This window comes from Megalobrama amblycephala, linkage group LG8 (assembly GCF_018812025.1).
Source record: "Megalobrama amblycephala isolate DHTTF-2021 linkage group LG8, ASM1881202v1, whole genome shotgun sequence".
NCBI classification, from domain to species: domain Eukaryota; kingdom Metazoa; phylum Chordata; class Actinopteri; order Cypriniformes; family Xenocyprididae; genus Megalobrama; species Megalobrama amblycephala.
In genome coordinates this window covers 980,983-1,125,161 of record NC_063051.1, presented here as the reverse complement: position 1 = coordinate 1,125,161, position 144,179 = coordinate 980,983, and the positions used below count along the sequence as shown (strand labels likewise).

Sequence of the window (144,179 nt, the reverse complement as noted above, 5' to 3'; positions counted from 1 at the left end):
ATGGGGTTTTTGAGTTGGCTATATGGTTCCCTGGAGATGGTGTTTTAAAGATCTGGGGCGGTATTACAGAAACATCCCAACTCAGAATTGTATCAATTTAGTAACCATGGAGACTTCGTTTAAGTTCTGATTTAGAACACTGAACTTCCGAGATCTTGGCTTAAGATTTAATGAAAATTCTAAAATATACCTACAGTAAAATATATCATTCTAAAATGAAAATCACCAAAAATATAAATTGCATATATGACTTTCTTTCTTATACAGAACAAAAAAGAAGATATTCTGAACACTTTTTTTTTATACAATAAACACATCAGTGGGGTCCAAAACTATCCCTTTAAAATTGGATATTTCTTAATACCACCCTTGGAAAAAAATAATCTTTTGGGTTCAGATTGGAACCGTTATTTTTGGTAAACTGGAGGGAATCGAGCCGTATCTGTGACCAGAACATCATCCATTTACATGCTAGTACACAAAACTCTGCAGTATATCACCTGTCAATCAGCACCAGTGACTCCACACAGGAGCACAAACTTCCTCCTACTGAGCACAAACATGCCTCAACTTGCATCTGTGTGCATGTGTCAAACATTTACATGTAAGAAATGATAACATGTTCCATGTTGAGCAACAGGAAAATACCCAGAACAATGCAATCTGCTGACTTTAGCATCTGAATGCCAAATTATCACAACTTAAAATTGGTTGTGCATCTCTGAATACCTGTTTGAACCTGTGCATATGCATGCTTAGAATAAAACAAAAAACAGCATGCTTTTTAATTATTGCATCATTTTTCTACTTACAGTTACTAAAGTCATCAAAACACGCCATTCACGACCCATTTAACTCTCTTAATCTACTGTATCCCTGAATGAAACAAGATATTCAACAAAGACGTTTAGTTTTATTTACCTGGATCCTTTAAAGTGGACATTGCAACCATAATAGAACTTTATAATTGGAGGCAAGCCACTGAAAATGCAAGAGAGATTTGCGATAGTCATTTGATATGATTTGATATTTGAAATAACTTGCAATGCTAAATTCTGCACAAGATCAGGAATGTTCATTTACTACACACGTGACCTTTCCAACGTGATTACGTAATGCGTGGAGCATCGCAGAGCAGTGCAAGACGAGCATTTGTGGTTAAAAGTATACTTTTTTTTTTTTTTTTTTAAATAGCCGATCGTTTCACTAGATAAAACCCTTATTCCTCGTCTGGGAGCCCTTTGAAGCTGCACTGAAACTGACATTTGGACCTTCAACCGGTTGGTAACTGTTGAAGTCCACTATATGGAGAAAAATCCTGGAATGTTTTCTTTAAAAACCTTAATTTCTTTTCGACTGAAGAAAGAAAGACATAAACATCTTGGATGACATGAAGGTGAGTAAATTATCAGGAAATTTGAATTCTGAAGTGAACTAATCCTTTATGTAAAGAGTGTCAGTTTTGATTTATGTTGACTTTAAATGAGAGACACCATGGAATAAAGATCAAATAAATGGTGAAAAAAGTGCACTAAAATATATACATTTTCATTGAATGTAAATATGAAATTTAGCCTAAAATATTGATGTTAAACAATAGATTAATGTCAACATTATTTATCATATATATATGTATACATATCATTCACACAGTGGTGTATGTGAGGTCATGCAGCTGAAGTGGGGTTACATGCATGTACGTGTGTATCCCTCTCTACTCACATTAAACTCACGAGCTGTCGCTGAAGGCAGGACGTCTAACACGATGGAGGACAATGCAAAGAGAATAATCAGGACAGGGCGTAATGATAATTCAATTAAAAGGTCCCCCTCCCCACAGGAACTTGAGAAAGCTTCTGTTTAGATCTAATTGAGTGCACCTCCTACGGCAGGAGGCGTGGCTAAAGTCCTGAGGGAGGCTCAGTTAATTCACTAATTAATCTTCGCAAGACTCATCTGCATGGCTTAAGGGGAGACAGAAAGATGGATAGACAGAGAGACAATAAAAATGAACTGTCTTCTGTTTCACTGGATGCTTTTGACCTTCCCTGATCTTACATTAAGGCACTGTTTCAAAACCTAGTGAGCGGCCTACCTAGACAGCACCGTAAGTTCAAGGGTTAGTTCACCCAAAAATGAAAATTCTGTCATTAATTACTCGCCCTCATGTCGTTCCAAACTTTCGCTCATCCTCGGAACAAAAATAAAGATCTTTTTGATGAAATCTGAGAGATTTCTGTCCCTCCATAGACAGCTACATAACTACTGTAGCACTAAAGAGATTGTAAAACTAATCCATATGAATTAATTTGGTCCAAATTTTCTGAAGAGACTTGATCGCTTTATATGATGAACAGAATTAATCTTAAATTTAGGCCTCATAAACACTAATGTCAAGATTAACTTATATCTTGTGTCAACCCAAAACAGGGAATTTACCTCATTTAATGCTTAAAATACCAACAGATGTCCCATTTAATGTGCGCAGGCTGTAATTTAGCCATCAAATGTTTTCAGTTAAATACTAAAAAGACGAGTTTTATTTAACATCTGTAGTGGTGTAGGCTGTAGGGCGTATGGCATGTGTAAGTAGCTTTTGACGCGATCGACAAAAAAAAAAAAAAAAAAAACTCGCTCTTCTCCCTTTTCCTATCACAAATCAGATCGGAAAGGCATTTATATCTAATAAAAATAAGAAAATATTTGAAAAGTTGGAATAAAATGCATAACAACTGTTTATAATAAAGTATTTATTGGGTTGGCAATAGATTTGCTCCTCTCTGATTGGTTGCTGCCAATACGTTGCCTTAATTAGTTGCCCTGTTTCTCACCAGGTTGCCCGTTAATGGCAACACTGCCCAAAAAGTTGCCCTGTGCATCATCACCTTAACAGTATATTGGATCAGTGCAGCTCTTAAAGTGACAGCAGCCTAATATTCCTGCCGCAGTCACTATAATAACATGAATCAAATAAAGATTCACTCACTGTTCTTGACTTAACTTTTGTAACTATATTTGTAATGTATATTTAATTTATATTTGTAACGTATATTTAATTTAGGTTAAAAAAAACATTTATGTAAATGTGTTTTTTTTTTTTTTTTTACCTTATTATAATCAAAATTAGGACTCGGTAAGCAGAATCAGAATCATTAAAATCCAAACAATACCCAACCCTAGAACTACTACTGTATATACAGGCTCATAATTAATGTGAATTACGCATAACATATAATTAATTCTAAAGATCATGGAAACCCACTAGTCGACTCAAATCAAATCCTTCAGAAGGATTAATTAATTATTTGGAACAGTAATCTGAAGTGAAAAGCATGATAACTCCACAGTAATGACTGAAGCTTTTGAGGTTTTTGTAAGGTTAGTAATGACTCACATGTTACTACATCAATTTAAAGGAATTACTGATTATTTCTAACATTATTTTAAAGTGAAAATCATCATCAACCAAACCCTATTACCAAATACTAATTATTTGGGACAAAGTTCTAAAGTGAAACTCATGATAACTCCCTCGTAATGACTGAAGCCAGCGCAAGCATTTGAGGTTTTTGGATAGTAATTTCTTCTGACGGATTTGGTAACACTTTAGTCATTACTAGTCGGTTACCATGATCTTATAAAAGCATGCACTAGTTTTTGGAACAGATTGTTCTGATTTGGTGGGCTGATCTGTTTTAACTCTTATTGGCGATTAAATAAGCGATTTGTGACATCCACACTACTCTGGTGGTAAAGTTCTTCATCATGTTAGTGTAACCAGCCTGTCTTACTCCATTACACTTTAATAGAAATGGTGTTTTATGGTGTGCAATGACTGCTCTGTGCACTCGATAAGTCGTGTGTGTGTACGCTTGTGTGTGTGTTCTTCAGGGTTACACTGAGCTCTGGGGAAGGACAGCAGTGTGTGTGACAATGTGACGTTCACTGGAAGAGACAGCGATGTAATTTGCCCTTCCAACACCACAGGCTCTTGCATAATATGCCCCCCTTCCACTTGCGGAGCATAAAAGGGCTTGTATGTGCATTTCAAACGGCACAAAAGAAACATTCTGTTCTGGCAATCATTTAAAGTGAAAATGCACCATAAAAGCACTCTAAATACATACAGTATATACTATTCTGTATAGTTTCAGTTTAGAATTGCATGAGAAAGAGTTTGTTATAAATTATTGATCTGTGCACATCAATATTTTTTAAAATTCATGTGCCCCCGTGATGTTTAATCAAAATAACTTTCCCTCCCTCTTCTCTGATGACGAGGGCGGGGCAACCTGTCACTCACATGAGATCCACCAATAGCAAACCACAACCATCCAATCAATTCCTCCACGGACAAAATCAAGCCCTGCCCCACATTTGTTCTTGTTCGAGCAGCTGTTTCACTCAGATTTATGTCACAATATAGAGAAGAAAAGACTAGCGCAACTTCCGTTTCATGTCAACTTTAAGCCTGCACATTAAGCGTCCCTAATATCAATATTAGTATAACAAACACAACATAATCATAATGTAAATATAAGTTATTGCACTTGCCGTATCTGTAATGCATGTGTGCTACTTGTGTTATTTAACACCCAGTTCGTGATCCCGAGCAAGCAGTGAGACTCTATTTATGTCTATGAGATTCAGTTATATGACATTTCCTTCTGTTACAAAACTGAATCGGGGCGTTGTTATGGCATGCACTACAAAAACTGTCCCTGCGCTACAGATGAGAACAATTATAAAAAACAAACTGTGATCAATTGGCTTGGTTTGCTTCCTTGCAATGCAACCCATGCTCTATGCCTCAAAAGATGCATATGTTTATGACATAAAAATGATATTATGAGAAAGTGAAAATGTTAAAACTGGCCACAGCACTGAGTAAAGAAACCAACACAGACTTGTTGCAATAAATCCTGAAAAAAAAGCTGGCCTGCTTACTCATATCGGTGTGTGTGTGTGTGTGTGTGTGTCTGTTAATTTCTTCCATTCAGTCACTTTACCTCCAGTGAAACGCTGCGTGTTTAAACACGTCTTTCTCAAACTCTCTAACATTAGCATTGTCTCCAAATGGCTTGTGAGTCAGTATAGCAGAGAGGTTACGGCTAGATTTTTACATTCTCCTATGAAAACTGATTAAAATTTGCCTGTGCAAAAAATCCTGCCTGTGTTCTGAGTGGTTGTCAGGGAGTTGCCATGCAGTTGATGAAATGATCACAAGAAATTATATTCAAACAAATAGGAGGGCCATACATTACAGCATTATTGAAAGAACTAATAATTATTTTAAAGGGGTGGTTGATTATGAATTGACTTTTTTAACTTTAGTTAGTGTGTAATGTTGCTGTTTGAGCATAAACAACATCTGCAAAGTTACGACACTCAAAGTTCAATGCAAAGGGAGATATTTTCTTTTACAGAAATCACTTTTTAAGGACTACAACAAATAGCTGGTAGGGACTACAATGAGCTTCTTCCCAGGTTAGTGACATCACAAACCCCAAAATTGACATAAACCCCGCCCCCGAGAACACTCAACAAAGGGGGCGGGGCCATGTTGGGCTGCTTTAGAGAAGAGGAAGAGTTGTTGTAGTAGAGTGTTGTTGTCATGCTGTCATTTTACGCCGGACTGCTTCACAAACGAGGGTCAATTCAACACAAAAGATGAACATGACGGCACATGCTAGTGGATGAGTTGAATCAACTCCACAGCAACTACATCAATTTATCCTCTAACCATTCAGAAACGTCTAAAAGTTGTAACTTCTTCCTGAGTCTCTCCATCAGTGTCGACTCCGGTTTGAACAATGTAAGGCTGAACACCGTTACTGACAATCCTCATTTTGGCTGCGTGAGATTCTCCAGCTTTGTTGTTGTTGAGCTGTTAAAGCTCCGCCCTCTTCTGGCAGCTCATTTGCATTTAAAGGGACACACTCAAAAACGGCATGTTTTTGCTCACATCTAAACAGGGGCAAATTTGACAAGCTCTAATAAATGATCTGTGGGGGATTTTGAGCTGAAACTTCACAAACACATTCTGGAGACACCAGAGACTTATATTACATAAAAAGGGCATTATAGGTCCCCTTTAAGAACTCAATACTGTGAAACAATTACAATAAGAACTGACTCTAATTGTTCGATTTAACACACACACACTTAGATATCTAAATGGGGGCATACTATATAGAAAACATTTTGCAATTTAAAAAAAAAAAAATAATCACTATATACTTTATTTCGTTTTTGCAAATGAGGACACATTTGTCCCCCAAGTACAGTATAAGTATGTAAGCCCCTCTCAGACAGTCCCTCCAGTCTCTGTTATGCTGAAATATATTGTGCTGTCCACCAAACTGATGGGAACTGAAGCCTGTGACCGCCTGAATCTGACTATATGCAAAATTAAAATAAATAAGTAAATAAATAAATAAATATTAAAATTAAAAGTGAAGTAGAAAATTAATATTAATTTTAATAGAAATATTTTTAAAAACTGCTAAAAATGACAAAAGCACATATTAAAATTACCAAAACATAAACTAAAATTAAAATAAACTGAAAATATACAAATAAAAGCTCATTTAAAATATGAATAAACACCATAATAGTATATAAATATCAACAGCAAAATATTATGATAGCCTTTTTAATGTAATTTTTTTAGTATTTTGTTAACACATACTATACGAAACACAATTTTTTAACTACTATTAAATTGTTTTATAAATATTTATCGCCATTTTTTCAGCCATCCTGCTCTCTATATATTCGAACCCATATTGTCTGATGACAAGCGTACAAAATAAGCACAATATCACCAAACATGATCATCATTATCCAGATCTTCTGAGATGGGTTTAATGCGAATGCATTGTGTCATTTTATCAGTGTAAGGAACAGCTGCACCACAGGGCTTGTGCCTACAGACATCCATACCGCTGCATGGAGAATAAATACAAGCTCCTCTATGTCACATTTTATTATGTTAATCTTAATAATGAGAATCTTGTGCTGCGATATATATGTGTGTCCACACGTATGACCGTGTGTAAGCCCGTACAGTGAGCGAGAGCTACAAGATGTGACCGTTTCCTTCTGCGTTTGTGTGTATCAGCCTTGAGAAGCAGTGTCAGATGAGATCTTAAAAGACTGCAGTGTTCTTCAGATAAGACCTGCAGGTTGCTTTCTCCACCTCCAGAAGCCTCCAACACTCCTTGCTGCCGCCCTCGGGCTCCCATGATGCCAATCATCACTTGCGCCTGAACGCCTGCCCTCCGGACGCTCGCCCCCAACGCCAACACTGCCTGTCCGCATCTATCTTCCTCTCTTCCTCTTGCCCTCTTGGATTGGTCAACATCTACAGACGTTTGCCATGGGCGTCACTTTGTTTTAAAAAATGGTGGTGAGAGAACGGACCCTTTTCATCCTTGTCATCAACATTATAAAGTTTTTTATACTTTCATTTTTTTTTTTAATGTTTAACACTATATTACCTTGGCATTAAATTTCAGACAACTAGTTAATGCCGCTGTATGAGTTTTTGCCATCTTTTTCTCTTCTGACTAACAATAAATATCGCAATATTTTTTTCCTCTTTTGTAAAGAAATGCTATTGTGGATTTTTTTTTCTTTAGCTATTAGAGCAAGTGAGAATGCAAATATTATATTTTTTTTAGTTTCCACACTGCAAAAAAAGAATTGTTGGTTTAATTTAAAAATGTAAGTTACCTGGTTGCCTTTTGAGATTTTGAATTCATTAAAATTAAAAATTTGAGTTAATACAATGAAGGCGATTGGTTTAATCGACAAAAACTCAAAATATTATGTTATCTGAACCACATTAATTATCTAAGTTGATTTGACAAAAAAAATGTTGTGATAACAAATCATGAAAAAAAATTTAAAGTGCAAATAATAAGATGACTTGAACCCCAGAAAGGTTACATTTCAAGGCTTCGGCCACTTTTGACCACAAAAGTACCAAGTGTGGCTCAAAATTAATACTTTTATTCAGCAAGAATTAAATTGATCAACAGTGAAAGTAAAGATTTTATCATTTTATAAATAAAATACAACATTTTATATTAAATGTAGCGAAATGTTACAAAAAATGTTTTATAAATAATGTTGCAAAAGATTTCAAATAAAACCTATTCTTTTGATCTTTCTATTCATCAAAGCATCCTGAAAAATAAGTATCAGTTTCCACAAAAAATATGAACTGTTTTCAACATTGATAATAATCATAAATGTTTCTTGAACAGCAAATCATCATATTAGAATGATTTCTGAGGGATCATGTGACACTGAAGACTGGAGTAATGATGCTGAAAATTCAGCTTTGATCACAGGAATAAATTACACTTAACTATATATTCAAACAGAAAATGTCTTGATTTTTAAACTTGTTTATGCTTGACACAAAAAATATGCCAATGCCACAAAACAAAACACTAGTGTTTTTGGTGACATAAAGTGGTGTGGACAAAATCATCCATGCCAGAAAGTGGTGAAGACACGCTCCCACTGTACATGACGTCTCTGCCATTTACCCATCACTGTACTTTCTCTCTCTCTCTCTCTGTCCATCTCCTTTCCGCCCTTCGTCCCTCCAGATTTTCTGAGAAAATAGCTGAGGGCCAGATGAAGGCTTTGGCTGCCTCTCTGCGTTACCAGCTAAGACAAATATTTCCCAGGATGAGTCCCGTTGCCCGCAGGATGTTTACATGCGGCTCCCCTCCCACCCTTGGCCTTGCTTTGCCTCTTTCATCCACTTCCTTTGCTTCAGCCCCCTAGACACACACGCAGATACACAGACGTACACAAAGAGTGTATATCGGGGAGATCACCTTCACACGCTTTTGGTTCAACTGCCTCTGACCTCCTCGTCTTGCCCCAGATTTGAGTGACCTCTCCCTGTAGGCCAAGTACACACAACAGGCTCAGCCTGGTCTAGCCCAGCATAACATGCAAAAACCTTTGAGAAGCGCTTTCATGCCAAACCGAGAAGAAAAGACAAACACAATGATACTGTAGACTGGGGAATGTCTAAAATAAACAACAAACTGAAATGAAAGTAAAAGTGGTGATTCGACTGATGGATAGTCGGTAAATTGAAATCACTTTGGTTTATTAAAGGTTGCAAGTGTTTAATCATTTAGATCAACATCTGTGATAAAATGCATCATCTGGAAAGCATATTTTTTTAGGATCTTTTTTTGTGTACAAACATTGTAAAAAATAGCTAAATAGCTGGATGTTTCTCCAACAGGATCTCTCTGGAAAAAACCCCACTTAAAACACTCTTTTCACACTGTAACTGTACTTTATTTAATTTGATGCATTCTGTGGTGGAAATGGCTATTTGTCATAAATTAATGTCACAGCTAGAATTTTATGCATCCTAAATCCACACAACACTATTTTTACACTTAAATAGCATAATTTAACAAATTACAGCTTGACTGGAAATGATGCACAATAACAATATTCTGTTCACCAGTGATATTTACTTTCTGGAAACGTTCTGTTTGTCTTTTGTTTTCACTGATCACATGTCTCATATTTCATCTCAAGCTCTTCACTGACGTCTTCTTGGTAAACAAGTATACTTACATAAAAAAATATTACTTGGGGCAAAATTGCTGATTGTGGAGACAGTGACACCATAACTGAGGGACAGTTAGAATTTGTATAAAAAATTGATAGAAATCATCAGTTTTACACAATAAAATATTTAAGTAGTTTATGGATATTTTACTCGTATTTAGATTAAAAATAATAATAATAATAAAATTATTGTATTATTTAAATTATTTATATATATATATATATATATATATATATATATATATATATCCTTTAAATAAATAAAAAAAAAAAAAAAAAAAAAAAATTATAAATATATATATATCTCTCTCTCTCTCTCTCATTTTTATGGTGGATTTACAGATTTTAAGACTGAAAGTGTGGGACAAATATATTTTATGTTTGGGAATTAGTGTTTTAATCTTGTCTCAGATCCACACTTTCAATCTCAATATCTGTGAATCCACCATAAAAATATGAATTATTATTCATTTATATTATGTTTTTGTATTATTAATTATCTAAATAAGACTGAAACATCATAAACTATTTTAATATTTTGTGCAAAATGTTTGATTGTATAAATAGCAAAAATAAAGACAAAAAGTTTTTATGTGATCTTCGTAAAACAAAAAGGGGGAAAAAGTATAAAAGAAATATAAATAAATATCTCTGAAATATAAAAGTATGCATAGTTTAAAACCCTAGATATAGTTAGTTGGCATCAGTTTAACCAGTATGGATGTCTACTAGCAACCAAAAACACAGAGACACGAAACGTTGTGAATGTACAGAATATTATTCTACTGTCCAACAAGGATGGCTTGATTAGAACCCCAAAAATTACTTTGTCCAGATGAAACAGCTCACATAGATATGCTTCATCATTCTGGGTTAAATCATTACTAAGTGCCTAATTTGTATGTCTTGTCTTTTTTACCTCTATAATATTCATCTTTACGCTCATACAAGTCTTGACTTCCAGTTTTGTTGCATGTAATCTTGATAGAAGGCTAACATTGATAGGTCAATGAGTGCACTTGGGTTTATGAAGTGAGCCTTTACTTGCTAACTAACCATAAATAAATACAACAGACCATGACGGGAGAAGAAAAAGAAAAAGAAAGTATAAGGGGGGGAAACTTAGAAGAGGCATTTTTCATTCCAGTGTGTTTGTATAATCTTCAGCCTGTCCTTGATTAACATCTCACCTAATGCCTCTTATTTTGGAAACATCCGGAAACATTTGTATTCTCTCATTCTGTAAATCCTTTCAGTTGATTAAGTGGAATTAAGGGCTTTGCTTCTCTCATGCTGCCTGTAAAGGGTTACACTTCTCGCCTTATTACATGTACTGTGCGAATTCAGCAAAACGTGTCACAGCTTGACACGTTCAGACTGGAACTCTCTCACGGGCGGCATACTTCTGCTGCTACACAAGACACCGAGTGGCTTTAAATACTAAACATAATCATGTGAGAACTACATTTTTACATTCTGATGAAAACGTGTGCCCATGCAAAACTCACCAACACAATATACTAGGGTGTTGTGTGGTTTTCAAGGTGTTGCAATGTGGTTAGCACCTGTTTTATCATCCACGTGGCAAAAATCTTCTTAGAGAACAACAAACAAGCCGAGAGATTTAGGATAATTAAGTTGTCCACATTTTTGGAAAAGCCTTTGGAGAACACTTATGATGGCTTAAAGTGCTTTTTTCGAATATTACATTTCATGAAGTGCATAATATAGCTGTTTGTGAATGTAAAATGTCTGCAACAAATGAAGTTACTGTCTCCTAAAAGAAAGAATCGATTCTGAACCGCCTGAAACGAGTCGTCAGCAATTCCAGTCTCAATTCCTGCTACATACCTACATAACAATGTAACAAATTTGCATAATGCCAGTCTATGGTCTTCATTGGCTGCCCACGAACAATGTCAAATTTGCCCCGCCTCAAACACCGTAGTTGTAGCTGAGACTGGAAGAGTTTGGTTTGTGTTGTTCATGTCGAAAAGACGCTGTTTTCTGTGCTGCGAATCCACTTTGGATGCAGGATGCGCTGGAATTGATATGGTAAAACCGACCAGCGTTACTGTTCATATCACTGTGTATCGAGGAAGAGCTGAAGCTGAAATTCAGATATGGTAATGGGTGTTTAGTTTCCAACACACTCTGTAAGCGGTCGACCAATCACAACAGACTGGGCCGTCAGACCAATCAGAGCAGAGAAGGCTTGTGGAAAGGAGGGGTTTAGAGAGACTGAATATTCAAACGAACCGTTTTCAGACTCTATGAGAAAGTAGGTGATGTGCAATATATTAATATATTATATGAAAATTGAAGTGTTTTCCCTGTATCTCCATTTAACAATGTACAGTACTGGAAAACACTGAATAAAAGTTGCAGTGCAACTCATAAGACAACTTCAAGTAATAGCAGGATATTTGTTCTGCATCTGTTCACTGGAAATCATAAATAACAATCTGTCTTTCCTCAGTGTTTGTCACCACCACCCAGAAATGTGATTTCCCAATAGCTGATCTGCTCTTTAAGCTGAAACATCTGCCAAAAACCAGCACACCTTGTTCTTATGTTTCCTTCCCAGCCCATGGTGCCTCTGAATGAGTGACTCACTGCATCTGTACAGTTTGATTTTTTTTCTCACACCCAAGACAATGAGAAACCATCACAACATGAAAGGAGTCGAGCTCTAATTTATTCCGTGATAAAGAGAAAACACACACACACACACACACACACACACACACATACCTGAGAAAGATGCATTGGGAGGGACTCCACTTCTCCAAACCGGATTTTCAGGTCTTTTTTTGCCTCTCTTCACCGCAGTAGCTGTTATATTCATAGTAACTGTCTTGGAGATCAACTTTAGACCGAGCTGCTGCAGTGACAGTGACACACAAAAGGAGAGGATGATTGGTCTGACATCTGATTGCTCAATGAGGAGAATGGAGAATGTTTTCAACACGATTGTTTTGAAGGATGCAACGTTAAAAAGATCCTCTCTCAAAAAATGACAGATCTGTCATCATTTACCCACCCTTGTGTCGTTCCAGTCCCATATGACTTTCTTTTTCTGTGAAGCATGAAAGAGGAAAGAATGTCTAAAATTCTGTTTTTCATTCAACAAAAGCGGAATTTGTTTATAAGCTGGTTGTTCTTTCTTAGCTCAGGAGACTTAATTATGGAGCTTTCTATTTATGTTTCATTTACCTCGTATTTTAATATAGGCTAGATGAGTCTGTTGTTATTCAGTCAGAATTGTTGTCATTCCAGACCAGTTCCAGAGCAACCTTTTAAAAGAGTGACAAGAGTTGGAAAACTTTGTTCAAAAGCGCTTTAGTCAGATAATCAGCGTGTTTCCTGAAAGCAGAAACTGCACAATGCGATTCGTCAAGTTCGATTCGCGATCAAACGACTCTTGTGAACGAGTCAGTCAAAAAGATGAAGCGGCTGACAGCTGGTCAATCGTTCAGGGCTGCATTTCTCAAAAACATCTTAAAAATAAGCATTCCAAATCGTTATTAAAATAAAATAAAATAAAATAAAAATAGAACAGACTGAGAGTTTATAACTGACGCTTTTCGGTTATGTTTCATTCTAAACGAACCAGGAACCAATACATAAAGTTACATAAAATATAGATTAACAGTATTTAAAGACAAATGAAAGGTGGCTACTCTAAAAAACAAAATCTAAAAATATCTATCTATCTATCTATCTATCTATCTATCTATCTATCTATCTATCTATCTATCTATCTATCTATCTATCTATCTATCTATCTATCTATCTATCTATCTATCTATCTATCTATCTATCTATCCGTCTGTCTGTCTGACATCAAATGGGAAGTAAATGACTTCAGATTACTTCAGATGGCCTATGTATGTATATAGAATTTTTGAACAATTCTTGTCAACTTGTCAACTAAAATTTGGCCCTGATAGAGTAATAATGTGGATAGCAGCTCATATCATTTGAATTTGGAAGAATTTGATAAAAAAAATTTGCATTCACACTGAGATTTCAGAATTTGATTCCAGACTTTGGCATCTTGTCGAATCTGAGAACAGTTTGAGACATGCTGCTGAACATTTCAAAGATAGCTTTTTTTTTTTTTTCTTGGTTTACATTATCTTCACCATCTGCTCATCTCTTTCTCACTCATGGATCTGTATCTGTTTTTCTTCTCTTTTCTCCCCCATGTGTTTTTGTTGCTGTCAGGTAGAGCCGTGTCTATCTCCAGAAGTGTTTGTGTCAGCAGAGATGATGTGCAGCAGTCACGCTTGTTTAGTCGTGTGAAGTGGAGACTGGACAGGTGCATGCTGGTCGATGCACAAACCTGCACCCATGTGCCAGTCCACTATGTTCGAAAGTTGCTCTATTTCTCTTTCTCTGCTTCCATCTGCATTCCAGCATATTTTATAAGGAGTTGCATTTCAAAACATTTAGTGTGAGAGAATGTCAATCAACCACAAATACTGGCTTCCCAGATGTTTAGTCTATTCACTCACTAATGTTTTGGTTTTAAAGGAATAGTTCAATACAAAAATGAAAATGCTTTCATGATTTACTTTCCCTCATGTTTTCTTTTCTATACAATGAAAGTCCACTGTAGCTCTCATTCAATTCAATTCAATTCAATTCAATTCAATTCAATTCAATTCAATTCAATTCAATTCAGTTCAAATGGTTTGATGTCAACGATGCCAAGTATAGTTCACAAGCATGTTTATAGAAAATAGCAGTTTGTAAATTCTTCAAAATATCTTACTTAATATTTCATGTTAATAAGAAAACCATGCAGATTTTTATTATTTATTTTTTTTAAGAATATGATGATGATAATGATGATGATGATGATGATGATGATGATGATGATGATTATTATTTATAGAAAATAACAGTTTGGGGATTCTTCAAAATATCATGTTGTTCATATTGTTCATGTTAAAAAGAAATTTATTAGGTGAAGTAACTATTCCTTTAAAAATAAGAACAAAAAAACAACAGTATCACTCACACACACAGAACACGAACGGTGTGTATGGATTATCATTCTGATAAAGGATTTGCTCTTTCCTTTCATTCCCATTGTTATTTAAAGACGGGAACCATCTGACAAGGTGGCATGGACACATTTCAACAGCATGCAGCTCTATCTGCCAGAAATCTTTACCCTGGAATGTGGCCCGATAAAACATCAACCAACACCTAAACAAAAGACAAACAAAGCCCAAGTAAACAGAGCAGATGTACTGTATGTTATAGTTCACCTCAAGCAAACACATTTATAGGCATCATAGTGAATTCATGTTCAGTCTATTTCAAGGTTATTTTCCACTGTCTATAAATATACTTTGCATTTACTTGTTTTATGTATGGACAGTGTGGGTTGAAAAATATCCGATTTGGTCGAGCCTTGGTACTCCACAAGATTGGCACTGTCTATCTTCACTACAATTGACCTATGGGGGTTGTTTATAGTATGTAATCAAGTTCTCCATCTGAACGAAAATGTAAACTACATGACATTTTGGAAAATCAACTGATTCTAGAGTACACAGGGCAGTGGTGATTCTGAAAACTAACAACAGTTCACCCAAAAAATAGAATTCTGTCATTTAATCATATGTTTGTCAACAAACTCATTAGAGTATTAGTTGAGTATTCTGCATGTAAACTTACTCTCATTAGAGTATTAGTTGAGTATTCTGCATGTCAACTAACTCTCATAAGAGTATTAGATGAGTATTCTGCATGTCAACTAACTCTCATTAGAGTATTATGAGTATTCTGCATATCAAGTACTCTCATAGAGTATTAGTTGAGTATTCTGCATGTCACTACTCTCATCAGTGTATTATTGAATATTTTGCATGTCAACTAACTCTCATTAGAGTATTAGTTAGTACTCTGCATGTCAACTAACTCTCATCAGTGTTATTGAATATTCTGCATGTCTACTAACTCTCATTAGAGTATTAGTTGAGTATTCTGCATGTCAACTAACTCTCATCAGTGTATTATTGAATATTTTGCATGTCAACTAACTCTCATTAGAGTATTAGTTGAGTATTCTGCATGTCAACTTACTCTCATTAGAGTATTATTGAGTATTCTGCATGTCAACTAACTCTCATTAGAGTATTTGAGTATTCTGCATATCAAGTACCTCGTTAGAGTATTAGTTGAGTATTCTGCATGTCAACTAACTCTCATAGAGTATTTATCTCATCAGTGTATTGAATATTCTGCATGTCAACTAACTCTCATTAGAGTATTAGTTGAGTATTCTGCATGTCAACTAACTCTCATCAGTGTATTGAATATTCTGCATGTCAACTAACTCTCATTAGAGTATTAGTTGAGTATTCTGCATGTCAGCTTACTCTCATTAGAGTATTATTGAGTATTCTGCATGTCAACTAACTCTCATTAGAGTATTTGAGTATTCTGCATATCAAGTACCTCGTTAGAGTATTAGTTGCGTATTCTGCATGTCTACTAACTCTCATCAGTGTATTATTGAATATTTTGCATGTCAACTAACTCTCATTAGAGTATTAGTTAGTACTCTGCATGTCAACTAACTCTCATCAGCGTATTGAGTATTCTGCATGTCATCTAACTCTCATTAGAGTATTAGTTGAGTATAACTCTGAGTTTTAGATGAGTATTCATGTCAACTAACTCTCATCAGTGTATTGAATATTCTGCATGTCTACTAACTCTCATTATAGTATTAGTTGAGTATTCTGCATGTCAACTTACTCTCATTAGAGTATTATTGAGTATTCTGCATGTCAACTAACTCTCATTAGAGTATTTGAGTATTCTGCATATCAAGTACCTCGTTAGAGTATTAGTTAAGTATTCTGCATGTCTACTAACTCTCATCAGTGTATTATTAATATTATTGCATGTCAACTAACTCTCATAAGAGTTTTAGATGAGTATTATGCATGTCAACTAACTCTCATTAGAGTTTTAGATGAGTATTCTGCATGTCAACTAAATCTCATCAGCGTATTGAGTATTCTGCATGTCATCTAACTCTCATTAGAGTATTAGTTGAGTATTCGGCATGTCAACTAACTCTCATCAGTGTATTATTGAATATTTTGCATGTCAACTAACTCTCATTAGAGTATTAGTTGAGTATTCTGCATGTCAACTAACTCTCATCAGTGTATTGAATATTCTGCATGTCTACTAACTCTCATTATAGTATTAGTTGAGTATTCTGCATGTCAACTAACTCTCATCAGTGTATTATTGAATATTCTGCATGTCAACTAACTCTCATCAGCGTATTGAGTATTCTGCATGTCAACTAACTCTCATCAGTGTATTATTGAATATTCTGCATGTCAACTAACTCTCATCAGCGTATTGAGTATTCTGCATATCAAGTCAAGTATTATTGAGTATTCTGCATGTCACTAACTCATCAGTGTATTATTGAATATTTTGCATGTCAACTAACTCTCATTAGAGTATTAGTTAGTACTCTGCATGTCAACTAACTCTCATCAGCGTATTGAGTATTCTGCATGTCTACTAACTCTCATCAGAGTATTATTGAATATTCTACATGTCAACTAACTCTCATCAGCGTATTGAGTATTCTGCATGTCAACTAACTCTCATTATTATTGAATATTCTGCATGTCAACTAACTCTCATCAGTGTATTATTGAATATTCTGCATGTCAACTAACTCTCATTAGAGTATTAGTTGAGTATTCTGTATGTCAACTAACTCTCATCAGTGTATTGAATATTCTGCATGTCTACTAACTCTCATTATAGTATTAGTTGAGTATTCTGCATGTCAACTAACTCTCATTAGAGTATTAGTTGAGTATTCTGCATGTCAACTAACTCTCATTAGAGTATTAGTTGAGTATTCTGCATGTCAACTAACTCTCATCAGTGTATTGAATATTCTGCATGTCTACTAACTCTCATTATAGTATTAGTTGAGTATTCTACATGTCAACTAACTCTCATCAGTGTATTATTGAATATTCTGCATGTCAACTAACTCTCATCAGCGTATTGAGTATTGTGCATGTCATCTAACTCTCATCAGTGTATTATTGAATATTCTGCATGTCAACTAACTCTCATCAGCGTATTAAGTATTCTGCATGTCAACTAACTCTCATCAGCGTATTGAGTATTCTGCATGTCATCTAACTCTCATTAGAGTATTAGATGAGTATTCTGCATGTCATCTAACTCTCATTAGAGTATTAGTTGAGTGTTCTGCATGTCAACTAACTCTCATTAGAGTATTAGTTGAGTATTCTGCATGTCAACTAACTCTCATCAGCGTATTGAGTATTGTGCATGTCAACTAACTCTCATTAGAGTATTAGATGAGTATTCTGCATGTCATCTAACTCTCATTATAGTATTAGTTGAGTATTCTGCATGTCAACTAACTCTCATCAGTGTATTGAATATTCTGCATGTCAACTAACTCTCATCAGCGTATTAAGTATTCTGCATGTCAACTAACTCTCATCAGCGTATTGAGTATTCTGCATGTCAACTAACTCTCATTAGAGTATTAGATGAGTATTCTGCATGTCATCTAACTCTCATTAGAGTATTAGTTGAGTATTCTGCATGTCAACTAACTCTCATTATAGTATTAGTTGAGTATTCTGCATGTCAACTAACTCTCATCAGCGTATTAAGTATTCTGCATGTCAACTAACTCTCATTAGAGTATTAGATGAGTATTCTGCATGTCAACTAACTCTCATTAGAGTATTAGATGAGTATTCTGCATGTCAACTAACTCTCAAAGTATTAGTTGAGTATTCTGCATGTCAACTAACTCTCATTATAGTATTAGTTGAGTATTCTGCATGTCAACTAACTCTCATCAGCGTATTGAGTATTCTGCATGTCAACTAACTCTCATCAGCGTATTAAGTATTCTGCATGTCAACTAACTCTCATTAGAGTATTAGATGAGTATTCTGCATGTCAACTAACTCTCATTAGAGTATTAGATGAGTATTCTGCATGTCAACTAACTCTCAAAGTATTAGTTGAGTATTCTGCATGTCAAATAACTAATTACTAATACTCAACTAATACTCTAATGAGAGTTAGTTGACATGTAGGTGTAATGTTACTTATAGTCAGAATGTCTAAAGTGGACCATCGAAATAAGGTGTTACCAACATTCCATTTTCCATTGTGATGTAATTGATGACAGAATTTTCATTTTTGTGTGAATTATTCCATGCTGTAAGTTCTGTGATTGGTTTCGATTTGAATCTTTTTTCTTTCTCTGTTTTTTTTTTTTTTTTTTTGAATCCCTTCAGATACTACAGATCCAGTTATCCTCCCTCTTTCCATCCAGTTTTGCGCTAAAAACAAGCCCGGACAGCTAACACACCCCCCAGATAAACACATACAGGAAATGAGTGTGGTTGAGCCATGATTCACCCTAGACTGGAAACACTTAATGTCTGTAAGATTCATTCCAGGTTTTAGACAAAGTGTGGCATGTTTACTGCACCAGATGACATTTTTTAGTGGTTATTTGTTGTTTTTGTTTATTGTGAGAGCTTGAAGGAAAGCGCCCTACTTTTAAGTCACTGCTAATTTTGGTATTCACATGAGTGCATTTAAACTGTGCGGTTCTCTGAGGAAACTTCAACGGTTCCCATTAGAAAGTGGAGAAATGAATGGATTTTACGTGATGTTCTGCAATGACATGAATGAATGAGAATTATTGTGGGAAAACTGGAGAAATGTTGTATTAAGCTCATAATCACAAACGTATTATCTCAACTGTGTTTTCCATTCAATACTAAATGGAGACTTCCAAATGTCTCCATCTTTCTTCAAAAAAAGGAAAAAAATGCACATGTCTTCTCTAGAGTTTGAGGAAGGTTTGCAATGCTTTCTCAAACTCAAACATTTCTCTTTTTTTCAAAGTTTTTTTTTTTCTAAAATTGATCTTTATCTCAAAAAACAAACAAAAAATCTGAATTTTTTTTTTTTTTTGTATTTTAGGATAACCATCTTGTTAAATGTTTCTTTAAAAAAAAGTGTTGTGAGATACAAGAAAGAGAAACCATTAAAGCAATAAACTTTCATCTGGAAACTGGAAACTGAATTTGTGTTGACGTCATACTGTAAGCGGATCCTAGCATGCACATGCTAATTTGAGTCTAATTTTGCTTTATATCACTGTCTTTTTTCACTTAACTAGTTCCAAATTTGTGTGTTATCAGTATGAAGGCGGAAGGCCTCGAGACCTTTTTTTAGCCATGTAAGACAGCTGGTTAGAGATGGCAGAACGAATAATGAGTTTTACCTTTCGGTGAACCATAAAGACTGGTCTACGCCTTTAGGCGCTGTGCCTCTCTCTCTTTGTCTTTCTTAATCTCTCTCTTTCTCTTTCTCAAAGTTTCCAAAACAGCCTTCCACATGCTGCTTACCGCGGGATCTGGTTCCTTGTACCTGGCTTAGTGAGTTAGTCCAATAATCTCCAGGTCAACTTGACACACATCTGGATTTTCAACTTTTTCAAGAAAGCTGAATGTCTCGAAATCATTAAGATTTTTTTTTTAATGTATTTTTAAAAAAAAAAACAAGGCTGCATTTATTTGATCAAAATGCAGTTAAATAAGTAATATTGTGAATGTATCTGAATATAAGTGTAATTTATTCCTCTGATCAAAGTTGAATTTTCATTACTCCAGTCTTCAGTGTCACATGATCCTTCAGAAATCATTCTAATATGCTGATTTAGTGCTCAATTATTATTGGTGCTTAATTACACTCTAAAAAATGCTGGGTTAAAAACAACTCAAGTTGGGTTGAAAATGGACAAACCTAGTGGTTGGGTTAAATGTTTACCCAATCTGCTGGGTAACTATTGTTAAAAAATGACTGTATTGTTGCTTAAAATGAACCCAAAATATGTTGGAAATTAACATTTATTAATATGTTTTATAAATGAACATTTATTATTAAGTTAAATCATTAAATAATAAACTTTTATTAAATTGCTTATTAATAAATGTTCACCTTTGATTATTATTGTTGCCTCTATTTTGGGTTCATTTTAAGCCAGCCATATAGTCATTTTTTAACAATAGTTTTATGCACCTTCAAAATGCATAGCACACAAACCTGTTTGCTGTATGGAATTAAAAATAAGTATATTCCTCTCCTTCCACCATCTTAAATGAACATATTCAATGAGATCGTAGCAATGCATTTCTCTGAAAACAAAAGTGCAATGCAATTGGATATTAGAAGACAGCAAGATGTTGATGCCAACATGTCGGGTGTGTGCCAATAATGCTGTACAGTCAGATGAGGAGGTTTTGGAGCCAGCTATTTTGAACGTTATGGATAATGAAACGCTATATGTGTGACAATACTGTCACATGGAAGTTCCCATATTCAAAGGAGATATTTGGCTTTCTTCTGTGAAGATTATACCTGGCAAACGGTCATGTAAAACGGTGACATCTGCAAAGTTTGGCTGATAATCTTCAAAGTAAGTCTAAATAAAAGCCAAACTTTGCAGATGTCATCGTTTTACATGACAGTTTGCCAGGTATAATCTTCACAGAAGAAAGCCAAATATCTTCTTTGAATATGGGAACAGTTCCATGTGACAGTATTATCCATTAGTGTTTCATTATTCATGACGTTCCAAATGAAGACACTGTTAGCGGTTGCGCTTCCACATCTGTTGCTGTCACTGTAAATAAACCGCAGTGTGTTTGTCCAGCACAACCAACCCAATTACACCTGTGTCTTGACTGGGAGCTTTGCCATGTGTTGACTGACAAGACGAAAAAGATCTGGTGAAATTCATCCTGGCAAAATTGAGCTAGACACACATGAAGACACGTACAGTCATAGATTTCTCAATATAAGATATCTTATCATTTAAGTTTTATCAGTTTGATTTTAACTTCTGCCATGGGATCCTTTTAGAAGGTGTGCAATCAAAATGGCCTACGTCATTTTAACTTCTCAATCATTTGTAATAATTCCTCTTCTATAATCTCAATAACATCGATTGATACTTGAAATGAGTCTGAGAATGACTTCTGATCTATGGAAGAGCAACCTGACTAATAAAATCTGAATCTGAATCATGAATAAATGGCACAAAGACTCAGATTAGATTATGTTCATACAGTGATCCCACCATCTAACGCACTACGATGTGCAACCTTGATTGTTGATGCTGGAAAATAATGTTGATAGTGGTGTAATTATGGTCTTTAACAACCCGTTTGGTTTAGTAAATTTTCCTCGAAGCCTCTTCATACTCATGTGGAAAATGAAATTGGCTTTAGAGATCTAAAGATAGTGAGAGGTATCATGTTACCTGAGACATGATGGATCAAAATCAAAATGGAGAAATGCTTCATCCCATGCTGGGATGAGAAGGGTGTGTATGGGAGGGTTTGGGTGGGTCTATTTAAAGCTTGATTCCCCACACAGGAAGACAAAACTATAGGTTGGAGGGGGTCTTAAAGGATTAGTTCACTTCAGAATTCAAATTTCCTGGTAATTTACTCACTCCCATGACATTCAAGATGTTTATGTCTTTCTTTCTTCAGTCGAAAAGAAATGAAGGTTTTTGAGGAAAACATTGCAGGATTTTTCTCCATATAGTGGACTTCACTGGGGTTCAACGGGTTGAAGGTCCAAATGTCAGTTTCAGTGCAGCTTCAAAGAGCTCTACATGATCCCAGACGAGGAATAAGAGTCTTATCTAGTGAAACCATCGGCCATTTTCTAAAAAAAAAAAAAAAATGGTATACGAGCAAGACGAGCATATGTGGTTAAAAATATAATACATTTTTTTTTTTTTTTAGAAAATGACCAATGGTTTCTTTAGATAAGACTCTTATTCCTCGTCTGGGATCATGTAGAGCTCTTTGAAGCTGCACTGAAACTGACATTTGGACCTTCAACCCATTGAACCCCAGTGAAGTCCACTATATGGAGAAAAATCCTGGAATGTTTTCCTCAAAAACCTTCATTTCTTTTTGACTGAAGAAAGAAAGACATGAACATCTTGAATGACATGGGGGCGAGTAAATTATCAGGAAATTTGAATTCTGAATTGAACTAATCCTTTAAACACACAGATAATAAACAGGTGTAAATGTACATATCAGCTATGGAACGTTTTAAAAGCGTTAACAAACGACATTGCAGTAACAAATATGATTTGATTACATTGTGAAACCAAATCAACAGTTGGAGTCACTTTTATGAAGAGTATTAAGAGTCTGAAAAGTGAAAAATAATAATAATAAAAAAGTTTATGAATATTGATTAAAATAAAACATTGCACAAAACATTAAATTCAGTTATGACATTCATACAGTTGCTCTTACTGATTTGCTGGAAGGCATATGTTTGTAAACCGGTACTAACTATAGCCCTGTTTTGACAGAATCATTTGTCTAACTCTACTTCATGATTCAGAAGACAAATTAGGTTGTGAAAGGCTCTCCAGATTCTTAAAGGGATAGTTCACCCAAAGATTTCTCTCATCATTTATTCACCTTCATGCCGCTCCGAAGGTATATGACTTTCTTTCTTCAGAACACAAACTGAGATTTTTGGGAAAATAATCCTTCTCTGTGCATCAATATGATGCGAGTGAATGGGCATTGCTCGGTTGACGCTTGAAAAACCACACGCAGTGTGACGGAAATCCATACGACCCCACTGGATGGATCAATGAAGCCAAACATTTTGGGGTGAACTATCCCTTTAAAGTACAAACTACTTCAAAAAGCTTAATAAAAAAAAAAAAAAATCAAAATACCATTCAAAAGTTGTTGTTTTTTTGTCTTTGAAGGCTCCATTTATTTGATCAAATAAATTGTGAAATATTGCAATTTTAAATAACTGTTTTCTATGTGAATATATAGTCAAATATAATTTATTCCTGTGATCAAAGCTGAATTTTCAGCATCATTACTCCAGTCTTCAGTGTCACGTGATCCTTCAGAAATCATTCTAATATGATGATTTGAAACATTTCTGATTATTATCAATGTTAAAAACATTTGTGCTGCTTCATATGTATGTATAGTTATGTCTTTTGACCAATTTAATGTGTCCTGGCTAAATAAAAAAGTCATTTCAAAAGTCAAAAGTCAAAAAGTCTTTAAAAAAGTCATACTGACCAAACCTTTGCACAGTAGTGTAAATAGTTGAACTCATCTGGATCATTCTTCATGATGGACACTTACATTTTACAAGTGGGAGTCAAAGTGATGGTTAAAACATGCAGCATCAATGACAGGTGGTTTACTAACAGTCGTTCACATGGCGCTGTAAGCATCCCGGCTTAAAGAAGCGTCCCTGGACCGTGAGAATCAACCATATGGTGCATATGAACATGCAGGATTAACATCAACAGCCCAATCAATATAGAGCTGATCTGGCAACAGTGCAATGGACAAAACATAGAAAATACATCCAAAGATTTGTAGTGGACATAAACGTTGTCGTATACAATCATTTGTACATGTGCCCTTACGGCCTTGTTTTTTATGCATCGAATTCCTTACAACAAGACAGACTTGGACTTTTTTTTTCTTTTTTTTGTGTAGAAAAGAACAAACAAAGTAGTCTTACAAAACAGAGAGCCATTGCATCTGATAATGGCTCCAATGTTGGACAGGGAATTCAGCCAGGTTGTTTTGATTAGCTCTGTTTAGTGCATTATAGGAGAATAAACAGGACTAGCTGTGTATCGTTAGGCGGGACAGATGCTTTTAATTAAGCTGGATATGTCTTGTGAGCCGTGGAGTAATTTCTTGCGCAGGAAAGTAGGTAATGGCTGTTTCTGAGAAAGCAAGAACCATCTTGACGTTTTGGACCGTTCCCGCAGAAAGACGGACATCTGTCGTCTGCCGTGGAGGGGTGAGGAGGCCGTGGCTTCGTTAGCGATAGCGCAGGCTAATTGGTGGTACGTGTTGTGAGCGAGGGAGGGGGTGTTTGGGTGGCTGACACTGGAGACGCAGACAGACCATCACATTCCCACAGAATGAGTCCAAGAAAGGATGAAAAGTCCATGATAGTGTTCCCAAACCATCCTACACTGTTCTGGGTCATTTTCAGGAAACAGTGCTATTGTGCAATAATTAACATGTATGAAATTACTTTAAAAAATAATAATAGTATATATATATATATATATATATATATATATATATATATATATATATATATATGTAGTAATTATAATCATTTAAAAATTAAAATAATTATTTGGAATATCAGCCAATTTATAGGTCCACATTGGGATTAAAATAAATAAATAATATATTTTTAATATAATAATATGCATGCATTTTCTGAGAACATTCCTTGTGATATAATTGTTTGCTTTCTGATTAAAAACACACACTAAACAAGGATAAAATAATTAAATTACAGAAAATTTTATTTAATTTTTTTTTTTAATTATGCAAAAAATATTATATATTTTTATTATTAATAAAATGTAAAATTATTAATTTAATAAATTACTTTAAATATTTAATGTATTTATTTTCTCAAAACATTTTCTGTTAGAAAAAATAAATGACACTTAACGAGTGACACTACCAGAAAGAATTTACTCAGTGATCTGTTCATATTAAAATTATACAAATTCCTAAATTATTGTGACAAAGTTGAAATAAAGTAACACTTCAGGGTTCAGTGAATTTTTTTTTTATAAAAATTTTCAGAAGTACCAAGCAAGTGTTTACAAAACAAATCTGCAAAGACTAAGTTAAACTACGTTTACAAAAAAAGGTACAACTATGTTTTTACCGTGGTACTTCCACCTACGTCACGCATGACCTTTCCAACATGATTATGTAATGCCTGGCACATTGGAGAGCAGTGCAAGACGAGCATTTGTGGTTTAAAAGGATATATAGTAGTCAACATTTGAAGTGGATCAAAACCTTTCATCAAAGTTGTCCTAAAACCTTCTTCTTAGGACAACTTAGTTCTTTGGACAACTTTGATGAACTTTTTTGATCCACTTCAAATGTTGACTACAGTACATTTTTATTTATTTATTTATTTATTTATTTAAGAATATGACCGATGGTTTCTCTAGAAAAGACTCTTATTCCTCGTCTGGGATCATGTAGAGCTCTTTGAAGCTGCACTGAAACTGACATTTGGACCTTCAACACGTGGAATGGAATGTTTTCCTTCTTTCCGACTGAAGAAAGAAAGACATAAACATCTTGGATGACATGGGGGTGAGTAAATTATCAGGAAATTTCTAATCCTTTTAATCCAACTAATCCTTTAACAAGTGACACTACCAGAAAGAATTTACTTACTTATCTATTCATATTAAAACTATATACAAATTCCTCAATTATTGTGATGAAGTTGAAATAATGTAATGCTTCAGGGTTCGGCCAAGAGTTATTCATACTTTGCAAGGTTGTACTTAGTTCCCATTAGTCTTCCATTGGTCCCCAAACAGAAAGTCCCGTCCAAACACAAATGCAAAAGTTAAAAAAATAATAATCTGGTGCAAACTGGACTGTTCCTTGAGAATGAGTCTCCACCAAGTGCCTGTATTTCCTCTCTGGAAGCTTCTGCTCCACCCCAAACATACAGGAAGAATTCCTCGTCGTCTGTAATTTAAATTTTTTCCAGCATTTTCTGCAGGAATTCTTTGTTGTTCCTGCCCCCCTGTTAAACGCACACACATCCCTCCCTCCGCCAACTTTAATATTCCCATTATTTGGCTTCCTCATATCAACAAGACATCCCCCTCTTCCATCTGTACGACTACATCCAAAGTCCGACATAACATTCTGAACACTATATTATCCTTAAACATCTTTCTGAATGAGTGAGCAAAGACATCCAGGCCCTGGAGTTCACAAACACCATTTAAAGCGTGTCTTAAAGAGCAGTTACAGTCTCTATTTCCATCAGTGTCACTGCTAATGACTCCTAACGCAAACCAGACTGTGACACAGTTCAGAAATGCACGTTACAAATCTACGCAGGTTCCTATAGCGCTTTCATCTAGAAAAGATTATTTGATTCCAGAAATAAAAGCATGACAGCAAACAGCAGTGCAAATACAATGCTATGAGTCAGCAATGTGAATTTATTTAAGCACAGACAACAAATTTAGCATTTGAAAGTTAACGTTTATGTGCTTGAGATGTAGTCTGAGAATAGATTTGTGCATATACTGTAAAAAGCTCTGCAGCTGGACCAGCCATCCGGAAGCGTAGCATTTTCCGCTATTGCCTTTGACCTGCGTTAGCTCATCCAATCAAGGGTTGCAATAAATCTAGATATGGCCCTACACAAATAAGCTTTGCACATCTTAATAAGGATATGTGCATATATTAACAGTAATTTATGCAAAACCAGAACACAAGAGATGGCGTTAATGTTAGCTTAGCATAGCAACACAGCTTCTGAGAAGGGCCTAATGCCTGTGGCTATTTTGACTAATTAAATTTCATGCATATGTGCTGTTTTATTCAGGTATCGGTTTTATAATTAAATGTGAATTATGATGAAACAAAGATTAAAGGGATAGTTTGCGCAAAAATGACAATTCTGTCAATTCATTTACTCATCCTCAAGTTGTTCCAAAACTGTATGAATTTCTTTCTTCTGCTGAACACATTTTGAAGAACCAAACAGTTGACAGTATTATACTATGGAAGTCAATGGGAACTGTTTGGTTACCCATATTCTTCAAAATATCTTCTTGTGTGTTCAGCAGAAGAAAGAAACTCATACTTGAGGATGAGTAAATGATGACAGAATTTTCATTTTTGAGTGAACTATTCCTTTAAGAGACATATTTATCAGCTAAATCTAGTCGAGAGTAAGGACTGATTTAAATGCTTGAATGTTTATTTAAATTTAATATGAAAACAAAAGCTTAAATTCCTATATAAATTATATTTTGAAGAACATTTCAACTTTTTGCCCATGCACTAAAAGTCAAAACAACATTGGACTCCATTGACTTTCATTGTATGGGGAAAATATATATATATTGTGCTCCACAGAGGACAAAAATGCATACCAGTTTGAAAAGCCATGAGGGCGAATAAACAATGACAATGTGTTCATTTTTGGGTTAGTGATTGAAACAAACACCCAACCTCAAGAAATAAACATAATATCAGAGACTTTTGAATTGCCCCAGCAAGCAATGACCTTGCGAGCACACAGATTTTAGCAACACCCTAGAATGGCTTTGAAACCCTTAGCAACTGCATAGCAACACCCTGGCAACCACCCACAAATTTGTAGCATTGTCCGGCGAATTTTCGTAAAGGCCTGGTTTCACAGACAGGGCTTAGATTAAGCCAGGATTAGACCTTAGATCAATTAGAACATTTAAGTAGCTTTTACAAAGACTTTATATATTGAAAGACGGTGCACTCTTATTGTTTTGAATGGGAGAAAGTGCAGTGCGCAATATGGTGGAATAAGTCCCGCCTTCTAAATAAGAGCCAATCACCAATTGGTAAAATCATTGTGTCACTGCAGCTGCCGTTAGAAGCTCCGGTTCCTATAGAAACATATGCTATTTGCATACTATCTGTCTTAAATAGTATTTAAAAATAAAATGAACGTGTTGAAATGAGTTTTCCAAAAATACTCGGATGGTCTACTTTTTCCGGTTAGAATCCGAAGTGCAGATCCGTGCACACTCTTAATGGCTAAGATTGCCCACAACCCATTGCGCTGTGGACGAGGATTTGATTAGAACTACACACACAAATAAAAAGTGTTAAAAAAAACTACAAACATGATGGATTTGTGAGACCTACGGTTAAGGAGAGTGGTTAAGATAAAGGGGTTTGAGTGATTCATAATCAGTATCTAATCTGACGAAAAAATGTTTATCCACATTATATTTCATCTACAACAGCATAGTGAACTTTTATAACGATGCATTTAGTCATTAACTTTTAAATGCATTATTATGCAAAGATGAGGAGAGTGAAAAACCCATGACTGGCAGATCAACGTGCGACTGCATTTCTCTCCGAAACAGATAGGAAAATAATTTTAATTGAATGTAGAGGATTTTAACTGTGACAAGATGATTGACAGGGCAGTTTAAACAGCTACAGGTTGCACTTAACTAAGCGACAGAGCATTCGTTAAAGACGCAATAAGATGAAGTAGTATGTCCCAAAGCATGCATACTCTTCTGCAACACACTCAAAAGTATGTACTTTTTCTTCACAAAAACAGGGCATAGTATAAGTAGGCGAATTTGGACGCAGCAATAGAGACACGCACTTATGACTGCGCATGCACATGAGCTTGATCCAGCCTGAAAAAATGCAGTTTTTTGTCATGATATGAGCATTTAGAAACAAAATTTTTGAGACGGTTGTTGTCAGATTTCATTGGTGATTTCAAATATGAAATTTAATCGAAAGCTTGGCACTTACATGGCGTTTCAAAGATGGCAGCCGAGTGAAATGACTTGTCTTAAAGGGTCTTTGGCTTTTATAAACATTACTGATGTGCATCTTGAGAGAAAACGATTGCACTGGCATATTTTAAAGGTGCCCTAGAATCAGAATTTGAATTTACCTCGGCATAGTTGAATAACAAGAGTTCAGTACATGGAAAAGACATACATTGAGTTTCAAACCCCATTGTTTCCTCCTTCTTATGTAAATCTCATTTGTTTAAAAGACTTCCGGAAAACACTCGGATCTCAACATAACACCGACTGTTACGTAACGTACATTAATATGTATAACCCCAATATTTGCATAATGCCAGCCCATTCGACGCATTAGACAAGGAAAGCAAGTATTAACGGCTGGTTCTGTGCACAGACAAGGTAAGCAAGCAAGAACAACAGCGAAAAATGGCAGATGGAGCAATAATAACTGACATGATCCATGATATCATGATATTTTTAGTGATATTTGTAAATTGTCTTTCTAAATGTTTCATTAGCATGTTGCTAATGTACTGTTAAATGTGGTTAAAGTTACTATCGTTTCTTACTGTATTCACGGAGACGAGAGTCGTTGCTATTTTCATTTTTAAACACTTGCAGTCTGTATAATGCATAAACACAACTTCATTCTTTATAAATCTCTCCAACAGTGTGAAATGTTAGCTTTAGCCACAGAGCATAGCCTCAAACTCACACAGAATCAAACGTAACCATCTAAATTAATACTTTACTCACATAATTCGAAGCATGCATACAGCATGCATGACGAACATCTTGTAAAGATCCGTTTGAGGGTTATATTAGCTGTGTGAACTTTGTAAATGCACTGTATTATAGTCGAGAGCTCGTGGGGCAGAGGGAACGCATCTCTTAAAGGGGCCGTGCTGAAAAAATCAGTGCATAGTTAATGATGCCCCAAAATAGGCAGTTAAAAAAATTTATTAAAAAAAATCTATGGGGTATTTTTGAGCTGAAACTTCACAGACACATTCAGGGGACACCTTAGACTTATATTACATCTTGTAAAAAAACAATCTAGGGCACCTTTAAGATATGCAAGTTGCTTTCAGTTAAAACAGCTCAAAAGTTCTAGACTTAAACATTGTCTGTGAAACAGGGGGATCATGTAAGGTCTGAGTCTTTTTATCAAGTCATGTTTGTCTCCATTTGTTTTTAATTATATCAGTTGCCATTTTCAGAGTTGGGTTGCAGCCAATGTAAACAAGCACAATGTATCCCCAGGATGTAGCTTCTTAGAGATGCAGTTATGTCGCAAACTTTTTTCGTAAATTTCCGTGTACACTTATCATCACGGGACCGTTCGAAGTCAGTGTCGACGTGGGTGTGTGTCTGCATGTATCCGCGTTTCACACCGATCAACATCTTTCAGGAGGAAGTTCTGCCACAAACACCTAGTCGACCATCAAAGCAAGTCCATCAAAAGTTGGTGTGTCTCAACTTACAGCCTTGTGCAGGAAAAGAATCCGAGTAAGTACAGGCGGTTACAGTCAACTGTTGGTACGAAGCAAAGCCACACATCTGGTCCGACAGGTTCTGAGGGAGAAGCTCACACTTGCTCTACTGTCAGTTCAGTTGCATGAGTCAGTCACTCAACAGAGACAAACACGCACACTTGCTCACACACACCTGCGATTACACTGCATACAAAAAAAATGGACTTGGAAGCGTTTGCTGTGAGAACGAGTTAAGATAGGGGATGCTTTTGATAAGGAGATGAGATAGTTGCATCTGCATATCAGCCGATCTGAATCTAAACAAAGTGAGATACACATGCTATCTATGCAAACAAAAGGCTAAAGATGTGAATAAAATGTTGATTGATTTTGCAACCGACCACAGGGTGCATTAATAATAAAGTAGTGGGTCAGTATTCTCTCGTGGCTTTGTTTATCTCTTCTCAACAGTCCCGTCGCTTCATTTGAAATCGCATTGAGAGTTTCACAGCTGAGGATTTAAATATGAAAAGAGCGCTGCGGAAACTTTACACACATTACTGTTGTCCTGTCACGCCAATTTGCGAGATAAGCATGGTTACGAAAAGAGGGGAACTGTCTGTTTCGAGCAAACAGTGATCCAGGTAAGACAGGTGCTTCAAATAGCGTGAACGTCCAGTCATTCGGTTGACCTGCTTTATTTACACCGACTGATATTTGATGTAATGACGACCACTACTGATTCTGTGAGCATTGCTGACATTTATTTTAAAAAGGAATCTTTATACACATGAATTGTCTATGTTCAGCACGCCTCACTGGAAGGGCACACGCGTGTAGTGAAGTGTACAGCTCATTCGACGTCATTAATGGGGAGCCTTGGTCAACGCAATTCAAGAGTGTTGAGTTTTTATTCCTACAGCTTTAAACCAATATTACACATATCTATAAAGAATATCCATCCCAGAGCCTAACCACTATATGATTAAAAAAAAAAAAAAAAAAACCCATTATAAAAGCTTAACACATCTTTTTAAAAAGTGGAACCAAACACCATAATTGTACCAATATTTACAAATCCCATTAAATTACAACATAAATTAGAAAATATTTACATTTGGGGAAAGACAAATGGAACATTTAACTTCTAGTCTGACGTAAAGGCATCAAAAAGATGAACAATAAGGATGTACGCTCATACAAAACTGAACATGCACGCACACACACACACACACAACCGTATGATATTTGATCATTTTAACTTAATCAAAACTCCAACAAGGGCTTTTTAATTGTTCTCGGTTGTTCAAAAAGTGGAGATTCAAGCCAAATACGTCTCGAGCGTTTCTCGTGTGATAATTAAAAATATATAGGGTCGTTTATGTATATCCATGCACACAAAACAGTCGCTCATGCCAACAACACTCCCACAAACAGAAGAACAATAACACTGCGTCCAATGAAGTCAAGCATAGAACTAGTTATAATGTCTCAAACATAATCACATCATTGGTAAGGAGGTCAGCACCAAGGAGGAGGACACAGAGAAGCAAAACTTCCTCCTCCCAGATTGGTAGCGAAAGAAAACATTGTTAAAATCCACATTAACTCTTGAAATGGTGTCTTTGGGAAACTCAACAACTTCCTCTTTGCAGTTCCCCTCTGAGAGACAACTTCCTGATGACCGCCTGAATCGTGGGGATCGGCCGATACACAGCTAAGCATTGAAATGTGTTTGTGTCTTTGTAGAGGAGAAAGTGCTGGAAGACCAAGACTTGGACCAAGAGGGCTTAAGCTTAACCTTGATGTCGAAAAACGGAAATAGAATCGACAACTACACAGACAACGATGAGTCAGATCTGGTAAAAATGTGATTCCGCTACAAAAAAACGGGTTATTGCGTTCAAACGGTCCAATCCAGTTCAACCGCAACTCAACAAGTCTCACTTTCTGTGCTTGTCCATCTTGTCTACCTTGCCGTTTCCGTCGGAGGAGGCCTGCGAGGAGTCTCCGGTCGAACTCATGTACATTTTGTCCACCTGCTTGAGCGCCTCGTTGAGGTAGTTTTGCAGCGAGGTCATGGCCGCACAGATGGCCGGAGAGCCGAAGCCATGGGTGATGAGGCTGAAGTGAGTCAGGCAGCTTTGAATCCCTGGCTCGAGAATGGGAGCTGGCCTAGAGTTTCCCAGAGGAGATCGGTCCTGAGTCAGCAAGTCGGTGAACTCCTTACAGATTTGCCTGAAAGATTAGATGACCAGTTAAAGCATTAAACAATAAGGCAGACTCGATAAAGGCACTCGATTAGGCGGAGCTCGTCCTTAATGGCTCCATCAAAATGGGCTCGGCCACCCTAATCTTAATGCTTCAAGAGTTGGGATTTATGGGAGGAACAAACGGATGGTTACTCACTTGGCTGCCAAGAGCATGGTTTTGCGAGAGTTGACCTCATTGCGTTCCACGTGCGGTCGGCCAAGGTATTCGGCGATGGCCTTCGCGGGAAACTCTGTCTCACAGACATACCCAAAATCTCTCGCCAGGTGAACGGCCTCGCCTGCAGACAGGATCAGATGAGAATCAGGTGACTCACGTAGCGTGCAACTGAACCACAAAGATGACTCACAGTCGGATCCGTCGGCTTGGATCTGACTCAAAATGGCATCACAGAAAGAATCGTTTGCTCTCTGAGCTATTCAGATGAATAGACTCTCTCTTGTGGATAGCGGTGGTCACACTGTATGTCTTTAATGAGCCTTTGTTGCTGAAGGCGTCTAATGGTCCCCTAGACCCAACAGGCTCTTATTGATAGACTAGCACATTATTCACAGTCGTCGTCTTTAAGGTCAGTCTCTCCTCTTGGCTAGCGAACATGTGATAACAAGCCCTAATTCAGCTTTGAAGGTCTGTAAATAACTACGCCTTCTAGTCATGTTCCTGCTTCAGACCCATGCTCCCATTAGTGGTGAGAATGGTGACATTAAAAGAGTATTCTGCATGGCTCCTGGTGCTAGTTAACTCGTGATCTTTGCGCTAATGTCTCCGTGACTCAACGGTTAGCTATACTCATGCGAAAGGTAAAAATGGAGATGAAATGTCAAGAAATTACAGATCGCTTACATGCACACTTGAGACTACGCTGCCAATACACGAGTGCTACTAACATGTGATCGTGAAGTCTTCTGGCTTTACTAGCTTGTTCACACTTTAGATTAGGGTCCAATTCTCACCATTAACTAACTATTATTAACTATGACTTTTGCCTCAATAAACTCCCAATTACTGCTTATTAATAGTTAGTAATGTTGTTACGTTTAGGTATTGGGAAGGATTAAGGGGTGTAGAATATGGTCATGCAGAATAAGGCATTAATATGTGCTTTACACGTACTAATAAACAGCCAATATCCTAGTAATATGCATGCTAGCAAGCAACTTAGTTAGAACTGGACCCTAAACTAAAGTGTTACCATTAGCTCTATGGAAGTTTCAGTGGAATTATGAATTGGTAACAGGTTAGCTACAATTGAACTTCAAGACATCAATTCAGAGCATTTCTACAATGTAAAAAGCGCTATATAAATAAAGGTAACTTGACTTGACTTAGCGTGTTGTTGTGGGTCATTTAAACCAATTTAAATGGATTTATCGCAACTTGAGTCAGAAATACACTACACAACTTTACGGATCTGAGCAGATTTTTCAAACATCATACATTTGCCAACATTGTAAATAGTTACAGAGAACAACTGGGCATCATACACTAAATGACTGATGATCACCAGACTTTCACGTTGTTCCGAACACAATAAACTCACTCAGAAATATGAGCCTTGTTTCTAGGAGACGCGTGACAAATGAAAACAATGTGTGTTCTAAAATTGGCTCAAAATATCAAAAATCCTCCGACTAGATTGAATAAAAGTCTGAAGCTAATATATCATAGTCTGTGCCCTTTATACACTTTATGATTTTCTGCGAAATCTGTCAATTTGAACTGCCCAAAATCTGGCTCTGACTTTTCTGACTCCTCCAGACTGCAAATCAGAGCAAAAATCATATAGCGTTTTTACATTCACTTTTCCATTAGAACTTCATGGCATCCTCCAAAGATTTGTTTAAACTGAAATATGCTCATGTTCTTAGCATTCGTGCCAAAACTCTGCCACGTGGCTGGTTTTACAGTAACAGTAGAGGAAAACTGACTGACATACAGTCAGGTGCTTACCTTCCACCAGGGCGGTTAATAAGGTGACGTTAGCAGCCTTTCTGCGACCCGCTGGCAAGTTCAGCCCAATTTTATCCAGTTTCTCCCTCAGGGATCGGCCGCCGTTCTTTGACTTTGCCCTTTGTAATAAAATTAGGAAAAATTAGCACATTGAAATTTGTGAATTTCATTAGTGACCTTTTGCTAATCCTGCCAATCCTACACTATAAAAATGCTGGGTTAAAAACGACTCAAGTTGGGTTGAAAATGGACAAACCCAGAGATTGAGTCGTTTTAACCCAGTGGTTGGGTTAAATGTTTGCCCAACGTGCTGGGTAGTTTAAAAATTACTCTATGGCTGGCCTAAAATGAACCCAAAATAGGTTGGAAATTAAAAATCAGACACATAATTACTAGAGGCAACAATAATAATCAAAAGGAGAACATTTATTAATAAACAATATTAAATGCTCCAACATACTTTGGGTTCATTTTAAGCAAACAATACAGTAATTTTTAAACAATAGTTGAGTTAAATAAAACTACCCAGCAGATTGGGCAAACATTTAACCCAACTACTGGGTTAAAACAACCCGATCGCTGGGTTTGTCCATTTCCAACCCAACTTGGGTTGTTTTTAACCCAGCGTTTTTAGAGTATATGTTAAAAACTGTAACCATCTGTCATATTATCAGACAAGCTTTTGTACATGTTTGCTAAGAAACCCAAATGATTACATTATTATTATTATTGTTATATTATCGCTGAGCTCTTTATTATACACTGCCCGACCAAAAAAAAAAAAATCCCAACCTCTTGATGGAAATAACATCACAATATTTATTTCCATCAAGACGTGCATCAATTTTTGGATATGGTATTGACAATGCAAAAGGTGAGCACTCTGAAAAGTCTATTCCAGCACATCCCAAAGACTTTCAATGAATTTAAGGTCTGGACTATATACTGTAAACCACATTATTGCAACTCTATAAGGCATGAAGATCTTAATATATAACATGAATTCCTGTAAATCGGCTCTGCAATTTTGAAAAGCGCTATATAAATAAATTTGACTTGACTTGATAAGCACGGCATTTTTTCACTTTTCCAAACATGCAAGCATTTAGCAATTTCCACTTTTATTTTAACGACGTGTTCTGTAAAGCATGTCTGAGCGAGCAGCGCACTAACCAAGAGGGCAGGACTTAGCGAAAGCTTCATTATTGCAGGTGAAACACATGGATTTTATTTGTTTTGTTTGTGTTATACAACTAAGAGGCCAATATGGAAAGAGGGTTTTGGACGCAGATTCACAGGAATAAACAGGCTCATGAAATAAAATGATGTCACAGCTCAAGTGTTTAAAACGCAGTGCAACAAAAACACATACAAGCGCAGACAAAAAACCCACTCGCTGTGTTTCGGCCTCTGTGATATGCATGACTAGAGCTGTGGCCTGGCATCACCCGTCACTTGTGGGGTAAAGGATTGTTAGCAGGAGGCATGAGTAAGTGCCCCCTTTTTCCGTCCGACACCTCCCCCTCCTAACGCTTGTGCTATATGACCTACTTAACGGATATCAGTGTGTTTGCGTCAGACACATGGGAACAGAAAAATATTCCCAGGAATAAAGACGCAATGATATTAGTTTGTGTCTGTTCAGCAGCATCTCATCGATACGCAATGGTACCAAACATGAACCTGCATGGTTGGATAAACATACTCACCTAATCTAACTTTTTATTCACCATGATTTCCAAATGCACATGGGGGAATCTCATTAAAAAGGTCACATTTCTCCCCAAAATCAAGAAACAAACATAAGAAATTACATTTTGCAGACAGAAAATGAAAATGCATATTTGTTGCTGGTAACACTTTAGTATGAGGAACAATTCTCACTTTTAACGAGTTGCTTATTAGCTTGCATATTGGCTGTTTATTAGTACTTATAAAGCACATATTAATGCCTTATTCTGCATGACCATATTCTATGTCCCTAAATCCCACCCAGTATCTAAACAACTACCTTACTAACTATTAATAAGCAGTAAATAAAGAGTTTATTGGGGCAAAAGTTGTAGTTAATAATGAATATTTGTTCAAGTGTTACCTTGTTGTTTGTAACAATTTTTTTTTAATTCTTATTAGATTCTTTTTACTTTAGTCATCTTTCACTGAATTACAGTAAATGATTGTACTGAAATCAGCAGAGATAAAAAAAAAGTACATCTAATACTACCATAATATATAAATATTTTATGGTTTTATTTCACATCGTCATCATTATTTTGCATTATGATAATGAAAATTTGTGGTGAAAATGTATGTAATATACTTTATAAATGTACTTCATTTGCTTTTGATTTTTGGCTGAAATATGACCTGGACAAGTTCTTGACGGGTTTCATAAGATTCACCCACCAACCTTTTTTTTTATTTGCTCCAGTCTTACAGAAGAATATATAAATAGTATTTATATAGTCATATCAACACATTTTCAAATATGAATGTATATGAATGTGCTCACCTGCGTAATACCCCTCCGAGCAGGGATGCGTTTAGACACTCCGGTGGGGACAAGCGTCTCTGAACTTCGGCCACAGTTACTTTGTACTTGGAAGTGGAGCTGAGAAGAGAGAGACGACCAGGTACTGAGCAGAAGACCTCGGTGGGATTCGACACCATTCCCAGCAGGGGCTCCTTCTGAAAGGGAATTCCAAACGCATTTCCCTTTGGCAGGGACACTGGACCTGGAGAAGAGAAACATATCGGTGCGGTCAACCAAACAGCTTCATAAACAGGAGCTGATTAGGTTATATGGTAAAAGTTTCTGTGTTTAACACTTTGAAATAAGGTCCTATTAGTTATTGCTAGCTAACAATGAGCAATACATTTGTTCCAGTATTTGTTATTGTTAGATAATTAAAATACAACTGTTCATTGTTAGTTCATGTTAGCTCAGGTTCATTCATAACAATAACAATAAGAAGAAGAAGTTGTTTTTCACTGTCAGTTCATGTTAACTAATGTAGCTAACTAATGTTAACATATAAAAGTGTTTCCAAAATTCCTTAGGATATATAAAAACATGCTATAAAATAATTGTGGATAACAGGCCAGTTTATTTGATCCTGGGAAAATGTAGTTAAATATCTGATTTTGACTGCAGACTGATCAAAGTTTTTTGGATAAAACACAAGGTTTAGCTTCACCAAGATATTTGATCTGTATTTAGAGTTTCTTTAGAGTGAGAAAAAGAACAAATATTATCTATGTATGTATTTGCTTATGATGTGACAAAGTTTGCTATGAACCAGAACATGAGTCACCCATGCTATAATCAGGCCGACTAAAATATTGACATAGACATTAATTCAGCGAGGCACTCTGGTGACTCGAAAGAAAATCTAAATTACTGACTGACTAAAATGCACAGCAGAATCTGTCAATCAGCTCCTGACCTCAACACACAGCAGACGCTGCAAACCAACACACCTAATTATACTGCAAGAAATGCTCATGAAACCAGCCAACAATCTCAAAAATACAGCATTTTGGCTGAGGATCAATTTTGCATTCAACTGATCTTGCGATTGTGATCTATATGATGGGTGTTTTAACATTCTTCTCATTTTTTTCTATTTGACAGCTTTGCAGGAATCTCAAAAGTAAGAGCAGCAAAACTTCACATGCTTTAGGAATTAATCAGGGTTTCTCAATTGATAGGTTGCAAGATATATGCTTATTATAAAATTCAACTAACTATATGATCATGCATAGTTATCGTAGCAAAATAAATAAGTTTTAAAAGGAAGGATGGCAAAGGTCACGGGTCCAATTAAACTCTACGGTATTGTGATGCACATGCATTTGGAGAAGCTAGTCAAATTAGACGGACAACCTCAAAAGCCATGAACAAACTAGAAGACATGTTACTAAACAAACATTGTACTCTGTTGCAAATGTAGGCATTTTTGTTTTATTAAATTTTAGTACTAAACTGGGACGTGACATCCTGAAGGGACGCAAACCATTCAGCTCATCAACTAGTGATACCACAAAACCAACAGACGTTCAAAACTGTTTTTCAGTTTCGCTTATTTAAGAAGATTTCATGTCACAGCATATGACTGAACAAAATACCCATGCATGTTTAAAAGCAGCCACACCCCAACTACAGTTGATTCTTGTCTTCTCTCTGTGTGTGTGCGTGTGTGTGTGTGTAGTGGAGCAGAATTGCGTTCTGACAGTGTTCAGTGCCGTTTCAAAAGACTAAAAAGCAGGCCTAGGCCTCCTCTCTCTGAGCAAACACACCATTTTAAGGATTGCCCAACATCTACAACTTTGGCTAGTCTGCCATTTTGAGAGGAATCCTTTCTTTGGCTTTCCATTCATGCTGAACGAGTGGCAGAATGCCCCACGGATCAATGCCAGATTAGTTAAATGGAACACATGACCAAAAGGATTAGTGATATATGTATGAACCAGTACCACCTCGACTACACCTACACCTACACCTGGAGTCTGACTTTGTTTTACCACTTAAACGTCACCATGACTAGCAAAGGTGCCACATTTGAAAAAGTGATCTGAATAATAAGTGCCTTTAATGCAAATTCAAAATGACTCAGTGTGAAAGAATCAAGATCTTATTGTATTCAAATCATATTTCACAATATTATAGAGGGTTGAAAGTCGTAATTAGTGATAATTGGGACATATTAGGCATTTTGTAATGCAAATTCTTTATAATTATTATGTACGCAGCTTTAATGAGCTCATATTTATTTATTTTTTTAACTTTCATTTATCACACCACAGGAATATTTAATGCTAAAGGTGATTAAAAAGATTATACACTTTCCCTTACACATTCATATCAATTTGAACCTAAAATCTACAACTATATACTCTAAAAATGCTGGGTTAAAAACAACCCAAGTTGGGTTGAAAATGGACAAACCCAGCCGTTGGGTTAAATGTTTGCCCAACCTGCTGGGTAGTTTTATTTAACTCAACTATTGTTTAAAAATGACTATATGGCTGACTTAAAATGAACCCAAAATAGGTTGGAAATTAAAAATCAGACACATAATTACTAGAGGCAACAATAATAATCAAAAGGTGGACATTTATTAATAAGCAATTTAATAAATGTTTATTGTTTAATTATTATTCATTAAACATATTGTTCATTTCCAACATACTTTGGGATACAGTACAGTAATTTTTAAACAATAGTTGAGTTCAACAAAACTACCCGGCAGGTTGGGCAAACATTTAACCCAACCGCTGGATTAAAACAACCCAATTGCTGGTTTGTCCATTTTCAACCGAACTCGGGTTGTTTTTAACCCAGCATTTTTTTTAGAGTGTACGCAAAGATGAATTCATGTTAGAAAATAAAAATGCAACCAACCTTTTTTGATGACTGTATGATCAGGAATTACACTACTGTGATCACCTTCATGCTGCAAGACATGACCAGGAAATGCATCACTGTCTATCTCTTAATCCCAAATAAACAAGTATTAAATAAATCACATTAACTCACCTGAACGTCATCCAATCCGTGGCCTATATCGTGCAATCCGATGTTATCACCCATGGATTCAATTCCATGAATGTGCGGAGGCAGCAGATCCGGTCTCCTGAAGCCATCCCGGCGCATCCCGGACGAGCCCCCTTCGAGGCCCAGAATGGGGCTGCCGAGTCCGACGCGGCCGTGGGTCCCGAGGGCCTCTTGACCTTGCCGTCCAGGCCATGACTGTTGCTGATTAGAGGCTGCAGTTTGGTGTATCGAGTTGATATTAAACGGGTCGCCCAGGTGAGAGTACGGGTCGCTGGATTGGCCGTACGGTAGAGGCTGGTAAGGGGGAGGGAAGTACGGGGGTTGGAAGTCCGAGCTGGCTGTGTGCGAGAGGGACGGTGGCGGGCTGTAGAGGTGCTGGCTCACCGCTGGAATGTGAGGTAACCGAGAGTTCCCATTGCTGCTAACATCATGTCTTTCCTGCTAAAATAGAGAGTGCGCCACATTAAAACAAGCCCAAATACAGCATTTTAATGTGTGTCTAACACTAATGCATGAATATCTTTGGAGAAAAGCAATGCTTAGAGTACTTCACAAGGAAAGCCATTAATATCTAAGGTAGTAAAAAAATTTAAATGTATTTTTTAAGTCTAAATAGAAAAAAAAAAAATGCTTTATTTGGTTCTCTTGAACTTTATTATCATGCATGCATAAAGATTTTCATGCAAATTTAATGTTCTTTATTTATGTCTCACTCAAAGTTATATGTAACCTCAGAATAAATGCTTTCTTGAAACATTTAAAACGTGCACCTTTTAAAATGTAATTTTGTTCATTTAACCCAATGCATTCATAATTTTTGACTCGATCCAATTTAGATGTTATCGTATGCAACATTTACGCGGGTTACCTAACCAAACATGTTTACAGTGTCATTTGTTCTTTCTAATTCATATGAATTAAACATCAACAGACATGCTCCTCTTTTGAAACTCTCGAGTGCTTTCATGCCTCCTATTGTCTGGCAAAGTTGCTTGGATAGTTACTGTCACCAGAGACACATGAATGACAATGAGCGACGGGCCATTTCTAGACAGCTTAATGGAGACCACATGAATTACACTTGAGTGTTTTCACTCATATTCACATCGAAAAGCGATATTCGAAAACAAGCATGCGCGCGCTAGTGGAGAGTAAACAATTCACTTTTTATTCGGAATCACATTATAAGGATTCAGTCTAATTTGAATGAAAGTGCACGTGAAACGATTGCATGCGTTTCGAATTAAATTGCATGAACACATTTATTATTGTTGTTGTCATTGCTATTATTTTTTAGGCCTAAAGCCTTATTGTATTATTATTAGCTATAATTATTATTTGCCTAACTTGCAAAAATAAATATTATTATATAATTGTTTATTAATTTACAATGCATTTATAATTTACTAAATTAACACATTCAGTCAAATATTAAACGAACAATGCGTTCGTATATCTGCGCGAGGTCAGATTTAAAATATATTTTTGTTTGTAAAAAGCATTAAAAAAAAACAACAACAACAAAACAATAGTTTATGTTTTCTTTACCACAAGAATGCAACTTGCATAACTAACCAGCCATTACCAGTGTATCTAGTTAACTTTCCACCAGAACTTAATTTGCATGTTATTTGAAAATGTAAATAAAAAAAATAAATAAATAAATAAAAAAAAGGCTAATATGCATATTTTAATTTATAAACAGAAAATAAAATTCTCCAATAAAAGCTGCCCTGCACTCGAAAAGCGCGCTTCGGTTCGCTTCTTCCTCTTACCTCGCAGTCATCTTCATACTTCACGTTATCTGCTAATTTCCACAACATTTTGTCTTGGTGAATCTCAGATGTGTGGAGATGTGGAGATGATCGCTTGTGTTCTAGAATATAATCCAGAGAGTCCGGCGCGCGCTGCGCAGAAGTGAAGCATCAACTCAGAGTTGAAGGAGGAGGATGAATGAAGAGAAACTCATGCAGCTCGAGACAAACACTAATTGTGCGCAACGAATTCGAGGGTTCCGGTCCAAACAGACACGTTGAGCAGAAGCACTCGACTCCCTCTGACGGACAGAGGGCTCAGTCTCGACTCACTCACTCTCTTTGGACTCGCACTACTATATTTGGAGGAGCCAGAGGTGGGCGGTGACCTACTGTACCGGCGACGTCAGAGCGAAAACCCTGCTGCTGATTGGTCACTGTCAGAACGACGGACCAATCGCAGAACTGTCCGTCTGTGCAGAGGGCAAATTTATCCTGGTAGAAAAGTTGAGATGTTTTGCTGTTCAACTAAAACAAACTCTACAAACAAAGCATGTTAAATTACGCACACATTATAATTATTATTATTGAAATGAAATGCTATTTACCCCATTATAATAATTACACTATCACTAATAATATAACATATTATATTATATTATATTATATTATATTATATTATATTATATTAAATATTATGCATAGATAGATAGATAGATAGATAGATGCATGCTAGTTGGAGTTCTGCTGTCATTAAATAAAAAGTTGGACAAAATAAATAAATGTAATTTTTCCCACTCAGTTTGTACAGATTATGTACTTATAAAAACGAATGCATTAAATTAGATAATCTTAAATTAAACTGCATTAAATTAGATAATATATATATAAGGTTAATTAAATGTAATTGTAGGTCAGAGCGCCTGTGGCTATTTTTCGTCATCAGCTCGCGCTGGACTGTGAGAAATGAAGCGCGCGCGCGCGGGTTTGATCCCTGCTTCTGCTGCAGCGCGTGAGCGTCTGTAATCTGAATGATGTTACTGTCAGACACTTTCTCACATCACAAACTACTGTAACCCCCGAGGGAGAAACATCTACTTATTACCTGGAGAAATCGCAAGTAAAACTTCCACTCAAACCAATAATAAGATGCAGGAATGCCAAATGTCAAAAGACAATCATTATTTTTACACAGAGGCCTGAGAGTCTAGAGAGTGACAGAGCCTGGAGTGTTCAATTCTACATTTGTGCCGCTGGTGCAGAACGGAATCACTGCGAATCATTTCATAATTGACTGAGAAATCATTGTAATAATTGTAAGTAGGCCCAAGTTTTATTTCAGCTCAAAACTCATCCTCTGAAAAAAAAAAAGTTAACGAAATTAACATATAAGTAGAGTAAAAATGTAACATTTTACAGTCTCAAAAATTATATATATAAAAAATCGTATTAATTGAACGAATTAATTGGTCTAGTTACAAAAATAATTATAATACAAAATGTTGCACTTTTGAAATGAATTGATAACACAGGCCCACGCGCTGCATGGAGCAATGACTATAAAAAGCGCTATTAAATACAATAAAAAAATAAATATAATATACGTAATCATTTGTTTATTAACACATATAGTGCTAATATATAAAATAAGCAGGAAACCCGGGATGGCTGTAACACTTTAACCTCTATAGCGCGATGTTTCCCTCAAACTTATACAATTATCTGCTCCTGTAGTTGTGTGTAACATTAACATATAAATTATTTATTTCATTAAATTTAATTCACAATGATTTCATGCAACCCCTTATTAACTTCAAACGCATTTTATTTTAAGTGTTTTAATTAAGAAAAACATCCAAGAAATATCTTATTTTTACATAACACTTAGACTAATAATTAAAAATGTGTTTGCGTGTATGACAATAAAACAAAAGTGTAGCCGTCACAAAAACACTGCAATCATCCTCGTCTGTTCAGACATGATATTTCTGGCCTTTTAAAATAATTTAGATGAAAGTTGAGCAGATGTTATGAAATTAAAGAAGGAAATTTTTGTCATTTAACATTCGTTAACATGATCACAAATCAAATTATAATCAATGAGTAAAATCTATCTCTAATATTTAATTAGTAAATCCTTCATTTTCACACTTTCACACAGAAGCTCATTTCTAATTGGTTAAACTGTTGGGTGTTTAATTACCCGCTACTGTAAATTATGATAAATTGCATTGCATTGCATTGTGTTTTTTCTTCATCTCTGGATGAAGGCGTGCGCAACGAAATGATAAAATCCAATAAGAGTGATAAATGTTTAGATAATTAGACAGATTCAGGTATTAACTAAGTTTCACACCCGAAGATAAAAGCTTATGCAATTTTGCTATTATTATTATTAGTAGTAGTAGTAGTGTGAATAGCCTAATAATAGTTGTTAATATCTTTAGGCTATACGTTCTGCAAACGCAAGCAGAAGGTTCTGGCACCATTTATTATACACACAAATAAACAAAAAGAATAAAACAAATGCTAAATCTGTCGATTATTAAAAACGGCCCATATTTTCTCTTCTTGCATAAACAACCTATAACAATAAAGAATTGAATTGAAAGCTTACCCGCCAGTCCAGCCTCTCCAGCAGCGACATCTGCTTTACTAGCCGTTCAGCCCCGCTGTGAAGCAGCGAATGTTCACATCACACGCGCTCGCGCCGTTCAGTACACCTGGATGCGCAGGGCAGGCAGAGCGCATGCGCGGACTCCTGAACACCTGAACTGGGCCGCAGCATTCCAAACGATGAGGATGATTAGTCATCACACAGTAATTAAAAAAATGAGGACAAGACCATTAAAAGAATTCTCACACAAGGATTTAAGGGAAAGATTGTACTAATTAAGATATTTTAGAGCCAATTATAACTATTGTAAGACTTTCCCATTCAAATCCGTGACTTTATGACTTTTATTTGAAGTTAAATTTCGAAATTACCTGATATTTCCATGTTTTCTATGACGGTGGGAACCTTCGTTATATTATAGGTGGGATTTAATTAGGCCTGTAAGACTTTATTTAAATAAACCTTTTTTTTTTTTTTTTTTTTTTTAAATAAGAAAATATTTAAATAAGCCTACAGCTTCCTTAAACATGTTCCACAAAATCCTGACGCGAGTAATTTATAAAGGACATTTTTTAAGCTTGACAGACATTCCAAGAAATGGTTCAAGCTTTCTCACGCACATTGGTGTAACACACACACACACACACACAATGATGCTGCACTCACGTGCTCTCGGAATTATCATATATACGAGTTTCCAAGGTAAAAATTGCACATGAACGCCCTCCTATTTTGAAACTTGAATGTGATGTCTGACGACTTCAGAAGTGGGAATTACCAAATTTCCGAGAGCACGCGAAGGCAGCAGTCTGGGTTTTATTTATGCACCTGTCAGAGGGACATAAACGATGGCATTATGGGAAACTGCAAACAGCTACAACTGATCTAACACGGATTCACTGGGGGAACGCGCTTTTCCGTAGTCATCTACTGCCATCTTGTGGTCAAAAGCAGAATTTGAGTGCAATCACTAAAGAACACAAAGAAATAGTGCTTTAGTTTTCCCAGATTGGACCTTTATTGTATCCACAAATAACGCATCTTTAAAAGTACAATGCATAACTACTGTAGCTAGAGGGTTATTTCAGTAACACTCAATGCTTCAGGAACACATTCATGATCCTGAGGATGGAAAACATACAGAGACATCTGCCTATAAACTTGTTTTACTGCAATACAGTTACTGAAGTTAAGAGGTTTAAAACAAGATATTGCTGCAAAGCACAATCTGTTCAAATAATGATAATGGCAAAGACATTTAACACTGGGTATACTAAATGAAAACTTAAGCATGCAACAAAATTAAGATGATAGAATAAAAAAAAAAAAAAATGCAATGTTACTGATGGTGAAAAAGAAATAGGTTAAATCAATGCATCAATCCATTAGATAGTATGGTGTCAACTGTCGCCTGACCACTAGAGAGCGAGCTTCACTAGGAAGAACACTCAAAAGTGGTAAGGCGTGTGTGTGACCCAGTTGGAGATCTGGTCTTTGGTGCGTTTGGCAGAGCTGTGGGAGGTGAAGAGCGACTTGTAGGTCTCAGATTTATCCTTCATTTCCTGGATTGATCTTTTGCTGCCGGCGACGGGACCCACGGGAGCCTTTACCGTCTTCGCACTCTCTCCGGATGTGGATGGTCCCGGAGCTGAGAGGGAAAAAAAACATCCATTAAGCATTCAGGATGTGATGTTACATGCAAACCGCTAATGTGGCGATTACCACTGACTCTTATAAATAATTCTGCATGACTGATCTCTCTTTATATGTTTTTATGACGACATAAACCACAAAGTCTGACAAAAGTGCCAATGTACATAGTCTTTTGTATGTTCTCTAAACCTACTGTACATACAGGTGCTGGTCATATAATTAGAATATCATCAAAAATTGATTTATTTCACTAATTCCATTCAAAAAGTGAAACTTGTATATTATATTCATTCATTACACACAGACTGATATATTTCAAATGTTTATTTCTTTTAATTTTGATGATTATAACTGACAACTAAGGAAAATCCCAAATTCAGTATCTCAGAAAATTAGAATATTACTTAAGACCAATACAAAGAAAGGATTTTTAGAAATCTTGGCCAACTGAAAAGTATGAACATGAAAAGTATGAGCATATACAGCACTCAATGCTTAGTTGGGGCTCCTTTTGCCTGAATTACTGCAGAAATGCGGCGTGGCATGGAGTCGATCAGTCTGTGGCACTGCTCAGGTGTTATGAGAGCCCAGCTTGCTCTGATAGTGGCCTTCAGCTCTTCTGCATTGTTGGGTCTGGCATATCGCACCTTCCTCATAGATTTTCTATGGGGTTAAGGTCAGGCGAGTTTGCTGGCCAATTAAGAACAGGGATACCATGGTCCTTAAACCAGGTACTGGTAGCTTTGGCACTGTGTGCAGGTGCCAAGTCCTGTTGGAAAATGAAATCTGCATCTCCATAAAGTTGGTCAGCAGCAGGAAGCATGAAGTGCTCTAAAACTTCCTGGAATACGGCTGCGTTGACCTTGGACCTCAGAAAACACAGTGGACCAACACCAGCAGATGACATGGCACCCCAAACCATCACTGACTGTGGAAACTTTACACTGGACCTCAAGCAACATGGATTGTGTGCCTCTCCTCTCTTCCTCCAGAGTCCGGGACCCTGATTTCCAAAGGAAATGCAAAGTTTCCTTTCATCAGAGAACATAACTTTGGACCACTCAGCAGTAGTCCAGTCCTTTTTGTCTTTAGCCCAGGCGAGACGCTGTTTGTTGTTCAAGAGTGGCTTGACACAAGGAATGCGACAGCTGAAACCCATGTCTTGCATACGTCTGTGCGTAGTGGTTCTTGAAGCACTGACTCCAGCTGCAGTCCACTCTTTGTGAATCTCCCCCACATTTTTGAATGGGTTTTGTTTCACAATCCTCTCCAGGGTGCAGTTATCCCTATTGCTTGTACACTTTTTTCTACCACATCTTTTCCTTCCCTTCGCCTCTCTATTAATGTGCTTGGACACAGAGCTCTGTGAACAGCCAGCCTCTTTTGCAATGACCTTTTGTGTCTTGACCTCCTTGTGCAAGGTGTCAATGGTCGTCTTTTGGACAACTGTCAAGTCAGCAGTCTTCCCCATGATTGTGTAGCCTACAGAACTAGACTGAGAGACCATTTAAAGGCCTTTGCAGGTGTTTTGAGTTAATTAGCTGATTAGAGTGTGGCACCAGGTGTCTTCAATATTGAACCTTTTCACAATATTCTAATTTTCTGAGATACTGAATTTGGGATTTTCCTTAGTTGTCAGTTATAATCATCAAAATTAAAAGAAATAAACATTTGAAATATATCAGTCTGTGTGTAATGAATTAATACAATATACAAGTTTCACTTTTTGAATGGAATTAGTGAAATAAATCAACTTTTTGATGATATTCTAATTATATGACCAGCACCTGTATATACAGGCTGCATAATATAACAATGCTGACAACTCTCTCTCTTTTTTTTTTTTTTGAGGACAAGACAATATAGAAGCCTGACTTGTCCCTCGATGACATCACCACTTAATTTGCATAGTGGGGGTAAATTCATTTGCTAGTAAATATCCCTTGTGGCCTGCGCAGATTCGCATGAGTACACCACAGTTTGAGAAAAGGATGGCCTGTCTGGTCTTCTTTCCATCTGGAAAGATGTTTTGTCTGGTTATTGATTATATTTTTCATGCAGATACTAGCATTAAGGGTCATAGAGGACCTATACTTTCATATTCATGTATATAATACACCAAATGTGTACTTAGATGCATATCAAGGTAACCCGTCAAATTAAAAGTTCGGTTTAGCTTAAAGAAATTGTGACAGAAATATATGTTGTACAGTAGAATTTAGCTATTACTCAATTTAATAATAATACTAACACTAATAATAATAATAATAATAATAAATTAAGGAATAATCACAATTTTTCTTCTATGTTTTAATTTTAGCAGTAAAGCTCTTTTGTGCAGCACTTTGTTTGACAAAAAAAGTTTGTTTAATGTCATATGATTAAAAGATAAATTTAAGTAATGTTTTATGCCTTCGTCTGATTGCCAGAAAAATTAAAATACACAATCAGAATTTCAAAATGTTGTTGTTTATATGAATTTAATTAATTATATATGCTTTTTGATTATTAAAATTTAATTAAACCATTAAAATCCACAAAACTTAAAACAGAAAGCACAAAATTTGGTAAAAATAAAACAGATTTTGAGAAAAATAGGGCCCTAAAAAAATTTAACATTTGTTAAACTTTAAATAAATTGTTGTTAAATTGTATGTTTCATGATTTCAATTAACTAGACATGCTTTTTGATTTTAATTTTGAATTAAATTTAATCATTAAAATGAAGTCGGAGTTGGAAAAAACGGAGGTGGGGAAAAAAACAAAGGAATTTTGGAAAAAATAAAATGGATTTCAAAAGGGCCCTAAACAATTTACCATCACAGGAATAAATTACATTTTACAATAAATTAACAGAAAACTGTCATAAAATTTCACAATATTACTAATTCAAAATACTATGTGAATCAGTATGCAATGACAAATGTTTCACATGACCTGACTATGTTGTGTAATGAATGTAGCTGCAGAATATTTCTATGAAATTTAAATTGCAACATATTTCCATGAGGAGATTGCTTCCTCCGAAATGATGACGAAATAAGTCACATCATGTGTTCTGCCCCTGAGAAACCATACATATACCATACACATACATTTACATATAGTTCAATTTAAAATGTAAATCTCGCCACAGACACATCTTATCGACAGCAGCCTGGCATGCTGGGATACCTGATTCACTGCTGCAGTCTCCATTCAGTGATGTAGATTTAGTCTCTGAGGTGTTTTTGGGTAAATCACAGCTTTCTGCCAATATAAGAGAAAAGAAAAAACTTTATACAATTTTTCAAAGTCATTCAAGTATGACCTTTTAGTTTTGCTTCAGTATGAACCAGGCTACAGTCATGTTTACATGTGAAAGTAGTTCATGGATAATCAATCACATGTTTACTTTACTTTAGCCTGATTCATACTGAAGCAAATCTAAAAGGGTGGGTAGAATAAAATTCAGTTAATATTTGACATTTCTCCAGCACTGATAACTCCTGTCAGTTACTTCTATGCAAAGTTTAACCTTTATTCAAGCCTCACATACTTGCTAATACATGTTATGGGATCAACAGAAGTTAAAATCTCTCCAAAGCATCTGTGACATACGGTCAATAACCACAGACTTCATTTTGACCCGTCCCTCAGTTTATTAGAAATGCACTTCCATTAGTGGTTCATGGGCCTTTTTTATTTTAAAAATATGAAGTACTTATGTTGTTAAAGCAATGATGAAGTTATGTTATGTTGTGGGTATTGTACAAAAGTTACTGAGTTCACAGTCAATATTATCAAGCAATTTTCTCACAGTAATTCTGTTTTCATACATGAAATTCTTAGGTTTTGTGGATATACTTTAGAAACCATGTGCTTAACCCTTCGCCTTGCCACTTAGACTTCCATTGTAAGTGCGTTTGTGGTCGTTTGCACAATTGTAAATTATTTTCTTTGGAAATCAACAGCATGTCACAAATGTTGCCCAAGCTGTATTAAAATCCCTTCTTCGAAATTCAGTATGACTGACACAAAAGCAGAATTTCATCATAAGCTTAATTTCATCCAGTTATGCATTTGTGAAGTGGTTATCTTGAGTTTTAACTTGCTGAGTTAAAGTCTAACTCTCTTCAATATAACAAGGATGGATTTGTTTTAAAATCAATGTGAAAACGCTCATCTGGTCATAAACGTCTACTGTGTCATACACTACCATTCAAATGTTTGGGGTCAGTAAGATTTTTGAAAGAAGTCTCTTCTGCTCACAACAAAGGCTGCATTTCTGTAATGTTTACTATTTGATTATAGATAGTAAAACGTAATTTATTCCTGTGATCAAAGCTGAATTTTCAGCATCATTACTCCAGTCTTCAGTGTCACATGATCCTTTAGAAATCATTCTAATATGATGATTTGCTGCATTTCTGATTATCAATATTGAAATAAAATTTGAAATAAAAATCTTTTGTAACATTATAAAATGTCAGTATCACTTTCAAACAATTTAATGCATTCTTTTTGAATATAAAAAAAAAAAAAATACTACTTTCAAAAGAAGGGGGAAACAAAAAAACTGAACTACTGACCACAAACAGAACAGTACAATGTACGTGTTAACAAGAAACTAGCGCAGTGTTAATTTTGTAAGCAAATTTTGATGCCATTTAGTTTCAGTCATATTTTAGTAATCTGAATTGTTTTAGTTTTAGATATCATAAGATTTTAGTCAACTAAATCTACAGTATATTTAGTAGACTAAATTCAAATGGGTTTAGTTAAATTGTAATGCATTAAGAATTTCTCTAAAATTTCCAAAACCATTACATATACTCTTGGAGTATAAAACATCTATTAAACTGTTAATATGAGTATTAAAGTCTGAACATGCAATACAGGCAAAACCACGTCTCCTAAAGAAGAATATGAAGACTTCGGATGCAAAAGCCTCTAAGTGCCGTCTGAAATTTTCTTCTAAAATAAGCATTTTTATCAAGCTTGTATGTTTATGTTCAGTTATTTCACTTTAATGGCAATGAAAAGGACCTATTAATTGCCATTAAAGTGGAATTACTGAACCTAAATATACAAGCTTGATAAAAATGCTAATTTTAGAAGAAAATTTCAGATGGCACTTAAGAGGCTTTTGCATTTGAAGTCTTCATATGGTCTTCTTTTCAATGAATGATATATGCATTCTTTATAACAACTTGCATACATCATTCTTTATTTATTCAAGCAAACATATTGATTTGTATAAATCAAATATAATTAATCCTTATTAAAGCTATTAAAGAGCAGTGAACACTTTTCTCTTTGTCTTTTGTTGTTTGATTATGCTGGTTTATCATGCTGGGTACACACCACAAGATAATCAGGCTGATTTGGGGCCGATTTCTCCCCTTCCGACAATCTTAGGTAATGTCCCGATTATCTTGATGGTTCTACAGATTATCTTATCAGAATTTCCTGTGATGTGATGTGTGTTAAGACTGACTGAATCTGCTCAGAAAAACGTCGGAGGCGCCCGATCGTTGAACATATTGAAATATTTACTATCAGAAATCCTGATGTGTGGGGGTATTTGTCCATTCAGACATGAAAGAGAGCTAAATTCAGTACTCGTGCGCTGTCTGAGAGGTAGCTTTCTGTGTACTACACGGCTGCGCACAGAAAACCGTACCGAAAAGAGTTCTCTTTTGTGTTGTCACGCTTTTTCAGATCTGTCCATATGTCTGCTCCTCTTTTTCTCCCAGACGTTTACATTTTTGCACATTTTATGAGCCATGCAAGAAGTGTATACCAACTTATGTCGCACAGGGTAGATCAGCATGTTAAATCTACCACGCAGGTCAACATTCTGACTGGATCTCTTCCCAAACTGTCCCTCCCCAGGGTTCCTACACATTTTCAGTTTCAAAATTCCATACTTTTCCAGACTCAAATTTCCAAACCTCTCTGTAGATTTCTCAACCCTATTTAACATAAATGGTTCATTACACAACGTAATATCTGGTATATAGTACAATCATCTGTAAATATTTTCTCAGGAATGGTTTTCTTAAAGTGATAACATGCTTACATGATGAGAAGAAACCTAAAACACTTTACAACTTGGGCTGAAGCGATTATCAACAATGTCGACAATAAAAAAAAAAAAAAAATTAACGACGAATATTTTTCTAGTCAAATAGTCATTCATATGGCATATTTTTAGAGCCTGCAATAAGACAGTTTGACCAGTGGGGCACTGTAGCGCAACTGTAATGTAATAATCGATCTAAAATACAGATTAATCTGTGAAATAATAATAGATTATTTGAAAACGGTAATTAATAAATACAAACAGTTTTCATGTAATGAATGTGTGTGCCTTGAATTCATTCAGTCGTGTTTGACAATCACTAAACGTTTGCCATGAAATCATTCTGCTTGCATGATAAATGTATTTTTAGAAATTTGTTTTTTAGAAAAATTTCAGAAAACTGAATAGGAGAAATAGTCTGTACTCTTGTTTTCTTTTTTCCATACTTTTACAGACCTGGAAAATCTTAAAATCAAATTCCATGCTTTTCCAAACTGCGTAGGAGCCCTGCCTCACTAACACTTTAGTCTCGTCTTTATTCATTGACGAAAATGTCAATAGATTTTCGTCATAGTGTTTGTCATTCAAAACTGGTTTTATTTAGCTATTGTCTCGTTTTCGCCTGTGAAAAAAATGACTAGTGTGATAGAATTCCTTACTGAGCTTGTCTGAGTTACTTTCAATCTTTCTTTCACTACAGCTGTCTTGATGATGTAATGCCGGTAAAGCCGGTAAACCCAGTACAACTTGCACACAATATGCACAACAGAAAGGGTCTGTTTATTTAGAGAGAAATCCACCCACTGGAATCATGTCTTTAATGCATGACTAAACATTCTTAGTTCAAACAACAAAACTGAGACTTTAGGCAGAACTAAAGTGGATTTTGTAAGTTTTGTGTGAGGAACAGATGAAAACAAGTCGTTATCCACTGAAAATTCATGTATATGTTAAAATATGTGTTTTTAAAATTGCATTGCTCAATATATTACATCACAGACAATTTGCAGAATCTAATCGAATCTTGCATGTGACGTTGCAAAGAACGAAAGCGGTTTGATCTCTCTGGTGGAACACTGTTGATTTTCAATGAACTGAAGAAAGAAATTAATACGGGCATGGAATGAGAAACGGGTGAGTAAATGATACCAAATTTTCATTTCTGAGTGAGCTATTCCTTTAATTTAACTAAGGATGAATGACGTCACTGATGCACTGATTTGAACAAGAAATTCTGATCAGAAAGTCAGAACTTTAATGCGATTTATAATGCAAACCGTATATATGTTACTGTACCTGCTGAATCCTGCGTCTTGGAGACTTTAGTATCTTTGCTCTTCTTTGATTTCTGCAAAGGAAGAAAAAATAAAAGAATAGTTCATAACACAATAAAACTGCTATTAAAGACGATGACATAAAGGAAGTGAATATTCATGCTCATTCAGTCTGTGCAGTGTTTTCGTTTCCTCTTCTCTCACTGAATTAGATAACAGATATGGATTTGCATTAATGGTGGTTTTTAATTGCATCTCCCATCAAACACATCCCAAACACCCCTGTAATTCTACACCAGCAAGGCATCAGTTTACTTTTGCAGTTTTAGCCTTTGATCGGCGCTCCTCCATGGCCTTCTGTAGCTTCTCCACTTCTTCTTTTGTCCCATTCAGCACCACAAGGTCGTCTTCTTGGAAAGGATCTCCACACTATAAAAAGCAACATGAAAATGAGAATGAAAGAAAAATTTAATTACTGTTAAATGACACAAAAAAACAGTATACAGAATTAAATAAATAAATAAAATTGCATGATTAACTTTAATCAGTTTTAATCAACCACCGACAACACTGTGTTCTCTAATTCAGCTAAAGTGCTTGCATTTAAAGGTTTGACTTGTAATTAGCAAACTGGAATAGGAATATTGTACAAATCATGACATAATTGTTGACTTTTGAGGAGTGAGCAATCTTTACCACTGGGCTCAAACTTTGCTGAAATGCTGCATGAGACTAAATGAGGCGCATGATTCATTCAAAACTATTTAAACATGGAAATATATTCATGACAATCTCTTGGAAAGAAGACAAATCGATGGCTTTAAAAGGGCTTTGCACTGCATTTCAAAACAGTAGAAATTATAGAGCAATTAAACCTGGCTTAAGATCTAAGCAATAGATAATACAGCATTACAGGAAGGAAATTTAATCTTTGGGTGTTTTCACACTAGTTTTCACAAGTTTTAAAACTAACTATATGTGAAAACACCCTATATGTCTTCTTCACAAAAGCACACAAATATTGATAACTACTGTAAAACAACCCTCTCCTGAAAGTGATATGATACTGTACTTTAGTGAAAATATACACAACTAGTCAATCTTTTGGACACATCTACTCAGACTTAATTATTTTCCACACTATTAAAGTCATCAAAATATTATATAACAGAAGTATAGGAATTATGAAGTCACCAAAATGTAATAATAAATCATGAATAGGGTTAGGTATCACTTGAATTTTAACAATTTCGATTCCGATTCTGCTTATCGATTCCTAATTTCGATTGCAATAAGGTTAAAAAAAAAAAAACATTATTGCAAAACATTTCATTGTAGCTGAATACCATGCACAAAAAAATCAACAGGCTAAAGAACACGTACACAATGAACTTTTGCTTATGGTTTTAAAATACCATAGCAAAAACAACTACCCTAACTTAAAGCATTATTAAAGACAACTAAACACTTAGTAATTAAAAAAGAACAAATAAACAAATTAGCAATCGCACAAACACAACTAAAAAAAAGATATGATTGAAATAAAGTGTTTTAAAATGTTCAGGTATTCAGGTACAGAAACTAATCAAATGTAAAAGAACACTGCACTTTATAAATAAAATATACATTACAAATATAGTTACAAAAGTTATTAAGTCAAGAACAGAAACTGAATTTTCTCTTTGTCTTTTGCTGTTTGATTAACGTTTTTATAGAGACGGCAGCAGGAATATTAGGCTGCTGTCACTTTAAAGGTTTAGTTCACCCAAAAATGAAAATTCTGTCATTAATTACTCACCATCATGTCATTCCACACCCATAAGACATTTTTGATGAAATCCGAGAGGTATCTGACTCTTCCATAGACAGCAATTTAACCACCACTTTCAAGGTCCAGAATGTAATATTTCAGTTTCAGTACATGGCAAATTTTCTAGAGGAAAAAAATCTCTCAACTAATGCCATAACCTACACATGAGAGTCAGCTGGTACTACTATAATAATATTGAAGGTTAAATTAACTTATTTATATACAAACACTTAAATTACACTCAATGATGTTTTTATTATAAATAAAGTTTAGAATTACATAATCAAATTTCTACTCCAATTCGTTTTTTTTATATATATAAATATTTAAATTGTAGCTGTCATAACTGATTCATGCAAACATGCATTAAATATTGAAGAACATTAAACATTATAATGAATATGTAACCGTGCATAGCTATATTTATCAGAATGTTGCTATCTAGAGTTCACTTTTCTAGCTGACTAATGAGTTTATGGTCACTGAATATGTTTTTCTGAGGTAAATGTGACATTGTTTACAAGCGAGGTACACGAGACATGATACGGATTTCAGTAAGATGTACTGTATCTTTATGTTTTTATGTCAATGTTTATGTTTATTTCGCGCTGTAACTGGTATTAAAGCGGAGGAGAGGATGATCACATGCTTCTCTTTAACTGAGGCGCTAAAGCGATCTGTCACGCCACATTAAACAGTGCCAAAACGGTATTTATTTTTTGAATCTTGTAAACAAGTAAGTGCTGAACTATGTTCATTGCGTCAAAGGTGTAGGAGACTGACAGGGTAGAGAAGAAATTGTTGAATAAAGTTATTTTTATTTTGTTTTTGCACTCAAAAAGTATTCTCGTCTCTTCATAACATTGAGGTTGAACCACTGTAGTCACATGACTGTTTTAACACTGTCTTTAATACCTTTCTGGACGTTGAATGACGTTATTGGATTTCATCAAAAATATCTTAATTTGTGTTCGGAAGATGAAGATCTTACGGGTTTGGAACGACATGAGGGTGACAGAAATTTCATTTTTGGGTGAACTAACCCTTTAAAGTCATATTAAAATGCACACATGGGAATGGATAAGAGGAATCAAAATTTTCACTTTATAATAAGTATCTGATTTTGACCTTAAAGGGATAGTTCACCCAAAAAACGAAAATCCTATCATCATTTACTCACCCTCAAGTTGCATTGTTATGCTGAACACAAAGGAAGATATTTTGGATAAAGTTTGTAATCAGGCCGCTTTGGGGCACCATTGATTTCCATAGTAGGGAAAAAAAATACTATGGAAGTCAATGGCGCCCCAGAACTGTTCAGTTTCCCACATTCTTCAAAATATCTTCCTCTGTGTTCAACAAAACAAAGAAATTTAGACTGGTTTGGAACAACCTGAGGATGAGTAAAAGATAACAAGTCATCAAGTATGCGATACCAGAATTGGAATTGATTTTCGCAAAACCGGTCATAAAGCAAGAATGTCGTACAAAGCAGGTATAACAGCTTTGCCAGAAAAAAGGAAAAATTTTTGCACTGATGACAAAGTAACTGAAAGCCAACACACACACACACAATCATGAACGATGAAAGGCATTCAGCAGCAGCTATTGTCTTGCGCACAAAAGCACTAATCTCTCTCGCTGATCAGCAAGCACAGGCCATCAGCCCTTGGGCTCAAAACAGGTCATATCTTTTCAGTCTCTCTGTGCTCAGGTGGGAAAAAACAAGGAGGTAATGCATCTGGAATCATATTTATCTGGAAACGAGGTGCCTGACAAAGAGAACGGGAGGTGGAGAGAGCAAACAGAGATGAAAAGCATGAAGGTAAAAATGGAGAGAGAGAAAAACCTGCAACACATCTACTAAACAAATGATACTCAATAATCTGGGTGATGCTTTAAAAACAAATGGTGTGAGTTTCATGTTGATTTTTTTCTGGATCATACTGTATACAATTTTGACAGTGTGTTAACATTCAAAATGCAAATGATCAAAGAATTTTTGACGGAATTTTCATTTTATGCATGATTACAGCAACTATCCTTTAAGAATCGAACCAATTAGCATCTAATTCCCCAAAGCCATTCACTAAACAAGGGAAGCCTGAAACCACATAAAGTTGTATGGGGATAAACCAGTTCTGCTCAACACAACAGCTTACACAACTGGTTAATATCATGCTTCATGAAAATAATTCTTCTGAGACAAGAGTGTTAAAGAGCAAAAGAGGTGCAAATTACTGCTTGAGCTTGACCAACCATTTTTCACCTCCTTACGCCCCTCCTCTCCTCTCACGGGGAGTGTTACCGAGCAGCCAAAGCTCATAGTCGCGGGAGGACAGCGACGACATCATTAGAGCAACAACAACGACTCACACCCAAAGCGGTTTCCTCTCGCAGAAAGGCAGATGCACTGACAGTAAGCGCTCGGTGGTAGATTTCTAGTCACAGTGGGCACGTTAGATTGAGGTCATGTGGAAGTCAGCGTCTCTGAGTGAATTTGTAAATGTTTAATCCCATTTCCCATTTCCAGGAGTGGATACGGCTTGAGCTAAAAAGGTAGGGTCAGTTTGAGTCATGGATTTATTGAGCTGTCTAAATACACTTGATGTTTATGTTTCAGAAAACCAAAACATTAGCCTGTAAAGAGGTTTCGTTTTTCTTGTAACTACTGAAAAACTCTAAAATCAGGCATTTAATTTGATATATAAAAATGCATTTAAAGGCTGGTTATAAAGTATTAGTAAAACAACAAAACAAAAACCTGTTGAAGCATAATGTCTTCCCATCAGCACATGGTTTCAGCATGACATTAACTATACAAATCTGCTTTTCTTTGATGTACGTTTACCTTTGTAATCTTAGCAGGTGCTTTACAAGTCTGTTTGCGATCTAACAAATACTCAGTTAGAAAACTGCTTGAATCATGTTTCAATACAAAGCACTGAGACTGCATTATCAATAAAAGCTTAAATCTTGCACAGCACAGGTGTTTTTTTCTATTCAAAGTGCCTGAAACATTCATACAGCACTAGTTTAAGTACGTCTAGCTATAGATTAGGTACATAAGTTCATGTTCCATTTAAACACTGCCTTAATTAATCATTTCGGGATAATAAAATGGCTTACTTATGACACTATGAACATTTGCTTTAGAAGTTTCAATTTACTGCGCAACAACTACAGATAAAAATCCAAATTAATTAATCAGTGCATCCGTGCAAATAAGTGCTTCAAAAAACAAGCAAGCATCAACATGGCAATCTATGCTAAAATATTAAGAAGATAAATTTAGAGGACTTTGATTTTAAAAGATGTTGGCAAACATTAGCAAAACCACAGCATCCTGCCTGTAATACTGATCTACTTGTTGATTTGAAACACAGAAAACATTAATATGCATAGCACAAATTGTGTGCAGAATAATTAGTTAATCATTCAATAATAAAATGTATTGATAAAATAGTTTTAAATGATTTAAGTATAATCAAAAAGGTTCATTGCTTCATTCACCATCCCTTCAACCCTCATCTTTGATTTGTTTTTTTTGTTAGTCGTAAAACACCCTAACTAAATTATGCTGTGACAGACTGTACATGATCGGTCAAAAAAAGACTGGCATAATGATGCTGAAAATTCAGCTTTGATCACAGGAATAAATTACACTTTACTATATTTTCAAACAGAAAACTATTCTTTTAAATTGTAATATTTCACATATTTAACTGTTTTACTGTATTTTTTTAATCAAATAATTGCAGCTATGGTGAGCAAAAAAATCTTAATTATTCCAAACTTTTGACCTGTATAGTGTACATACTACATCAATAGTGAAACTCAGTCATACCTTCTAAAGAAATGTTATGTCACACATTTACATATATTAGTAAACAATACATATATTACTATATATTACTAGTAAGTTACATATATTAGTATGCACATAATGGTAAAATTTGAAGCTGTATAAATCAAAGTAATTTAATAAATAAACAACGCAATAATGAATTAACAAATTAACATTAACCAAGATTAACAAATTCTGTAAAATATATATATTTTTATATATATTTATATACAGAATATTATATATATATATATATATATATATATATAATTTTTTTTTTTTTTTTTTTTTTTTTTTGAGTGGATATGCATTGCTAAGGACTTTGGACAATTTTAAAGGTGATTTTCTCAATATTTAGATTTTTTTGCACCCTCAGATTCCAGATTTTCAAATAGTTGTATCTCGGCCAAATATTGTCCTTTCCTAACAAACTATACATCAATGGAAAGCTTATTTATTCAGCTTATTTAGATGAAAATCTTATTTTCGAACGTTCTAACAAGACTCACCAGCGAACAACTGTGTGGTTCTTGAGGTAGACAAAATATACAGTTTCGCTTTTAGTAGAGACACTGCTGCCATGAGAAATGCACAGACTCAAGTAGGCGAATTCACATATGCTTATTCTCTCAACTGTGTTAATAACTGTATTAGTCTGCTATAAAATGCCTCAAGATTCCGTTACAAGTTCTGAAATGACGTTTTGGAATTAGCAACGGAAGTGTGGGACAAGATGCATAAGAGTGTTTTAAGGACAAAAACCTGACAAATGTCTTGAAATACAACATCTGAAGCTGTCTTGAGGTGGTAACCGTAGTAAGCGGAATAAATGACTACGGACCATTGAATTATTAGAAATTACCACCTTGGGTGTGCATTATTTTCTGATAATTCAATGACCCGATGTCAATTATTCCTTACTTAACACTTTTTTGTAAAGTGCTACTGTTAATGTAAAACCTATTTTTTTAAAGTTTGAGGTCAGTATGATTTATTTTCTTTTTTAAGGAAATTAATGCTTTTAAATTGATCAAAAGTGACAGTTTAGAAATTTACATTGCTACAAAATTTGAAATTCTATTTCAAATATATGCTGTTCTTTTGGACTTTCAATACATCAAATAATTTTTTTTTTTTTGATTTTGATAGCCATATCTTAAACTTCTAAACACTACTACACGATGCTGATAGAACGGTGTGTGCTTTTCATTCTTTAAAGGTGACAATGGACCACATCAGCATGCTATATAAGCCCCTGCGGGTTCATTAAACAACTTACACTGCCAAGACAAAACTGATATCCACAGCTCCTTTGTGTCCAGCAACTGGGACCTTTACCAGACCTCATAGTGAACACAGCTCTCTGGGGTGCTATTAAAAGGAACCCCGAGGGTTGTTGCACTTAGAAAAGAGTGACACAAGAGAGTTATATCCCGGGAGAGAGGACGTTTGTCCTCTTACTGAAATATGAAGGCAAACGTTGTCACTGTCATAGGCAATGATAGGGGATTACATCACTATGCGTCACTATGAGAAATAAAAACACTCCTGAGTAATGGAGACACCCTGTTCAAAAATACTGCAGATGTTTATCCATGTACTTAATTATATGAATGATATGATTACTTAATGATCAGCAGAGATAGTGGAGACAAAACATTCATCTACTCTAAAGCTGCTGGAGTGTTTAATGTTGATTACACATTAGTGTCGTCAAAAATATTGATATTTCGATATGTATCGATACTGAAATATCTTAAAAGGTTCCAATACACCTTTTCTGCATTATCGATACACCAATAGCAGCTGCGCGTTCTCGCTCTCTCTTCTCTTCGACACACCCGCCTCCTCACTTACTCATCTCATTCGCTCCGGTTGAATAGTGCTTGTATTGCACATCATTTTAGTCATTCCCACAGGTTTCTCACACACACCAAAAGTGCGTGCACCACCGATCTATATAAGTGGTGCTCTCATAAAGCCGCCTCTGAAAAAGCTTGCGAGTACCAAAATTGACTTCTTTTTCATGGCTTACTGCTCTTAAATGGTCAAATACATATAAATTATGTCAAAACGCCTGTCTTGGCAAGTATTTAGGTGAACACAGTCAGTTTTGGAACGTAAATAGTTGAGAGAAAACGTTTAAATGTTGTGTAACAGTATATTGGATGCGTGCATCAGCTCTTAAAGTGACAGCGGCCTAATAAACCTGCTGCTGTCTGTCATGTTAATCAAAGTACAAAAGACAAAGAGAAAATCACTCGCTGCTCTTGAATGAATAACTTTTGTAACTTTAATTGTAAGCATTAATCTGTATTTAATTTTTACTATGAAAAATCTCCAGTGTCATTTTACATTTGATTACTTTTATTTTTGTGAATACTACTGTTAGACCCACCTGAAAAACTTAAAATAAATACAATAGAATAAAGAAACAAATGAAGTAACAAATGAAGTATCGAAAATGGTACAGAATATCGGTATTTTTCAAGGTATCGCATCGAAGTTGGAAATTCCAGTATCGTGACAAAACTTTTAAACATTGTTTGAAGGCTAAATTAGACAATTTTATTTGTTTTTTGTATGTTTATATGATTATTTGCTTTTTTTTTTTTTCTTTTTTTTTTAAGAAATGACTTACATGACAAAAAAAAAATGGTAACAATAAAATCGTATATGTAACATTAAGGCAATAGCTAACAACAATAAACAAACAATGCTTTTACAGTCTTTATTAATATTAATGTAAGTTGCATATATTAGTACGCACATAATGATAACATTTTAAGCTGTATAAATGAAAGAAATATAATGCATTTTGAATGAACAACGTAATAATGAATTAACAAATTAACATTAACCAAGAATAAAAATATATATATATATATATATATATATATATTACTAGTTCATGATATGAAACACATTAAAAAATTAACTAATAAATAACTTTGTAAAGTGCTACTGTTAATGTCAAACTTTTATTTTATTTATTTACTACTGTTTAAAAGTTTGGGGTCAGTATGATTTATTTTCTTTTTTAAGGAAATGAATGCTTTTATTCAGCAATGATGCATTAAATTGATCAAAAGTAACAGTTTAGACATTTACATTGCTACAAATTTTGAAATTCTTTTTCAAATAAATGCTGTTCTTTTGAACTTTCAATACATCAAAGAATCCTGAAAAATAAAATGATCATGTTTCTTGAGGATCTTGTGCCTGAAAACTGCAGTAATGATGCTGAAAATTTCAGCTTTGCATTACAGGAATAAATTACATTATAAAATCGAAATGGAAAATACAAAAGAGATGTTTTAAATTGTAAATATTTCACAATATGCTCTTCTGTTCTGTTTCAGGAAGTCTATAGCTGCTTTTCAGATGTTGGACTATTATGGTCCAGCTTGAGAACACCAAGTGCAGTTTTCTCTTCTGCCTTGGAATCTGTATCCTAATATGTTCTGCCATCTACCTGAAAGCCAAAATATTCAATGCACCTCTTCCTACGACTGACCTGAGCAGCCAATCCCCACTAGCCTCCAAGACCTGTGACATTCTTCCACCTGCGACTCCCGGGTTTAAATGGCAGCGAAAAGACTGTAAGAAAATCAGCTATGAGCCTAAACCGGACACAAACTGCACTCTTTTGCAGTCAGAGCTGCATTTCATTATGGCGCCACTGAGCAAAGAAGAGGAAGACTTTCCTTTGGCTTTCATCATCACCATTCACAAAGAGCTGGAAACGTTTGTGCGGCTACTGAGAGCCATCTACGCACCGCAGAACGTCTACTGCATTCACATCGACGATAAAGCGCCGGAAGAATACAAGACAAGCGTCCGAAACCTATCTGCGTGCTTCTCGAACGTCTTCCTGGCGTCCGTCAACGAAAAGGTGACCTATGCTGGCTTTTCTCGTCTGCAGGCTGACATCAACTGCATGAAAGATCTGGTGAAGTCTCCCATAAAATGGAAAAGAGTTATAAATTTGTGCGGCCAGGACTTCCCCATCCAGAGCAACCTGGAGTTAGTCCGGTACATGCAAGGATCCGAATGGAAAGACAGGAACATGACGCCGGGAATCAAGCAGCCATCCACTATGAAGCACAGGACAGAGTTACAGTATGAGGAGGTAAAGGGCACCCATGTGGCACCAAAGGGCAAAGGTCAAAAGAAGGGACCACCTCCGCACAGTCTGACAATTTACTTTGGGACTGCTTATTACTCTTTGACGAGATCGTTTGTGGAGTTTGTCCTCAAGGACCCGGTGGCCAAAGACTTGCTGGAGTGGTCCAGAGACACCTTCAGCCCGGATGAGCATTACTGGGTGACGCTGAATCACATAAAGGGTAAGCCAAAATGCAAAAAATCAAGTCAAGTCAATTGTTTCAAAGCAGCTTCACAGTAATAAACAATCAGTGATGCAAAGTTCATCAAAAATGAGACAAATTCAGCTCTAAAAAGACAATAGTGTCTATTCATTCAGCTCAAACAGTTCAGTGTTGATGCAATTCAGTTCAATAACAGTGACAATGCTGTAAAATTCATCGTTATCAATCTAATTTAATTCAACCATAAAGTAGCTCTACAAAAGACAAGTGTTATTATGCAGCTCAATTTATTTCAAATGTTGTTCTCATGTGATAGTGTCGGTGAAGTCAATAATCATAAGCATGAGTGGTTTTTAAAAGTGCTGTTGACTCAGTGTTAGCTGCAGTGAGTGACTTCAGATCAAGCAAGATATAAGAATTAATACAGATAACTCGGAAGCATATAATATCCAAGTCATAAAACTCTATTTCTGTGTTTATTCAGAAGCACCTGGCAGCTATGTAGACGGTGAATGGGAAGGTAACATCCGTGCAATCAAATGGAGGGACCAAGAAGGAACAGCACACCAGGGCTGTAAAGGTAGAGACTGGCTAAAGCAAACACTTCTTGATTAAAATGTTGCATTTAATTCTAGGGGTTGGTATCTTTAGGCACCTCAAGATCCAATCCGATGAAAAAAAGATTTTTGATCTAATTAGGGGCCAAGCACCAAAGGTGCATATGCACCTATTGTAATCGTAGATGTTCCTATTCTTCTTCTTCGTCCACTCTTGAGTTTATGGTAGCCCATAGAACCGCTTGTGGGAAAGTTATGAAATTTGGCGCAAAGATAGAGGACAGTCTGAAGATTCAGTCTCTAACTCAATCCCTCTAGCGCCACCAACTGTCCAAATTTTCACTCACAATTATGATAACAACATTTTTCCTCTGATTCATTGGCTCAAAATGATTCGATTGCACCCTATTATTTTAGGTCATGCTTTTTACGAAAATTGAACCACATCAAAGATGACCATGCCGGAATTCAAGGCGATTTGTCAAACCGTTCTTGAATAACATGCAAACAAATTTTACGTAGCGTTTGCAAAAATAGATGTAAGGCTATATCTCCGCAACACTTCATTGTATTCAAAACAAACTTGGTATGTCATCACAAGCATGACCTGAGGCTACATGCTGCATTTCGGCACAGCACCACCTACTGGTCCGGAGATACAATTTTTTTTTTTTTTTTTTTGGTTTGTGCTTATAACCTCTGAACGGTTTGCCCCACAACTGTAAAATTGGTCTCGTTGGGAGAAATCTATTTCAGCCATTTTGGGCGTCGGCCATTTTGAATTTTGTAACAAAATGCTGTATTTTATGAATGCATTAATGTATCGTTATGAAACTGAGGGTTTGGTAACAATACGCTATGACATGGGTCACTGACAAGATGGCCTGAAGGAGTCTGAGAAGTTTCGGACCAGTGCCATCTAGTGGTGAAAAAAATTATTTACATACTTATAACTTTGGATGTGGTTGATTTTATTTTCAGAGTCATCTGCTTAGATTCCTGAATCCTAGATAGACTATTAATACTGTGTTGAATTCAGACGCTTTCTTACTGGATCTCCCAGTGCTGTGTAGTAACAGCGTTGCATGATCGAGATCGTCCTGCGAGTAAACCTGTTCTGAGCTCATGCTGTGCTGGCTATTATGGCTATTAAGCTGATAAACGGTCCAGGCAGCACAGCTCAAACCATTAGCAAGGTTTTGTTTCACCTTGGTTTCATTTGTCTTTTGATGTTTCTCATATGCATATGCATTCTCATAAACGGAAGCTCTTATCAGTTCACAGTATCACAAATGCAACCTCTGACAAAATTTAGATTGTAAAATGCAACCATTTGGTCACAGTCTGAAGCCCTGTATATATATTCATTTTGCATGATAAAAGCATTAGGTGATGCAGGTGCATTTAACCACTTAAATGGAGGTTATGCAGGTGATGCATCAGAGAATCCATTTTTTCTCCCACACCTTTTTATTCCAAACTGAGACAATCGAGTCCTTTGCACAGACTTCAAAACATTACAACTTCTCAACAACAGGCTGTTTATTCATGATGTAGACATAGGGCTCTTGTATGGATTTAAAAAACACTCTTTGTTTCTACAGGACAATACATCAGAGATATCTGCGTTTTTGGGATTGGCGACTTACCATGGATTATCGAAAAAGAGAGCATGTTTGCTAATAAATTTGAGACCGCAAGCTTTCCGGAAGCCCTGGATTGTCTGGAACTGTGGCACAGACATAAAGTTCTCCAGCACGCTACAGTTCCCATTCAGCCGTCATGGCGTCTCACCACAGAGGTGGAAGTCATCAACAGCACTCTCATTTTAAAAACAGGGGACTGTGTCTGACCAAGCATCACAGAAATGACAGAAAAGTCACACAGAAAGTGAAATTCATACCGTTTACAGGCTTGCCAACTTCTACAAGCTCACAGCCTTGTATAATTCAAAAAAATGGCAAACTTCCCCTTGATGTCAAAGTACCATCTGGGTACATGGTATAAATGAAGGAAAAATTAACAGAAACATTTTCTGCTTTACAGTGTAAATGTGTCACGACAATATTCATGTCACATGGCAGTGCAGCTCATGATGTTTAAATGTTGTAAACATGTAAACACTGATTAATATGTGAGTGTTGAGTACTGTAACTGGTGTATTGTTAGTAATAGTAATAGTTCTATTTATTTTTATTTATTAACTGCTATATAAATGCACTGTTTTTCAAATGGATAAACTGTAGCTGAATAAAGGCATAAAATTCCTTGGACAAATCCAGGACACAAGTACTGCTATACAATCTGTTACAAGAAAAACTGTAAAGAGAGAAGCCTCATTATTTGTTTGGATTTAAAGAAAATTTAATCTTAAATGTATTATACAAGGTAAAATTGAAATATTTAATATGTATATATATTAGGGCTGTTAAGCGATTAAAAAATGTAATCTAATTAATTACATGATGTGCCGAATAATTAATCAAATTAATCGCAAATTAATCACGCATCAAATTTGGCTGAGAAATTACCCGTAAAAAGATTATTTGAAGTCACAATTTTATAAAGTATCAAATAAGCATTACAAAAAATAAATTCAGAAAGAAATGTTTTATTTGATTCAACATAGAATTTATTACACAAACTTTTGGACCATTAGGTTGAGTAATATGGAAGTAAATTAATGCCAAATGTTTTTGAAATAAAAAGCTTGTTGAATTGCTCTAACTGAAAAAAAAATATGCATTACATTAGCTGTACTTGCATTTAGATGCACTGTATTTTTAAGGCTTGCATTTTTATGGGATGAAATTCAACACAGTCGTATATTTAAGCTGTGAATATTTCAATTAAAAATATTTCACACACATTTTCATTATTAAAAATTAAAAAATTCATATTCATATTTCAAATTTCACTTCCAAAATATTTATTCTGTTTAAAAATACAACCTATAAAATTCGACTAGCAATTTTCAGTCCATTTTATTTCACTTTACCAATTCGCTTCCACAAATTCAGTGGCTCAAATTCGGCAGAAAATTCAACATTTCACATCCGGGAACTGCAGGAAGAGCAGTAGAGTGCCGATGCATCATCTCTATCTGCTGTTAGTCTTCTTCACCAGCAGGTGCCGCTAGCGGCTGTTTAGGAAGACCAAAGCAACGCTAGTAAGTCATTCATTCATAAAAACGGATTTACAGAATTAGAGCAAGCGGTAAGTGAATGTGTGATGATTATCAGGGCCAGTATAAATGCAGAAAAGCTGATAAAGACACAAAAGCTGCATTTATGTTTAATTCAGTGTCTTTACGCTTACTTTCCCTGTGTAGCTACAGCTTTCTCTACAGTGAACAAGATAACGTTATTGCCCGATGCTGGTGTATAGATCAAACGTTAAATCTGAGATAGACATATATTTCTCTCTGTTGTTTAGTTTCCTTAACTTTGTATCGCAGCGCTGTGTTGTAATACTAGGGCTTCCCTCATCCGTCATAGCTGCCATCAGGACATATAAACTCTTAACACAGCTTAATGGACTCGTACAGTGATATAAAAGACCAAACTCGCACCTCATTTGTGATGTAGGTTAGACTATATAGGCTCCAAGAAAGCAGATACTGGCATAAAGTTGATTTGACGCTGAACGTTTGATTATGATATTCGCAAATTTAGGGACCGTCTCTAAAGTTACGACATTCTGTATTCACGTTTCTACCTTCTACCAAACTCTTGTAGACACACATGCACATATACATATTCAAACACACCTCACTCAAAGTACATGCATATATACTATTTTTTTTTTTTTTTTTTTACACGTTCATCACACAATTTTTTTTACTTTGTTCATTTTTTATTTTACCTGATCATAGATTATCCTGCTTATACAAATTTTAAATAAAATTTAGAAATAAAATTAACTAAGTAGAACTAATTGTGTGATGAATGTGTAAAAAAAAGAAAAAGTATATGTGCATGTACTTTGAGTTGAGTGTGTTTGAATATGTGTGTGTGTGTGTGTGTGAGTGAGAGAGAGAGAGAGAGAGAGAGAGAGAGAGAGAGAGAGAGAGAGAGAGAGAGTGCATCACTCTTCGACCTGGCACCTATAGATGAACACTTCACAGGTAGTTTTGGTGATTGTAAATCATTCTCATCAAATGCTACTGAGCTTTAAATTATGGCATTTTTTTGTATGATCCAATACAGTAGTGAAATACATAGCAATCTTTACATATTACTTGACAGTTTAGTTGGAAACACTTTACAGTAAGGTTCATAATGTATTAACTAATGTGAACTATCCATGAGCAACACATTTGTTGTTGTATTTGTTCAATCTTTGTTAACGTTAATAAAAATACAGCAGTTCATTGTTCATGTTACTTCACTGTGCATTAACTAAAGTTGACAAATACAACTCTTGATTTTAATAATGTATTAGTAAATGCTGGAATTAACATTAACAAAGATTAGTAAGTGCTGTAGAAGTGCAGTTCATTGTTCGTTCATATCAACTATTTAATATAAAGTGTTACCTTTTATTTTAATAAACATCAAAAATCTAAAAGGTTTGCATTATACCTGACACCTAGATGAACAATTTACAGTTGGTTTTGTGACTAAGTCATTCTCTTTAAATGCTATTGAAGGTAGAAACGTGAATACAGAATGTTGTAACTTTAGAGACGGTCCCTAAATTTGCGAATATCATAATCAAACGTTCAGCGTCAAATCAACTTAATGCCAGTATCTGCTTTCTTGGAGCCTATATAGTCTAACCTACATCACAAATGAGGTGCGAGTTTGGTCTTTTATATCACTGTACGAGTCCATTAAGCTGTGTTAAGAGTTTATATGTCCTGATGGCAGCTATGACGGATGAGGGAAGCATATGCGCCGATCCCGTGGGTGCTCGGGGACTGGAGCACCCACGGAAATGGTCGAGCACCCACGGAAATATACGAGATATTCTCCATTGATTTTAAACAATAGAAAATCAATTGGAGCTTTCAGGCACTATCCAAACCCTTTTTTATAGTTTAATAAGACCGTTTATATGGGAATATTTTAATGGCAAACGTCGAGAGCGCATCCAAGTGATGCGTGAGCACAAATGGCTCTTCTCTCGATCAGATACATGAGCGCGCTCAAACACTCCTTGCATCAGATATCAGCGAGAGCATGACTCGCGACAACGCTCGTGAAAAGAATGTGCTTTTTGGGTCGAAATTGTCATATTGCTGCACAGATATAATGCAAATAAAACATCAAGTTGACGTTGATTTGAGTTAAATAAGAAGCGAACTAGCGCTGAAACGTGTTGTTTTTGAAATCATGCGTGGCTCGCTCGTGTAAGTTAGTCTTCTGACATACGCGTCAATCTATGGCTTGACTCTTCTTTCCAGGGAAATCATTAACAAAATGCACACAGACATGTCCCTGCTCTTGATATACAAACATTAATTAACTTCTTTGAACTTTATGAGAGAAAAAAAAAAAACGATATGAGGGGTGATTCGAACCACTGATAATTAGAGCACGGCTGGACTTCTGACTGTATTAACAACATTTCTACCACTACACTATTAGGGAACACGAAAAGTAAGTGTGGATTTATCTGTAATATAATATGAATGTAATGGGGGGGGGGAGGGCACTGGGCACCCACCGGCAGAAACATAAATCGGCGCCTATGGAGGGAAGCCCTAGTATTACAACACAGCGCTGCCATATAAAGTTAAGGAAACTAAACAACAGAGAGAAATATATGTCTATCTCAGATTTAACGTTTGATCTATACACCAGCATCGGGCAATAACGTTATCTTGTTCACTGGAGAGAAAGCTGTAGCTACACTGGGAAAGTAAGCGTAAATACACTGAATTAAACATAAATGCAGCTTTTGTGTCTTTATCAGCTTTTCTGCATTTATACTGGCCCTGATAATCATCACACATTCACTTACCGCTTGCTCTAATTCTGTAAATCCGTTTTTATGAATGAATGATGACTTACTAGCGTTGCTTTGGTCTTCCTAAACAGCCGCTAGCGGCACCTGCTGGTGAAGAAGACTAACAGCAGATAGAGATGATGCATCGGCACTCTACTGCTCTTCCTGCAGTTCCCGGATGTGAAATGTTGAATTTTCTGCCGAATTTGAGCCACTGAATTTGTGGAAGCGAATTTGTAAAGCGAAATAAAATGGACTGAGAATTGCTAGTCGAATTTTATAGGTTGTATTTTTAAACAGAATAAATATTTTGGAAGTGAAATCTAAAAGGTGAATATGAATTATTGAATTTTTAATAATGAAAATGTGTGTGAAATATTTTTAATTGAAATATTCACAGCCTAAATATACGACCATGTTGAATTTCAGCCCATAAAAATGCAAGCCTTAAAAATACAGTGCATCTAAATGCAAGTACAGCTAATGTAATGCATATTTTTTTTCAAATAGTGCAATTCAACAAGCTTTTTATTTCAAAAACATTTGGCATTATTTTACTTCCATATGTTTCAATACATTGCATACAATAGATAACTTATGCTAATGAATAGAAGAAATTAATATAAAATATATGTTGCTGCATTGCAACTTGTAAGCTTATGCACTGTTTCCCTTTTCCCCTAAGAACTAATGTGTTCCTCCTGCATTGAAGTGATAAAACGTAAGACACATTGAATTGCAGTAACAGACGTTATCTCTGTAATACAGGAGGAATACATTAGTTCTTGTATACAATGTAAGGAAACAGTGCATAACTTACAAGTTGCAATGCAACAGCACATTAGTTATGTCAATTTCTTCTATTCAAAGCGTAATAAGTTAGCTTATTGTATGCACTGAAACAGTTATTGATGCATTGCAATGGAATGCACATGTTATGTGTTAAATCTCAATGCATTATGGATGAGTTAGTTCATTCATCGCAATACCACATATATGTGTTATCTCTTCAATGCATAAGGAATAAGTTAGTTCTTGTATACAATCAAGTAAATAATATATACAAGTAAAGTAAACAAACTTACATGTTAGTTCTTGTATGCATTGTAATGCAACAGCATATGTGTTATATCAATTTATTCTGTTCACAGCGTAATAAGATAACTGTTATATGGAATGTACTGCAATAGTTTGTGATTCATTGCAGTGCAACAGCACAAGTGTTATATCAATTTCTTCTATGCACAACATAATAAGTTAACCATTGTTTGCAATGCACTGAAACAGTTCCTGATGCATTGCAATGCAACAAGCATATGTGATTTGGTTTTTTTCTTCAGTGTACACAGGAAAGAGTTAGTGCTTGTATGCAACGCTGTGCAACAAGCACCTGTCGTGTTATCTCTTTACTACAAAACACATAACACATACATTGAATTGCAGTAACTTAAACCAATGTGCAATGCAGAGATAACACATAAAATGTGCATTCCATTGCAGTAACTTATTCCGTTTTGCAGTGAAGAGATAACACGACAGGCGCTTATCGCACAGCGTTGCATACAAGAGCTAACTCTTTCCTTTGTGCATTGAAGAGAAAACTAATCATCTATGCTGTTGCGTTGCAATGAAACTAGAATTGTTTCAATATATTGCATACAATAGATAACTTATGCTATGCATAGAAGAAATTAATATAAAATATATGCTGCTACATTGCAACTTGTAAGTTGCAGCAATGAAGAGATAACACGTAAAACACATTGAATTGCAGTAACTTAAACCATTGTGCAGTGCAGACATAACACATAACTTGTGCATTGCATTGCAGTAACTTAATCCGTTTTGCAGGTGCTTGTTGCACTGCAATGCATAGAAGAACTAACTCTTTCCTTTGTGCATTGAAGAGAAAACTAATCACGGTGTTGCGATGAATGAACTATCTCATCCGTTATGCACTGAGACATAACACATTGCATTGCAGTAACATACGTTTTGTAGTGAAAAGATAACACGACAGGTGCTTTTTGCACAGCGTTGCATACAAGCACTAACTCTTTCCTTTGTACACTGAAGAAAAAGACAAATCACATATGCTGTTGCATTGCAATGCAAGAACTGTTTCAGTGCATCGCAAACAATCTTTAACATATAGAAGAAAAACAAAACAGGTGCTTGTTGCGAACTTATTACGCTTTGAATAGAAGAAATTGACATAACAAATGTGCTGTTGCATTGCAACTTGTAAGTGACGCACTGTTTCCCCTTTCCACTAAGAACTAATGTATTCCTCCTGCATTGAAGAGATAACACAAAAGACGTTGTGTTGCGATAAATTAACTAATTCATCTGTTATGCATTGAAGAGATAACACATAACACATACACTGAATTGCAGTAACTTAAACCGTTGTGCAGACATAACACATAACATGTGCATTGCATTGCAGTAACTTAATCCGTTTTGCAGGTGCTTGTTGCGCTGCATTGCATAGAAGAACTAACTCTTTCCTTTGTGCATTGAAGAGAAAACTAATCACATATATGGTGTTGCGAGGAATGAACTATCTCATCCGTTATGCACTGAGACATAACACATTGCATTGTAGTAACATGTTGTGCATAGAAGAAAAACAAAACAGGTGCTTGTTGCGCTGTGTTGCATACAAGAACTAACTCTTTCCTTTGTGCATTGAAGAGAAAACTAATCACATATATGGTGTTGCGATGAATGAATCAAGGACTGTTTCAGTGCATTGCAAACATTTTATGTTGTGCATAGAATAAATTGATATAACACATGTGCATGGCATTGCAATGCATCAAGAGCTGTTTCAGTGCATTCAATAAGTTAACTTATTACGCTTTGAATAGAAGAAAGTGACATAACAAATGTGCTGTTGCATTGCAACTTGTAAGTGACGCACTGTTTCCCCTGTCCACTAAGAACTAATGTATTCCTCCTGCATTGAAGAGATAACACAAAATACGTTGTGTTGCGATAAATTAACTAATTCATCTGTTATGCATTGAAGAGATAACACATAACACATACACTGAATTGCAGTAACTTAAACCGTTGTGCAGACATAACACATAACATGTGCATTGCATTGCAGTAACTTAATCCGTTTTGCAGGTGCTTGTTGCGCTGCATTGCATAGAAGAACTAACTCTTTCCTTTGTGCATTGAAGAGAAAACTAATCACATATATGGTGTTGCGAGGAATGAACTATCTCATCCGTAATGCACTGAGACATAACACATTGCATTGTAGTAACATGTTGTGCATAGAAGAAAAACAAAACAGGTTCTTGTTGCGCTGTGTTGCATACAAGAACTAACTCTTTCCTTTGTGCATTGAAGAGAAAACTAATCACATATATGGTGTTGCGATTAATGAATCAAGGACTGTTTCAGTGCATTGCAAACTTTTTATGTTGTGCATAGAATAAATTGATATAACACACGTGCATGGCATTGCAATGGATCAAGAGCTGTTTCAGTGCATTCAATAAGTTAACTTATTACGCTGTGAATAGAAGAAACTGATATAAACACATGTGCTGTTGCATTGCAACTTGTAAGTTATGCACTGTTTCCTTACATTGCAAACAAGAACTAATGTATTCCTCCTGCACTGAAGAGATAACGCATAACACATACATTGAATTGCAGTAACTTAAACCACAGTATTATTAGACCAACTTTAAACCATTGTGCAATGCAGAGATAACACATAACATGTGCATTCCATTGCAGTAACTTAATCCGTTTGGCAGTGAAGAGATAACACGACAGGCGCTTATCGCACAGCGTTGCATACAAGAACTAACTCTTTCCTTTGTGCATTGAAGAGAAAACAAATCATCTATGCTGTTGCATTGCAATGAATACAAGAACTAACTGTTTCATTGCATTGCACACAATAATTAACTAATGTTGAGCATAGAATAAATTAATATACATATATTGCTGTTGCATTTCAATGCCTTCAAGAAATAGGTATTCACTGTGTACAAAAACTAACTTATTCCTATTGCATTGAAGAGATAACACATAACATATATGGTGTTGCTATGAATATAACGCATCCATTATACATTGAGATATAACACAGCTATATTCTATCTCATTGCAAGTTATTCCGTTTTGCAGTAAATATATAACAAAACAAGTGCTTGTTGCACTGCGTTGCATACAAGAACTTACTTTTCATTTGAGCATGGAAGAGAAAACACATCACATATGCTGTATGCGTTTTTTCATTGCATTCTATACTTAATTCGTTGTGCCGTGTGTTATGCACTGTTTCATTGCATTGTATACAAGAACTAACTTTATTAATACTAATTCCGTTATGCAATAATGAGACAACCCCTAACATTGCCGCTGTTGCATTGCAATAAATACATTAACATTCATTTCGTCTGTGCTTAGAAGAGATAAAAGTGCGATTGCATCGCAGATCTAAATTATTCCGTTGTGAAATAAAGAGGTAACACATACCATATGTGCTGTCTGCATTGCGATAAATACAATGAATAACTAATAACTAGCATTGCATTCAAAATTATTCCGTTGTGCAGTGAAGAATAACATATAAGGCATGCTCTGTTTTATCGGACTGTCACAACTAAGTTATTCCGTGGCGCATTGAAGCCATGCAGTAGTCCCAATATTTTCATTGAAGTCTTCCTGTCACATCAATAACACAGTATATTAGACCTAAAGAAAATATTTCTGGGCCAAGAGTACTCGAGCTTGAACTTTCTATACATTCTCATGGATTCCTAATGTTACATCAGCCATTCAGATGTCCATATTAGACCAAATGAACATGTTACTGGCAAATTAGCCCTTGATCTTGAACTTTCTATAAAAACGCATTGACTTTTTCTGATATTAAGTCAGTCAGACAGTAGTCCACATTTGACCTACTGAACAAATTTCTGGCCAAAGAGTTCTTGATCATGAAATTTCTATACATCCTCATTCTGATTTTACTTCTTCCATATATGAGCCATTGTTTGACCTATACAGAACATATTTCTAGCAAATTAGTCCTCGATCATGAACTTTTTATGCATACTCATTGACTCCTTTTGAAGATACGTCAGTTAAAGAGTATTGCACATTTGACGTAAGGGACATATTTCTAGCCAACGAGTACTCAATCTTGAACTTTCTACTTTGACCTTTTGAACATTTCATACATTACTATTGACTCCTGCTGATGTTAACTCACCCAAACCGAAGATCTTGAACTTTTTACATTACTATTGACTCCTAATGATGTTGCTTCACCCATACAGAAGTCAATACAGAAGTTTTCAATACATATTCATTGATTCACTCTGATGTTACTTCAGCCATATATGAACCCATTTTGACCTACTGAACAAATTTCTGGCAAATAAGTCCTCAACAATGAAATTTCTATACTGACTCATTGGCTCCTCTTGTTTCATCAGCCAGGCAGAAGTCAATATTTGACCTACTGAACATATTTCAGGCAAATTAGACCTCAATCTTGAACACTTTCTGATGATACGTCAGACATAGAGAAAAGGATATTTGAACTAATGCACATAGGTTTATTCGATCTTGACCATTTTTACATTACTATTGACTCCTACTGATGTTGCTTCAACCATACAGAAGTCAACTTGAGACCTACTGAACATATTTCCGAGCAAAGAAAATTGGATTTTAAACTTTTTATATATACTTTTTAACGCCTTCTGATATTAAATCAGCTATACAGAAGTCCATGTTTGACCTATTGAACATATATCTGGCAAATTAGTCCTCAATCATGAACTTTTTAAACATACTCATTGACTCCTTTTGAAGATACCTCAGCTAAAGAGTATTGCACATTTGACCTAAGGGACATATTTCTGGCCAAAGAGTACTCGATCTTGAACTTTTTATATTTACTTACTGACACCTTCTGATATCACATTAGCCATACTGTGGTCTACATTTGACCAAATGAACATATTTCTGGCCTAGGAGTACTCCGTCGTTCAATACATATTCATTGATTCACTTTGATGTTACTTCAGCCATATATGAACCCATTTTGACCTACTGAACAAATTTCTGGCAAATAACTCCTCAACAATGAAATTTCCATACAGACTTATTGGCTCCTCTTGTTTCTTCAGCCAGGCAGAAGTCAATATTTGAACTACGGAACATATTTCAGGCAAATTAAACCTCAATCTTGAACTTTCTAAATCGACTCGTTGAGTCCTTCTGAATTTATTTCGGCCATACAGAAATCCATATTAGACCTACTTTTTTTGTCCCAAGAGATCATGTATTTTGTATATATACTCTTTGCCTCACTCTGATGTTACTTCATCCATACATGAGCCAATGTTTGACCCACAGAACATATCTTTGGTAAATTTGTCCATGCTCATGAACTTTTTAAACATACTCATTGATTCCTTCTGATGTTATGTCAGCCATAGAGTATTGTATATTTGACCTAAAGGACATATGTCTGGCTAATGAGTACTCAATCTTGAACTTTTTATATTTACGTAGTGACGCCTTCTGATATCACATTAGCCATACTGTGGTCCACATTTGACCAAATGAACATATTTCTGGCCCAGGAGTACTCTGTCTTGAATTTTCAATACATATTCATTGATTCACTCTGATGTTACTTCAGCCATATATGAACCCATTTTGACCTACTGAACAAATTTCTGGCAAATAAGTCCTCAACAATGAAATTTCTATACTGACTCATTGGCTCCTCTTGTTTCATCAGCCAGGCAAAAGTCAATATTTGACCTACTGAACATATTTCAGGCAAATTAGACCTCAATCTTGAACCTTCTAAACTGACTCATTGAGTCCTGCTGAATTTATTTCGGCCATACAGAAGTCCATATTAGACCTACTTTTTTGTCCCAAGAGATCACGTATTTTTTATGCATACTCTTTGCCTCACTCTGATGTTACTTCACCCATACATGAGCCGATGTTTGACCCACAGAACATATCTCTGGCAAATTTGTCATTGCTCATGAACTTTTTAAACATACTCATTGACTCCTTCTGATGTTATGTCAGCCATAGATTATTGCATATTTGACCTAAAGGACATATGTCTGGCCAACGAGTACTCAATCTTGAACTTTCTACTTTGACCTTTTGAACGTTTCATACATTAATATTGACTCCTGCTGATGTTAATTCACCCATACAGAAGTCCATATTAGACCTACTGAACATATTTCTGGCAAATTAGTCCTCGATCATGAACTTCCTATACATACTTATTGACTCCATTTGATGGTAGATAAGCCAGGCAGCAGTCCATGTTTGACCTACTGAACAAATATCTGGCCAAAGAGCACTTGATCATAAACTTTATATAAGTGCCTCACTCTAATGTTGCATCAGCCATAGAGTATTGCATATTTGACCTAATTGACATATTTCTGGCAAATTAGTACTCAATCATGAACTTTTATATTTACTTACTGATGCCTTCTGATATCACATTAGACATACTGTGGTCCATATTTGACCAAATGAACATATTTCTGGCCCACGAGTACTCAATCTTGAACTTTCAATATATTTTCATTGATTCATTCTAATGTTACTTCAGCCATATATGAACCCATTTTGACCTACTGATCAAGTTTATTCGATCTTGACCATTTTTACATTACTATTAACTCCTATTGATGTTGCTTCAACCATACAGAAGTCAACTTGAGACCTACTGAACATATTTCCGAGCAAAGAAAATTGGATTTTAAACTTTTTATATATACTTTTTAACGCCTACTGATATTAAATCAGCTATACAGAAGTCCATGTTTGACCTATTGAACATATATCTGGCAAATTAGTCCTCGATCATGAACTTTTTAAACATACTCATTGACTCCTTTTGAAGATACGTCAGCTAAAGAGTATTGCACATTTGACCTAAGGGACCTATTTCTGGCCAAACAGTAATCGATCTTGAACTTTTTATATTTACTTACTGACACCTTCTCATATCACATTAGCCATACTGTGGTCCACATTTGACCAAATGAACATATTTCTGGCCTAGGAGTACTCCGTCGTTCAATACATATTCATTGATTCACTTTCATCTTACTTCAGCCATATATGAACCCATTTTGACCTACTGAACAAATTTCTGGCAAATAACTCCTCAACAATGAAATTTCCATACGGACTTATTGGCTCCTCTTGTTTCTTCAGCCAGGCAGAAGTCAATATTTGAACTACGGAACATATTTCAGGCAAATTAAACCTCAATCTTGAACTTTCTAAATCGACTCGTTGAGTCCTTCTGAATTTATTTCGGCCATACAGAAATCCATATTAGACCTACTTTTTTGTCCCAAGAGATCATGTATTTTGTATATATACTCTTTGCCTCACTCTGATGTTACTTCATCCATACATGAGCCAATGTTTGACCCACAGAACATATCTTTGGTAAATTTGTCCATGCTCATGAACTTTTTAAACATACTCATTGATTCCTTCTGATGTTATGTCAGCCATAGAGTATTGTATATTTGACCTAAAGGACATATGTCTGGCTAATGAGTACTCAATCTTGAACTTTTTATATTTACGTAGTGACGCCTTCTGATATCACATTAGCCATACTGTGGTCCACATTTGACCAAATGAACATATTTCTGGCCCAGGAGTACTCTGTCTTGAATTTTCAATACATATTCATTGATTCACTCTGATGTTACTTCAGCCATATATGAACCCATTTTGACCTACTGAACAAATTTCTGGCAAATAAGTCCTCAACAATGAAATTTCTATACTGACTCATTGGCTCCTCTTGTTTCATCAGCCAGGCAAAAGTCAATATTTGACCTACTGAACATATTTCAGGCAAATTAGACCTCAATCTTGAACCTTCTAAACTGACTCATTGAGTCCTGCTGAATTTATTTCGGCCATACAGAAGTCCATATTAGACCTACTTTTTTGTCCCAAGAGATCACGTATTTTTTATGCATACTCTTTGCCTCACTCTGATGTTACTTCACCCATACATGAGCCGATGTTTGACCCACAGAACATATCTCTGGCAAATTTGTCATTGCTCATGAACTTTTTAAACATACTCATTGACTCCTTCTGATGTTATGTCAGCCATAGAGTATTGTATATTTGACCTAAAGGACATATGTCTGGCTAATGAGTACTCAATCTTGAACTTTTTATATTTACGTAGTGACGCCTTCTGATATCACATTAGCCATACTGTGGTCCACATTTGACCAAATGAACATATTTCTGGCCCAGGAGTACTCAGTCTTGAACTTTCAATACATTTTCATTGATTCACTCTAATGTTACTTCAGCCATATATGAACCCATTTTGACCTACTGAACAAATTTCTGGCAAATAAGTCCTCAACAATGAAATTTCTATACTGACTCATTGGCTCCTCTTGTTTCATCAGCCAGGCAAAAGTCAATATTTGACCTACTGAACATATTTCAGGCAAATTAGACCTCAATCTTGAACTTTCTGATGATACGTCAGACATAGAGAAAAGGATATTTGAACTAATGCACATAGGTTTATTCGATCTTGACCATTTTTACATTACTATTGACTCCTACTGATGTTGCTTCAACCATACAGAAGTCAACTTGAGACCTACTGAACATATTTCCGAGCAAAGAAAATTGGATTTTAAACTTTTTATATATACTTTTTAACGCCTTCTGATATTAAATCAGCTATACAGAAGTCCATGTTTGACCTATTGAACATATATCTGGCAAATTAGTCCTCAATCATGAACTTTTTAAACATACTCATTGACTCCTTTTGAAGATACGTCAGCTAAAGAGTATTGCACATTTGACCTAAGGGACATATTTCTGGCCAAAGAGTACTCGATCTTGAACTTTTTATATTTACTTACTGACACCTTCTGATATCACATTAGCCATACTGTGGTCTACATTTGACCAAATGAACATATTTCTGGCCTAGGAGTACTCCGTCGTTCAATACATATTCATTGATTCACTTTGATGTTACTTCAGCCATATATGAACCCATTTTGACCTACTGAACAAATTTCTGGCAAATAACTCCTCAACAATGAAATTTCTATACGGACTTATTGGCTCCTCTTGTTTCTTCAGCCAGGCAGAAGTCAATATTTGAACTACGGAACATATTTCAGGCAAATTAAACCTCAATCTTGAACTTTCTAAATCGACTCGTTGAGTCCTTCTGAATTTATTTCGGCCATACAGAAATCCATATTAGACCTACTTTTTTGTCCCAAGAGATCATGTATTTTGTATATATACTCTTTGCCTCACTCTGATGTTACTTCATCCATACATGAGCCAATGTTTGACCCACAGAACATATCTTTGGTAAATTTGTCCATGCTCATGAACTTTTTAAACATACTCATTGATTCCTTCTGATTCTGATGTATATGTCAGCCATAGAGTATTGCATATTTGACCTAATTGACAAATTTCTAGCAAATTAGTACTCGATCATGAACTTTGTATTCTTTGACTCCTTCTGATATCACATTAGCCATACTGTGGTCCACATTTGACCAAATGAACATATTTCTGGCCCAGGAGTACTCTGTCTTGAATTTTCAATACATATTCATTGATTCACTCTGATGTTACTTCAGCCATATATGAACCCATTTTGACCTACTGAACAAATTTCTGGCAAATAGTCCTCAACAATGAAATTTCTATACTGACTCATTGGCTCCTCTTGTTTCATCAGCCAGGCAGTAAGTCAATATTTGACCTAATGGACATATTTCTAAGGAAATTAGTCGTCGATCATGAACTTTCTATACGTACTCATTGACTGCTTTTGACGACACGTCAGCCATAGAATATTGCATATTTGATCTAAAGGTCATATATATGGCCAAAGAGTAATCAATTTTGAACTTTTCATACATTACCATTGACTGCTTGCAGTAACTTAATCCGTTTTGCAGGTGCTTGTTGCACTGCAATGCATAGAAGAACTAACTCTTTCCTTTGTGCATTGAAGAGAAAACTAATCACGGTGTTGCGATGAATGAACTATCTCATCCGTTATGCACTGAGACATAACACATTGCATTGCAGTAACATACGTTTTGTAGTGAAAAGATAACACGACAGATGCTTTTTGCACAGTGTTGCATACAAGCACTAACTCTTTCCTTTGTACACTGAAGAAAAAGACAAATCACATATGCTGTTGCATTGCGATGCAAGTACTGTTTCAGTGCATCGCAAACAATATTTAACATATGTTGGGCATAGAAGAAAAACAAAACAGGTGCTTGTTGCGCTGTGTTGCATACAAGAACTAACTCTTTCCTTTTTGCATCGAAGAGAAAACAAATCACATATGATGTTGCATTGCAATGAATCAAGAACTGTTTCAATACATTGCATACAATAGACAACTTATTATGCTATGAATAGAAGAAATTAATATAAAATATATGCTGCTACATTGCAACTTGTAAGTTGCAGCAATGAAGAGATAACACGTAACACATTGAATTGCAGTAACTTAAACCGTTGTGCAGTGCAGACATAACACATAACTTGTGCATTGCATTGCAGTAACTTAATCCGTTTTGCAGGTGCTTGTTGCACTGCAATGCATAGAAGAACTAACTCTTTCCTTTGTGCATTGAAGAGAAAACTAATCACGGTGTTGCGATGAATGAACTATCTCATCCGTTATGCACTGAGACATAACACATTGCATTGCAGTAACATACGTTTTGTAGTGAAAAGATAACACGACAGGTGCTTTTTGCACAGCGTTGCATACAAGCACTAACTCTTTCCTTTGTACACTGAAGAAAAAGACAAATCACATATGCTGTTGCATTGCGATGCAAGAACTGTTTCAGTGCATCGCAAACAATATTTAACATATGTTGGGCATAGAAGAAAAACAAAACAGGTGCTTGTTGCGCTGTGTTGCATTCAAGAACTAACTCTTTCCTTTTTGCATCGAAGAGAAAACAAATCACATATGCTGTTGCATTGCAATGAATCAAGAACTGTTTCTATGGAAGTAAATTAATGCCAAATGTTTTTGAAATAAAAAGCTTGTTGAATTGCTCTAACTGAAAAAAAATATGCATTACATTAGCTGTACTTGCATTTAGATGCACTGTATTTTTAAGGCTTGCATTTTTATGGGATGAAATTCAACACAGTCGTATATTTAAGCTGTGAATATTTCAATTAAAAATATTTCACACACATTTTCATTATTAAAAATTAAAAAATTCATATTCAGATTTCAAATTTCACTTCCAAGATATTTATTCTGTTTAAAAATACAACCTATAAAATTCGACTAGCAATTTTCAGTCCATTTTATTTCACTTTACAAATTCGCTTCCACAAATTCAGTGGCTCAAATTCGGCAGAAAATTCAACATTTCACATCCGGGAACTGCAGGAAGAGCAGTAGAGTGCCGATGCATCATCTCTATCTGCTGTTAGTCTTCTTCACCAGCAGGTGCCGCTAGCGGCTGTTTAGGAAGACCAAAGCAACGCTAGTAAGTCATTCATTCATAAAAACGGATTTACAGAATTAGAGCAAGCGGTAAGTGAATGTGTGATGATTATCAGGGATTATGATTATTTAACGTTTGATCTATATACCAGCATCGGGCAATAACGTTATCTTGTTCACTGGAGAGAAAGCTGTAGCTACACTGGGAAAGTAAGCGTAAATACACTGAATTAAACATAAATGCAGCTTTTGTGTCTTTATCAGCTTTTCTGCATTTATACTGGCCCTGATAATCATCACACATTCACTTACCGCTTGCTCTAATTCTGTAAATCCGTTTTTATGAATGAATGATGACTTACTAGCGTTGCTTTGGTCTTCCTAAACAGCCGCTAGCGGCACCTGCTGGTGAAGAAGACTAACAGCAGATAGAGATGATGCATCGGCACTCTACTGCTCTTCCTGCAGTTCCCGGATGTGAAATGTTGAATTTTCTGCCGAATTTGAGCCACTGAATTTGTGGAAGCGAATTTGTAAAACGAAATAAAATGGACTGAGAATTGCTAGTCGAATTTTATAGGCTGTATTTTTAAACAGAATGAATATTTTGGAAGTGAAATCTAAAAGGTGAATATGAATTATTGAATTTTTAATAATGAAAATGTGTGTGAAATATTTTTAATTGAAATATTCACAGCCTAAATATACGATCATGTTGAATTTCAGCCCATAAAAATGCAAGCCTTAAAAATACAGTGCATCTAAATGCAAGTACAGCTAATGTAATGCATATTTTCATTATTTTACTTCCATAGAGTAAATGATGACTTGAAATGAATTTTCATTTTTTGGGTGAACTTTATCTTTATTAATATGGAAATATGATACTGTTTTTTAAACAAAATTATAAGAACCTAAATCTGCCAGTAGTAGGTGGCGTTAAACATCTAATTCATTCGATTCGTTCAAACAGCTGATTCATCCAGGAGTGAAGTCTAAAATAACACAATATTAACTTCTTAAAATTTAGATTTCTCTAATCTACATGTGTGAATTTTAAGACGTTTGAAGGCCAAAAAACTGGACAATAATAGCTTTAAAATCTCTCCGTCATCACCATCACCACTTTCTCTTTCTTTTTTCCCCCCCTCAGTTTCATTATCTTTGTCTCTGAAGATTAGTAGATATCAAGAAATGGGTATTTTACCTAGTTACATCTTATCTCGTACTTTATGACCGCTAACTGAAGCGTCACGCTGGAATTAGCTCTCAGCAGCTTCCGTGAACATAAAGCCCGCCTAATTTTGACTGGACGTCTCAAATATTTTAACATTGACGACTGGTGACAGACTGCTGACAGCTCAGATGAGAATGTTGGTTTTCTTGGTGCTGTGCAATATCCTTCCAGCACTAGATTGACTCCATTAGGCAATTATTTAACAACCTTTAATACTGAGGTCCAGACCTCGTGGTGAACTCATACCTGGCTATGGCCATGCTTAACTATGTTATAGCTATGATGTGAGACAAAAACTTAAACAGAGGCATTTTTGCCCCCATATTTTGAATTTTATGAACATTCTGACTGCATTCTATAGGTTCCATCACGCAGTGAGTTGTTGCCCTGCCTGCATCATATTCATCATCAACTGTATGAAATGTCAGATGACCTACATAAGTCTGGGGGTGGGGCAAGTGCATTAAATGCATGTGTTTTTTGTTTGTTTGTTTTTTAATATGAGAGCTCAAAATTATATGTTCTTATTTTTATACTGTGATATAAACAGTGATCAACCCAAAATTTTGGAAATATTGAGATTTTATTTTTCACTTACATAGCCTATCCTTACAAGTTTGCAAACATCATGATGGCATGTCATTGTAATACTTTTATAATGTAAGCCTCATATTTTCAAATGGACATTTACATGCATGAACACCTGCTCTAAAGAAGTAAATATGGTGAAATTGTGATGTCAACAGTGTTCACATATTTTCAGTACTGTCAACTGTATTCATCTGATGAAACCCCAGCTGTATACTTCAAGCACTTTCATTTGCACTGTAGTCTTAATAAATGTGCCTTAGTAACTTGGGACAGCAAATTCAGAAAAGTCTCTGTTACAACATGGAGCCAACATGAGTTACTTAAACTAGGTGATGCTGACAGAGGAACACATTTCAGCCATTAACATCTACATCACAACCACACTGTCAACCACTACATCTCACTATAGAGGGGGAAGCAATGTTCCCTCTAATTTTTTTTTTTTGCAGAGCAAAACTTTTCTCTACTCAGCAGAAATTTTGGCCACCTGAGCAAAAACACTCTTTATACCAGGTTTCATCATGCAATTGTAACTTTTAACTTTAAAGTGCCATTTCTATTTTATTTTACCTTTGATCTAACTTAGTGATATATTAAATCTTATTTTTGAAAACAAGCAGTTCAGTCAGTAAATTAAGCACACAAATTGAGTTTTTGTTCAGTGCTGTGTTAACTGTACCAGTCTTTACCAAGAAATTATATTAAAAATCATTCAAAAATCTCCTGCAGAAAAGTTCAGTTCTTTATGATAATATAATAGGTTTTGGACAACCACAATGTGTTTTTGTACAGTCAATTATTAGCAACAGGCAACATTAAACTATCAAAATTAAATGTTTGTTTATTGCTTATGAATTTCCTAGATTTTCTATATCAGGGGTTTTTAAACTTTTTTAATGGCAAGGAGCCATAAACTATGCCCTGTGAGATCAATTCTTTATTAGGCTTACAATATAATAGACTATAGCTAATTTTGCTTCAATTTGTTTTAATATATTATTATAATATGAAAACTAACTGAAGCATTATGCGATATGTGAATATGTGAACTCTTTTATAGTTAACATCCCTGAAACCACCCCACCCCCCACCCCCCCCAACACACACAGACACACACACACACACACACACACACAGACACACACACACAACACACAAAAGCGGCTGTGAAAATAAATCTGCATTGTTTACCCTTTTGATTTTGCAAGTTCTCTTAAATCATCCATCACAATGGATAAAACCAAAGACTATAGTTCAGGGTAGGGTTGCACCAGCTGTTCTTTCAAGTTCTTCCTTAAATTGGAAAGTAAAGTCCACACTAGAGGCTTAGTAACTACTAGCTAGTTTGTACAATCTAAAAAATGGGTGTTAAAAATAACCTAAGTTGGGTTAAATATGGACAAATCCAGTGATTGGGTTGTTTTGACCCAGCACATTGGGCAAACATTTAACCCAATTGCTGGGTCAAAACAACCCAATCACTGGGTTTGTCCCAGTTTGATTGAACTCAACTATTGATAAAAAAAAAAATATATATATATATATATATAGTATATTGCGTATATTAAAGTATATTGCGCGCTTAAAGCGGAACTCACTCAGTAAGATTTGCGAAGCTCCCCCTACAGTTTCCTTCAGTGAATCACACTGTCGTAAATACTCCATGAGCAGCTCTGGACTACAACGACTACAACGCTCACCAGCGCAGTAGTTTTGCAAATACAGTACAAGAAGGAGGAGGTGGGTAATTTGCAAACACAGTACACTCGATGGAGGTGGGTAATTTTCGAAATTGTCTTATAAAGTCATAATATATACATCATAGACTGATATACATTGTTTTTGAATTACCGTAAAGCATTTTGTCACTCTCGCATGAATGTGAACATGAGGCGAGATTGTGTCGGCTCAATGCAGCTCAACTTGCAAGTGCTGTATTCTGTCAATTAACCATCGTAAGGACTTAGAAAACTATTTATGAAGGTAAAAAAAGTTACTTAGTTCTGCTTTAAAATGAACCCAAAATTTGTTGGAAATTAACATTTATTAATATGTTTAATAAATGAACATTCATAAGTTTAATTTATAATAAATAATAAACATTTATTAAATTGATGATTAATATATGTTCATCTTTTGATTATTACCGTTGCCGCTAGTAATTATGCGTATGATTTTTAATTTCCAACCTATTTCAGGGCTCAACGCTAATGATTTTTTCTACTGGCCCAGTCGGGCCAGTGGTTCAAATTTTTACTTGCCCCGCCAAAATTTTCACTGGCCCCACAACAAAAAATTAGTAAAAATAAAAAACAAGAAAATGGGCCTATAAAATAAGCATAGTTATTGTTTTCGTTGTCTTTGTTACATTTAACCTCAATAAATAGGGTTATGCACCAAAAGCTAGATTAACTTATATTTTAAATATTGTTAGACAAATAAACAATAAGTAATAAAATGGTAACAAATAATCAAATTACAAGTAATAGCACAAATAAATACAACAGAACAAACATATAAATTAAATAAAAGGTGCTTTTCAAGATTTTCATGTAGGTTTAAGCAGGAGATTTTCAGGTACAGAAATTGTGATCTAATGTATAACTATAGAATAGATTAAACTTTATTAAAGTTAATCAGTCAAGAACAGTAACAGATGCATAAAAATGTTTTTAATGTTAAATACTGTTATTTGAAATTATTAAAAAAAAAATGAAGACACTTTAAATGTGAAACTAAACCCGCCAGTAGGTGGCAGCAAATCACTGTTAATGAGCGAATCATTGAGATTCAACCGATTCATTCAAACGGCCGATTCATTAAGCACTGTATTTTGAGTTATTTTATTATTTTCTATCAATTATAGTTCTTAGAAAGAAAATCAGAATCTGTAAAAATCGGTATCTGCAGGACACACTAACAAACAAACAAAAAAAAAAAATCAGAAATCAGCCAAGAAAGTTGCAATCGGTGCATCTCTAATTGCAATGTCAGTTTCTTCCAACCCGATCTCACAGCAATTCATACATATTTTAAGAGTTGGCTAATTTGTACAAATTCGTACAACTTCACTCACACGAATTAGTACGTTTTTTTGCTAAATCATGTGTATTTTACGAGTTGCCAAGTTCGTATGAATTCATACCCTGCCCCTAAACCTAGGGTTTAGACAAATCATAGTATGAATCGTGCAGCCCTAATGCATGCTATTGTTTAAAATCATCTTACTTGCTTCTAGTCTAAGAAATACTGCAAAAAATCATGAAGCCTTCAATCTGTTCAGCTTCCCCACAGAATGAAAAATGTCTATTCAAAAGCTAGGCATGTGTAACACAATACATAACCACAGGTTATGATTAACAGCACCAAGAATAGTTAAAAATTTGCTTGGAAATGGATAACCATCAGGGGTTTATATTCTATATTCAAATGTTGCTGAATGTTTGTCCAAGCACAGCACGCCATTCTCCAGTCTGCCAGCTTGGAGAAGAGATGGACTTCAGGATGCAGTTTCCCTATTTCCGCCTTAATGCTTGGATTAATTGAGATAAATGGCATAAAGAAACGTCAGCTAGCTGAGCCTGAAACCAATTAGACCGAGGCAGGGGACTGTGAGGTTAATGATTCACTACTGAGAGCGAAAGACAAGTTGCACTCATTAGCCACGGTCTAACTCCATCCAATCCTAACTGAAAACAAACATACACACAATAGAAAGTACGAGATGAGTGACAAATCACCTGCACACAGAAGCACATAACCAGAGCTGCTGACTGCTTAACTACAGAGTTTATCTTCAAGCCATTATCCACGTCCACAGCTGCCACTGATAAAATGGATATGCACAAATAATGAGTGGATGAAAGTGTGGCACAATTATAAAACTATTATAAACTATAAAATTATAAAACACACTTATGTGATAAAGCACTAGAGGGCATGCTATATTGTAAACACAGTAATAGTCCCTATTTGAGGCAAATCACTCCCACATTGTTAAAAATAAATGTAATTTTAGAGGTAATGGTCTGTATTTTCCCATTTTGTCATTATATATTGAAATGCCTGTTATTTTACAGATATTTGCTGTAATTTAAAATTTCCACTATTAAATTTACATGAAATTGCTTGTATTTTGGCATTACATTAAATTTCTGTTTTTTAAAAGGAAATTTTCTGTATTTTTGCAGAATAATGTGTAATTTTACATAAAATGTTGATTAATATTTTACTGATTTTTTTTTTCTGTAAAAATAGAAAAAAAGGAAACAAATGCATAACTACAGAAAAATGCAGTCTTGTGTTGTTCTTACCATTTAAGATAATGTGTTGGTTAAAGTGATGTTAAATAATAGTATTTGTACATACACTGTAAAAAATGATTGTGATTTTAACGGTAAAAGACTGTAAAAATGCTACGATAAAAAACTGTTAATTTCTTAACAGAAAGTTTCTGTACAATGGTGAATAACTTTAATACACTGTAAAAAAAAATCCCGTTGTTTCTACGGAAAAATACCGGCAGCTGTGGTTACCAGAACAATACTGTAAAAATGACATCAAACCGTAAACATACTTACGGAGTTACATGTGAATTTTACATTTTAAATCTGTTAAATTTACGGTAAAATAACGTATTTCATTAACTGATATAATGTTAATTTACTAACCTAATGAAGTACTAATATCTGTTTTGTACCTTTATAATACACTGACAGTCACCAAACACAGTGGTGATAAGAGTCACATGATGAATCAAAGTTCATCACAAGCAGCTTTTCCACAAGCTGAGAAGCACAATACTAACATATAGAAGGTGCACACAGTGTCATTCACACACACACTAAACACCATCATGGTAACATGCATGAAATTTTAAAAATGCAATAAACATTAATTTAACAACATTAGATGTAACATAAAACCCTAATGTACATAACTGATTAGAAAAAAATGAGAAAAACTAAGAAGAAACAGAGTTATTTCAACAAAAATATATCAAATGTGAAGTGTCACGCAGGGATTTGTGGGAATGTCAATATACGGTTTTTCACTGTAAATTTTACAATGAATTGTTATTTTTCACTTCCAAAAACTGTGAATTTAACGGTATTTTACCATAAAATTACATTAAATGTACCATTAGATCTATTACAGTTATTCACCGTATATAGTACGGAAACTTTCTGTAAACCAATTGACAGTTTTTCACCGCAGCATTTTTACAGTCTTTTACTGTTAAAATCATGGTCATTTTTTACAGTGTAGATTACATTTAATGTAATTTTACAGTAATATACTGTTAAATTTAAAGTTTTTGGTAGTGAAAAAGAACGTCATTGTTTAAAGGTGCCCTAGATTGTTTTTTTACAAGATGTAATATAAGTCTAAGGTGTCTCCTGAATGTGTCTGTGAAGTTTCAGCTCAAAATACCCCATAGATTTCTTTTTATTATTTTTTTTAGCTGCCTATTTTGGGGCATCATTAACTATGCACTGATTTTTTCAGCACGGCCCCTTTAAGAGATGCGTTCCCTCTGCCCCACGAGCTCTCGACTATAATACAGTGCATTTACAAAGTTCACACAGCTAATATAACCCTCAAATGGATCTTTACAAGATGTTCGTCATGCATGCTGTATGCATGCTTCGAATTATGTGAGTAAAGTATTTATTTAGATGGTTACGTTTGATTCTGTGTGAGTTTGAGGCTATGCTCTGTGGCTAAAGCTAACATTAGACACTGTTGGAGAGATTTATAAAGAATGAAGTTGTGTTTATGAATTATACAGACTGCACGTGTTTAAAAATGAAAATAGCAACGACTCTCGTCTCCGTGAATACAGTAAGAAACGATGGTAACTTTAACCACATTTAACAGTATATTAGCAACATGCTAATGAAACATTTAGAAAGACAATTTACAAATATCACTAAAAATATCATGATATCATGGATCATGTCAGTTATTATTGCTCCATCTGCCATTTTTCGCTGTTGTTCTTGCTTGCTTACCTTGTCTGTGCACAGAACCAGCCATTAATACTGCCTTTCCTTGTCTAATGCGTCGAACGGGCTGGCATTATGCAAATATTGGGGTCATACATATTAATGATCCCGACTGTTACGTAACAGTCGGTGTTATGTTGAGATCCGAGTGTTTTCCGGAAGTCTTTTAAACAAATGAGGTTTATATAAGAAGGAGGAAACAATGGGGTTTGAAACTCAATGTATGTCTTTTCCATGTACTGAACTCTTGCTATTCAACTATGCCGAGGTAAATTCAAATTCTGATTCTAGGGCACCTTTAATTTACGGTGAAAAACCATAAATTGACATTCCCAGAATTCCATGCTTGATACTTCACATTTGATGTATTTTCGTTTAAAATAACTATGTTTCTTAATATTTTTTTTCCTTACTGTTTTCTAATCAGTTATGTACATTATAGTTTTATGTTACGTGTATTGTTAAATGAATGTTTCTTGCATTTTTTAATGTCGTGTGGTACCATGATGGTGTTTAGTGTTTGTGTGAATGATACTGTGCACCTTCTATATATTAGCATTGTCCTTCTCAGCTTGTGGAAAAGCTGTTTGTGATGAGCTTTGATTCATCATGTGACTCTCATCACCATTTGTTATTGGTGGTTGTCAGTGTATTACAAAGGTACAAAACAGATATACTTCATTAGGTTGGTAAATTAACATTTTATCAGTTATATGAAATATGTTTTTTACTGTAAATTTGTAAAACCTAAAATGTTGATACTGTATTTTTACGGTAAATTTCTAGCAACCACAGCTACCTTTTTTTTTTTGTATGAATGTATTCTACGAGTTGCCGATGTTAAGAAATTACTGAGTTTTTTTTTGTTTTGTTTTTTCCCCTGACAGTACCAGAACAGCACTGCCCCTACTACCAGAAAAGTAAAGTTTTTTTTTTTTTTACAGTGCTGGCAGAAATACAAAAATCTCTTTGTTTGTAAATGAAATATTCCATTTACATACATTTTAAATTAGAAAAATTAAGTTTAAATCATGCAATTTAAAAAAAACATTGATGATGATAATAATAATCATCATCTTTTATGTTCACCAAGGCTGCATTTAAGTGTAAACAAATAGCCAATGCCTCAACTCATAGTTCAAAGCAGGACTACAGACACACAAACTGACACACAACGTGACTTTGATCATGAAAAACTGTTCTGAAAAACTGAATGGCAAGACATTTAAAATCTATTGTAAAACCATTTGCTCTGACATTTGATCGACATTTATCAAAAATTAAGCACAACTCCCATTAAGTAAATGAATTATATAAGGCTTACGCCACTGGTCATTTATCATCTAAGGCTGTGTTTACACTGGCACAAAAAATCAGATTTTTCACTCACATCTGACACAGATCAGAATGTGTGGCACACTTGTAAACACAAAAATGAGATCTGATTTTTCCTCATCCGTTCTGAGCCCCTTCCAAATGTGGTTTTAAATCAGATATCCAATATCTGGACATCTGACCTACGTCTAAACATGCATCCGATTCCCCTTGAAATTCCAAGCCATCACAAACCAACAAGTTTGCCCACAAAAATAGCTTTTTAATGTCGTATTATGAAGCAGACATGCCTGTATGTGCTTGCGCTAAAACTCACAGCTTTTTTATTGAGGTGTAAACTATAGTAAGAAGCAGCACAAACACACACACACACACTCACACACACACACACACACACACACAGAGAAACATTCAGGAGCATAGAAACTGGTTTTCAACCTCTGCCCCGTGAATTGTATAAATAAAACAGCTTCGCTACAGAAAGTAACATTATATTTCTCAGCAATGAGGTGATAACTTTGCCGTTTTTGTAATTAAACTCCCAATTTGCTGCCAACTGAGTTATATAAATAATTTTGGTAACACTTTAGTTTAACTTCAGTTTTAGGTCCAATTCTCACAATTAACTAGTTGCTTATTAGCATGCATATTAGTGTTGTCACGATACCAAAATTTTGACTTCGATACGATACCCAACTTAAATATCACGATAGCGATACTTAAACGATACTATGGCAAAAACCTAAAACAGCAGGAAAAGTAAATAAATAACATATGACAGAACTTCTTTCTTCACCAGTGTGCAGGCTGATAATTCTGGATTTGAGCTTCATTGCTGTGAAGTTAGAGTTAGATTTAATATAATATTTAATGTTTATTATTTTCATGCTCAATAAAATTGTAAATTAGTCCTATTTGCTGTTATGCTTTTTTGCTGTTTTTTTACACATGTACTGTAGGTGTTTTTGACAGTAAGATTATTGTAAAAATTAGATTACTGTAAATACTTAGAGCAATGTTATTAAAGCATAAATTGTTTTAAAATAACTGTATAAACCCTTCACATATTTATGTATTTTTAAATTAATTTTATTTTTGCAACCAGATATCGCTTATTAAACTTAGACTCACTAATACAGCTCAGGTCTGCTTGCACGAGTAAAATAAATCAAAATACACTCATTTAATGTTTGAGAGCATAAACATAATGCTGGTATCACATTGACTAACCTGTCGCTCTTTAAATTCTTTGTACAAATCGGGATGTTTGTCGGCAAGATGCTTTTGACTCCCTTCGCTTGCGTTATTTTGTAACATCTTTTGCAGACGGGCTTTGTGTGTCCGTGGGCTTGCCCTGACTGTCGGCATTGTAAGCAAAATAATACTATAGTTCGCTTTGTGCATCTGCTTTCTCAACAATTTGTGGACGGTCTGCAAGAGCACCTGTATATGCATCCATACCTCTCGTTTCGTCACCATAAAAGCCGTTGCGCAGTTGAGAGGAATAAACGCACTCAAAGTGCCTTAGGAGCGCGCTGCATACACACTGCCCCCTGCTGTCGCACATTAGGAAATACAGCTGGCACTCAAAGTACCGGTACTATTAAAATGAAGAACCGGACCGTTTTTAAAAGCAGGGTATTGCGATACCTTTCTAGTACCGGTATATCGTGCAACACTAATGCATATACTAGGATATTGGATGTTTATTAGTACTTATAAAGCACATATTAATGCCTTATTCTACATGACCATATTCCACATCCCTTAATCCTACTACCCAATACCTAAACTTAACAACTACCTTACTAACTATTAATAAACAATAATTATGAGTTTATTGAGGCACAAACCGTCGTAGTTAATGGTTAGTAAATAGTGAGAACTGGACTCTACACTAAAGTATGACCAAGATCAGATCAGTGCATTAAGCCGTGCAGTGCAATAGCATTTCTACGAAAACGCCTACACTAAGACAAAAGAAAGAAATGAAAGTGACAAAGATTTAAGAAAATGGCATTCATTTCTTTTCACCCACCTTGTGGCAAATCTCAGTCTTGACTTCTTTGAGAGCTCGCTCTGAGAAAACACACCCACAGGTCTGCAAGTAGAAAAACCTCAAAGAAAAACACAAAGAAACCACAATTAAATTCTCATGAAAACAGGAAAACATCAAGATTTGCGAGTTAAGGAAAAATTAACATGTTTTCCATTTGGTATATAGTTGCTTCAAACTGTGAAGGTGCATCTATAGGGTTTTTCTTAGTCACATTTTAAAATGTCACACTTTTTAGATGGGAAAATCACACTTTGTGTGTCACACTTTCAAATTTTCCAGATGGGAAAATATCAACCCAAGAAATCTTTTTTTTTTTTTTTTTTTTTTTTTTTTTTAAGAAACAGCACAAATTGGTGTGGGAAGTATGAACCAAATCTTCTACCATATCACAGTAACGGTATAAATCACATTAGTTATTTTAGAAATCTAGAAACAGGGCTGTCATGATACCAATATTTCAGTAGTCAATACCAATACCATGAGATTTTAACATTAGTTAATGCATTAGCTAACATGATCTCACAACGAGAAATCTATATTTTTTACAGCATTTATTATTCTTATACTTACATAAACATACAACTTTTGATTTTAATACAGATACCTAATGCATTAACTAATATTAACCAATTTAACGTATTGTAAAGTGTTAGTACGTATTGTAAATGTCAGACTGCAATGATAGAGTTGTGTTGTGGTTGAAGTCAAAAACAGCGAACGAGTTAAACGGATGTGGCCTTACTTGTGTTTTCCATTCATTTCGAGTCCCACCACAGGACAGATGAACATGGCACAGTGCATGTCTTCATAACGGTCCCCTTTAATGTTCCGCCTCTCGCCTTCCCACGCAGGGTTGTCAGTGAGATTCAGCTCCTTCACGTCCTGTGAAACACACCAGGGTTATTATAGTTAAACTAAAACCATAAATAATTTGTTTACTTGAAATAAAATAAACATTAACTGAAATAAAATGCAGTAATGTACTGTGAACTAACATGAATATGAAAGTTTATATTAATTAATATTAACAAAGGTTAATAAATGCTGTAAAAAAATATATTGCTCTTTGTTAGGTCATGTTAGTTAATGCATTAACTAATGTTATAAAATTAGACCTTATTGTAAAGTGGTTCCATAAAAACGAATTAAAGGATTAGTTCACTTTCAAATGAAAATTAGCCCAAGCTTTACTCACACTCAAGCCATCCTGGGTGTATATGACTTTTTTCTTTCTGATGAACACATTCGGAGATATATTAATAGATATCCTGACGCATCCGAGCTTTATAATGGCAGTGAGCGTTATCAACGAGTATGAGCTGAAGAAAGTGCTTCCATCCACATCCATCCATCATAAACATGTACTCCACACGGCTCCAGGGGGTTAATAAAGGCCTTCTGAAGCGTAGCGATGTGTTTGTGTAAAAAAAAAAAATCCATATTTAACAAGACCGCCTTCCGTATTGAAAAACAGAACTGCCGTCGCATCAGTTAAGCATTTTCTGCAAGTTGAATAGTGAAGGTGTAGGATGTAGTGTAAGCGTTTTGAACTCTGAGAGTTTTACACTGGCGTAAGCTAGATAGTTTACTTCATAACTTGTTAAATATTTGTTTTTGTTTTTTACACAAACACATCGCTTCGCTTCAGAAGGCCTTTATTAACCCCCGGAGCCATGTGGAGTATTTTGCTGTGTCCCAATTCACATACTATCCATCCTAAATAGTATTCGAAAAAAGAATTAGTATTTCCCAAATTGTAGTATGTTGAAATGAGTATTCCAAAGATACCCGGATGGTCTACTTTTTCCGGTTAGAATTCAAAGTGCAGATCCGTGCACACTTCTAATGGCTAATATTGCCCATAACACATTGCGCTGTGGATGAGGATTCAATTAGAACTACAAATACAAATAAAAAGTGTTAAAAAAACTACAAACATGACGGATGTGCGTCTCGAAGGTTGAGCAGAGCGGTTAAGATAAAGGTGCTTGAATTATTAATAATCAGTATAACCTGACGAAAAGATATTTATTAAATGTTATCCACATTATATTTCATCTGCAACAGCATTGTGAACTTTTATAACGATGCGTTTGGTCATTAACTTTTAAATGCATCATTATGCAAAGATGAGGAGAGTTATTGCATGAAAGACCCGACTGGCAGATAAACGTGCGACTGCATTTCTCTCCAAAACATATTTATAGGAAATTAAATTGATGATTGACAGGGTATGACGAGGTAGTATGTCCCAAAGCTTGCATACTTTTCTGCTACACACTCAAAAGTATGTACTTTTTCTTTACAAAAACAGTACACACTTTTAGGACATAGTATAAGTAGGCGAATTGGGACGCAGCACACGTTTATGATGGATGGATGTGGATGGAAGCACTTTCTTCAGCTCAAACTCGTTGATAACGCTCACTGCCATTATAAAGCTTGGATGCGTCTGGATATTTATTAATATATCTCCGATTGTGTTCATCAGAAAGAAGAAAGTCATATGCACTAGGGTTGTCACGATACCATAAAAATGTCTTACGATACTATACCAGCTGAAGTATCACGATACCAAGTAGTATCGCGATACCATGCGGTATACAAAATGAACCAAACTTTCATAAAAACATGAAAACAGACCAGATTTTTCTCTGAATACTTCATTAATGAGAATGAATAACAGGCTTTTATTACCATTCAAATGAATCAATGTAAACAAAATTCATCTTAGCACTGCACAGAAGCTGTATGAACTGACATTACGATGTAGCATTTATGCATTTACATTTCAATTACAATTGCATAAATAATGTTATGATATTAATGTTTCAAATATAAAAATTTGAATATAGAAATAAAAATGTTGGTGGAAAAAAATGACAGAATAGACCTACTTTTAGATGGTAAAAAAATGATAGAATAGACCTACGTTTAGATGGGAGACTAAAGTCGCCAGTAGGTGGCAGCAAGTGTTAATGATTAAGTCAATGAATCATTCAACCGATTCGTTCAAAATGGCTGATTCATTCAGGAACGAAGCAAATGACTGTCTTAATGAATGGATTAGTGAGTCAGTGACTCACACAATTTGTTCATAAACAGATTCATTTAGAAACGAAACAAAAACAGCGCTCTTGCTCGTGTCACGAACTATCAGGAGCATTTTTGCCAGCCTATCTTGAAATATCTAACCCTGACTGGAGAGCAGTATGTATATTAAAACATATAATACATTTATAATTATAAAATCACGATTGATATGATTGATAAGAACCGAGTGCAAACCCGCTATAACTTACTGATGAATGGAATTGCATTTGTCTGAATCGTGTTCGCAAAGCTGTTTCTAGAAACAAATTATTTAATCTTTTCCAAAAGTGGCCAAATGAGCAACGGAAAAACTGTGAGAATTCATTCTTATATAAAGATTTTATGATGTTAATTAAGTGAATTTCAGACCCTTTCTCCAGATAAAATGCACTGCGAATAACAACGTGCAAGTGCAACTTTATCTCATTGCAAAATTAACTGAAGCATCAGAAAACAATAAGGCGCTAATTCTACAGAGCATTTACTACACAGGGCACAGCAGACAGTCAACGGCAGTCTCTTGTAATGTTTTTGCAGGCACGCATGTTCAATTGAAGTGTACCTGCCGCACATACAACATTCCTTACGGTACTGACGATACTACCGTTTAAAAAATACAATGGCATCGCCAGTATTTTGAAGCTTTAGTATCGCGATACTACCGTAGTACCGGTACACCATGCAACCCTAATATGCACCCAGGATGGCTTGAGGGTGAGTAAAGCTTGGGGTAATTTTCATTTGAAAGTGAACTAATCCTTTAATCTCAATGTTACTATAATAACACAGATAATAACACACATACAGTTGACGGATCATGCAGAAGCGTAACGAATGAGGAAAAGCATATTTAGACAGTGTATCATCTGTCAGCATGTACTGACCTTGATGCCACGTATGTGCACCACAACCTCAGTGTTCGGCCTCTCCGCTGATTTATCCAGCAAGTACTCAATGATTGCATCTTTATTATACAGCCTGTTGGAAGAAAAATGATTTTACTTAAAAATGCATCATTGCTTGACTATGTATTAAAGGGGACCTATAATACCCCTTTTACAAGATGTAATATAAGTCTCTGGTGTCCCCAGAATGTGTCTGTGAAGTTTCAGCTCAAAATACCCCACAGATCTTTTTTTATAGCTTGTCAAATTTGCCTCTATTTGGGTATGAGCAAAAACACAACGTTTTTGTGTGTGTCCCTTTAAATGCAAATGAGCTGCTGCTTCGGACCCCCTTTCCAGAAGAGGGCGGAGCTTTAACAGCTCAACAACAACAAAGCTGGAGAATCTCACGCAGCCAAAATGAGGATTGTCAGTAACGGTGTTCAGCCTTACATTGTTCAAACCGGAGTCGACACTGATGGAGAGACTCAGGAAGAAGTTACAACTTTTAGAATGAAACTGGACGTTTCTGAATGGTTAGTGGATAAATTTATGTAGTTGCTGTGGAGTTGATTCAACTCATCCACTAGCATGTGCCGTCATGTTCATCTTTTGTGTTGAATTGAACCTCGTTTGTGAAGCAGTCCGGCGTAAAATGACGGCATGACAACAACACTCTACTACAACAACTCTTCCTCTTCTCTAAAGCAGCCCAACATGGCCCCTTTGTTGAGTGTTCTCGGGGGCGGGTTTATGTAAATTAACCCTGGAAGAAGCTCATTCTAGTCCCTACCAGCCGTTTGTTGTAGTCCTTAAAAACTGATTTATGTAAAAGAAAATATCTCCCTTTGCATTGAATGCTCAAACAGCAACATTACACACTAACTAAAGTTAAAAAAGTGAAATCATAATCAACCACCCCTTAAACACTATAGTAATAATGTTTCGGCAGGAATAATATGTTTGCATACTAAATAATAAAGAGCATTATTTTTATAACAAATATAACAAACAGTAGTTTCCATAATTTTAATACCTTCATTTTGCACTGATTTAGGGGTCATAAATGAAATTCTGCAGAACGGATTTAAATATGGTAAAATATGCCAACCAGAGCTGAGAGATCTGCATTCTTATTGGTCGCTGAAAGATGCCTAGTCAAAAAAATTCAAATTCTATTGAAAACTGCGGCGCTTTTTCGTGAGGATCCATCCACCTGTGGTTACTCAGATCTTATTTCAGATACCACATTTAAACAATGGTTGGTTTTCATGCAAGAATGATGGTAAATCTTTATAACAGAGGTTATGTAAGGTAGAATGCCATTAGCGGTTAAAATAAATCCCAACTAGGTAATCATGACATGAAGCAGAGGTCTTGTCTCAGCTTATTACTTGTACATATGAACATCCAACTGGCACAGTACATTTTTAAGAGGATTAGAACAACAACTGCTTCACCTGGCAGTACTTAAACGAATAGTTCACCCAAAAATGAAAATTATCCCATGATTTACTCACCCACAAGCCATCCTAGGTGTATAGGACTTTCTTCTTTCAGCCAAACTCACTCTGAGTTATATTAAAGAAATATTCTGGCTCTCCCAAGCTTTATAATTGTAATACAAACAGCTCAAGGCCTTCTGCATTTTTGTAAGAAAAATATCCATATTTATACCTTTATAGAAGAAATTCTTATACACCTAGGATGGCTTGAGTAAATTATGGGATAATTTTCATTTATGGGTAAACTAACCATTTAAGCACAAGAAAAGTAAAACATGAATATAAATAAATAACGTACCTGCCCAGCTCACAGGCGACTATGGGCCGCTTCAGCTTCTCCTGACTCAGTGCACAGTATTTCCATTTGGCAGCGAGTTCTGCATTTTTATCGACCTGTAAAACAAGTTCTGATTTATTAGCCATAATACTACTAGACATCTGATTTATGAGGACCCTAAATAAAAATACACTAATATTAATGGCACTCACAAAAAGCCTTAATGCATATTCTCTAAATGAATGTTGTAAAGTTTGTGAGCTAAAAAAACGAATCACGGTTACTGTATTCAATTCCAAATGGTATATATATTTACATAATATGATAACACTTTAGAAAAAGGTTTCATTTGTTAACATTAGTTAACTATTATCAATACTTACACAGCATTTATTAATCTTATTTAATCTCAATAAGTACTAATACATTTTAAGATCAAGTTGTACTTGTTAACATTAATTAATGCACTGAAAACTAACATGAACGTTTATATTTAGCAACATTAACAAAGGTAAATAAATACTGTAAAAATATACTGCTCATTATTAGTTCATGTTAGTAAACTAATGTAAACAAATGAGACATTGTAAAGTGTTATATTTTATATTATAATTTAATATTAAAATATTTAACATTAAATACTTTATTTAAAAAAAAAATCAAATATTTTATTTGTATGAATCCATTTGTGTAAACTGTTACATTTATTTGTGAACCACGTAGTATTTATTTGTATAATCAGTATCTATATCTTTGAAAGGTTTTATTAACGCAAATAAATAACATTACAGTATTTTATTATTATTATTTATGACGGTACTGTTTCGTTACCATGCTCATAACTCATACGCCATTTATACAATGTATTTAAACGGTACTGTACGAAATACCATGGTACTGTGTTAATACTATGGTACTTTGAAATATGTCATGGTACTGACATTAATGTACCATAATATCAATATCACTTATAAAAACATTACTATGGTTGTACCATGATGTTATCAAAGTACTATAGTATGTATGCATGTATATATGTATAAAGAAATTATAAATGTTTAAATACAGCTCACGAACTACAGTCGTGCTACAAAGCTACATGCTAATTTCATGAGGTAAATAATCGAGCGTTTAAAACTAGATATCTTTTACCTTTTCAACCTTTTTCGGTCCTTTAACTAGTTCATGTCTTTTAGGAATAGTTCCGCCGTCGCATCCCATGTTGGAAATAAGATTTAAACAGTTTTACTGAGAGAGTTATATGACTGACGCTAAAGGGGCAAAACTGTAAACAACCGAAGAGCTTCAGTGAAGAGCGTCAGCTGTGAGTTTTCGTGTGTTTTTAAGATAGCGCCGCTTAGAGGGCGCTTTGAAAATTGCACTTCAGTTACGTGTTGATATAAACACAAACCACGTGATGGCGCTCGATGCTGAGTTTTAACAACAAATCACATGGCGAGGAAGGAAATGACGTTGAGTTCACAAACTTAAATTAACTAGTTCGGATTAAAATATATTCATTGCCTTTTATATGCAACTGATAATGGCATACGAAAATAAAATAGCCTAGGTTTCTTTATCCTTCCTTGTGCAAATGGTATAAAACAAAGAGTTTCTACATTCTTGAGCTAAAGTATAGGCCTAATAATTTAAGGAATATAGTTCTTCAGTGCTCCAGTTATTTATTCTGCACAAAACACTACTAAAAATACTCAAGTTCTGCCTGGCTACTATGGTTATTTGGAATGAAATGCTGTAGCATAGTTTTTATGGCTCTTTTTTGGTACAGTCAGTGATGTTATCATTGTATTTTGATAGTGTAGGCCTACCTTGGTACTGAAATGTATGCACTATGGTATTTAACAAATAAAATAGGGAACAAAAAAGTTGCATCATATTGCATATTGTTCTATGCTTAAATGAATATAGAGTTCTATAGTATTTCAATACCATCACTGTACTGCCACAGTACCTTTTGTAAGGGAAAGGTGTTACAACAAGCTTGCAAAGTGTGTTTAATGCATGTGTAACCCTATTTCTGGCCCTTTAGCTAACTGATGTCTTTTAGGAATGTCTTGACCGACTCTTAATCTGAGGTCACACGAGCGTACGACCATGTTGCAGTTGGATATACAGCATTTTCATGGCAATTCTGACGGTGTGTGGACAATGAATATGAATCGAAATGGTCAGTGACAGGCCACTTAGTCTAATTGTGTAGATGAGAGCTGAAAGTTGTCTTAGGAGAGGAGGTGAGTGCTAATAAAGTCTATTTCCTGTGCCTTCAGGAACGACTGATTGGTTTAACATTGACGTGCACATCAGAGTGACCATTAGTTTGTGCAGCGGTATGTAAAGTACGACTGTGGCTATATAATTTATTACAGTGCATGGTGTTAAACCATGAATATGGTTAAGTTGGTGTTAATGCCAATGTGTGCTTATATTATGTGATGTAATAATAATGAATATGAGAATATTCATGGGTAAATATTTCATTTTGGTTGACATTATCAAATAAAGCCCATATAGGCCTAGTTCATCTCCATTATCTATTTGCTCTACCAGTAATTCAGAAATTACGTTATGTGTCTTATTAGATTATGTATGCCTCTCTCATGGCTAAATGTTTTGCAATATTGATTTTCATTAGATCAAGGAGTGCTCTAATCTGTTAGTACACTCTTTCAAATACTTTAAAGTGTCTTTCAACACAGTGGTGCGGATCCATATGCGTTTTCTTGCGCTCTCAAGCTGTAATAAACAAATTCACTCCCTTAGACTCACGTCTGAGCGCGCTCTTAGAAGTACAGCCATTTATCTGAATTTAATTGCCACTACATTTACCCTTCAAATTGAGTTTAGCTCGAAGTCAACATCAAAACTGACCTCATGCGCTTTCTTATGCATGTTCCTGGTTTTTTTGTGCACATTATTCCAAAGGCATTCCAAAACAACAACAACAAACAAAAAATTTATTCAGCAAGGATGCATTAAAAAGTGACAGACATTTAATGTCACACAATATTTCTATTTCAAATAAATGCTGTTCTTTTGAACTTTCTATTCATCAAAGTTGCTTTCAACATTGATAATAACCATAAATGTTTCTTGAGCAGCAAATCAGCATATTAGAATGATTTCTGAAGGATCATGTGACACTGAAGACTGGAGTAATGATGCTGAAAATGCAGCTTTGATCACAGAAATAAATTACATTTTAAAAGCTATTCACATAGAGAACAGCTATTTTAGATTGCAATAATATTTCACAATTTTATTCTTTTTACTGTATTTTTTTTTATCAAATAGATGCAGCAGTGGTGAACATAAGACTTGTTTTTGAGATTTTTTTACACAAATGTGTCATGAGACTGATCACTCTGCAGAAATTTACAGCTCTTTAGTAGCTTTTAAAAAATGGTCTGTGGTGAAACATCTAATTTTAAATTTAAAGACATTTATGTGCATTATATGTGTATATATATAAAATCAAAGTTCAGGTTTACTTTTGAATGGCTGTCAATAGAGTAAGCTCTTTGTGCACAATGGTAATTTACCAGATAAAATTAAGTTCAGACTACTTAGCTGCTGTAAAAAACGGTGCACTTGCATTATTATGAATGGGAAAAATGTTATAATATTGTCTATGAACTTCAGTTTTGCGGTAGCTTTGTATTTCCATTTCGAGGGAACTCGCACTGCTTTGCTTTGCATTCCCAAAGCGTCCCTATCAGATGCAGTGTCTCGTTCCCTTTCTCAGGGAACTATGGTTACATACGTAACCTGAGACGATTTCTATGGCATCGCTGTCGAAGAATATTTAGCTGGTGAAGTGGATTTACTTAGTTAATGAAAATTACTTATTATGAGCATTGTCATGTTTAAAGCAGATGTCATAATAGATGTCAGTAGACCGGGAAGATTTTAAAATGATCAGTTCATTCATAAATATGTAAGATCGCTGTGGAAATACAAATAGGAAGACAAAAGACAACGAGCGCAGCACTGAAAAGGTGGCTACATAAGGTCTATAGAAACAGTAAGACTTGTGCTTCCTATATAGAGACTTGATCCAGCCTGAAAAATGCTGTTTTTGTCATGATTCGAGTGTTTTGAAACAAAATTTATGAGACAGTTGTTGATGGATTTCATTGAGGATTTCAAATATTTAATCGAAAGCTTTGAGAACAGCTTTGGAGAATTTGAGACAGGAGCTGCACTTGCATGGCCGAGAGGCGTTTCAAAAATGGTCGCCGAGTGAAATGACTTTGTCTCATTGAATATCCTGTCAATATGTCAAATTATGGAAGTAAAATAGAATTGTGTTTTATATTTATTTTAAAAAGCTGCATCAAAACCTCATGCGAACTCACGTCAACTAAAACGTGTTTCAAGAGAATCTACACACCCCATTCGTGCGATTGAGACGGTTAGCTTAACCCGAGGTGTAATCAGGTTGAACGGGCGCATGGAGATGAAGCGTGTTTAATTGAACACATCAGGGTTCACAGAGCAGTGAATCAAATGCATTTAGCATGTCTAATTGGCCAGGCATCAGGGTGTTTGTACTGGCTGCGTCCCATCCCAACTCGATGAGTCTTCTGCTACTTCAAGCAGGCCAAATTGTGAAACCCAGAGGAATGTTGATTTTTTTTTTTTTTTTTTTTCATGCTTAAGCAGGAAGCGTACATACCGAAGAAATCTTGGCCGGCAGATACGGTATAGACATCATGCAGTGCATTCGGGGTTAAAATAATAAGCCTCATAGTGCGTTCAGGGAGGGGAAAGCGTATCTTGATTAGGTTTCAAGAGGTAGTCCATCAAAATATCGAGGCCATGTGCATTTCACAGCAGACACTTTGAAAACGAGAGGCTTTCTGCGCCTTATTTCCTCTGAATGCACCTGGATAAGGGAAGTACAGAGCCAATTTGTCAGTTATTATGGCAAATATTTGTGGATTTTTAAAGAGGTCATTAAATAATAGTCACTATAATTTGCTCCAGAAAGTGCTCATTACTACAGGGCTGATACAGACTTCATTTCCTATGAATCATTTATAATTATTATGAGTGGTTTTTGCTAATGTTTATGACTTAAAAATGGACAACCCCCACAGACTTCCATTAAATACCAGATTATCACAGAGACTCTTCACTTTGGCCAGTAAGCAACCAATCAGAGCACATATAGCAACACACTAAAAACACTGGATTATTTGCAAGAAAATCCCACAGAGCAGATTAAAGCAAGACAATACAGGTGAATAGGGGAAGTATTTTAACTAATGTGTGTATATATATATATATATATATATATATATATATATATATATATATATATATGAAAGGATAGGTTATTCCACTCCATGCTGGTAGAACGATCTTCCTGCCTTCACCTGGAATGCAGAATCCCTGGCAATATTCAAAAGACAGATGAAAACTCATCTCTTTTGTGAGCACTTAACCTTATCTTAAAAAAAAAAAAAAATCCTATCGTTTCATTACCTATCCTTTCATTTCCTGAGCAATGTCTCACTTGTTGTATTCCTCACTTGTAAGTTGCTTTGGATAAAAGTGTCTTCCAAAAGAATAAATGTAAATGTAAATTTCTAAAGTACCATGATGATTAGGCAAGTGACATAGGACTGCGCATAACTTTCCAGTTTCCGCTGGATTTCATCCTCCGCATATAAGCTTAATAAGCCTGAACCTCATCGTCAGTCCATTGGTCGTATTTTTTAAACCCCATTGTTGATTCGAATAGCAAACAACTCTTATTGCACACAAAGCAACAGACTTTTAAAAATGGTGGTTCAAATAAAATGCTGCGTGGAGTCAACCAATCAAAATCCAACCAATCAGCATGTTCAGCGCCCAAACCCCAAAACTTTCTACCTCGTGAGCAGGGACTTTCTGAGGGGGAAATTTTTACCCCGAACTTCATTTAGACCCTGGTTCCTGTGGTTGAAACACACTGAGTACCACCCCAAAGTCTGTAATTCCTGCAGAAAGTTCCTGCGGTGGAAACGTGGCTAATGGTGCACATTTTTCAAAGTTTTCAAGGTTTGGGGAAAAAAAATTATAAAACATGTTGATCATCACTCCACCTTCATTTTTCTTCTTCTGTCACTCCTGAGTTATGCTGAAAACTCACTTCTGCAAAGTTAGGAAATACAACCCGTGACAAATCCCTATTTTCTAAGTCAAAATGACCCAATTAGATTGAATGCTTTCAGGGTTGCCAGGTCTGTGCAACAAAAGTAGTCCAATGGTGAGTCAACAGTAGCCCAAAAATAGCCCAATGCGATTTTCTCCATTGGGCGGCCAAATTCCCCACTGAATTTGTACGTCTGGGGGGTGGAAATCAACCCACAGAAAAAAAATGTACCCACAGCAACAACCTTGGCAAAAAATGCATAATTTTACCATATGCTTGGTCTTGGTGCATTGTGGGTAATGTAGTCCAGTCGTTGAAATTTTCCAGATTGTTTAGTATCTCCAAAACGGGATCGCCCACCACAGAGTAGTCCAACGAATATTATACCCATATGGATGATGCACGCTCAAACCAATTTTCCCTCATCAGGACAAAGTCATAATTTGTCTGTCTTCACAAAAGCTTGTTTCCACTGCAGTGGAATATCCGTAATTGGCTAATAAAGAACGCCTGAAGCCTAAAATATAGAGGGAAACCCATACGTCTGAAAGTGCATGGGTGTGCAACCCCCAACTCCTCACCGGCTGCTCAGGCCTTTTCCACTCTAGTTAGGCTGATGGGAGAGGAGAGGGTTTCTGACAGCTCTTTGGCCGGGCAGAGGTTACCCACCGGGCCGGGGACATACCTGTGGCTGGGGCGAGTGTGTGTGTGCGTGTGTTTGTGAGCTTGGCAGACATGCGCAGAGCCGCTGCCGTGTGGAAACCCGTGCCAGACCTCCTCTCCGCGCACCCCAATAATAACAGCACTCCCTGTCTGAGCCGCATGCTTCTGCATATCAATGAGCTGCAGTACTTTGCTTTTCCACATTCAGCACTCAGACTGAGAGGGAAACTCTTGATATTGGGAATCTGCATGTGTGTGTTTGCCAAATAGATGAACATGGATGCCATTTTACTCTAATCGTTGGGGAAAATGCTTGTCTGAGAATTTCCATGTGGTTTAGCGCTCATGTGTGCACAACTTTGCTGTGTTTATTATGGTGTGCTGAACAAATGAAACCATCGTTCTGTTTCAAAACATAGTATGCTGTCCTAATAGGTGCTCAAATACACATTCACATGTTCATCTGAGCTAGTTTTTAATTGTTAGTTTGCTTGCACGTCTGTCAAACCATTGTTTTTGGCCACTGTGCCACATCTTGTGCCACGAGCTGCAAAAAAAAATGCATTTTCTTAGTGTTTTTGTAGGGAGCCCCTAAAGGGGCATGGTGATTGAAAAAATATGAGATGGGGGAAAAAAAATATCTCTATGCTTTTGCGTTCATTTGCAAAAGTCTTGTCTTCCCCCGAGAAATTTTGCTTTTGCTCGCTAAAGTTTCACAAAAAAAATTGTGAGATAATGCAAAAGCATTGACATATAATTTTTCCTCCCATCTCATATTTTTTTCCTTCACCATGTCCCTTTAGGGGTTCTGTATGTTTTAATAAAAATAAGACAAATGCAAAAGCAAAATGACAAGATATTAAATTTAATTTTCAGAGAAATTAAACAAAATGTAGTGAACTGTATGCCAAAACTTTCATGAAATTTCAAATGGAAAAACAAGTTTGTATACTGATTAATAAACTTGAAAATGATTAAAAAGTATTAAAAATAATACTGGTTAATATTTTGTTTTATAATTTATGTCTTTATTTATGTTCATATACTCATAAAATATTGATTTATATTTTGTTTTATAATTTTTTTGTCTTTATTTTCATGAATTAATTATTTATTGGTTTGTTTTATTTGTTTATGTTAAAGTCCTCATCTTTGATCACTAAAATGAATATTTAAAAGTTTTTTCCTTTGAAAAAAAAATGTCTTCAAGTCTTAAAATAACTTGAATGTAACTTTACACCCTTGCTTCATTTAGTATACATGGATCTATGAATATGCTAATTAGCCCCGCCTCCACTCACTCACACAAGCTCAGAGATCCACTCGGTCAACTTACTGAGGTAAACGCTGCACAATGGTATCGCTCTTTACAACATCGGACACATAACGGTAATTAATATGATTAGTCTTTTGCTTGACTACATTGTCAAACAGCTAATAATGTGTTACACAAACCATGTTATCGTTCGCAAGTCAGACAGCTGCCTTCTAACAATCAGTATCCTTAAAAACGCTTTGAAACAAGGCATATTCATCATAACATTGTAATACACACCCTCTATATTGCTTAATCTACCTGATTTTTCATATCAACAGAAAAATATACCGGGATAACCTTCCCTTGAGACTCTCCTGCTTCAGAACAGTCATAGTTAATGATATGCTAAAGCCCCGCCCACACATTGACGTGATTGGTTACAAGGTAGTTTGTGATGTCAGAAATGCCGGCGATTTCAAACTGCATCTTTAAATCACTGCCGTTTTAAAGAGCAAATACTCTGCAATGGTGTTGACTTCTGAATTTGCACATGGTTTGTCTTAAAGCATGTTAAAAACACCACATAGACATATAAACAACATTAAAAACTTGATTCAACCACAGACAAAGCCCTAATTTTTTTGTTTTGTTTTTGGCCAAAATTTAAGGCAGATGTACAAATGTTTCTGCATTAAGAGCATGATGTCTAGGTAGTAGGTAGTAGAGTCTCAGGTTTTCTCCAATATTCATAATGTTTGCAGCAATCTTTCTGCCTTTATTTCCATGTGTTTCTCATAACACTGAGCGTCTCGTCTTGCAGAAATGTGTCGGTGCGTTCCTCTCAGGACCGGCTCTGTCTTTACAGCACAGACTAATCAGCTGTAAATTTTTCTTTTAAAAGGAGAAGGAGACAAGGAGTTAAACCACCAATGGCCGTTACACAACAACTCTCTCAAAGGAGAGGAGAGGAACGGGAAGGAGGGGCCAGAGAGAAAGAGAAGACAAGTAAAGAGCTCTAGGGTTTGACAAATGATCTAATAAAGGGGTAGGAGGATTATGGGCCAGGCGCCCACTGAAGAGGAAGTGTACGGGTAAATATTTTTAAAGGCCGTCAATAAATTTGCAGAATTGAGAGTAGCTCACATGAGAAGATCATCAGTAGCAGGCGGTCTGGAGCTGAGAGAGAAAGAGACAGAAGTACAATGACATGATGCTTATACTGTCGACATTCTTTTTATAAAATGCTTAATGAATTTTTAGTCTTTGTCCATGCACTTTCTGTTCAATCCCACTATGCTATGACACTTTTTCTGTACAAAAATACTGGTAACACTTTACAATAGAGTTCATTAGTTAATACACAGCAAAATCCCCAGAGTTAAATCAACTCTGCTCAGAGTACATATGGTCCCTCTCTAAATAGTGTTAAAATAACACTGAAGCAGAGTTAAATTTAATGAGATAATTAAGCATTTAATTAAGTAATGATTGTGCATTAGTGATGAACACCTGCTGTTAACAAGCAGAATCACTGAAGAAATCAGAAAAAACACAAGAACTACAACTGACTTAAGTCAGTCTTATTAACTGCTTAATTATCTCATTAACTTTAATTCTGCTTCAGTGTTATTTTAACACTACTTAGAGAGGGACCATATGTACTCTGAGCAGAGCTGATTTAACTCTGGGGATTTTGCTGTGTATTAACTAATAATGAACAGCACTTCTACAACATTTATTAATCTCTCTTAATGTTAATTTCAATATTTTCTAATACATTATTAAAATCAAGAGTTGCATTTTTTAACATAAGTTTATGCACTGTGAACTAACATGAACAATAGATTTTTGTTAACTAACATTAAGATTAACAAATGTATTGCTCATGGTTAGTTCATGTTATTTAATACATTAACTAATGTTTAACTAACGAACCTTACTGTAAAGTGTTACCAAAATAATGCTTTAAGCATATTTCAGTTTCAAAAAGTAAAATAAAATAAAATTTTAGACATTTGTATTTGTAAATTTGTAAATTATTGACATTATATATATATATATAATTTTAGTTTGATATTTAGCTGATAAAATTATATTTAATCCTCCTTGTGAAAATTACAGAAGAGACAATGACTCAAACTATTCTCAGATTTGCCAAGATATTAAAGTCTGCAATCAAAAGTCAGAGATCTCAATTTATGAACAGATTTCTTTTTTTGTGATCAAATTTTTATTAGCTTTTGCATATAACATCCACTCGGGATAAAAACAAAACAACAAAAACAACAGACACATAATAAAGTAACATGTTCCAAAAAGAGAGATATAGATAATAATAAAATAAAAACAAACATTATTCTTTTATATAATCCAGTATTTTGGAACAAAAACATTGCCAAGCATCAACAGTACTAGGTTTGGCCTAATTTATGAACAGATTTCTCATCAAATTCTTCCAAGACTAAATGATCCGAGCTGCTCTCCACATTCATTTCGTTGCTCTATACTCTTACTATGACTCATTTGTATCAATTTTTATTTCTCCAAATCAATTTTATGACTTTTGTATTATAACTTTTGAGACAAAGTTGAATTAAGCCATCAAAGTAATTCCATCTTTTCAGCACAGCCAAGGTGGACAACACTTCATATTCTCTGGACAGAACAAGCCACATTTTACTGCTCCGCTCAGCTTTTTCATATTTCTTCAGCAGGCTTCCCCTCCTCCGCTTTCAGTTTTTTTCGTTCTCAAGAGCTCGGGCCTTTGAGCCTATAAATGTCACGTCCTCTCACTTTCCCACACCATTCATCTTGGCTGGTTAGTCATCAGTCTTTTAAAGCTGATTTAAGCTGTTCACCTGCGCTGGCCAGGGGGCTGTTGTTTCCCGAGATGAGTGAGAGCTTGATGAGGCGAGGAGGGATCGCTCGGGGTCAGATCTGTGCACACTCGCCCCGTGGAGGGCTTGAGAAGAGGAGATAAGGAGAACTGATGGAGACGGGATGAAGGAGCTTTCATGGTGTCAGAGCAGCTGTCTGCGACATACAGATAAACCAAGCAGAAAAGAAAACTATTTTTAAGAGTGAATTAAGTCTCTTTTTTTTTTTTTTTCATTTATTTAAGGTTGTCTTGTTACACAGGAACAGCATCAAATTCAAACTAATGAGGTTTAGAAAGAAAATAAACATATTGCACTGGGTGTTAACTCTGACACATTTCAACAAAAATATGGGGGGAAAAAATGGATGGCAGCAAATTCAATTTCAGGACCTCCCAGGATTCACTCTTGAACAACAAAATAATACCTATTAAAATGTGAATTCATCACAGAAAGTCAGCCTAAAGTATGGCATTACAATAAAATAAAACAAAATCAAATTGAATAAACTAATGAGGTTTAGAATAAAAGTAAACATATTACTGCATCGGGTGTTAACCCAGACATATTTCATAATAATAATAAAATGGCAGAAAATTCAATTTCAGGACCTCCTTGAATACACTTGTGAAAAAAAAAAAAATCACTAATAAAGTCAGCACAAAATAAATAAAATAAAGCTAGCCTAAAATAAAAGAAAATAAATTCAGCCTAAAATAAAATAAAATTAATAAAATAAAATAAAATCAGCCTAAAATAAAAAATAAAATAAAGTCAGCCTAAAATAAAAAAAATAATAAATAAATAAATAAAGTCAGCCTAAAATAAAATAAAATAAAATAAAATCAGCCTAAAAAAATAAAATAAAATAAAATAAAATAAAATCAGCCTAAAATTGAATAAAAAAATTAAAATAAAATAAAATAAAGTCAGCCTAAAATAAAATAAAATCAGCCTAAAATAAAAATAAATAAATAAATAAAGTCAGCCTAAAATAAAATAAAATAAAGTCAGCCTAAAACAAAATAAAATCAGCCTAAAATAAAAAATAAAAAAATAAAGTAAAATAAAATAAAATAAAATAAAATAAAATAAAATAAAACTTAAAAAATAAAATAAAATAAAATAAAGTCAGCCCAAAATAAAATAAAATCAGCCTAAAATAAAAAATAAAATAAAATAAAATAAAATCAGCCTAAAATAAAATGAAAAAAAAATCAGCCTAAAATAAAATAAAATAAAATCAGCCTAAAATTGAATAAAATTAAAAAATAAATAAATAAAATAAAGTCAGCCTAAAATAAAAATAAATAAATAAATAAATAAATAAAGTCAGCCTAAAATAAAATAAAATAAAATAAAGTCAGCCTAAAATAAACAAAATAAAATCAGCCTAAAATAAACAAAATAAAATAAAATAAAATAAAATAAAATAAAATAAAATAAAATAAAATAAAATAAAATAAAATAAAATAAAAAATAAAATAAAATAAAATAAAATAAAATCAGCCTAAAATAAAATAAAATAAAATCAGCCTAAAATTGAATAAAAATAAATAAATAAAATAAAATAAAATAAAGTCAGCCTAAAATAAAATAAAATAATCCCAACGACTGTTGGGTTGACAGAAAGTGATATAAATTGTCTGCTGTTACCAAAGGCTTAACAGCGGTTAGTCCTGCCAGTCAAGCAGTCCAACATACTGAGATATTTCAGAACTTTAATGGTCCGTATGTGTGAAGTGATCTGCAAATCATGAACGTCATGCTATCACACACCTCATTATTCACTCTCTCTCTTTCTCACACACACACACACACACACACACACATGCAGAGCTCTGAAGATCTTACGTTTCCATGTCTGACACTCTTCCTCAGTGAAGTACGAAGAAAAATATCACACTTTATTGAGTCAATCTGTGCTGCACAATTAATCCAATAATAATAAGGACAATGATCACAACGGCCATGATTAAAAACTGTGAGAGTGTTGAGTACAGCATTGCACTGGGATCTAGTGTTGTTGTTGTTGTTGTTTGCAGCGATGGAGCATCATAACCAATCACAGACAGGTCTGTTGTACACTAGCCAATAGTCAAAATGAGTGAGTCTGATCCACACATGCAAATTTGAACTTTAAAAATAATAGGCAATGGCATTTTTTGTCCTAATCGTGCAGGACGAACTTAAGGTCTGAGCACAGTGTGAAACTGATGCTGCAGAAGCCGTCCGTGATGAAGCGCATGACCTAAAGCTCCACAGATGAGCTGAACTCGAGCAGAAGATCCTCTGGCAGACTGTGAGATGATGAAGGGGAATTAATTTGAGATCCCGTCCTCCCCGTGTGCTAAAAAGCCTTTAGAGGCGTCTGCATCTTCAGTCGCTCACCTCTCCAGCTGGATCTTCCCTGGAGCTCCTCATTCATCAGCCAAACCTGCAAGAAGCCAAGATTTTTTTTTTTTTCCCATAGTGTTTTTTACAATATCTCTAGTACTGTTTCCTTGCTGGTTTGGTTGTTATCCACCTGCACTAGTCAAACATTAAACTTTATTGCGCTTCAGACATGAATGATGCCTCATTAAATCAAGTCACGTTTATTAGTGCTTTATGCAATACAGATTGCTTCAAATGTTCTTTTTAAAGATGTTTTTAAATGTTTTAAACGTTAAGGGAACATTCCAGTTGATCATTTTGCAAACATTATGGGAATGTTACTTTTGAATGTTCTCTGAACGTTCTGAATATGTTAGACGAACATCCAAAACATTATCAAAGACCAGATAACTTTAAAGGAACATTCCATTAATGATTTTGAAAGAAGTTTTTATAACTTTGAGAGTACGTACCTTTGCCAGAACGTTCAAAGTTTCTGAGAAGACTCCCTGTTAGCTGGGTTAATGTTGTAAATTTCATCAATTATAAAATAAATTCAATTTCTATTTTTATTATTATGCTAAATTCAGTTCAAATTTTGTTCTCATCCAATACACTCTAAAAAATGCTGGGATAAAAACAACACAAGTTGGGTTAAAAATTGACAAACCCAGGGAATGGGTTGTTTTAACCCAGCCCGACAGCTCACTAAATCAATTACCCTCACCTATTTTGGGTTCATTTTAAGCCAGTCATTTTTAAACAATAGTCGAGTTAAATAAAACCACCCAGCAGGTTGAGCAAACATTTAACCCAACCGCTGGGTTAAAACAAGCCAATGATTGGGTTTGTCCATTTTCAACACAACTTGGGTTGTTTTTAACCCAGCATTTTTGGTGTCAGTGCAGTTAAATTGATACTAGATATTAATAGTCTTTTAAACAATTAATTAAAGTTGGACATGGTGGATAAAACATGGGAGAAAAACACCCCCTATAATTGAACAGTTCTTAAAAGAGACACATTTTTCTTAGTATGAAGAACATTTTAACAATCTTAAGAACCTTTTTCCACCCTTTGTGCAATAGAAAGGCTCCATAGACCTTAAAGGTTCTTCACGGAAACAGTAAAGAACCTTAATATTTTAGACATTGAAGGAAGTACCTGAATACATGGAGCTGAAGACCTTAGCGTCGTAGTGTCAATTTCTGCATGGGCAAACACTCTTCAGAAAATGTACAAATCTACAGTAGTTCTTCATGTTCTTTGCCTCTTCCTCTCGTCCTCTCCGCCAGCACACATTCTCCGTTTACTCGAACACACAGTAACCACAAACTACAGCCAAACACAAGAAACACACAGCAAGCAAACACGTTACTGCAGCGAGCGAGCGCACAGCGCAGCACAGCCCGACACCTCACTAAATCAAACATCTGTCTTTACCAATTACCCTCAACTCTCTCCGTGTGCCCCGATGGAGGGACGCCAACATATGGGGTTTCATACCCACCGTCACGTCTACACTCTCCAGAAGATGTCATGGTGGAACAATGAAGAGGTTTGCGGAGTTAGACAGCGTGCAAAATTATTATTTTGAAAGGTTTGATGGCCTTCATTTCGGTGAGTGTATTTGCCATCCGTCTCTCTCTCTCCAAACAGGCTTTGCAGTTCATTTGCTTTGGCAGTCGTCTCAGGTTTGTGGTTTATATTCAGGCTCTCGGGGCATCGCGGCTGTGCCATGCTTTCAGAACGCCGTGATGTCAGAAACAGGAAAGCTTCTGAGAGGAAGATGCAGCTTGTAGCGAAATCTGTATCTAATCAAGTTGCAAACTCGCTAAATTTTGTGCAAAAGCATGCATTTTATTCACTAAAGACAAACTAAACAAAATGCATTTTGTGATGGTATATCACTGCACTGTGAGTATTTATGTCTTCATATTAGGGATGCACGATATATCGGCCACGATATCGGTATCGGTCGATATATGTTCATTTTTAATGTTATCGTTATCGGCCCGATAAGAAAATTTGGCCAATATATTAAAACTGATAAATAATGGATTATTTCCTTCAGCTGAGATGCTTTAGATGCACACTGTTTGTTGGTTTTGAATTGCTTGAAATATGATTGAAATCACTTCAAAAAGGAAAATATAGTTAAAAATCATAGGCTAAATAAAATTATAATGATATAATATAACATCATTATAGTTGCGTGCTTGGGACATGGCTTTTAATGGTGAGACTTTTGTTTTTGTAATCAGGCTCTTAAAATTATTATTTTTTAAAAAAATGGATTTAGATTTATTGGCAAATATATCTGTTACCGCCTTTGAATTTTCGGTTATCGGTATCGTCCAAAATTTTCATATCGGTGCTACTTTATATCCTCAATGACAATAAATTAGGATTCTTTACATTTATATTTATTCGTGAGGCAGATGGTTTTATCCAATGCTACTTGAAAATGAGGAGTACAACATACAACTGTCTCCTTTCTATGTAAATGAGAGCACAAAAGCCCTCAGTTTTCTACTTCTACTGATGTTTTCGGCTACTGTTTTTTTATTGTTTTTCTGAAAAATAAGACAAATGCAAAAGCAAAATGACATAAGATGAATCAAATTTTTCAGAAAAAAGTTTGCTTGTGGGGCAATAAAATTATACCAAACAAGGACAAACAAGTTTACGAAGCTTCTGAGATGAAGATGCAACTTGAAGTGAGTTCAAAATATGAACTTAAACAAATTCACTGAAAACTTAACAGTATATACAAAAAAAGCATGCATTTTATTCACTAATCACCCACAGACTAAACTAAAGAAAGTAATATCTGTGCTGGTATAGATCAAATAATGGACAACAGCATCACACCAAGTAGTCAAGCGCATTTTCAGCATTTCAGACCATTCAGGTGTCCGGATCTCGACATCCTCCTCTCCAAACCAGCCTGTGAGATGAGAAACTCTGTCATGTTAATTGCATTCATCACTAATTTTGTGGGTGTATTTGCACTGTTACCTGATTTGCATAATTCCTTTAGTCAATCGGGTGCTAAAACAACATACACAGCATGTGCAAACAAACAACACTATTAGTTTATTTCCCTCAAGAACCCATGAATCTTAACAAAGGAGAATTTCTATCAAATGATTCTTTAAATATTCCACAGAATTAACATAAAGTAGCATTCACAGCACAATTAAATGTTTCTGTAATACTATATCTATTTTCTTTTATATAATAATATATTTTATATTTATTAAGTGATTAAAAGATTCAGAATAAATTAAATATTTCAGTTGAAATGGTTATTTATTACTTAAATATTTCACAAAACACAATTAAATGTTTCTAGAATATGATACATTTCCAATTGTAACAATATTAAGCAAGGAGATTGAATTTATCCATCAGGATCACAAACTATGATATTATTGCTGCCTTATTATATTAAACAATTTAAGAAGATTAAAACAATTTAATCTTCATTTGAAAGATCTTTTATTCTTTACAACGTGCGTTTTATAGAAAGTGAATGATTTTGCTTTCACATTCCCTTTAAATGTCCATGAGCTTCATCATGGCAGTGAGCCTGTTCTCAGTGTTGCATGAAGAGCATTTGCCAGCAGACCATCATCCTCGTGGTGATGTGCGTTCACTAGCCGAGCTCCAGGGGTTTTATTTTTCATCTGAAGGGGGGGATAAGGGTACCCCGCTGTTTGCACTCCACCCTCCGCTTGTTTCAAGCCAAGTTTGAGCTGCTACGTTCTGTCAGTTGGCACCGAGGCTCCTTCCCTCACATCCATCGATTAATGACCTCACTTATTCAAAAACAAACAACGGCAACTTCTCCCTGGTATTCCAGTCAAAACACGCCAGGCCGGCCGTGTCCGCAGCACCCCGGCCAAATCAGCACCAGATGTCCCTGAACTGTTTTTTTCTCTTCCACCATCCCTCTTTCCTGTCTGGAATTCCACATTCCGAGAGGACGGGAATCTGACGGGATCGAGAATTAGATCAGATCTTTAAAACTTGTTACATAGTAAGAGGGTGAAACGAGACTTGCATTTCAGACGTGCGTTGCTTTATTTACACATGCATGCATGCACAAACATTTAAGCATGCAATTACATATGCATGTATATACAAACGTGTAAGCATGCAATTACACATGCATGCGTATACAAAGTTGCTCAAACTGATACATTTCAAATATACCATCCAATACAGTGCATACAAACGCATACTAGCACCCGGAGAAGGACACATTAAACATTTAGTGCCTCCATGCATCAGTGCCATGCAGCTCTTTGAAGCTGAGCATGTCTCAATAAGGGCTGACAGTATGCATCAGCTCCTGCCAAAGAGACAGCAAATCGCCCATTAGCCCACCCAAAGCCGTTCAACACCCTGCCTGTCGACACACACCATTCACACCGCTCTTTCAGCCAGGAGGGAAGACTAATTTACTTTTCCACTTCACTGCAATAGGAAAACAACAGCCCTGCAGTGCCTAAACAAAAGAGCCACTTGAGAGGTGATAGCAGCACCTCTGGAAGCTTCCCCGCTCTCAGATAAAGCCTATTTAGGAAGAGAGTAAACACACAAGCGCACTGTCTCTCTCTCTCTCTCTCTCTCTGTATGATGGAGTGTAAATAGCTCCCAGTGTTGTTTTTAGGGCTCTGCACTGGACCCGCTTAGAGAGTGAATCAGAGCATTTGAAGTCTGAGACGGGTTGATGGGGCTCGATTTATGGCTGTCTCCATCTCTCCTTACCCCTTTCACTGACATATAAAGAGGCCGGGGATGTCTTTGAGGAGGTGCGGATAGGTTCTGATGTTTTGTTGGGTTAATAAAGCTGTCTGTAATATACACTTTCAGGACCTTTTAACACTTATACACTTTTGCTTACTGTTTGCTTATACGTACGTGATTTTTTAGCACTGTTTATCTTTGTCAGAGAATCATTTGTTTGCTGTTTATGCTGTTCATTTAAACCGGCATGTATCCTATATCTCAAACCCAGCAATTGGGTTGTTTTGACCCAGCGGTTGGGTTAAATGTTAACCTGCTGGGTAGTTTTATTTAACTCAACTGTTGTTTAAAAATTATTGTATTGCTTGCTTAAAATGAACCCAAAGTATGTTGAAAATTAACATGTATTAACATAATAAATGAACATTTATAGTTTAATGAATAATAATTAAATGAAACAATAAACATTTATTAAATTGCTTAAATGTTCACCTTTTGATTATTGTTGCCTCTAGTAATTATGAGTCTGATTTTTAATTTCCAACCTATTTTAGGTTTATTTTAAGCCAGCCATAAAGTCATTAAACAATAGTTGGGTTAAATAAAACTACCCAGCAGGTTGGTCAAACATTTAACCAACCCAACTTGGGTTGTTTTAACTGAGCTTTTTTTTTTTTTTATATTGAATTAATCTGCATTCACTGAGAATAATCTGTTAGCATAAACAAAATTCAAAGCTAAATAATAAAAATACCATGATATTATCATAAATTCTGAAATACCATGGTTTTGGAGACTACAAAGATGCCAATATATGGTATTCTTTCAGTTACCTTGTAAATACCTATAAATAAATAAATAAATAAATAAACATTTTTATTATTATATCATTGTATATTAATATGGTGAGTTCAGGTAAATGGGGTAAAGTTTTGGCTTTCATCTCAAAAGTCTATACATTCATGTGAATCTTACATTTATGATGCTAAACTAGACAACATTGTGAAAGTGTCATGATATTAGTCATAAATCTTAGTTATAAATAATTTTTAAGTATATTTTTTAAGCTTACAGGGTATGACTGTTGTGAAAAAAAGTATCCCAACAGTTGAATTCACACTTTATTCAAGCTATAGCATATACAGTATCACATTAACATGAAATCTAATGAATAAATAATATTGCATTGCTCCCTGTTTTAAATACTCATCCAGATCACAGTGCACGGGACCACAGATGAGTCCGGACGGCCACAATGGCAGGGGTTTGAAGGGGAATCTTGTGGGAAGGAAAAGCTCTCATTGCTTGGGATCTGCTTGTGTAAACAATCAGGTTAATGAAGCTCACCGCTCCTAATCCCACCTCCCCCTCCTTGACCCGCCCACCCCTGGCTCGGCTTAATCCCACCACACAACCCCAACCTGTCAATCACACAGCCCCAGGGCAGGGGCCGCGCAAGAGTGTGTGTGTGTGTGTGTGTGTGTGTGTGTGTGTGTGTGTGTGTGTGTGTGTGTGTGTGTGTGTGTGTGTGGATCAAGGTGAATTTCAGAGCCTGCATCATACTCAAGCCCAGTTGAGGGCAAAGAGGAGCACAAGTTTAATCAAATCCACATGAATGTGTTTCCAGCCGAGTGAGGCACTTCAGCAGCATTAGAAACACTTACATCATGACCCACTGCTCTGGGTTTTAAAATCAAGGCATTTATGGGCCTTATTATGGGCACATATGGCACATGCCACCCGTGTTGGGGTAACGCATTACAAGTAACACAAGTTACGAAATCAGATTACTTTTTTCAAGTAACTAGTAAAGTAATGCATTGCTTTTAAATTTACAACAAAATATCTGAGCTATTTTTTCAAATAAGTAACGCAAGTTACTTTGTTTTCCCATGTATTGACTGACAGCTCTCCTGTCGCCATGTTGAGAGAAAATGAGAGTGAGTGCAGAGACGGTTATTGTAGTTCTAGACTAAATGTGAGCATTTAGCACAAAAACAGAGTCAGTATATTTTAAAATGAATAAAAACAGTTAACTGCAGAAAATCTGCAATAATTAAATATGTTAAATTAAAAAAATATACTTTATGTATTTAATCTCACTTTATTAACCAATGTCTTTGTTGCTGACCTTCGATGATCCAGTTCAACCATACTAATAAGCAAAAATGACTTTAGATAAACATCTCATTTGTAATCAGCCTGAGGCTTATTCATTTCACTTTTGGTGTGAAAAGGCCTTTATATTTGCGAAAAATAGAACTTGTTTGTTGCTATTAAAAAAATTAACAAGCAAGCCCAGCCCGGGTGAGAGAAATTAACACAAATATGTAACGCATTACTTTCCATAAAAATTAACTAAGTAACACAATTAGTTACTTTTTAGGGAGTAACACAATATTGTAATGCATTACATTCCATAAAAAGTAACTAATTAACACAATTTGTTACTTTTTAGGGAGTAACGCAATATTGTAGCGCAATATTGTAACGCATTACTTTTCATAAAAATTAACTAAGTAACACAATTAGGTACTTTTTATGGAGTAACACAATACTGTAACGCATTACTTTCTATAAAAATTAACTGAGTAACACATTTAGTTACTTTTTAGGGAGTAACACAATATTGAAATGCATTACTTTCCATAAAAAGTAACTAAGTAACACAATTAGATACTTTGTAAGGAGCAACACAATATTGTAATGCATTACATTCCATAAAAAGTAACTGAGTAACACAATTAGTTACTTTTTAGGGAGTAACACAATATTGTAACGCATTACTTTCCAAAAAGAGTAACTAAGTAACACAATTTTCACTTTTTAGGGAGCAACTCAATATTGTAACGCAATATTATAATGCATAACTTTCCATAAAAAGTAACTAAGTGACAAAAATTGTTACTTTTTATGGAGTAACGCAATATTGTAATGCACTACTTTCCATAGAAAGTAACTAACACAATTAGTTACTTTTTAGGGAGTAACACAATATTGTAATGCACTACTTTTCATAGAAAGTAACTAACACAATTAGTTACTTTTTAGGGAGTAACGCAATATTGTAACGCATTACTTTCCATAAAAAGTAACTAAGTAACACAATTAGTTACTTTGTAAGGAGGAACACAATATTGTAACGCATTACTTTCCATAAAAAGTAACTAAGTAACACAATTAGTTACTTTGTAAGGAGCAACACAATATATTGTAATGCATTACTTTCTATAAAAAGTAACTAAGGTGAACAATTAGTTACTTTTTAGGGAGTAACACAATATTGTAACGCATTACTTTCCATAAAAAGTAACTAAGTAACACAATTAGTTACTTTGTAAGGAGGAACACAATATTGTAACGCATTACTTTCCATAAAAAGTAACTAAGTAACACAATTAGTTACTTTGTAAGGAGCAACACAATATATTGTAATGCATTACTTTCTATAAAAAGTAACTAAGGTGAACAATTAGTTACTTTTTAGGGAGTAACGCAATATTGTAACACATTACTTTTATTAGTAACTTTCCCCAACACTGCATGCCACACATGATGATGTGCACTGAGAGAGATTTATCACAATATGTGTTAATGGACAATATATGATTTGTTTTGGATATTACGTTTCCCATCACAAGGTAATATAAGTTCTTTTCTTTCTGGTTTTAATTTTTCAAGACTTATACAATCATATATATTTAGTTAGATTCATCCTAAAGGTGTTTGCACTATTTGGAAAGAGGTGCAGGAATGCTGTTGCTGTAACCTCAGTGCTGTAACCTCAAGCAAACCTGTTGTTATATAAATATACATTATGTACCCTGTGCCTCTAGTTACCTCGGGGCTGTAAAATGGGTGTTAACCAGCAACACCATCTCTTCCTAAGGAAGTGTTTACAAATCTGTTCCCTACTTAAAACTTTAAAACAATCCTTGAGAGCAAACAGAGCTGTGAGCTTTGGGAGCGAACACAAATCTGGAGTGTCTGAGGACATTATTTCCGTCCCCAGAGAAACATTTATTATAAGCAGAGCAGAACGAGGCGGATTCATTACACCATCATCATTTTAACCTGAAGGCTGGTTGCCCACTGCCTTCATTATACACCAAATTATATATGACCTGAGTAAATGTGATGTTTGAAAAAAAAATTCTCTTGCTCTTAAAAATAAAAGTTCTTCAATGATTCTCACAAGCAAAGCAAAGAAGCAAAGAACCCTCTTCTTATCCATAAATGTAGCCCATATAACTTCAATAATGATTGAAGATTCAATCTGCTTACACTTAAAAAAATCAGATGACCTCAGAAGACTTGGAATATAATGCACGAGATATATAGACCACACTTATATGGTGTTGTTTTGTTCTCAGTATGAACTGTAATTGAATAGAAATAGCAGCAAAAATGATTATTATTGCAATGGAAAATCATTTAATAAAACATTTTTCTCTGATCAGCATCATGACTCACATTATCAGGTGTTTCTTTAAAGCACATGTCTGTCTTCTTTCCATGTTCTCACACTTCTCTCTTATCTTGTAGTCGTCGTGTTGTCTTCCTTTCTCTTTTCCTGTCGAGATCATTTATTGGGAGGAGGGTGCAGGCACTTTATTATAGCCAGATTATTGTGATGACACTGATTTATGAGTTTGTTGTCTCTCCTTCTGTTTTGACTCTGTTCCGTCCATCCTTATTCGTCAGATGAGCGTGAAGCCTCTGGCGTTCGGCACATCATGGCAGACAGACACCTTGAAGGATTGAGAAGAGTTGAAACACAGCAACTCCTTCTGAAACACTCGACTTTATCTCTAAATCACTACACTGTGTTACTCATTCACCATTAGCAATGTTCACCAACAACAACATGGTTTTCTTTTCTCCTCCCCTCTAGAGTGTCAATATATGAAGAAAGTGTCAATTAACCTCCTTCCCGTGTCTTGGATGAAGTATCAGTGATGATTTGGCTTCAGAGCTTTATATGAGTCAATTGACAAATGAACTGCACTGTAAGATCTATTTATATCCAAGTTGGTGTAATGCATTACTATGTAATTAATTACTGTAATTTTAATTACTTCTCCTTTGAAAAAATATGTAGGGGATTACTCTCAATTTTTCTGTAATTTAATTACAGTTACTTCTGATGTAATTGCATTAAATAGAACAAAATAAAACAATAGTGGATTTAACAATTAAAATTTAACATTTAATGTTAAAATGCATGTTTATAATGTAACCTTCTGCCTTTAAATACTTTGGTCAGTTTAAGAATAATTTTTGCAATTTTATATTATTTATTTGAAAGAATTAAAAGAGCATTTCCGTGTCTGTCCTTGTATTGTTCAACTGTTCGAGGTTGATATGGGATTTAGAAAATAATTAATAAGTAATGCAATACTTTTGATAGTAATCTAATTAGACCATTGAAGATGTAATTAGTAGAAATTAATTACTAATTACTATTTTAACTTACCCAACACTGACCATAACAAAAAGTACAATGCTATTACCACAATCATGGACCTTCATAATACCATGGTATTTTGATGGTATCAGATGATAACACTAGGGTACTTGAAAATATACCATAGTATTAAAATTCCATGTTTTCATATTTATAATTCCAGGAATACCATGGTAGTGCCACGGTAAATGTCCAAAAAACATGGTAGTACCATGGTACTTTTTGGTGCTTTGTTGTTACAAAAAAAGCATTGTGGTGGTAGAATGATATCAGAAATCAGACATGGTCATACCATGGTACTTTGCCATAGTATTAAAATTCATACATCATAGTACTCCGAAAATCCATAGTACATGTCCTAAAAAACATCAATACAAAGTGTCTTTTACAATTCAAAGTTGAGGCTAATTTCTGTCAATTTAATATAATTATTAAGAATTAATCATTATAAGAAAACATACGTCTTTGCAATAAGGTTCCGTTTGTTAACATTAAATGGATAGTTCACCCCAAAATGAAAATTATCCCATAATTTACTCCCCCTCAGCCATAAGGTGCATATGACTTTCTTCTTTCAGCCAAACGCAATCAGAGTTATATTAAAACAAATCCTGGCTCTTCCCAGATTTATAATGGGAGTGAATGGAGGATAAGATTTTAAAGCCTAAAAAAGAGCAACCCTCGATCATAAAACATATATCATGGCATTGCATACTCTACGTCACGGAAATTAACGCTTTCCTGTCAAATGCATGGCTGTTGCACTGGAAGCTTGTTGTTTTACTTTATAAAGTTTTAATTAAGCTAGGAAATTTGTCTTACAAAAATGCACCTGGATCCGCATGGAGTACATTTTATGATCAATGGATGCACTTTTTTGGGCTTCAAAATCTCAGCCTCCAATCAGTCCTATTATAAAGATTGGAAATATCATATTATATTTTTTTAATATAACTCTGTGTTTGGCTGAAAGAAGAAAGTCTTATACACCTATGGCTTGAGGGTGAGGAAATCATGGGATAATTTTAATTTTTGGGTGAACTAACTCTTTAAGTACAATAGTGAACATGAACTAACAATGAAAAATAGACTTTATTCAGAGCAGGACCATACAGGTCTGAAAGCGAGGCAGTGTTTTCAATGGCACCCGCTATGAAAAGCTGTATAAAGCTTCTAGATGCCATTATAATATTCCACAGCTCATGGTGTCATGGATTACCATGGTATGAGACTCAACTGCAGTGAATTTTCACCTGCGTGTTCGTACTTATGAGAGCGAGAATAGATAGAGGTGAGTAGTGAAGGAGGAGAGTCTTCGGGTGGTTTCGAGGATAAACGAGAAAATCTCAGCCCTGAAGCAAGAGCCAGAAAGCGGCCGTGGTCTGGCGCTCACCGCGATGGAGCTTTTCCGTGTCATGCGGGGAATCCAGTGCCCAGATTGTGGAGCGTCGAGCCGCTGACTTCAGTGGGCACTGCGCCAAAAACAACATTGCAACTTCACCCCGAGCCGTGCGTTTGGCAGAACCGGGATACGTTCATCCCATCAACCCCCGTGTCAGGGTGGTGACATGGGCCATCTGGCAGAATCTCAGAAGGCTGGAGGACTTTATGGAAGACCCTGCCGGTTATTAGCTATTTCTATTAGCAGCGTTGTGTTCTCCTCCCAGATGCCAGCGCTCGCTCTCCACAGATGGTTCTGCTCAGACGGACCGTGTTTGCTTTACTTAAGAGCTTCTTTGCCAAATACCGTTCTGATATTTTTCTTCACCGTCCCCTCTGGACTCTTCCTCATCCCGTCAGTCTTCGTTTTTGTGTTTGTGGAAGTGATGCCTTTTAGCACGCTTGTGTTTGACTTTTCTGTTCATTAGTTTTTCATTTTTTTCAGCAGGAAGTAGAGTGGGATCAGTAGAACCACAATTACAGCTGGATCTTTGATGTGACAGGTGGTCTTTCCTGTAATAATAAATCAATATCCTTAAAACAAGATCAGTTTGAATGAAGAGCAAAACTATTTTTGATATAAGCACTTATTTTCAGGTAAATTTACAAAATAGGATTAGGTTCATGGTACCACACATGATAATACTTTGATATAAATGATGATATTGATTACCAGTTTTATTTATTTATTTATTTTATTTACATGATTGTGTTTACATACAATTCTGCCAAAGCATTATATACAAAACAAGAAATGAAAAGAAAAAAGACATATTAATACAATAAGCCTACTACAATAACAATAAAATAGTATTAAAATAGGTTATAAGTATAAAAATATGATTATATATGTATATGTATATATATATATATATATATATATATATATATATATATATATATATATATATAACATTTTTATACTTAGAAACTTATTTTAATGCTATTTTACTACTATACTAATACTACTAGTTATACTACTTATACTGTGTGTGTGTGTGTGTGTGTGTGTGTGTGTGTGTGTGTGTGTGTGTGTGTGTGTGTGTATACATACCATATTCATTATACCACATGACACTCAAATGTACTTCAAAAAATATATGGTATTACCATGTCTAAAAAATTATTTGGAATTACCATGGTACCTCCAAAAATCATGGTATCACTGTGGTATTTTTTGTTAGTGAAGCACAAACTTACACCTAAATTACATTTATCTTAAGTCAAATATCCACCAGCGGGAAAAAAAAAAAAAAAAAAAATGAACATGAAGGGATAGATAAAAATAAAAAAATTTCTCTCTTTTGGGTTTTTCAAGTGTTTTTGCCTATACACTGAAAGAACAATGGAGCTCACTGATTTTCCACTGAAGAAAGAAAGTCACACAAGTTTAGAACAATGAGGGTGAAGAAATGATGCTAGAATTGTTATTTTTGAGTGAACTGGCCCTTTAAATTGTATTCTCAGTGAACAGTCTCTGAATGTTCTATATAATTCATGCGGTTTTACATCTGAAGTAAACTGATCTTGTTTTAAGGATGTTTAAATATTGTTACTGAAAAACAAGACAGATAAGAATTCTGATTTTGCTGTTGGTCTTGTTTGACAATAAGTAGTTTTGACAGTAACATGTAGAAATGAACGTTTCGGGTGACTTACAAGTGCTGTGATTGACAAGAACACTGTAACAGAGTATAACAAACCTGATTCATACTGAGCTCTTCACGAAAATGCAAGCTCTGATATTTCTCATGACAAATTATTGAGGATGAAAAGCGAGATATGAGTGAGATTATGATATCTCTCCTGTTTCTCAGATGAGATAGGAGATCTGGAGGAGAAAATGCACTTAATGCTTTTTAATAGCTCAATTATGTTTCATTTAAATATTAACATTGTCTCAGGTGTTTCTTCTAAACATGACAGACCCAAATGAATCAATAGTTGACATACAGTAAGATTAAATAAATGTGGAGAGCTGCTCAGATCATATTGAGATATCCATCTTTGATTGTAGATATTGCCAATCTGAGCACGGTTTGAGATCTCTTCTGAATCTCTGAAAAGACACGCGTGAGATTACTGATGTCTTGGAACATCTGAAAAGCAAGTCTCCATTTGTTCTCCTTTTAATCTTATTGCTATAGATGAGACAGCTGCCATATTAAAGATCTCATTCGATCCAGATTTAAAAATCCTATTCGTGATTGTTCTTTCCCGTGGGTATTTTCCCAGTCACTCGTGTCGTAAAACATCTTTTGTGTGTTTGGATACAGCTTGTATTCTGTGTATGACAGCACAACAATGGGGAAATTCCCCCAAGTTTTCTTCTGGACATAATAATAGTCACCCGAGAACGAGAATAGCAGAACTAGTTAACATCAGCCACAACCAAAAAAAGATGCGTTTTGAGGGCAAATAGACATGAAATGTGAAGAGTGAAATATTGAAGTATTCCATAAAAAGCCCAGCTAACAAATTAGGTTCTAAGAAAGCCTTGGTAACATCCCTTTAATTTATAAAAAACATACTTTCTGAATGTTCTCTGAATGTTTAAAAAGTTTTAAAGAGGTCATGAACTTGTTTTATTGTTTTATGATGTTTCCTGGTGTGCATTTATAATGTTAGTATGCTTTTTAGATCAAAAATGGTCATAATTTAGAAATAAAAGGCATTTTTCCTAAAAGGCATTAACGCTCTGTTTTAAGGGGCGTGTGATTGGCTAACATCTTTCCATTTGAAATAGTTAAGTATTACTCTCTCGAAAACTTTTAGCATATTTTTACTATTACAGCTCTCAAGGTTAACTAATCGTAAAAAGTGTTCATTGCATTTAGATCTATGACATTATATTTAGATCATGGCATGAAAGGTTGCAGTGATGAACATTGAAGCCGATCACAGACGTTGTTGTGCGCATGAAAGCAGCGATCTCATCATTGCAACTCAATTTCTGCACACTAATGAATGTTTTCATCATATCTAACAGTGCAAACACATTGCAACTAAGAGATTCGTTGAATAAAACGGGAGTTTTGGCGTGAGTCCAGAACTCAGTCACTGATAAACTCACGCTGTTTGATTGACAGCTCCAGCGATTGTAAAGGGAGCGTTCTTTGATCACTTTCTATATATAATTTAATCACCGTTTAAATAACATACTATTTTTTATCCTACTAAGAGAAACAACATGAAGTTGAGCGTTTAGTCACTGGTTTGATTTACTGACACACAGACAAAGAACATGTGACTGTACATGAATCATTACATATCAGATCAGACATTAGAATGAACACAGTTACTGACATGATGTTGCATTACTGTCGAGTCCATATCGTAAGTCTGTTTGCAAAGCCTGTGTCGAAATCCAGTTGATTTACTGAAGAATTCACTGTGAAATGTACCGAATACAAATAAATAAAGCTCAACTGAGACTTTGACATTGTTGAAAATAAATAACCATATTCCTAGCATTAGGATCCTTTGAAAGGTATAATGTTATTTTTAGTCCTGTCCTTCTGCGGAGGCAGCGTTTCACCTATAGGCACACTGCAGGACAACTCGTTCACCGGGCCTGGTTTCAATAAAAGCTTTTATTGGACTATCAAGGAAGTTTTTAGTTCTGAAACTTATCAAAAGCTCAAGGAAAAGTTGATTTCTCAATTCATGACCCCTTTAAATGTTTCAAAAACGTGTCGAGTGCATATATAAAGGCAACATTCCATTTTATGGCAATGTTACTTTTGAATGTTCTCTGAACATTCTGAAACAGTTGTAACATTTAAAAATGTTACATAAGCGTCCAACTAAAATGTGTCAGATAAAAATGTTCCATGAATGATGTATAAATAACATTTTGAGAGCATTGTACACTACAGACCATAACTCTGAACGAACATTCTATTAACATGGAAAAACGTTAGGAAATTTCTAAGAATGTTCCCTGTTAGCCGAGAGAGCTGTTAAATTATATATGCATGAGTCCAAAAGAACGTAAACAACAAGAATAAAGTCAAAAACCAGCGTTTTGTTCAATAACCACCCAGGATTCAGGTCTTTCTCCATCTCTGCACAGGGGTTGTAGGTGAATAAACATCTCCACTGAGATCATAACACTCCACCCTTAAACCTTCTGTTTTTCTGTCTTTCATTCTCTCTTTAAATCCACATCATCACTGCACTGTCTGACGTTTTTGCTTGCTGCTCAATGTTCATTTTGGAGGAGGAAAAAAAAACACTGCTTGCTTTCTTTGCCGAGTCCATCAAACCCTACAAACACTCTGGAAAACCAAGCAAATCTCTTTTAGCTTTAATAACTGTGAGTTGCGGTCGAGAGGTCGTTCAGACTGCGTCCACCAGCCGCTTCGTCTGGCAAACAATTAAAAGTTGTTTTGATGGTTTGGACTTGATTGAATTCATACAGTAACGACTTATTGTTATGTCTGGAGCAAAATATGAAAATACAGTGCCTTTATTGAGGAAATTAAATTCACTGTGTCATGTGCAGCCAGAAGGGAAGGACACTCCCTTTGTGAGCTCATCAAAATGAAAACGCACTGATAGTCGAGCGTCTGCTGTGGTAACGTCAACTTAATCAGTATTTTTGTCTTGTTTTCCACCACAAACATCCCTGAAACAAGATATGTTTACTTGAAAAGCAAAACTGAAATATAACAAGATTGATTCTAGTTAAGAGAATTATTTTTACTACCATAGGCAGCTGCTGACCTTCTAAGGGTGCATCCTAAGTATGCAACTCATCAATGTTGACAACTTGGTAGTCATGTGACATCTACTGTACATGTGTGTGGATCATGTGACTTATTTGCCAGAGTTACTTCCTGTGTTTTTACAACTGAAGATGGTGACTTGTTGCCTCCCTGCCCTGTCAGGCAATGACTTGTAAGGCAGCGTTTGTGCATGAAGGCACCTCTCTGAACTGATTTCGGACAGACTTCTGAGGCAGCGTAACAGATCTACCCAAAATAGCAAATAGCAAATTTTCCAGTTTTCGGACGCAGGCAGTGTTTGGATGAACACCCAAAACGACTTGTTTCTTTTTGTGTATATTCTAAAAAATCTGTTGACTCAACAAAAAAAAAGTTAATGCAGCAGTTTATGATAACTTTGAGTGAATTTACGCTCCACCAACAAGCTACATTAAGTTAGAGGAACTGAATAATTTGTAGCATAAACACAATTTTTTAAGTTATTGATTCCTCAAAAAAATTAAGTTGCTCCAACTACCAGAGTTGTAGCTCTGGAACCAATCAGGTTAATCTTGTCTATTTCAGTTCAAATCAATAGCTATCATAGCTCATGTTAACACAACTTATGTATATTTAATGAACAAGTAAGATATTATTTGTCACTGTCATTAGTGCAGACATTGCTTATGGAGTCAATGTAGTGTTTACCTTCATGTTTCTACTCTTCAACACCAACTTCAACATTAAAGAAACTCTTCTAAATGTCAAACATAACAGGTCTTTTCTGTCACTAAAATACACATAGAACACTTAATTTCAACATTTATTCTCCTTATTCAGTCCTATGCAAAGCATGCTGGGAACTAGAAATCCACTACCTAATTTCCGAAGTAATCAAGTTAATTTCATTACGTTACTACAACTTAAAAAAAAAAAAAAAAAAAATAGGCCAATTGACGCAGAAGTTTGAGTTTAAATTACAAACAATATTTATGTAATGATCAACATTATTATGTCAACAGAACTCAACAAAATAATGTTTGCAACTTAAAAGGTTTAATTAAAACAATTAAATTAGAATTTTTAACTTGCAACCATGCATTTATTTAAAGGATTAGTCCACTTTTAAATACACTTTTCCTGATAAATTTACTCACCCCCATGTCATCCAAGATGTTTTTCTTTCGTCAGTCGAAAAGAAATGAAGGTTTTTGAGGAAAACATTCCAGGATTATTCTCCTTACAGTGGATTTCAATGGCTACCAACAGGTTGAAGGTCAAAATTATCGTGAATAACAAAATATCGCCTTGAACGTACTTTCCGCTTCCGCATTCTTCATAACACTTATGCTGAATGTTCTACGCCTTCCCTATTCAAGTTACGGAAAAAAACGGAAAAAAAAACGTTCGTTCCGTAACTTGAATAGGGAAGGCGTAGAACATTCAGCGTAAGCGTTATGAAGAATGCGGAAGCGGAAAGTATGTTCAAGGCGATATTTTGTTTATAAAGCATAAACGTTCAAAAAAATTTTTCAAAAATGACCGATCGATTCGCTAGATAAGACCCTTATTACTCATCTGGTATCGTTTAAAGCCCTTGAAGCTGCACTGAAACTGTAATTTTGACCTTCAATCTGTTGGTAGCCATTGAAATCCACTGTAAGGAGAAAAATCCTGGAATGTTTTCCTCAAAAACCTTCATTTCTTTTCGACTGACGAAACAAAGACATGAACATCTTGGATGACATGGGGGTGAGTAAATTTATCAGGAAAAGTGTATTTAAAAGTGGACTAATCCTTTATGTTGTGGTAACAGGTCCCCTGAATTACTTTTTTTTTATTTATTTTTTTTATTTACTTTATTTTAAAATAAAGAGTCTGTTTATATATGCAACTCTTAATTTATTCCAGTAGATGCTAGCATAGCAGTGTTGTTATTGTCAACTAAAACTATTAAGTCTATTATTAACTAATTATATATATATATATATATATATATATATATATATACACACACAAATATACAAATAATAAAATCAAATAGGTAATGTAACAAAAATATGCAATGCGCCTTTGTGTAAGGCAGGTTTTGGAACAGGTCTAATGTTGTCCATACTAGTGAATATGTCAGAACTGTGGGTCAGCTGGGGTGAAAGGCCATCCAGAGGTCATTTGCTTAAAGCATTAATAATGATCTCAAAAGCAGGTAGGAGGGAGGCCGGGGAGTAAGTTCATTTCTGACAGCGTCTTATAAAGAAGCACGCCTCAGGTGGTTTTGGCGCGAGCGTGAAAGAAACTGAAGGAAGGGAGGAAAGACAGAGACCTTAGACTATTTTTGTTCTCACACACAAGGGAGGGCAGGGCAGGTGAGCGGGGGTGTTCGGCGCTTCTCAACGCCCCGGGTGACGAGAGAATACGAAGGTGTGAGAAAAAAAAGAAAAAAAACATTCTGTGCATTTCCTCTCCTGTTCGCCAACTGGCTCTAGGGTGAAGATTTCCCAAACTCTGTCTCTCTCTCCGGCCTTCCCTTGTCACTCAAACCTATGTGAAAACTCCGCCCACCGAGGCTCATCAATGCCTCGACACCATGAGAACCTGCATCAGGTACTTTCTTTCTCATCACTTTCACCTGCCGTCTGAATGATAAATACTTCTGTCTGCATTTAGAGCACAACAGGGTTCCTGAAGTCAAATTCACATTCATTTCCTCCACAAAGAACTGATATTTAGCAATAAAATATAAATGTTTCAAGCCAGACCGTGATGATATATACAAGTCAGCTTAAATTTACCAACTTCAGAATAGCAGTTGTCTTATAAAGAAACTCCCATGAAGCATTGCACATGACATAATTGAGTCTCACACTCTCAAACTACTATATTTATGTTTTGCAATACACCTTAATGTTCTTATATTTTTACAGCACTTTTGAAAAAGCTGCTTTAAAACAGCACATTGTGAACATTTAAAATGCGTGATGTGAAGAATAGCTTTAAAGAAGTTATTGTATGTATGTCTTTTTTCATATACTCAATTTAAAGTTGTCTGGTTTTGCAAATTCAGCTGGTTGGTTTGGTTCAAAGCTTCAAACTTTTTATTGCAGAATTATTTGTAAGTCCTGTGGACAAAATGAATGGGGAAATGCTTCCGGAAGCAATGAGTGGTCAGATCGCAACACCATATTCTAACATGCATAAACATATATATCGTTAGCCTCATAGCATAATTGCCTAAGTCATTCATTTTCAAATGATACTTAGGCAATTATGCTATGAGGCTAACGATATGGCAAATGCAACTATTGTGTAAAACAATTGAAATATGTACATAATGTGCAGTCAGACATTCATTATCACAAATTAACCCATGTAGTTTCTGACCTCCATGTTCAAACAGTGTTTGTTCTTTGAGCTTTAACAGGGCATGTGTCTCCAGTGGAGCTGCGGTCACGCTGTGTGAGTTTATGTGCTGTGTGTGTGTGTGTGTGTCTGTGAGGGGAAGATCCTGGAACGCCTGTCAAACCACATGTAATTAGAACAAGACTGCCATGACCAACACGACTCCAACGCAATTTATGATTTCTTTAAAGTCAACTTATCTTATTTTAAGATTTGTCCTTTGTTCTTTGGTTCACCGCAGGTTTCATAAATGCCATCAAGACTCATGCAGTGGAAGGTTTCATCTAAGAGCAGCCAAACATCTCATTTTCATTTACAAAGAAAGAGGGTAATGTTAACATTCATAGCCAGACTTAAACATTTCACATTTACTCACCACAGCTCAACTGGTAGAGCACGTTATTAGCAACATCAGTGTCATGGGTTCAGTTCTCCACAAACACACATGGCTGATCCAAAAGTATAAACTTTTGAGTTTCTACCAAATTATACTTATTTTATATATAAGAGCTATGGAGACACATGAATTAGCACCAAAATGTCACAGCTATTGATATTGAAATCAAAGGATTTTTTCCTTCTCCCTCTTTTAAGATTTGATATTTGATTGTTGAAGGATTGAGAGGTTGTTAACAAATGGGAGTCCAGGTTTACATCCGTTTCCATCCACCAGATGGGTAATCTATTATTAATCATTCCTCAAAGCTGATAGGAATCCAATAACATATCAATAATTCATGCCACTGTGATCAGGCTAAGTTAATTACAGGACTAGTTAAAAGGTTTTAAGTGTCCAGGTCTTTCTATTAGTGCAGTCAGGTTATTGATACGCCATAAGGACGGTGTGCCAGAGATCACGTTTGTCATTTTGGTATTGATGGAGGCTGAAAGGATTTTGACATCTGAGTGAAAAATTTAGCCACACTGAAACTCAGTTTGAGTCCAAAGTTCGTTCTCCACCATTTCTTCTATTCAGTTGGGATAGTGTTTCTTTACCTTTTCAAGTCTCTCCACTGAAAGGCTTCCTAATGCGCATTAGAACTGATCCATTCAATTCTGAGAATATGAGAGTCTGTATGAAAGAATAAAGAGATCTCTTTAGATATCTCAACTGATTCTCAGTTTCAGAAGAATTTTCTATGATGTCTCAATCTGTGCTCAGATTTTCCAAGATACTCTGAAATCAAAAGTCAGAGATTAGACTCAATTGTGTCTATTATTGATTCTTTCATGAGTTTTATAAGAAATATTTCAGAGCTGATCATCAAAAATCAAACTGATGAACTAAGAACTCAAATTAAATCTTCTTGAGATACAAGATCAACCTCTGAGTATATATAAATTAGCGCGTCGACGTATCATCCGTTTTTTTCCATCATAATTTGGCTAGTGTTACATTATATGATCACGCTCTTATTCATGCAAAGGCTTTTAAACCATTCAAGTGCCACAAGTAAAGTTCACAGTGTGGAAGGCCAAAAGGTTCAAAAACACATTCATTTTAACGTGTTGTTAAAATGTTAAAATTCACGTTTTTGAAAATTTTGGCCTTCCATACTGTGACACACACACGACTCGTGCGCACAGAAAGACACGCGCCAGTTCTGTTTTGCGCTTAAACAAACAATAATGCACAGAATTATGCCAAAATGTCCGTTTTGTCGAATATCCTCAAAAGAGCAGTCTTAAATTAGTTAAATAACATCTTAAATGAACTTAAAGGGTTGTACGATAATGAGATGCCTGTACGATAATGAGAACCCTGACACAAATATGTTCTGCATGATAAGCTGCGGCAGCTCTTAAAGTGACAGCAGCCTAATAATAGAGTCGCTGTGATGTCTGTCATTAATATTAATCAAATAACAAAGATAACAGAGAAAATTGTAGCTTTAATAAGAATTAATCTGTATTTCATTTGTAATTTATGCAGTGAAGACTGGAAAGTGTTTGATACCTTTATTCAATTTCTGTACATTTCGTACCTGTTAAACAGGTAAATATGACATTTATTATCATGGGTCTATGCGAACATTGTTTAAAGTTCACTTAAATTGAAAGTTTTTTATTTTTAAATCCTATAATACATGTTGAAATTGATAGCATTTAGTTATACTGTAATGTTGAATGTCTATAATTAATGTTTTTTAATTTTTTTATAATTTTAATTTTTTTATTTTTTAAATCTATTTCATAGAGACATCAGTACCAGATACTGGCCTTCATTCATAAAAAGATGCCATTAAACAAATATTTAATTTACAAACATTAATTTTATAGAGTAACTGTGAAATTATTACAATAAAAAATATTAAAAACTCAAAGATATTAAAATATAAAAATTTAATACAATATTTAAAAAAATATTTAAATGTGATAAAAATGATCAACGCACCCACTTAATCATTTATTATAACATTTATCCAATATTAAAATGGAGTAGCATTACATGTTTCCTGCTTTCACTCCTATTTTCCGACGTATTGTATAACAGAATTCCTGCGAACGGATTGTGAGCTCTTAAATCAAGGTTTACCCACAAGTTTCAGTTGCAGGCCTGCGCTGCTGTTGGGAAGGCAACTGTTGTTTGGCAGCTCTTAAACAGAGACGTGCTAATGCCATGCAGGACCTGCTGTATTGTTTGGTTAACAATGCTTCAGCGCCTGTGGCCATGCGAAACGCCATCTTTCTCAGAGCCCCTCCTACCTACACCCAGCTTACAGAGGGCACAAACAAACAGAAACACAAAGCTATTGAGAACAGCCTCTATTAATTTCCTAACAGTCGCCTATGCCTGAGGGGAGGATACAGATACATAGACGCGCACACACACACACACACACACACACACACACACACACGAGAACAAGTAAAATACCATCATCATTGAGCTTATACAACTTTGTTGTTCGGTTTCCCTAACTGACACAAATATGTTCTCAGAACATTTTGCTAACATTCCCGTTAAGTTATGAAAAGTTTCATTCTGAATGTTCTCTGAACGCCAATGGAACGAAGGTTAAGGGAACATTCCATTTTATCATTTTGCAAACATTATGGGAACGTTACTTTTGAATGTTCTCTGAACATTCTGAAACAAGCAGTGACATTTAAAAAAAACTTTAGATGAACATTCAACTAAAATATTTCAGAAATAAAACATTCCATTTTTTGTTCCTTCGTTTTCATGCTAACATTTTGAGAATAAAGACCAGATAATTTTGAACAAATGTTCTATTAACAAAACTGGAAAAAATTTTGTTCATAGATTTTGAATGTTAAACATTAACTTTTTGAAGTAAACAAGTTCATAACTTGTTGCCAAAGTTCTAAGAATGTTCCCAGTTAGTTGGGTCTGTGTTCTTCATGGGACGCAAAAGGAGAAGTTATACAAAAGCACTTCATGATACATTGACATATTGGTGAGATTTTTGAGTGAACTATACCTAAAACAAACAAAAAGTGTTTTAAAGGGGATCTATTATGCCCCTTTTCACAAGATGTAATTTTTGTCACAAGATGTAATATCACAAGATGTAATATCTATAAAGTCTCTGGTGTCTCCAGAATGTGTCTGTGAAGTTTCAGCTCAAAATACCCCACAGATCATTTATTATAGCTTGTCAAATTTGCCCCTATTTGGGTGTGAGCAAAAACACACCGTTTTTGTGTGTGTCCCTTTAAATGCAAATGAGCTGGGCAGCTTTCCAGAAGAGGGCGGAGCTTTAACAGCTCAACAACAACAAAGCTGGAGAATCTCACGCAGACAAAATGAGGATTGTCAGTAACGGTGTTCAGCCTTACATTGTTCAAACCGGAGTCGGATATTGATGGAGGCGGGGTTTATGTAAATTTTAGGGTTTGTGATGTCACCAACCCAGGAAGAAGCTCGTTGTAGTCCCTACCAGCCATTTGTTGTAGTCCTTAAAAAGCGATTTCTGTAACAGAAAATATCTCCCTTTGCATTGAACTTTGAGCATCGTAATTAAAAAACTAACTAAAGTTAAATCATAATCAAGGACCCCTTTAAAACACATACATTCATAGACGTACATCGATATCAAACATAGACAAACATGACAGAGGATGTGTTTTGCCTATTCCACACACACATCCAGTCACGTTGCATGAAACTTCATAATATCCAGCAGCATAATGGAGACAGTAAAACATGCATTAGTCATGGCTGCTCCTTTAAGAGCAGGATACAAAAAAAAAATCCCCCAGTACATGAGCCTCGGGGTCAGGTGCATTTTTGACTGCCGTGGGAACCACAAAATGAAATGTGTGAATGTATCTGTCTCACCTCTGGGGCTGGGCTGGGGAAAAGAGATGAGACGCGCTGTGAAAGACACAAACTCGCACTTTCACACAGTCCTGATCTGTCGTAAAGCGTTCAGACTGCTCGTGCCCTGGGTTTATTATAAATCATCTGGGGGCTGTTAGTTTCAACAGGCCAGAACAGGTGCCAATCAAATGCTATCGCCAAGAAAACCATGAAAATCTCAGTTCTGAATATCAATTCTTTGAAATATCTTCAGATTGAAATAACAGAACAAATGATTGAATTGGTCAAATATGTTCATAAATAGATAGCTAACACAAAATATTTCTAGAAAGTAGTCATGTCCATGTGATTAAGGTATACTCTCTCTAAAACTATATTATTGTGCATGCTATTATTGTGCAAACAAACTACTGAGAGAGATTACATTAAAAGATGATTAAAAATGGAGGAAATGTCAAAGAAATAGTGACAGTTGCATACCTTTATAAATTAATGCAAGTTTTGATCTAAAATCTCTGAAAAATATTTGCAATGTAACTAATATTTTGGCAATGTAAAGCCGACCATGCCCAAAATGCCAATGAATATGAATTGTGACGCACAACAAAAGTAAAGAATGACTTCTGACACTGATTAAGGTTTTAATTTTCATCAGTTCTTCTCGTCTGCATCACTAGTGTCTATTCAATATCTGCTGTGGGTGTCCTTGTTTTTGTGATGTTAAACTGATTCCAGAATGGCATTTTCACATCAGTCGACAAGACAAGACTGAATACGAGTTCATGGGATAATAACGCTGTGTTTGTATCAATAGCTTCCTGCAAGGCATTCTTGAATCAGTGCATTTGACAGAACATACTTGGAAACATGTTATCATTTGTTTTTAAGCCTACATACCAGAATAAAGATTTGTACACACCTTTCACTCAGATTTCTGAGAAAAATACATTTCTTAAGCCCATTATATTTTAAAGGGGTGGTTGATTGTGATTTCACTTTTTTAACTTTAGTTAGTGTGTAATGTTCCTGTTTGATCATAAACAACGTCTGCAAAGTTACGACGCTCAAAGTTCAATGCAAAGACAGATATTTTCTTTTACACAAATCGCTTTTTAAGGACTACAACAAACAGCTGGTAGGGACTACAACAAGCTTCCTCCTTAGTTAGTGACATCACAAGCCTCAAAATTTACATAAACCCCGCCCCGAGAACACACAACAAAGGGGGTGGGGCCATGTTGGGCTGCCTTAGAGAAGAGGAAGAGTTGTTGTAGTAGAGTGTTGTTGTCATGCTGTCATTTTACGCCGGACTGCTTCACAAACTTGAGTCAATTCAACGCTGGATTTGCACAAAAGATGACCATGACGGCACATGCTAGTCGATAAGTTGAATCAACTCCACAGCAACTACATAAATTTATCCACTAACCGTTCAGAAACGTCTAAAAGTTGTAACTTCTTCCTGAGTCTCTCCATCAGTGTCGACTCCGGTTTGAACAATGTAAGGCTGAACACCGTTACTGACAATCCTCATTTTGGCTGCGTGAGATTCTCCAGCTTTGTTCTTGTTGTTGAGCTCTTTAAGCTCCGCCCTCTTCTGGAAAGGGACACACACTAATCAGCATTCATAAACTGTCTAAATATGTTCGCCATGTTCCATTTCTGCATAATAAAGAGTGTAAACTATATATAATCGCATCTCAGTAAGATAATGTCAACATTTGAACAGATTTAAAGTTTTTTCTTTTTACATTTGTATCATTAGATATTTGAGTAAGTAACTCAATACTTATGTTTAAAAATGTAATTTGGCAATTTCTCTCAAAAATCCTGTAGCCATCGGCCCTCAATGAATTCTGGGGTAGGCAAGGCCATGAAGGATCAATCTGTTATCCTTCATTACATGGGAGGCCACATATTTTTAAAGCTTCTTCAGAGAATCAGCAGTGAAAACACAAATTGCATTGCTAAATGATGCTAGATGTTATAGCAGGTTGTTTAGGAAGCGAAAACCATTCATAAACTAATCAATGCTAACCTCATTAAACATTCATGCACTTTGTACAGTCACAGAAACTTGCACGCTGTGATTTTGTTTAGCATGCATTTGAAGGAAATAGTAAAAATGGTCAAACATGGTTTGTTAATATTATATGCAAATAAGAACATTAATCCAGAGTTTAGAAATACACAAATTCTGACCTGCAGACAACTCAAAAGTCAAGAAGCTGTGAAAAAAAGAAGAAAACCTTAGTGTGTAGACCTGGCAGTGGAAGTAAACTGGATCTGACTGCATTGGCGGTGATTTTAAGGGGTTTTGTTGTGGCGGTATGGCCCGTCGGGTCAGCGGGGTCTCCAGAGAGATCGCTTCTATCTGAACTTTATCGGCTGAAACATCTGTTGTAATTTCTGTCAAATGAAACTTTTATTACCTGATCATTAAAGTCCTGGCGATGGAAAAAACAGATGTCCGTGCTGTTCTTACGACCGCTGTTTTTTATGGTGTTGGTGAAAATTGAACCAAAGGGAGGCCTCCCCCCCACCTCCATTATAAAATTAAGGGGGAAATGATTTCCACATTCCACGGACAAGAGGGGCACTAGTGGGGCGCGCTGAGAGAGGAGCAACCTGTGTGTGAGGGGTTAGAGGACTAACACACACTGCACTAACTACTCACAGAACCACCACAGACAAACAGAGAGAGTTTATTAGTTCAGAAGAATGGCCTGCTGTGAATGGCTCTACTGTGTTTATTAGTGCCGCACTGAGACTCAAGTGCATTAAAGGTAGGGTAGGTGATTTCAGAGAGGCTAGCTTGGAAAGCATTAGATCCCACTCTCCCTTCAGAGCGCTCTCCAAAGCCACTCCTACTCCAAAACACATGAACGCGCAAAGCCAGAGCACAGTCTGCAAAGCGTCACTATCCTTATGAAAAAGAAGTATAATTCTTCTGAACACAGTTTAAGATATTTTAGATTTAGTCCGAGAGCTTTCTGTCCCTCCATTGAAAATGTATGTACGGTATACTGTCCATGTCCAGAAAGGTAATAAAAACATCATCAAAGTAGTCCATGTGACATCAGAGGGTTAGTTAGAATTTGTTGAAGCATCGAAAATACATTTTGGTCCAAAAATAACAAAAACTACGACTTTATTCAGCATTGTATTCTCTTTCCATTGAATTGATTCCATTGAATCCTTTCATCTGTCGGCGTTGGTAATGCACTTTTACGTCGCCGTGGTTTTTTTTGGCGATTAGGACATCCGCGACATTTTGAAGCATCGAAAATACATTTTGGTCCAAAAATAACAAAAACTATGACTTTATTCAGCATTGTCTTCTCTTCCGGGTCTGTTGTCAATCTGCGTTCATGACTCTCCGCTTCTTCTTCTTCTTCTTTCCTGTTTTACGGCGGTTGGCATCCAGCTTATTGGTGCATTACCGCCCCCTTCTGCTCCGGAGTGTGGTTCACGACTCCACAGTGACGCTGCTGACGTGTTATCCGGTGCGCCCGAGCTTCGTTTACAGTCTGAGGGAGACACACGCTGTATTCAAGCTATTCTACATTGTTTGTATTTTGGTGTTGCTATATTGCTATATTAGAACAAATTCTAACTAACCCACTGATGTCACATGGACTACTTTGATGATGTTTTTATTACCTTTCTGGACATGGACAGTATACCGTACATACATTTTCAATGGAGGGACAGAAAGCTCTCGTACTAAATCTAAAATATCTTAAACTGTGTTCCGAAGGTCTTACGGGTTTGGAACGACATGAGGGTGAGTCATTAATGACAGAATTTTCATTTTTGGGTGAACTAACCCTTTAATATACAAAAAATTCTTCTTTAGTACTTCTTAAGATAATCTTAAGAACATCTGAGTGTACTCAAATGTGCTATTTTGAGACACCATGAAATATGAACTAAAATGTGCTTTTAATATACTATCTCTGTATTTAAAAAATGTATTTAGATAACACTTATAGTACATTTGAACCCATAGTGTACAACAAGTGGTAAATAAATATATTTTTTAAATATAGAGATAGTATATTAAAAGCACATTTTAGTTCATATTTCATGGTGTCTTAAAATAGCACTGATAGAAACGCAAAAATCGTAGCATGATCAGCTCTGGGTAGAACATCACGGGATGTCATCTTGTAATTACAGTTACAACATGGCGTGAACGCAGCGTAAGCTTGTTGGGGGTAACACGAGTTATGTAATCAGATTACTTTTTCCAAGTAACTAATAAAGTAACGCATTGCTTTTAAATTTACAATAAAATATCCAAGTTACTTCTTCAAATAAGTAATGCAAGTTTTCCCATGTATTGACTGACAGCTCTACTGTTGCCATGTTGAGAGAAATCGAGAGTAAGTGTAGAGGCATTGTGTGTAAACATGATGCCCATTGTAGTTCTAGACTAAATGCGAGCAGGCATTAAAGACTGTGAAATGTACACTTATGCAAACCTGCAATAATTAAATATACTTTATGTACTTAATCTCACTTTATTAACCAATGTCTTTGCTGATGACCTTTGATGATCCAATTCAACCATACAAATAAGCATTTTTTTTTTTGTTTTATTTTTATTGCTAATGTAAGAGTGTTGAACTTTCTTCTCCTGCGTCCTATTCTTCTTTAATCCAGAATGGCAGCACAGCTGAAAGATTTGTTTGAGCTGCGCCCTCTACTGTACAGGTGTGAATTTGCGTTTCCCTCAGCCTGAGGCTTATTCATTTCATTTTTGGTGTGAAAGGCCCTTTACATTTGCCAAAATTAGAACTTTTGTTATGAAAAAACACAAGTAAGCCAAGCTCAGATGAGAAAAAGTAACTCAAAAGTAATGTAACACATTAGTTTCCACAAAATGTAACTAAGTAATGCAATTACAGGGAGTAACGCAATATTGTAACACGTACTTTTAAAGCAATTTTCCCCAACACTGGCTATCAGGATGTGAAGAGTTTCAACCAGTATAACAAAAAAAAAAAAGTGTTTATGAAGAACATTGCCTACCCTACCTTTAAAGGAGTTGTTCTTTATAAGATTTACTTCAATCCTGTGAAAAAGAGGTGAAAACAGTCACAGATTAGTAAAGTAACAGCGCACCTCTCGTCAACAAAACACATGATTTGAGGAATCACTCATGTCTGGAGCACAAACACTACAGAACATCACACACAGTGAAGATTACTAGGGATGCACTGATATGAAAATTTTGGCTGATACCGATAACCGATAATTATTCATATTTGAAAGCCGATAACCGATATATTGGCTGATAATCAAATAAAACATTTTTATATAATTTTTGAGAGCCTATTATAATTTTATATAGCTTATATGACAGATGTGCACTGCACATGTTGCACTTAAATGTATTTTACTTTTCTGAAGTGATTTCAATCACATTCCAAGCAATTCAAAACCATCATTGTGAACAATGCGCATCTGAAGTGTCTCAGCTTAATAATCCATTATTTATCGGCTTTAACATATCGGCCAAATTTACTTATTGGGCCGATAACGATAACATTAAAAATGAACATATATCAGCTGATACCGATATGGCGGCCGATATATCGTGCATCCCTAAAGTTTACTACTTAGCCTTCAAGATTTCATCAGAGTATGCACAATAATAAATGTGATGCTCAGCTTTTAACCTAAATATATTCACCACTGCTTCGAGGTTTTAATATTAGTGTTGGCATCAGCTGAATGCAGACTTAAATAGAAACGAACTTCATCTCTTATGGGGAATATTTACATGATGTTTTGGAAATGGGTTCTAGTTCTTTGCTCATGAGGGATGGCAGGCAGAAGTGAACTGGTGAATTGGGAGGAAACTCTCCCTGATCTCTTGCTGTTCGCAGCGTGTTTGACCGGCTCAACAAAACGCCAAGAGAGAAATAAAGATAAAGACAATGGCTGCTTTTATTTTCTCCTTTAGCCGCACATTCCACAGAAAGCACAGAGATCGGCCACCCTCATCGCAAAAATGAATCACGGGCAGACAAATTTGTGTCTGGGTTGCCTTACTTAACTGCAGTCATAGGTAAGGTTACCGGATTTTTTCCTCATCCTCGCTCTCGCTCGCCTTTATTCAGACTCTTTCTACCTTTCTGTCTTGGCAGCCAGACTGTTGCCATCTCTGGAAATAAATCAGATCCACTAGCATATCACACACACACACACACACATCTGAATCACTTCTTATTGTAACCAGATGATGGTCACTGTTGTAATGTTTCTTTTAACATTAATAGTGTGAACTTGATTTGACCCGCAGATATAGGGTGTTGCTACAGAGACTTCCACAACAATGTGATATTAAAGGTGATTTCTGTCTTTGATTACATTACACCAGGGCTAGTTGTCACGCTTTTTGTGCCAGTTTATTTTTGAAACTCAGCACAAACCTTAAAGTCTTAACTGCAAAAAGCTATACTATAAAAATATGATTTACAATCTAGTTAAACTCAACATATAAAGCTAGATGCCTAATTAGATGTTTGATTCAAGGTCTCTGTAGTTGCTGACAAATGTGACAACTAGCCCCAGTCCTCTATTTTGTGTTTTGGGATCATTTATACATGACACACAACAATACAGCTTTAAAGCATTTTCAGAATCAGTGTTTGAGACGCTCGCACACAAATCTCTCATCAGATTATTTACAAGCCTTGTAAACTTGTTCAAACTCACTTCACAAATCTGGTATGTAGTGGTAAATTATACAATCAAAAAAAAAAAAGAAAAGAAAAGAAAAAAAAAAAGGAAATGTCATTAACATAACTTGTACAACCTGTCTTGAATATTTAGTTCGTTCCCATTATGTTTATCTAACTGAACCAAAGTACACAAGATCAACTTTCTTAAAGAGACAGGACATCTATATCCTAAATAGTCTATATAATTGTGCTTACACTTAATTTTGTGACAATATAAGGAGGGTGACCAAAAATCTAAT

At 35.4% G+C, this 144,179-nt stretch overlaps 3 protein-coding genes and 1 long non-coding RNA gene across 8 annotated transcripts in view; 1 reads left to right on the top strand and 3 right to left on the bottom strand.

Annotated features, from left to right (window-relative positions):
* LOC125273359 overlaps window positions 1-13,073 on the bottom strand; it is a 53,121-nt gene extending 40,048 nt beyond the window's left edge. For both annotated transcript variants that reach the window (XR_007186058.1, XR_007186057.1), the window contains exons 1-3: window positions 12,835-13,073; window positions 12,662-12,697; window positions 12,373-12,502 (exon numbers count right to left, since the gene is read on the bottom strand). This is a non-coding gene — a long non-coding RNA (uncharacterized LOC125273359). The remainder of the gene's footprint in view (window positions 1-12,372; window positions 12,503-12,661; window positions 12,698-12,834) is intronic.
* Window positions 13,074-31,489: 18,416 nt separating this feature from the next.
* On the bottom strand, window positions 31,490-44,895 carry tfap2c (transcription factor AP-2 gamma (activating enhancer binding protein 2 gamma)). 3 transcript variants are annotated; one of them, XM_048198617.1, is made up of 7 exons: window positions 44,747-44,895; window positions 40,358-40,816; window positions 40,223-40,274; window positions 37,331-37,553; window positions 34,819-34,937; window positions 33,007-33,148; window positions 31,490-32,835 (listed from the first exon to the last, which is right to left on the bottom strand). In XM_048198617.1, exons 1-7 carry the CDS (start codon window positions 44,774-44,776, stop codon window positions 32,541-32,543), a joined length of 1,320 nt encoding a protein of 439 aa, XP_048054574.1. In that variant the 5' UTR covers window positions 44,777-44,895; the 3' UTR covers window positions 31,490-32,540. The 3 variants fall into 3 exon arrangements, with proteins under 3 accessions (XP_048054574.1, XP_048054575.1, XP_048054573.1); XM_048198618.1 differs by having other exon boundaries at window positions 40,358-40,813; window positions 44,747-44,838; XM_048198616.1 differs by lacking the exon at window positions 44,747-44,895 and adding an exon at window positions 42,151-42,478.
* An 845-nt stretch (window positions 44,896-45,740) lies between these two features.
* rtf2 (replication termination factor 2) lies at window positions 45,741-101,135 on the bottom strand. The gene is made up of 9 exons (XM_048198621.1): window positions 100,944-101,135; window positions 99,813-99,907; window positions 98,010-98,103; window positions 94,775-94,914; window positions 94,012-94,090; window positions 54,056-54,169; window positions 53,763-53,814; window positions 49,574-49,648; window positions 45,741-46,394 (listed from the first exon to the last, which is right to left on the bottom strand). Exons 1-9 carry the CDS (start codon window positions 101,010-101,012, stop codon window positions 46,195-46,197), a joined length of 918 nt encoding a protein of 305 aa, XP_048054578.1. The 5' UTR covers window positions 101,013-101,135; the 3' UTR covers window positions 45,741-46,194.
* gcnt7 (glucosaminyl (N-acetyl) transferase family member 7) lies at window positions 57,888-66,562 on the top strand. Of its 2 annotated transcripts, none has more exons than XM_048198619.1 (4): window positions 57,888-58,109; window positions 62,760-63,746; window positions 64,213-64,308; window positions 65,890-66,562. In XM_048198619.1, the coding sequence occupies exons 2-4, from the start codon at window positions 62,795-62,797 to the stop codon at window positions 66,135-66,137; spliced, it is 1,296 nt and encodes a 431-aa protein (XP_048054576.1). In that variant the 5' UTR covers window positions 57,888-58,109; window positions 62,760-62,794; the 3' UTR covers window positions 66,138-66,562. The 2 variants fall into 2 exon arrangements, with proteins under 2 accessions (XP_048054576.1, XP_048054577.1); XM_048198620.1 differs by having other exon boundaries at window positions 57,915-57,969.
* Window positions 101,136-144,179: the final 43,044 nt, after the last annotated feature.

What these genes read in the sequence shown, in the direction of transcription:
- tfap2c (XM_048198616.1), bottom strand. Translation starts at nt 42,198, where the DNA reads ATGTTGTGGAAATTAGCAGATAACGTGAAGTATGAAGATGACTGCGAG. An exon ending in TCATACAGTCATCAAAAAAG is followed by an intron (nt 37,554 to 40,222) that starts GTTGGTTGCATT and finishes TCTCTTCTCCAG; the next exon opens with GTCCAGTGTCCCTGCCAAAG. An exon ending in CTCGGAGGGGTATTACGCAG is followed by an intron (nt 34,938 to 37,330) that starts GTGAGCACATTC and finishes TTTATTACAAAG; the next exon opens with GGCAAAGTCAAAGAACGGCG.
- gcnt7 (XM_048198619.1), top strand. Translation starts at nt 62,795, where the DNA reads ATGGTCCAGCTTGAGAACACCAAGTGCAGTTTTCTCTTCTGCCTTGGA. An exon ending in GACGCTGAATCACATAAAGG is followed by an intron (nt 63,747 to 64,212) that starts GTAAGCCAAAAT and finishes GTGTTTATTCAG; the next exon opens with AAGCACCTGGCAGCTATGTA. An exon ending in AGCACACCAGGGCTGTAAAG is followed by an intron (nt 64,309 to 65,889) that starts GTAGAGACTGGC and finishes TTGTTTCTACAG; the next exon opens with GACAATACATCAGAGATATC.
- rtf2 (XM_048198621.1), bottom strand. Translation starts at nt 101,012, where the DNA reads ATGGGATGCGACGGCGGAACTATTCCTAAAAGACATGAACTAGTTAAA. An exon ending in GAAATGAATGGAAAACACAA is followed by an intron (nt 94,091 to 94,774) that starts GTAAGGCCACAT and finishes TTTTTCTTTGAG; the next exon opens with GTTTTTCTACTTGCAGACCT. An exon ending in CAAGACGCAGGATTCAGCAG is followed by an intron (nt 49,649 to 53,762) that starts GTACAGTAACAT and finishes TTATATTGGCAG; the next exon opens with AAAGCTGTGATTTACCCAAA.